This window comes from Liolophura sinensis, chromosome 2 (genome assembly GCF_032854445.1).
Source record: "Liolophura sinensis isolate JHLJ2023 chromosome 2, CUHK_Ljap_v2, whole genome shotgun sequence".
Lineage (NCBI taxonomy): Eukaryota > Metazoa > Mollusca > Polyplacophora > Chitonida > Chitonidae > Liolophura > Liolophura sinensis.
Window position 1 is genome coordinate 12,863,307 of NC_088296.1, and position 144,179 is coordinate 13,007,485.

General features: G+C 39.7%; 6 protein-coding genes across 8 annotated transcripts; 3 read left to right on the top strand and 3 right to left on the bottom strand.

The window, feature by feature from the left end:
• The first annotated feature begins 4,586 nt into the window (after positions 1 to 4,586).
• Positions 4,587 to 31,822, top strand: LOC135462768 (endoplasmic reticulum aminopeptidase 2-like). The gene is made up of 19 exons (XM_064740011.1): positions 4,587 to 4,878; positions 8,561 to 9,209; positions 10,501 to 10,780; positions 11,331 to 11,451; positions 14,760 to 14,914; positions 15,308 to 15,421; positions 16,249 to 16,383; positions 17,024 to 17,155; positions 17,757 to 17,932; positions 19,250 to 19,332; positions 20,770 to 20,900; positions 21,581 to 21,636; positions 22,504 to 22,651; positions 23,344 to 23,418; positions 24,550 to 24,653; positions 25,904 to 26,071; positions 26,800 to 26,940; positions 28,718 to 28,799; positions 30,661 to 31,822. Exons 1-19 carry the CDS (start codon positions 4,839 to 4,841, stop codon positions 30,817 to 30,819), a joined length of 2,949 nt encoding a protein of 982 aa, XP_064596081.1. The 5' UTR covers positions 4,587 to 4,838; the 3' UTR covers positions 30,820 to 31,822.
• Positions 31,823 to 38,461: 6,639 nt separating this feature from the next.
• On the bottom strand, positions 38,462 to 41,484 carry LOC135462853 (TM2 domain-containing protein CG10795-like). Its single transcript, XM_064740139.1, has 2 exons — positions 40,855 to 41,484; positions 38,462 to 40,434 (listed from the first exon to the last, which is right to left on the bottom strand). Exons 1-2 carry the CDS (start codon positions 41,007 to 41,009, stop codon positions 39,987 to 39,989), a joined length of 603 nt encoding a protein of 200 aa, XP_064596209.1. The 5' UTR covers positions 41,010 to 41,484; the 3' UTR covers positions 38,462 to 39,986.
• A 96-nt stretch (positions 41,485 to 41,580) lies between these two features.
• On the top strand, positions 41,581 to 88,869 carry LOC135462704 (endothelin-converting enzyme 1-like). Of its 3 annotated transcripts, none has more exons than XM_064739928.1 (18): positions 41,581 to 41,717; positions 43,078 to 43,278; positions 59,434 to 59,570; positions 60,642 to 60,836; positions 64,441 to 64,569; positions 65,089 to 65,265; positions 67,300 to 67,476; positions 67,975 to 68,064; positions 71,616 to 71,740; positions 72,498 to 72,726; positions 74,203 to 74,379; positions 75,388 to 75,488; positions 78,455 to 78,565; positions 79,811 to 79,878; positions 80,976 to 81,100; positions 82,793 to 82,954; positions 83,773 to 83,849; positions 85,294 to 88,869. In XM_064739928.1, exons 2-18 carry the CDS (start codon positions 43,137 to 43,139, stop codon positions 85,394 to 85,396), a joined length of 2,325 nt encoding a protein of 774 aa, XP_064595998.1. In that variant the 5' UTR covers positions 41,581 to 41,717; positions 43,078 to 43,136; the 3' UTR covers positions 85,397 to 88,869. The 3 variants fall into 3 exon arrangements, with proteins under 3 accessions (XP_064595998.1, XP_064595999.1, XP_064595997.1); XM_064739929.1 differs by having other exon boundaries at positions 41,602 to 41,704; XM_064739927.1 differs by lacking the exon at positions 41,581 to 41,717 and adding an exon at positions 52,758 to 52,997 and having other exon boundaries at positions 43,139 to 43,278.
• LOC135462499 (golgin subfamily A member 6-like protein 6) lies at positions 87,601 to 90,046 on the top strand. The gene is made up of 2 exons (XM_064739726.1): positions 87,601 to 87,612; positions 89,357 to 90,046. The coding sequence occupies exons 1-2, from the start codon at positions 87,601 to 87,603 to the stop codon at positions 90,044 to 90,046; spliced, it is 702 nt and encodes a 233-aa protein (XP_064595796.1).
• Positions 90,047 to 93,026: 2,980 nt separating this feature from the next.
• Positions 93,027 to 115,978, bottom strand: LOC135462500 (guanine deaminase-like). The gene is made up of 13 exons (XM_064739727.1): positions 115,949 to 115,978; positions 111,998 to 112,086; positions 107,034 to 107,205; positions 106,562 to 106,649; positions 103,999 to 104,101; positions 101,110 to 101,137; positions 100,505 to 100,612; positions 98,948 to 99,055; positions 98,094 to 98,191; positions 96,980 to 97,047; positions 95,344 to 95,493; positions 94,201 to 94,347; positions 93,027 to 93,474 (listed from the first exon to the last, which is right to left on the bottom strand). The coding sequence occupies exons 1-13, from the start codon at positions 115,967 to 115,969 to the stop codon at positions 93,422 to 93,424; spliced, it is 1,233 nt and encodes a 410-aa protein (XP_064595797.1). The 5' UTR covers positions 115,970 to 115,978; the 3' UTR covers positions 93,027 to 93,421.
• Positions 115,979 to 126,882: 10,904 nt separating this feature from the next.
• On the bottom strand, positions 126,883 to 134,457 carry LOC135463186 (procathepsin L-like). Its single transcript, XM_064740502.1, has 8 exons — positions 134,365 to 134,457; positions 131,324 to 131,451; positions 130,360 to 130,465; positions 129,796 to 129,954; positions 129,093 to 129,216; positions 128,227 to 128,327; positions 127,460 to 127,731; positions 126,883 to 127,126 (listed from the first exon to the last, which is right to left on the bottom strand). The coding sequence occupies exons 2-8, from the start codon at positions 131,449 to 131,451 to the stop codon at positions 127,027 to 127,029; spliced, it is 990 nt and encodes a 329-aa protein (XP_064596572.1). The 5' UTR covers positions 134,365 to 134,457; the 3' UTR covers positions 126,883 to 127,026.
• Positions 134,458 to 144,179: the final 9,722 nt, after the last annotated feature.

Consider the following 144,179-nt stretch of genomic DNA (forward strand, 5'->3'; position numbering starts at 1 on the left):
AGTAAATAAAGGAGTACTTATTACATTTACTATTAGGACTTATCGTCTACGTGTCGAAACAGACGTATACCAGCCGTCAACCAAGAGGGTCGTTCCGCGTCAATAATCGCAAGATCAGTTCCCAAAACGACGTTTAACACAAACTACCAATCTACGTATACCAACCGTCAACCAAGATAGTCGTTCCGCGTCAATAATCGCAAGATCAGTTCCCAAAACGACGTTTAACACAAACTATCAATCTACATATACCAGCCGTCAACCAAGATAGTCGTTCCGCGTCAAAAATCACAAGATCAGTTCCCAAAACGGCGTTTAACACAAACTACCAATCTACGTAAGCCCTATACCAGCCGTCAACCAAGATAGTCATTCCGCGTCAATAATCGCAAGATCAGTTCCCAAAATGACGTTTAGCACAAACTACCAATCTAAGAAAGTATACAAAGTATATAAAGCTATAAATAATTTGTAGGCATATATTTAAAATCAGCCAAAATTGATCGTGTTCTATCTCGCCTCGTATTTTATCCTTGATTTAGGCTTCGCGGCTGTGTGGTGGCATAGTCTCAAGTACAGAAATTATTTTCATACCTATAAACTCGTCTCTCATGTTTTCATCTCACGCCCGACGTTCCATAAACTCTTTTATTTTATTTCGCAATTCCCATTGATTAGCTATACGCTAAATCACTGGGAGAATACGTCCCACGAAACCGGATATTGTGGACAGCTGACTTCCGGTTGTCCTGTTTGTGAGCAGCCATTCTTCTGAGCAGAGACAAGTAATTGTACAACGGCTAATCATTGACCAAAACTTCCCAGCCTTGAAGCCAATCAAAACTTATCAATACAATGGAATCATTCACTTGCACGTCAGCTTTGCAAGAAAAGAATTCGAAGAGCCGTTTTCAAACAAAAAGGGACTGTATGCATGTGCACCCCAGTTATGCATGTTCACCCCAGTTATGCATGTTCACCCCAGTTATGCATGTCCATCCCAGTTATGCATGTTCATCCCAGTTATGCATGTTCACCCCAGTTATGCATGTCCATCCCAGTTATGCATGTTCACCCCAGTTATGCATGTCCATCCCAGTTATGCATGTCCACCCCAGTTATGCATGTTCATCCCAGTTATGCATGTTCATCCCAGTTATGCATGTCCACCCCAGTTATGCATGTGCACCCCAGTTATGCATGTTCATCCCAGTTATGCATGTGCACCCCAGTTATGCATGTTCACCCCAGTTATGCATGTTCACCCCAGTTATACATGTCCACCACAGTTATGCATGTTCACCCCAGTTATGCATGTCCATTCCAGTTAATTTACCTAAATGAAGAATGTAGGACACTTTGACCCTAGCCCCGTCTTCTCTTTTTGTCATTTTTCTGATCAAATTATTTTCCAGTATTTATGTAACTAGCAATGCCGTTAACTCATAACTTTGTGTATAGTCGCATATATATGAAACAGTACATAACCTGACTATATACTGACAGGGACAGCCTATCCCTGCAGTGGCTCTCCCTCTCTCTCCCTGAGCACTTCGCCTTAGTGCGCATGTTATACATATTTGATAGAGCTTCCCTTACAGCCATAGATCCTATCCGGGTTATGCATGGATGTTTGTCATTCGATACTCTGTGTCACATAGCACTGATACCTAACACTTCTTGTACCCGTAACCACGTCCTATAGCTTCAACTCACGCTCGTGATCGTATTCACAGCCAAAACAGGGCCTGTACATAACGTAGGGTACCGTTACGAAAGTCTCCGTCTCGGATTTTTTTAACTGTTAAATACTGTTTTTTGTGTTGGCGATTTTTTACAATGAAATCTTCAATCTGAATCCTGAAAAGCTAAATGTCATCCCGTATTTATTTATTTATTTATTTGATTGGTGTTTTACGCCGTACTCAAGAATATTTCACTTATACGACGTCGGCCAGCATTATGGTGGGAGGAAACCGGGGGAAACCCACGTCCATCCGCAGGTAGCTGGCAGACCTTCCCACGTATACGGCCGGAGAGGAAGCCAGTATGAGCTGGACTCACAGCGACCGCATTGGTGAGAGGCTCCTAGGCCTTTACGCTGCGCTAGGGCGCTAACCAACTGAGCCACGGAGGCTCATTCTTGCACTATATAAAAAAGCGCACTAATGTGCCTCTGTAATTTGGGAATTGTATTTGAATTTAAAAACGTATTTGAATTCCCACGCTGTTCTCAAGAATACTTTTCTTAATCGAAAGGATTTGTGAAATGCAATGTTCATTTGAACAATTTATGTAGTTTATTGTTTGTTCTAGCATGTAGGAATACAAGTAAGTTTCTAGCCTTCTTTTTAGAATGTAAAGGCTATTTATTTATTTATTCATTTGATTGGTGTTTTACACAGTACTGAAGAATATTTTACTTATACGACGGAGGCCAGCGTGATGGAGGGAAGGAACGGATGTCAAGATTGGTTTAAAGGTGAAGTTAATTCATAGCGAAATAACTTTCCGAAATTCCAGAATACCGGCTGAAAACATGCGTAAACATGCAGACATCCACAGAATAAATACGCCTCGAAAACGAAATTAACTGTTCAATTTTTTGTATTAACATCTGCATTCCCAGTTTAAATATTTGGAACTTCTACTTTCACAATCTTGCATGGTTTAACAAAACTTTTATTACCTTTCATAAATCCATTAAATACTTTAAACACCTTTCATAAATCCATTAAATACTTTAAATACCTTTCATAAATCCATTAAATACTTTAAATACCTTTCATAAATCCATTAAATACTTTAAATACCTTTCATAAATCCATTAAATACTTTAAATACCTTTCATAAATCATTAAATACTTTAAATACCTTTCATAAATCCATTAAATACTTTAAACACCTTTCATAAATCCATTAAATACTTTAAATACCTTTCATAAATCCATTAAATACTTTCATAAATCTATTAAATACTTTAAATACCTTTCATAAATCCATTAAATACTTTAAATACATTTCATAAATCCATTAAATACTTTAAACACCTTTCATAAATCCATTAAATACTTTAAATACCTTTCATAAATCCATTAAATACTTTAAATACCTTTCATAAATCCATTAAATACTTTAAATACCTTTCATAAATCCATTAAAGGCCGTAAACTAAATGTATTATGGTTATGGATATACGAATGTACGTTACATGTTGACAGCACCCTTCATTTAATACCTAGGCCTATAGCCTATATATAGCTTACACTTCACATGTAAGAAGATCTACACGGCATGAATTTAAACTTTCCGTACACAGTGTATTGTAGCTATAGACCATGTGTATATAGGCCTACATGTATAAAATTACTTCGGTTAAATGGCGGCAACGATTTTCAATTCTTCGGTAACGTGGCAAAAACTGGATGACATAAGTCGGGTGTCAGGGAGTGACGTACAAATTGACACCGCCGGCAACAGCGGGGTTCGATCCTCACACCTCGTCGGTGAGATGAGTTTCTTTATTTTTCACCTTTCTTTCATATGTCAATTTTGAACAACACTACATGCATGAAATTCTCTTTTTTTCAAATATAGGGCCTATATTCTCATTGGCCTTTGTCGGTTGTGACTCGCTCTGCTTTAATTTCCCACTCAGGACTCCAGCTATCAGTTTACTCAGCTGGAATGTACATTACCCCCAGAATGTCCTTTCACAATGTATAAGTTGGGAATAGGCCCACTGACTGGTTAATGAAAACTATGCCACTGGTTTTTAGGCTACAGCTGCGATAAGCCAACCTATATTGATTATATATAGGCTTGCCTAATAAATCAGACATGTATGTGAATGATACAACGTTGGCATACATGTCTAATACATTAGTCCAACATGTTTAGGCTACGTATAGGATAATATCTATGGCCTCCAGGAGTAAGAATCAATCTGAACCATCTGTCAGTGGCAATAAATCTAATAGTTGGTCTGTCAATGGCAATAAATCTAATAGTTTGTCTGTCAATGACAATGAATCTAACAGTGGGCGTTTTACGTCGATCTCAAGGATATTTCACTTATACTATAGGCCTACGGCAGCCAGAATTATGAAGGGAGGAAATCTATTCAATATCTAATTATACATAGCCTATAGGACTGTATGTATGTAGGCCTATTTTCTAATGATTCCGCTTCTTTTTTTTCTTTTCTATTCTTTAAATAGTCTTTGGTTTGGAGTATTTGAGTATTTTTGATTCAACCACATTTTGGGGTCAGCGTGCAAGGTGTAATATTCAATCATGGACAAATCTTTGTATAGTTAAGACGGTCCCTTACTGTAGGCGGACGTGGGATTCGACCTTTGCCAGCACGTCATTATCGATATTCCCTCCACAACATCCTTCATGGTCGCAGATATATAATACGCTCATATCAAATTTATGTATAGCAATCCTTACGTCGTTAAGTTATTATTTCAAGTACCGATATGTTCAGCCCTCGGATCCGTTTACCGTTTTTGTGTTTGCCCTATCCCCTTTTCTACATGTCCGAGTTTTACCATAACTCCACATTCAAAATGGAGGACACCTGCTAGCATCTGTCATAAATAGTGACAATATTTGGATTTTATTCGCTCTCTGTCGAAAAGCAATCCTTTCATTATTGCTGCACGAGCTTGGAGCAGTAAGAAAGGTGTGCTCTTTCGAAAAAAGAGCTGTGAAATTTTTTTTGGACGAGCTTAACCCCTGATTTCACGGTGTCTGTCAAATTTTCTCCGACGCCAGCATCAACCGCGGCGGCGTCGGGACATCGTTTGAGTAACACTGACGTAACAACAACAATGGAGGAAAACGACATCGAGGATGTCTCCTTTTTACCTGGTTTGTATACAGACTGGTTCAGAAAATTAGTGAAATTGTTATTAACAGATTTAATTCGGCACTAGCAGCATCTTGCGAAGCCGCGTGCTTTGAAAGATGAAACATGAAATTATCATTTCACTTTCTTCCGCTTGTTTTACAAGACAAATTTATCGAGTTGCATGTAGTTTGTTTTCGATTAGTTAATTTTGAAGGAAGTAAATAAGGTAACAGAGCATCAGGAGTCCACTGACACTGCCCTAACATTAGGTTTTGACAGAATTTTGTTCTGTTTTGAAATCAATATATGATTTGAAAGTGTAAAATGTATTATATTCCATGTATAATGTTTTGAAACAAAATGGATAAGATACAAGAATCATATACATATATATGTCTGAGAGTGTAAATATTTGCATTGTAGAAAGTAGCCCATGAAGACGTGCGATCCTGGACTTAAAAATACTAACTCTTTTATATTTGTATTGATGCTTGCATAGTCATGGTAGAGTCCCATTTGTGGCTAAAGGACGGATTGTGAAAGTCTGAACGTCGCGCAGAATCCCATGCCTGTCCAGATATTCCTTTACAATGCTTAGGGCCCTAGGGCACTTGGCTGTTCAAATCCTGAGATGTTGATTATCCCAATTGTAAAAATCCAACCTCTCCGCTCACTTCTGATTTACGAAATGGTTGCCATCTTCACGGCGCACATGAGCAGCCAGGTAGCTGGATATGAAACTATCCCTCCCTTCAGTTATGCTGGTTATGATGTCCTTTTGTTAGCCCCCTTGACTTTAGATGGTACAAATCGCATTAAGGTTCTCACGTCCGCGAATCAGCACATGATGTTGTTTTGACCTGTGTGACCTCCACAAATGAGGCCAGTATGGGTAAGCCATTTCGTAACCAGCTGCCTGGCCCCGCATGCCCTCCGTGTAAATGGCGGCCATTTCGTAAACGAGAAGTGAGTGGAGAGGTTAGAATTTACCTTTGGATATTTACCTTTGAGATAATCCACATCTCAGGATTTTAAGTCAGGTGCCCAAGGACCCTAAGCATGGTAAAAGAGTGGCTGGATGGGTGTGGGAGATTAGTGATCGGCCCTTTCCGAAATTTTACAATCCAGTACAAATATAACAGAGTGAAGCAAAGTCTTCCAAGGTTAAATATACAGAGTTGCATAAATTCCTCTTATTTGTTCAAGGGGCTTCCATGGCTCAGTTGGTTAGCACATTAGTGCAGTGTAATGACCCATGAGTCTCACCAATGCGGTCGCTGTGAGTGCCAGTCCAGCTCATGCTGGCTTCCTCCTCTATGTGGGGAGGTCTGCCAGCAACCTGCAGATGGTCCTGGGTTTCCCCCGGGCTGTGCCTGGTTTCCACCCACCATAATGCTGGTCGCCACCCTATAAGTGAAATATTCTTGAGTACGGTGTAAAACACCAATCAAATAAATCAAATAAATAAATCTTATTTGTTCACATCAGCACCACCTGTGTATGTGTTAAGTCTCACTCTGTGATGAATAAATATGGTGCTTACAAGGCTATCCTTAAAAACTTCTTAGTTATGTAAGTAACCCATCCCTATCAGAAAAATTAGGGTAGGTAACTAGTGAGTTTTTTTTAAAAATTCTGTCTAAGGTGACACAAGGTTTATTTGGTGTTTTTTGTGAAAGCTGCCACGAAAAAAACTCAAAATTGAAATAAAACTGAATATCCACTATGACCTTGTTATTTCGTTCAGCCTTGTTGGGTTTTTTTTAATGATTTTCCTGGATTTCAAGGCTTTCCGATCATGGAAATTTGTCTTTAAGAGGAAAAATTGCTGGTATAATCCACAGTTTCCACAAATTGAAGGATTTTAAAGTTTTATTGCTGTACACTCTGACGACATTGAAAAAAAATTTTATTCTGCCTGTAAAACAACAAGTTGAAATTATTGTGGCCTAAGGAACAAAAGATAGGGATATAAAGAAATTAGTGTAGACAGAGAAAGAAGAAGAAAAACCCAATAAAAACTTTAGAATTAGGCCCTGTTTTGGAGGGTTGGTTAGGTTGGACACAATAACCATACTTTGAGTGATTCCCCAGATAAGTGATTTTATAGGCAATAACATTATAGTTATGAAATCATGGTATGAGATTTTTATTTTTCCCTCATAATATTCGTTAAAGAAGAATAACCAAATTGATGCATCAGTAGTAAACAGTGCTCACTTTCAAGCATGTTTGTGTATTTAAGGTAGTGAAAAATAGCCAGTAGCCCCAAAATAACACAGCTTGTTTCAGATAGTGTTGTCAGTGTTTTTTTTATGCTTTATGACGCTTTATATTTCCATTTCACTACCATGAATTTGTGCTTGTTGGAATGGGTAATTTTGTAGATTGGAAAAATACTTTTCAGAACCTTTGAAGTCATTTATTTATTAACATGTATTATGGTGTGTGATTTGCCATGCTGTACGTTACAATATTTCATTTCAATGATGACAGTCGAGTTTCACTACATGTAGGTGTTAATCACAAACTAGCTCCTGTTATTATAATACCCCTGTATTTACACAGCTGAATACAGGAGCAGCTGTACCACTAAGAGCTGAATTCCCAGATCATTGGCTGAAATTTCACCTTAAAAAGTCCTGTTTTAGAGGATTATTTTCATAAAATATCAGTTTTGGTGGTCTATCCTACATTTACCCCTGTATGAAATCACACCTGTGTAAGATCAATAGACAAAAATCACACTACCTTCCAATTTACACCTTTGTAAGATCTATAGAACTGTCAGCATTAGGCAAAATGAGCAAATTTTTAGGTGATCTACAACATACCAGATTTCCAGGCAGCATTGAGCCCATATATGTGGTGACATCTGTCCAGAGAATAAACAGGATTTCACCAAACATATGTAGGTTTTGTTGTGTATTATTCCCATTAGCTTTTATCGGCCATTCACCACTCTATTGTATGCCACAACTGAATGCTGGGGTCTAAGATGTATATGTCAGGCAGGTACAGTGTACATGATAATTACTATGTACTTGTATCCTATATGATTGGATCTAAATCTACATGCAGTGTATAAAATGAACAGATGTTATTAGTTTTATCTTAACTACACTCTACTGTATATCAAGTGGGCCAGAAAAACGATAACCATCGTAAATATTCAACTATTCAAAATGTGAACACAAAACATTTGATATTTCACCCACATTATTCTAATAATAAACTTTAAACACCTTTCATCACATTCATAGATCAAATTGTGTGAAAACAGAAGTAGGCTAAACATGTTTAACATGTTTAATACACTTTCGAACAACTGAGCTGTATGAATTCTTGCTTGGAATAAATCAGTCAGTGATTGAGTCAGGCATGAGCATGAGATTTGTCCTCTTTTTGGAGGAATTCTTCTTGATTTATACTAAAAATGATTCAGAAAAATGTTCATGATTTTATTCAGAAATGCTAAAAATGTCAAAATTATGAGTATGATGTATACTTTTCATCTTTTTCATCCCAGTGTGTCTCGTATGTGTTCAGTGGATTGATAAGTCTGAGTGTGTTAATCAGTCAGTGAGTGGGTTAATCAGTCTGTGAGTGGTTTAATCAATCAATCGATTGGTTAATCAGTCTGTGAGTGGGTTAATCAGTCAGTGGATTGGTTAATCAATTGGTACATCTTCATTGTTTCAGGAGACACCCGTGCTCACAAGAAATCTGTGTATGAGCCGTCGGGCTCTCAACGGTGTCGACAGATCATCTGCAGTCGCAACAAGGCCATGGCAGCAACTATCGCTACTGGGCTCGTCATTCTTGCTGTTGCACTATTCGCTGCTTTCGCGCGACCCGTTCTCCACCCATCATGCCCTGTGGCTAGCTATTTTATCAATCAGTCAACCACTGAAACTCCCGTTCCCATAACCACAACGCCAGAACTCGCCACCAATGGGAAGCCGTTTCCGTGGAAGAAAATTCGGCTTCCACGAGACGTCATTCCCGAATGGTACCACATCCATATGCATCCGAATCTCACAGAGTCCTGGTTTCGAGGAAATGTCGAAATGCACCTCAGAGTGCTGAAAGCAACAAATTTCATTGTGTTTCACGTCAAGGAGATGAACATCACCAGCTACAGCTTGAAATTTGATAAGACGGATGGAGAAGAGATTAGTGTTGTGGAAGCTCTGGAGTATAAGAAATTTGAACAATATTATCTGGGTCTGGATCGCACCTTGACGAAGAACGAACAGATTTTGCTGAGAGTAGAATTCAGGGCTAAGCTTGTGAGCAAACTGGCAGGGCTTTACAAGAGCATGTACCATACTAAAGACAACCAGACCAGGTAAGTCAGGCCATGCAAAAGTGCGTTTGTCATTTCATTAGCAATTTTTTCCACCAAAAGAAAAATAACAGATGACGGCTGACTGTTATAAAATTGCCACACCCATATAGTAAAATCTCATGTCCACATTGCCACACCCACTAAGTAGAATCTCACGTCCACACTGCCACACGAACTAATTAAATTCCCACGTCCACATTGCCACACCCACGAATTAAATTCCCATGTCCACATTGCCACACCCATTAAGTAAAATTCCACGTTCACGTTGCCACACCCATAAAGTAAAATCTCATGTCCACATTGCCACACCCATAAAGTAAAATCTCAAGGCAATAGGCAACAATTTCGGACTAATAGCCAGCAGACTTGTGCGTGTATTCTGCTGCTGTTATCTCCACTTGGGTGTTTATTTTTTTCATCTACTTCTCAGTGATATGATGGCTTTTTCAGCCACTGACAAGTTGAGCAATTTAAAATATGTCACTTCTGTTTTCTTTTGTCTTTTTTTTTCCCAGCATAATCATGATTGGAAAACAAATACAATGTAGTGTATTGAATGGGTTATGACAGCCATGTTAAACTGACATTGAAGATATCAACTTTCACTCTACAGCGTGTAAAAAAAAAATTGTGGCTCAAATCTGTTTGGAGGACCCATAAAAGGTAGAGGTGACAATCCCACCATTCACTGTCTTCCCGTATGATAAAATATTAATACATGTAGTGGAAGATTTGACATGTTTGAGATAGGATATCTGGAATAGTCAGGAGATGTTACAAAGAGTGGAAAGCTAGAGTTCAACACAACTTTTAGTATAGCTGTTGGCTTAATAGCAGGTCACGTTTGACTTCATTTTGATAATCAGTCTTACCAGCCATAGGTACATGTTCGTGTTTAGGTCTTTATTTCTGTTGTTTTTTAGCTGAATCTGCAGCTGAACTCCCTCAGATTTGCTGTGCGAGAATCTTGCGCTATGATGCTGATGCGCCACGTTAAAGTTATAATGCATGTAGAAAGAACACCGAATTTCTAGATTCCAAGTTATTAACAGAGTAATGATGTTTTAAACTCCGTGTTCACTTTCCCGGTGGAGGTAGAGTAGGGAGGAATTGAAAATTGGAGGTGCAACTTTTGTTCATTTTGAAAATTATTTTTGTCACTTTACCATATTTACAGCGTTTATGAGAAACTACTGGGATTCCCGTAGTGTGGTTTTGGCGAGTCATGAGGAGAAAAGAAAGCCCTGATGTTGATATACTTATGTATACTTATGTATGCTGTTTTCAGAGTTATAGCCACAACTCATTTTGAAGCAACAGATGCTCGTGCTGCATTTCCCTGTTTTGATGAGCCAGACATGAAAGCGAACTTCAGTCTATCAATGGTCAGAGACATGCATCACATCTCTCTGTTCAACATGCCTCTCCTGAACAGCACCCCCTACAAAGGGAGTGCACTCCTGATGGAGGACAAGTTTGAAACCAGTGTCAAGATGAGCACATACCTGGTGGCTTTTGTGGTCTGTGACTTTGCCAACCTGACAGATTATACTAAGTCTGGTGTCATGGTAACTATGCATTTCTGATGATACTTAAAACTACAGTTAAAAAAAAATGCATGTTCAGTTGCTATAATTTTGTATGTATCCATAGCATTTTGACATTTACAGTAGCATCGGGTTCAGAAACAAAGCAGCCATTAGCATTTCAAACTGATTTATGTTGTCAGGCAGTAGTCATAGGTGAAGCTGCGGCATTAACATTACATGTAGTTTGGTGTAATCCAGTTAGCCTTCCAAAAAAAGTGCCCTGTACTAAAGCTTTTATTTTTCTTCTGTCTCAATGTTATTTTCCTTTTCATGAGTCATAATTAAAAAAAAAAAAAAAACAATCCCTTCCAGCCTTCCTTAATATTTTTCTGATATTGTTGGATTAAACCTAGCAAAGAATGATGAGAAGGATGGCCTTCTTTGATCTTTGAATTGTGATAATCCTCACCATCCTTTATTTAGGTGCGGGTTTTTGCTCCTACCGATGTGATTCAGCAGGCCAGAGTGATGAGAAGGATGGCCTTCTTTGATCTTTGAATTGTGATAATTCTCATCATCCTTTATTTAGGTGCGGGTTTTTGCTCCTACCGATGTGATTCAGCAGGCCAGGTTTGCTCTGGATACTGCAATCCAGATCCTGGATCATTATGACACATTCTTTGGGATCAAGTATCCACTACCTAAGCAAGGTAAGATCCTGAAGTAATGTTTAGACACCTGTCACACATACAAATATGTGGGTAACACTGTACGGCTTAGTCAAATAAGATGACCCTGTTGCAGCAGACCCTATTCAAATCTGGCAGCCACTGCTTGGTCTGCAAACTTACAGGTATCACTAGATTGGTGACTTCTTTTACTACATACACTAAGAGATAGAGGATGCACAGTAAATGATGAAGTGTGCGAGATTTCTGAAGGCTATTGATGTTGTATTTGCTATGTATCTCTTTCTACAGGTACATATATAAATTCACCACAGTGTTTAGTGCCAAGCGTTGTGGAAGTTGCTGATTTCATTGGGACGGTTTTGGAATGTATAAGCATTATAGATTTTACTGGAAAACTGCTGTATCATTTAGTTTATTGTTATTAATTAATTGTTAGTTTGTCAGGACCCTTAAACTTAATATTTCAGGTAAAGCTATTAAAATACATGTGGGGTTGGCAATTTAACAGGCTTTTCTTCAGATTTTCGTTTAAAGATTTTAATGCTTAATGATTATCATACTCAACATCTCACAAAGAATAAATTTTAAAATCTGAATGGAGTAGGTAGAAGTCAGATAGCTGTCTACAGTTTTTGATATTAAGGAGTTATTTAAAGTAAGCTTATGCCATGTTATGATCAGAGATTTTGATACACATGTATGTATAGGGATCCAGTGCAAGATGTATTTGACCCCTGTGGAATTTGTACATATTTCTCAATGAGTTTTATGATGAGTATAATCCTCTTGTAAGGAAATGTGGACAGAGAGCATTCAGAATCTCCAGCACTCTTCTTTATGATTGGGTCTAAATCCACTTAACCCAGGGCTAGGGCCTGTATATTCATTGAATGTGTTGAATTCATTTATTTCATTGGTGTTTTACGCCGTACTCAAGAATGTTTCACTTATACGATGGTGGCCAGCATTATGGTGGGTGGAAACCGGGCACAGCCCGAGGGTAACCCCTGACCATACACAGGTAGCTGGAGGACCTTCCCATGTATGCCCGAAGAGGAAGCCAATATGAGCTGGACTTGAACTCACAGCAACCGCATTGGTGAGAGACTCCTGGGTCATTACGCTGCGCTAGTGCACTAACCAACTGAGCCACAGAGGCCCCGTGTTGAATTAGATCACCATATTGGATATATGAGGAGTTACAAGATACATATTTTATTATTGACAACATATAAACTAGAATGGTACACAATTTGAATACTGATCCAGCATCATTGAAAACTGTTGACTGCTTTTCTAGGCATGATTCTGCCACTATTCTGTACTTCATATATTTTCTTTGGTGATTTTTGTTACATTTAGATGTCGTTTTTAGAATTGGCCTAGCGATTATTTTCCTGGTATGCAGGTGTTTTGACACATACTTGTAGATTTTGCTGACTGGCCCAAATATGATATAAATGACATGCATGTGATGTAATAAAGTAATTAAAATGTACATGTACACTAATGAAGAGAGTTAAAGTGCTTGCTGGTTGCAACTCGACCAGTGAGATTGCGTGTTTGTATCCATCTCCTCCGCTTCAGCTGTGACTTCGTGTTTGTATCCAGCTCCCACCATGCCCACTGCTTCAGTCTCGACTGTGTGTTTGTATCCAGCTCTCACCATGCCCACTGCTTCAGCCTCGACTGCGTGTTTGTATCCAGCTCTCACCATGCCCACTGCTTCAGCCTTGACTGCGTGTTTGTATCCAGCTCCCACTGCTTCAGTGGCAACTGTGTGTTTGTATCCAGCTCCCCTGCTTCAGCAGCAACTGTGTGTTTGTATCCATCTTCTGCTGCTTCAGCTGCAACTGTGTGTTTGCATCCAGCTCCCGCTGCGATTGCGTGTTTGTATCCAGCTCCCCTTGCTTCAGTGGCAACTATATGTTTTTATCCAGCTCCCACTGCTTCAGCTGCGACTTAGTGTTTGTATCCGGCTCCCCTTGCTTCAGCCGCGACTGCATGTTTTTATCCATCTCCCGCTGCTTCAGCCGCGACTTCGTGTTTCTATCCAGCTCCCGCTGCTTCAGCCACGACTTAGTGTTTGTATCCAGCTCCCCCTGCTTCAGTCGCAGCTGCATATTTTTATCCAGTTCACACTGCTTCAGCCGCGACTTCGTGTTTCTATCCGGCTCCCGCTGCTTCAGTCACGATTTAGTGTTTGTATACAGTTCCCCCTTGCTTCAGCTGCGGCTGCATGTTTCTATCCAGCTCCCCCTGCTTCAGCCACGACTGCATGTTTTTATCCAGCTCCCCCTGCTTCAGCCGCAACTTCGTGTTTGTATCCAGTTCCCCCTGCTTCAGCAGCAACTGCGTGTTTGTATCCAGCTCCCCCTGCTTCTGCCACGACTGCGTGGTTCTATCCTGCTCCGACTGCTTCAGTTGCCACTGCGTGTTTGTATCCAGCTCCCCCGCTTCGGCCGCGACTGCGTGTTTGTATCCAGCTCCCACTTCTTCAGCCGTGACTGCGTGTTTGTATCCACCTCCCACTTCTTCAGCCATGACTGTGTGTTTTTATCCACCTCCCACTTCTTCAGCCGTGACTGCGTGTTTGTATCCACCTCCCACTTCTTCAGCCATGACTGCGTGTTTGTATCCAACCCCCACTGCTTTAATGGCAACTGCGTGTTTATATCTAGCTCCCCCTGCTTCAGCCTTGACTGCGTTTTTTTATCCAGGCTCCCTGGTTGAGCCGCAACTGCGTGTTTGTATCCAGCTCCCACTGCTTCATTGCCAACTGCGTGTTTGTATCCAGCCCCCCCTTGCTTCATTGGCGACTGCGTGTTTGTATCTAGCTCCCAGTGCTTCAGTGGCAACTGTGTGTTTGTATCAAGCTCCCACTGCATCAGTGCCAACTGCGTGTTTATCCAGCTCCGCTTGCTTCAGCTGCGACTGCGTGTTTGTATCCAGCTCCCCAGCTTCAGCTGCGACTTCGTGTTTGTATCCAGCTCTTACTACTTCAGCTGCGACTGCATGTTTGTATCCAGCCCCCTTTGCTTCAATGGCGACTGCGTGTTTGCATCCAGCTCCCACTGCTTCAGTGCTGACTGCGTTTGTATCCAGCTCCGCCTGCTTCAACTGCGCTGTGTGTTTGTGCCCAGCTCCCCCTGCTTCAGCCGTGACTGTGTGTTGGGAGGTTTGTCTGCTGTTTACTCCAGCTTCAACCACACATACATGTAAACTATCTTATAAGTGAAACGTTTTGTAGAATAAATGTGATGTGTTGTTGAATAGCCATGGATTGCTGTACAAAGTGATACTGACTGTTTGCTTTTTCGATACAGACCTGATAGCAATCCCAGACTTCGCTGCTGGAGCCATGGAGAACTGGGGACTGATTACCTACAGGACAACGTCCATCTTGTACGACCCAGGGGAATCCTCCACCGCCTCACAGCAGTGGGTCGCCATCGTCGTGGCCCATGAACTCGCCCATCAGGTAAAGTCCACATAAACATATCCTTGTGGTGAAGGGGACGGTGGGAAATTCTAATTCGTGGCGTGGTGTCACTGCTTTAGCACAGCATAGTAGTTGGTGCCAATCTTTGCCGCCCTTCTGTGTAGTATTGGACATTGATTTGAAACAAACCTGTTTCCAGTTGGTGAGCAACACTATTGCAGGAAATTGTAGGAAAACTTACATCAGCAGGCTTGTGTAGATGGTGCATCAGTTGAATCAGCAGGTTTGTGTAAATGGTGCATGAGTTGAATTTTGAGACTTGTATCAATATGTATTTTCAGATTCATTTCTTGTGGCGCTAAATGTACATATAGGTCAGTTTCCAACATATGCCGGGAGTTGCTGTGTCATCTTAGTGCTTTTCTTTGACAGTGGTTTGGAAACCTGGTGACCATGAAGTGGTGGGATGACCTGTGGCTTAATGAAGGGTTTGCCAGCTTTGTGGAGTACCTGGGAGTGGAGAGTGTGAAACCAGAGTGGAAACTGGTGAGTAAGACATATGTTGAGCGAGAACCTGAGAGTGGAGAGTGTGAACCAGAGTGGAAACTGGTGAGTAAGACATTTGCTGAGTGAGAACCGGGGAGTGGAGTGTAAAACCAGAGTGGAAACTGGTGAATAAGACATTTGTTGAGTGGGCACCTGGGAGTGAAGAGTGTGAAACCAGAGTGGAAATTGGTGAGTAAGACGTGTTGAGTGAGAACCTGGGAGTGGAGTGTGCGAAACCAGAGTGGAAACTGGTGAGTAAGACATATGTTGAGTGGGGACCTGGGAGTGGAGAGTGTGAAACCAGAGTGGAAACTGGTGAGTAAGACATATGTTGCGTGGGAACCTGGGGTTGGAGTGTGTGAAACCAGAGTGGAAACTGGTGAGTAAGACATGTGTTGCATGAGAACCTGGGAGTGGAGTGTGTGAAACCAGAGTGGAAACTGGTGAGTAAGACATATGTTGAGTGGGGACCTGGGAGTGGAGAGTGTGAAACCAGAGTGGAAACTGGTGAGTAAGACATGTGTTAAGTGAGAACCTGGGAGTGGAGTGTGTGAAACCAGAGTGGAAACTGGTGAGTAAGACGTGTTGAATGGGGACCTGGGAGTAGAGAATGTGAAACCAAAAGTTGCGTTGCCTTATTATTTCATTTTTCTCACAAGATGATTTCAGTAGGGAAAGTGGAGTGTTTCGTGATTGAATTCAAACCCAGTAAAAACAATGGAATAAAGAGTTAAACATTTTATTACTGTAATTTAATCTAGTAAAGGTGTTTGATGGCATCCAGCAAATTAATTGTTTCTTTATGGGTTACATATATATATTTCCAGTTTGACCAGTTTGTGGCCCAGAACCTGTTGGGGGCCCTGAACCTGGATAGCCTGAGTAACTCTCATGCAATACAAATCCCGGTGCACAATCCCAACCAGATCAATGAGATATTTGACTCCATTTCATATGACAAGGTAAGATTGGACCTGACAGTGGACAAACACCAAACACCCCCACACAGCCATTTTGTCTAGCTGTCTGGTATTAAATACACCTTCTGTGTGTTGTACATGTGTGTATAAAGTTGTGTTTTTTTTTTTGACTTCTACAAGCCTATGTATGCTTCTGGTAATTTGCCCCCAGACCACTCTCCCCCCCCAGTGTATCCCACCAAATGACACCACCACCGACCCCCCTGCCCTCACCCACGCTTCCCCCACCAAAAGTTAGATACATCAAAATATCTTATTAAGGGATGAACTTGACTGTTGTCTTTATAATGAACTGTACTTTAATAAGCAATGCTTAACACGTGGATTCATTCAATGGTAATTTCGTATTGTAGCAGTGCACGTCTTATGTGTATAAACCCCATCATATTCAAATTGTTTCCGGATATCTGTCATTTTGAAGAAATCATGTTTTGGCCTATAGAATGAAAACTAAGAACACTAGAATGCTGGGACCTGCACCAAATTATAGCCCATAGTCTGTTCTGTCATCAGTATGCTAACAGATTTGAGCCACAATTAATAGTTTGAACAGAGCAGTGGAGATGAATTCATGCAAATTAATGAAACTTAAGTTGTTTTTCTTCTTTTCTCTCTTCCACAGGGATCTTCTATACTGAGAATGTTGCAGAACTTTGTTGGGATGAAGAAGTTCAAGGCTGGTTTACACAACTACCTGAAGGACTTCAGTTACAGTAACACACAAACTTCAGACTTGTGGGATGCTCTGTCTCAGGTAAGGCTTCTACATCCACAGCTGGCTCTCATCATGAAATCAGTGGTTCAAATCCAGCCCTGGTATATGATATCTCGTCATGAACTTATATTAATGCATTAATAGTGCTTGACAGCTGATAAATCAGCCTACATTAAGAAACAAAACTTTCTAATTCCATGGAGTTATCACATAGTATTTGCTTTATTTGAAAAGATAGACCAGAATCTGTAAATAACATGCTATATAAATATGTACCCAGACATTGTGTTGTTTTTTGCACAAAATAATGTAAGGTAACTTATGATAAAATTTTTTGTTTGAAATAATTTTTTGTTTGGATGAATGATCATGGACAAAAGTTTATATTCAGTTTGCACTGGCTGTCCTTCAGTGGTTTCCTCCACTATATGAAATGTGACTACTGTCCCAAGAGTGCAGTTTCGTTATGGTGCAGTCATAAACCAAATTATTATTAAATCACATGGACCAAAATTTATGAATATCGTACCACAATTTTGGGCTTTAGTCAGACCTACAAGAATAATACAGGACTACAGATTAAGATGAAGTCTTAACCGTTTCATGATGCTCTGTTTTATCCATCCGTCCTATCCCCTAGGTGGCTGATATATCTGAGCTTGATGGGGATGTGAAGACAGTGATGGACACATGGACTCGGCAGATGGGGTACCCTGTGGTGACCCTCACTAGGACAGGGAACAAGATCGAGGCAACACAGGAGAGGTTCCTTCTCTACGCAGGGGAGACAGTCAATCCTGTCACCTCACCGTTTAAGTAGGTGCTGCTGGAAAACTAAATGCAACCACAAGAAATTTCAACTGGAGTGTTGTGTGAATAAATTAAGAAGTTGCTGTCGATAATTACTGTATTTGACCTAATGTTTGGTCTGTAAAAATGCACTGTTCACAAGTACATGTGCATAAAGGCCTTAGCCAGCTCATAAGTTTGTCTGATAAAAACTTAGTGATGCTTCACAAAGAACTAAGTGACCCCATGAGGTGGATGAATCAGTCAGAACCAAGGAAATTGTTTCACTTTGGAAATGATAAATTTTTAGGTAAAGTACAATAGTTCTACCAGGTTTGAGAGCAATCACAGCAAGTGTTCTAAATAATGACCATTTTCCTGTAGGCATTAGCTCAAGCTATTTTGAGAGTGATGTGCATGTAACTTGCCACGTTGAAACTTCATGTTATTGAATTATTTATTTATTTATTTGATTGGTGCTTTACGCCGTACTTAAGAATATTTCACTTATACGACGGCGGCCATCATTATGGTGGGAAGAAACCGGGCAGAGCCCGGGGGAAACCCATGACCATCTGCAGGTTGCTGCGAGAGCCCAGGGGAGTTATTAAATTAAGAAATTGGTATCCATACATGTGAGCCAATGCTCTTTGTTAATCATCCACCCAACTTCTAGAAAATTTCGAATGAAATAAGTAGCTTAAGGGAGCTTGGCAAAACACCTTTCCACCATTAATAGCAGAAGTTGAAAACTTCATCATGTGTGATGCATGTACACATCATTCAGGTTTCGGAGTCAGCCATTATTATTTCATCATGGCCATAAGCTCATCACTGAATCTTGTACACAGCGAAGACTTGACCCCATGGTACTGACTGGTTCTGGACCAGCATCATTTTTTGAACACACCGGCCCCGATAGCACAGTTGGTAGAGTGTCCGCTTCGGGAGCGGTAGATCCAGGGTCAATCCTGGGTCGGGTCACACCTAAGAACTTAAAAGAGGAAATTGTAACTTCCTTGCTTGGCGTTCAGCAGGAAGAGGATAGTGCAATGACTGGTTGACTTGTATCAGCATAACAGCTCGGGCGAGGTGCCTTACTTGCCTTCAGTAAGTCGTCGCAGTGAAGAAGCACTAGATAAAAGAGTGATGGAAATCTGTCCTGCTACAAGGAGGCACATTACATGCACTCTGAGGATTCCTTCATCCTCATATGACTGAAAAATTGACATTAAACTCCAAGCACTCACTCATATTTAATTTACATGTCTGAGATTGAATCTTTTTATAGTGAGCATGTTATAATAATTCGATGTGTAATGAACTCTCCTGTTTTCCCTTCAGTTACAAGTGGTATATTCCGTTGAACTATATCTCCTCTGAAGAGATCACCCCTGCTTCCTCTTTGTGGATGAAACTTAACTCAGGTTAGTCTGTTGTATTTCTCTTCGAGTTGGAGTTAAAAAGCAGTTTGGTTTTGAAAGTGGAGGATGACCTTTTGTGTTGACCAAGATGGCAATGTCCGACATCATCTACGTTGATTCACTGAATAATGATAAATGTGCATTATTCACTTGCCAGTCAGGTTCCGCTTTGAAAGCTATCGTGTTCGGCGACTAGGCAAGGAATATTTTGCCTGTATACCCACGGAGTTAGGGACGCATGTGCTGGTAGATAGTTACCATGGTTGACAATGTACCAGTCAGTAACTCTTCTTGACTTCATTTTCAAAAGAGTTCTAATGATGCAACAGCAACATGTGGAAAAATCTGCTGGTAACATCTTTCTGAGAGAGTGAATTGACACTCCCTTACAAACTGAATAGAAAATAAATAACTAGCAGTTCACCAATGCTAGATATTTTTCTCTCAGCTCAACTAACGTCCCCAATCAAACCTGGTGTTCTTCTTCTCATTGTGTGCCGCAGGCTGCTCAGCGGCAAAACATCCATGAGAACACAGGGAGTGTTGGCTGAAGTACCAGTATTATTTCAAGCAAAAATGTCTGTAATGCTCTTCATTGTGACGAATTCGTGGTACCAGCAGGTTGCGTGGGTATACAGCCTGACATTTGCAAATATCAGGCCGTATACCCACACAGAATATCTAATATATAGACAGGTTATGTTGTGAATCTTTTGATGAAACCAAGCATTATCTTCATATAAAGACTGATTATGTTCCTTTTATAATGAGAAAAGTCCTTTTATAATGAGAAAATTTCCTTTTATAATGAGAAAAGTCCTTTTATAATGAGAAAATTTCCTTTATAATGTGAAAAGTCCCTGTATAATGAGAAAATTTCCTTTATAATGTGAAAAGTCCTTTTATAATGAGAAAAGTCCTTTTATAATGAGAAAATTTCCTTTATAATGTGAAAAGCCCTTTTATAATGAGAAAATTTCCTTTATAATGTGAAAAGTCCCTGTATATTGAGAAAAGTCCCTTTATAATGAGAAAAGTCCTTTTATAATGAGAAAAGTCCCTTTATAATGAGAAAAGTCCTTTTATAATGAGAAAATTTCCTTTATAATGTGAAAAGTCCCTGTATATTGAGAAAAGTCCCTTTATAATGAGAAAAGTCATTTTCTCCAGATCTCATTTTACCTTCAGTTTGTACGTTTTGTACATTGGGCAAATGTTTTATTTATTATTTATATATTGTATTCGAGTATTGTTGCACACCATGCTTTAGAAGTTTGCTCTGATATGACGGTGGTCAATTTTGTGGGCAGATGAAACTGGAAGCTTGGTGTAAACCACTGAACCTGTGGCAAGTTACTGATGAACTTTCCCATGTGTAATGCTGTAATACATGCTATATTGATGCAACACAAGTATGTCTGTTAATACTCCTGCCTACAGCATCTTTCACTGTTCCGCCCGAGACAACATGGATCAAGGCAAACTCTGGGATGTACGGATTTTACCGTGTGAATTATGATGAGAGCATGTGGGATGAGTTGATCACAGTCCTCAAGTCTGATAACCACCAGGTACTACACACTCAGTAAATGGTGCATAAGTATAGTTTCTGACCAATTTAGATGGGAGAAGCATATTTGGATCAGTTGATCAAGCTCAGTAAATGGTGCACAAGGTATAGTTTCTGACCAGTTTAGACGGAGAAGCATATTTGGATCAGTTGATCCCCCAAAAAATGGTGCACAAGGTATAATTCTGACCAGTTTAGACTGAGGATCATATTGGGATCAGTTGATCAGACTCAGTAAATGGTGCACAAAGTATACATGTAGTTTCTGACCAGTATAGACTGAGGATCATATTGGGATCAGTTGATCAGACTCAGTAAATGGTGCACAAGGTATACATGTAGTTTCTGACCAGTTTAGACTGAGGATCATATTTGGATCAGTTGATCCCCAAAAAATGGTGCACAAGGTATAATTTCTGACCAGTTTAGACTGAGGATCATATTGGGATCAGTTGATCAGACTCAGTAAATACTGGATAAAGGCACCTGTATAGTTTGTGAGTTCTACCTTCCTGTTAGACATCGGAGTTTAACAGCAAAATTAGGTGATACAGTGTCAGGTGTTACTTTAATATCAGTCAATGAAATCCTGACATTTCACCGTTACATGAAAAAATACACGCACATTTATAATATGTTATTTTCTATTAAAAAATCTGTCTATGATTGTGATAATTACAGGTGTTCTCAGCTGGAGACAGAGCCGGGCTCATTGATGATGCCTTTGCTTTATCCAGGTGAGCCTGAAACATAGGATATTGACAGCTACAGATTATACCTGGTTCACACGGGCAATTAAGCCGGTTTAAGTGTGAAAGTGGCTTAAAGTATACGTGAATAGGTATATAAAACAAAGAGTATGGTTTTATTAAACAAAACAAGACAGATATGGTAAGAAACAATTTTGACTCATTTTTCTTCATAATCCCTCTGTTCTATGCATATTTTCCATCATGGTCAGAAATGAACATATGAGGATCATGGGTCCCCGAATTCGGGCTCCCCTCAGCCCCCCCCCCCCCCCCCCCCCCCCCTCCACCACCACTATCCTTCCACCAATCACTCAAATGCCTCAGATGCATATTTTTTATGCTGAGCTGGTTTAAATCTGATTGTGCAATTGGAAAAAATCCATGAACTGGGTTAAATTTAAACTGGTTCAGATTTGACTGTCTGGGATATTAGAGTGGACTACCTTGTGGCTCAGTGCTCTAAAAGGTCTCTGAGGTCCCTTAAGACATGCTGGATCAAATGTGGCAGAAAGGATAATGACATTTCCAGAGCCAAGAGAAGAAGGGCTTGTCAGGAAAATGTGTCTGTCCCATCATGAGAGTAATGTATGACCATCATGTAACTATCATTAAAGCAGAGTCATATCTAGAGACAATCATTGACAAGCTGTATTAAAACTTGCAAGTAAATTGAACAATAATATGATGGTTTTTACAAATTTCTTTTTATTCATAGTTACTTTTTATAAAATTGATTTATTCACAGTCACATTGTGCCTGTTATGATTGGGGTCAGACACATCAGAACCTCCACTGTATGGCTCTGTTAACTTTGTTATCCTGCTCTTAGTTTATTTGCTGCGTTTATTCCAGGGCTGGCCGCATGAAGATAACAACGGCCCTGGACCTCAGCACCTATCTTGTCCATGAGCAGGATTACGTCCCTTGGGTGGCCGCCATTGACAATTTGGATTACATCGGTCACAGATTGCTGGACAGACCAGCGTATGCAGACTTCAAGGTGCCGTCAGCTGTTCTCTTTCTAGAATAGAATTGGGTAGATCAGCCATTTACCTCTATAATGTTATGGGTTTCAAACCGGGGGCTTCTGTGGCTCAATCGGTTATGCGTAATGACCCAGGAGCCTCTCACCAATGCAGTCACTGTGAGTTCAAGTCCAGCTCATGCTGGCTTCCTCTCCGACCGTAAGTGGGAAGGTCTGTCAGCAACCTGTGGATGGTCGTTGGTTTCCCCTGGGCTGTGCCCGGTTTCTACCCACCATAATGCTGGCAGCCGTCGTATAAGTGAAATATTCTTGAGTACGGCGTAAAACACCAATCAAATAAAATCAACGGGTTCAAACCCATATTGCTCTTGTTGGTTTGGCTTTCATGAGGTAATAGTTTAACGGTGGTCAGGGCCAAATGAAGCACAATGTAGAGTATTGGAAAATTGAGCGTGTAAATTTAGGTAATGATGAAGATTTTTCATCAGAGACTGTTTTCAACATGCTGGGATTGTACAAATACCTACATTGCTCAGATCTCCAAAAGAGCTTAGTGACTGTTGCATAGCTGAGTGTTCAATACTGGAAGAAGTCATTCATGGAAGGCAAGTCATTCACTGAACACGGCGTGGCAGATATTATGTATTGTCAACACATAGTTGTATAAACTTCGAAACTGTAAATAATAACTATTATTCTGCTTTCAGGAGTACTTTTTGAACCTGCTGAGTCCAATTATAGGTAAACTGGGTTGGGAAGACAAAGGATCTCACCTGGACAAGTAAGTGGATGGGTTTTTAGTGTGAAGATCAAGAAAGTCAGAAGTACTGGCACAGCGATCTAATGTGTTCTGACAAAAGTCAACTAGCTCTTGACGCGTGTAATTGCATGTTTGATGATAGCTACCGCTGTTTTGGTTGCAGCTTTAAGTCAGCCTGGGCCTTGTCTGGTACCTGGTATGATATAGCAGTTTTCCATGGACACACTCTATCTGATTTCCCCAGGGTCTGATTTTCCTAAGGACCTGGTTTCCTTGGGGTTTGTCAGTTTGTCCAGATCTTACTGGTTTCTTCCACCCATAAACCTGAACACCATCATAGATAAAGTGAAGGTATCATGTAGTCTAACATGAAGCACCAGGCCCATTGATTTATTTATTCATTTGACTGGATTTTTTTTCTGTACTCAAGAATATTTGTGTTGTACAATGGCGGCCAGGTTTATGGTCAGAGGAAAACTGGGAAGAGGAAACTGGGCAGAGCCAGGGAAAACCCACCGCCATTCTATGCATTTTTTGTGCACTAAATAATTGCATGTACTGAGTTGTTCTTGCCAGGATGTTTTGTCTCGGAAGTTTATTTATGCTTATTACAATGTGTATTGGTTGTGTGTAGAGTAGACCCCAGTGTGATTTAGGTTACCAGAAACTGTTGATGTTAACCTTAGAGAATGTAGTGCTCTAAACCTCAGGTAGTGTATGTATGTAGGGTTATGTGGGTTCACCTCCAGATTGAGACAGCCAGGGGCCTCCATGGCTCAGTTGGTTAGCGCGCTAGCAGAGCGTAAAGACCCAGGAATCTCTCACCAATGCGGTCATTGTGAGTTCAAGTCCAGCTCATGCTGGCTTCCTCTCTGGCTTTAAGTAGGAAGGTCTGACTGCAACCTGTGGATGGTCGTGGGTTCCTTCCACCATAATGCTGGCCCTCGTCATATAAGTGAAATATTCTTGAGTATGGCGTAAAACACCAATCAAATAAATAAATAAATGAAACAGCCAGTATGCTGCATGCGTTTCAGTGTCTGTTGTCTCAAACTATTCTTGTGTACTTGTGCAGCTGTCACTACCAGACACAGTATTTCCTATCTGTCATACGTGTATGAGATACATGTAGTCATTATTGATGTTTCCAGGTTTCCTGAGACAAATGGTGTTAAGAGAGGCGGTGTACTTGGGACAGGGGAGTGCTGTACCAGAAGGGAAGAGACACTTTGACCAATGGATGAACGAAGGGAAAAGGTACATAAAACCTTTACGTTTACTATAACCTGTCTTTAATATTCATGTTCATGGTAAGCCTTCACAACAGTTAAAAAAGGTGTTACCTGGTGTCAATAGAAGGGAAGGACGAGAGCTAGGCTCTGGCAAAGATGTGAGGTGAGAGGAGAAGTGGTTGTTGCTCTGTTAGAATGATTAGTGTGCTGCATGTACCCTCTGAACTCTACAGTCTGGACCCTAACCTGAAGAGTGTGATATACCAGCTGGGAGTTCAGTATGGGGGAGAGAAGGAGTGGGAATTTTGCTGTGTTATAATGTTTAATGTACTACTCTCTGTTGATACAGTCTGGACCCTAACCTGAAGAGTGTGATATACCAGGCTGGAGCTCAGTATGGGGGAGAGAAGGAGTGGGAATTTTGCTGTGTGATAATGTTTAGTGTACTACTCTCTGTTGATACAGTCTGGACCCTAACCTGAAGAGTGTGATATACCAGGCTGGAGCTCAGTATGGGGGAGAGAAGGAGTGGGAATTTTGCTGTGTGATAATGTTTAGTGTACTACTCTCTGTTGATACAGTCTGGACCCTAACCTGAAAAGTGTGATATACCAGGCTGGAGCTCAGTATTGGGGAGAGAAGGAATGGGAATTTTGCTGTGTGATAATGTTTAGTGTACTACTCTCTGTTGATACAGTCTGGACCCTAACCTGAAGAGTGTGATATACCAGGCTGGAGCTCAGTATGGGGGTGAGAAGGAGTGGGAATTTTGCTGTGTGATAATGTTTAGTGTACTACTCTCTGTTGATACAGTCAGGACCCTAACCTGAAGAGTGTGATATACCAGGCTGGAGCTCAGTATGGGGGAGAGAAGGAGTGGGAATTTTGCTGTGTGATAATGTTTAGTGTACTACTCTCTGCTGATACAGTCTGGACCCTAACCTGAAAAGTGTGATATACCAGGCTGGAGCTCAGTATGGGAGAGAAGGAGTGGGAATTTTGCTGTGTGATAATGTTTAGTGTACTACTCTCTTTTGATACAGTCTGGACCCTAACCTGAAGAGTGTGATATACCAGGCTGGAGCTCAGTATGGGGGAGAGAAGGAGTGGGAATTTTGCTGTGTTATAATGTTTAATGTATTACTCTCTGTTGATACAGTCTGGACCCTAACCTGAAAAGTGTGATATACCAGGCTGGAGCTCAGTATGGGGGAGAGAAGGAGTGGGAATTTTGCTGTGTGATAATGTTTAGTGTGCTACTCTCTGTTGATACAGTCTGGACCCTAACCTGAAGAGTGTGATATACCAGGCTGGAGTTCAGTATGGGGGAGAGAAGGAGTGGGAATTTTGCTGGAAGAGATATCAAACAACGAAAGTTGCATCGGAGAAGAAGCTGATGTTGTCAGCATTGGCTGCCACTCGAGACACACAACTTTTGACACGGTAAGGGAGTACGATATCAAAAACAAGTTGTCTCTGATTATGCCATTGTCATTGTATTGCATTGTTTTTGGTCATAGAGAACATGCTGGTTGTACAATAGGCCCTTGTTGGCAATACAGTTCGGTGGTCATCCTTCAAAAATACCTCATGTACATGTAACTCTTGACTGATAAAGTCACTTGTTTGAATCAAGCTTTAGTCTATTCAACAATAGTTTTACGTGAGGAGGTTTGTTAGGTTCCTGGTGAAGTGCAGTGGTTTCTCCAGGCATGACTGTCTTTTGCAAGAAGTGAACAGTTATTGATAAGTTTGTCATCAAAGACTAATTGTGTCAGTGCATCAACTGTGGTTTGTCAAATGTGTGGTTGATAATTTTCTTGGAATTGCTGTTTTTTCTCTGATATTTCCACGACAGTCTGGACTCGGATAAGATCTGCTCTCAGGACTGCACTCTGTTATGATCTCCATGTTTCTCCTGAGATATCTCCACCATAGTCTGGACACGGATAAGATGCATTCTCAGGATTGTACTGTCTGTTATGATACCTTTCTGTTTCTCCTGAGATATCTCCACCATAGTCTAAACACGGATAAGATCCGCTCTCAGGATTGTACTGTCTGTTATGATACCTTTCTGTTTCTCCTCAGACATATCCACTATGGACTGGGATAAGATCCACTCTCAGGATTGTACCGTCTGTTATGATACCTTTTCTGTTTCTCCTCAGATATCTCCACTATAGTCTGGACTCAAATAAGATCCGCTCTCAGGATTGTGCCAGTGTGATAGGGAGTGTGGCCGTTAACCCTTCTGGAAGGCTGTTGGCATGGCGATTTGTCCGGCAAAACTGGGCCACCATTCTGGAGAGGTAGGATGAAAAAAAAACAACAAGAATAAACGGAAAAAATAAAGCAACAAAAAAAAGTGGGTGTTACTGGTTGAGACCATGTCAGGACTTTAATGAATGTATGGGATTGAAAGTGTTAAATCACACTCGGAGTTGATCTGTGTTTATCATGCAGATCATGCAGATCAGGCAGATCGAACAAACCATTGTTGAAATGCAATTTAAGCAAATATTTTTGGACCATAAATGTAGGAGCTACAACCAAGAATTCCTGATGTAAAATTGTAAAATTTAAACTTGCATAGACTAGACCGAATATTGCATTAAGGCTTCAATTTTGACTTGAAATTACCTCAGTTTGTGTAGACTTAAGCCCTAAAAATTAACTTGTAAGCCTTTGTACTTCCTTGTTTGCATTCAACAACATTGTACAAGCTGTCAGAACGGAAGGACTTGAAGTGATATCATGGGCATGGCATCTCGGTGAGGCAGCACTATGAACAAGCTACCCTCTAGTCAACCCTTGAAAGCACATTCTATGCTTGAATTTTGTTAGATGTTGCTTTAGGCCTTGATTGTCCCTGCAAAAACGGTTTATATTTTGGGATAATTTCTTGGATTATGTATGACTTGGACTGATAAACAAGGTACCTGAATACATGTATATTGTAGCATGCATTAATCTCTACAATAAGGTTTTGTGTGAAAATGAAAGCGCTGAAAAAAATATACATCCTTTGTAATGTAGCACCATAGATGTAAATGTGAAGACAAAAATACCATGCTGTTACAAGGATGACGTGTCCTGGTTGGTGTCTTCAGTGTGATGGTTTTGTAATGTAGCAGTGGAGATGTGAAGGCAGTGAGACTATGCTGCTGTGTGTACATGTACACCTACAAGAATGAGGTGTCCTATTTAGTGTCTTCAGCGTGATGGTTTTGTGATGTAGCAATGGAGATGCGAAAGCAACGAGACCATACTGCCACAAATAAAACACCATCATTATATTACCCATATACAACTACATGTATTACAGATTTAAATTGCTGACTTCTGAAAACCATTAATATTATCCATTATTATATATTTGATAATGAATTCTTTGTGTTAAGCGTGCTCTCACATCCGTTTGGAAGTTTGAATGGAATTCTGACCGGCTTTAACACAATGGAGATGTACAATGAGGTACATGAGGTATTAGAGGGATTCAGGTTCTTGTTGAACTTTTCTGATTAAAATGGCACAAAATTTTTTGTTTTATCACATGGCATGATTCAAAGACACAGGCATTTTATGTGATATGAAAATGTGAATGCAGTATTTTTATAATACATGAAGTGTACAAATTTGTAAGGTATCCAAGCAAGAGATATTGTCCCAAATGTGCGTGAATGTAGTGCGTGAAATATCCCTTCAGAAACCATGACATTTCCTCTTGATGTGAAGGGTGCATTTATAATAAATGGGATGGAGAGCATCATTTCTCTCAAATGTGGTTACACCAGAGCTTCTGCATTCAGGGCGAAAATGTTAAAAATATTTGTTTATCGAACAGAGAAGCCAAGTAAGATTTTTTCTCTTTGTTCACAAAATTTTGATGCCTGAATAAACTGAAGTTGTCATGTGGTGAACATTCAACCTTTTGTACCGTTTTACAGAGTTACAGTATATGCATTTTTTTTGGTTACTATGGTGACGGTCTGCACTATCTCGTTTTGTTTGCTGTTTATAATGTTATGTTCATCGTTTTGTGCGTGTTCTTTTTTCCCCCCCTGCTTTTTCTCACCTGTGGTTCAGGATGGGCAGTGGACTGTTTACAGGGAGCCGCATCATTCGTAGCATTGCCTCCTCCTTCTCCACACAGTTTGATTTTGATGAGGTAAGGTTGCACAGGTCTTCATGGTTTTCATGATTCTTCGTTGTTTTCGTAATTTCTTCACACCTGGGGAGCAGGATATGGTTCAGGCTCTGGGATCACAAAGCCGATGTTTTAAATTTAGCTGCTCAGTTGGTTAGCGCACTAGCGCAAGGAAATGACCCAGGAACCTCTCACTAATGCGGTCGCTGTGAGTTCAAGTCCAGCTCATGCTGGCTTCCTCCCCAACTGTAAGTGGGAAGGTCTGTCAGCTTCGTGGGTTTCCTCCCATCATAACGCTGGTCACTGTCGTCTAAGTGAAATACTCGAGTGCGACGTAAAACACCAATCAAATAAATAAATAAATCAAATAAACTTAGCTAAGTCAGACTTAGTCTTAACTTTTCACAGTAATACTGTATCTTAAATTTCTGATTATACACTAATTTCAGTTTTATCATGAAAGTGTATGACAACTCTTTTTTAATAGATTTTAACTAAAACCAAAACATATAGGATTTTTTTTCACAACTTTGTACATGCTGGTATATTATGAGCTTTCGGCTGCAAACTGCTGCCATAATCAAATAAAAACACACACAGTTTGGTTCACTTACCTGCTACATATATACAAGCAAATTTGAGAATGCATTTCATAGCTTTGGCAGGTGAGCAGCATTATGTACAATACATATACGTACAAACAGGTTTCGCATGCTGGAAACAATGACCATACACAGACAGTATGGTGTGATTTTACAAAGAGAGGAAAATAAATAGATGAAAAGGAATTGACCCAACTAGAAATAAATCTAAGTTAAATCTAAGTCTGACTGAAGTCTAAAACAGCATCTGAAACCGACAGCAGCAGAGTTAAGGTGAATGACTTGATCCCAACCACAGGCACATACAGGTTCAGCGGGGGGGGGGGTGGGGGGTGTACCTTGTCCTGTGCAGTGGTGCAAACCGGATTGGCCTTAATGATTGTTCTGCTGTATGGCATTGTACTACATTACCAGTTTGCCCACATCACAAAAATAGATGTGAATAATAGACTACACAGCTTGGACCCGAATTGCATAATTCATGTACCTTAATAGGTGGTAGAGATTCATTTGCAGCCTTCAACAGAGAATTCCTAGATTCCCCCTCTCTCATTGTTAGAAAATTTTTGGTGACAGCGGTCAGTCACGCTTTTGTCGCCATTGTACTGTCTTAGGTTGAAGACTGTTGGATTTTCGCCAATATGGTATACATGTTTGTACATGTATGTCACCTGTGGGAGTATTGATCAGTAACTTGCCAAAGGTTGATTGTTTAGTTAAGGTGTGGAAGTATTGATCATTAACTTGCTAAAGGTTGATTGTTTAGTAAAGGTGTGGGAGTATTGATCAGTAACTTGCTAAAGGTTGATTGTTTAGTTAAGGTTTCCTCCTGTCTATACTCCAACAAATAAAATTAAAATGTTAAAAAGTAAACGTACTTTAGTACTTTATCAGGTGTTTTTCTGGACAAAAATTAGCTTATCTATTCCAGCAATATTATTGTGTGACTTCAATTTTTCTCTCCCTGTTTATAGTGCTTAATATGTACCAAAATGTTCTAAATGTACATATACATTTCACTCAACAAAACACACTAAAGTTATAGGTTATCAAGTAACCTGTCCACATTTGCTGCAGTCTCCTGGGTTAAACTTGTTCTGTACGCGATATAGCCGCGGTATTGCGATGTGGCATGAAACCATATCCGTGCAGCCATTCCGTCAGTCATTCACTGTTCTTTTCTGCTTACCTGTTGCCACAAGTATTCTCCATGTGAAAATACCAGCAATGTTATATCGTCATTACTTTCAGTATATATGCTGTTGTTGTTGATGTTTTAGGTGGAATCTTTCTTCAAGGATCGAAATGTAGGGTCTGGTGAAAGGGCCGTGAAGCAGGCACTGGAGAGCATTAAGATGAACATGCAGTGGCTGGAATCTCACGAGAAAAGTGTCTCCGAGTGGCTTCATCAACATAAGAACATACCTCAAAATGCTTAGTGGGTAAATTTATCAACACAACAACATACCATAAAATAAATCGTGGCCGAATTAATCAGAACAAAATTGTATAACAAAATCTTTAAGTGTCTAACTTCATCAGTACAAAAACATAAACAGAAACAGAAAAATACCACAAAATGCTTAATGCCTTGTTTCGTCAGAACTAGAACATAAATGCTTAGCTGCAATCCACGCCAGTACAGGAACATAAAAGACAATTTACACATAAAATATACCAGACAGTCATGAAAGACGAACCTGAAGATATCTCCACATTTGCCTGATCTGACGCTAAAAAAAGATGATGTAGTTTGTAGCCAGATTGTGGTCGAATGTGAGTGTTCTGTGTCATGGGTGATGTAAGGAGGACAATTGATGACACTGTGTTTGCTGAAGAGTCGTCCAAGAGAAAAAAAGCAGAAGCAAACGTTGGGTTTTGATCCCGTGAGATTCTGTCAATTTTCTCAATAAAACATATACACACTAGGTGCATCAGGATAACAGCCCCTAAATATGGCCCTGTTTCTCAACCTAAGAAATCGTAGGTTATAAAATTGATTGTAACATGGCAACATATGCATTTAGCTGCAACATGGTAACATACACTGCATGGGTTTAGCTTTTGTTGCCACGATGTGATCCTCCGCTTGTGTTCATATTGTCTTCCCAGGGTATTGTTCTCAGACCTGAACCAAAGCATTACACGCTGAAAACTGACGTTCTGTTATATATACATTTAACCTTAATACTGTATAATCTAACATGTTGACCGTAGTAGAGGAGGGAAAGCATTTATATTTATAAATTAACGCTATTTAAAGTGGGTGGAATTCAAACCTTTACACATTCATATAGTTCAGTGATAATCAGATCAAATCATATAGGTGTATTCCTCATTATCAGTGTTAAAACTTTGGTAACGATTCTACATCCTCTTGACAGTCGTTACACAGCATAATATTTTAACATGTTTGCACACTCACATTTAACACCGATTTAAAGACTTATAGGTGTCTGACTTTGATCAAAACATTAGAAACCAAAGTGGAGAACCAGGTTTTAGTTATACATAGGCCTGCACTGATTTGATGAGTTTTTTAGATGGAGATTAATCCGGTAATGTTCGCAGTTTTGATGGTCTTCGTGACCCTGTTTTGGATACAAGGTCATTGGATATGGGTACGTCACTGTTCTGTATATTTCTGTTATAGGGTAGGTGTTCTTCACAAGATATACGCTGTTTTCCATCTTAGCAAGCATGAATTGTGTTATCTGATCTCCGTTTTACTTTGACCAGGATAATTGATCAACGAGGGTAGTATTCATGTGAAGAAAATGTTTCAATACCCTTTGAAAAATGTTGAAAAATTCTGTGTTTTTTCGCGTTTTTTAATGTGTTTTTCCTTTTTGCTCTTCAGAGTTATATGAGCATTCGTTGTTATTTTATATGACACAGATTCCATGAGAATCCCGTTCTTGTGCTTTGCGGTTTGCAGTTTGTGAGAGGCATAATAAATGCCATGGTTCCCGTTGTGCGGACGATGCCCTTTTTTCATATTATCTTCATATACATGTATTATGAGTTTTTTTGGCTCAATTAGTTTTTATTGGATTGTTGCTTTGAAACTGTCCAGAAGTACTTTCTCCTATTTGATTTTATTTTTTTATTGAAAATGTTAGTGTTTAGTATTTAATACGTCCTACATTTCATTTCCTACCATCAGCATATTGGATACTTAGAACAGTTTATTTTCAGCATTAAAGATAGATTTTATGGTCTTTTTTATATATGACGTTATTATTGTGATAAAAAAAAAAACTCGTGGTGAAATTTCTCCGTGAACTGTAAAATGGTTTTAGACCCTGGTTTGAATACCGTTCGTGTGATGCGAAGTGTCCCTTCTCAAGGTGTAGTACACGTATATTCAAAAGGATAGGAATGACCAATGAACACGAGTCTGTCTGATAACATGCAAATATCGCTCTAATCCGTGATTTTGCCTTACATGAATTCCCCGCCCACTGATTTCTATCTGTCTGATTTTTGTGAAGGGTAAATACGATTAGGGTAAAGGTAAAAATATAGACAGCGTAAGTTCTTAATGATTGTGTTCAGACTAGGAGCGAGGTTTATTTTTCTTTGTCTGTTATATAGACAAATAAATGAAAATGTTTTTCATTTATAACAGCATTATCTATCAATATAGATTTATTCGCATATATCTTACTGCACGTTATATTTAAGCTTCAGCTGCTTTGAACCAATACTGTCTAGCTCCCCAACGTCATCCGTTGTGCCATCTGTTATATTCCAAACCAGGGTTTACTGTTTTCTTTTGATTATACCATATATATTTAGTACGTTAGTTACTAGTATAGATGACCAACTTATCTGTTAAAATGTTAATTTGTATTCAGTTGCTAAATTGACACGTTATTTAAAGAAAAAATGAAATTATGAAAATTGAGATTACAAGGTGTTCGATGGCCTGCACAATATTGAAGGTGACGTAATTAGAGGAACGTCCTTTGTTATACTTACGTGTGAATGCTGTTTGTAAATATTGACAAATTGTTTGAAAATGGTGAAAAGTAAGAAAAATATGTAATAATCGAAATTTAGATTGAAGTTATACTGTTCATAAATGTGTATGTACGCATCGCGTGTTTTCCAAAATACCTTTGGAATATAGAAACTACGCAGTATTACATGTATTTATATCAAATGAATCTTGTCGAAAATAAGATTTTAGTCCGAATTAAGTAATGAAGATTTAATTTTAGGAAGACTTTCAGAAATGATGAATGGATTTTATTCTGTCTTTACCTTGATTGTTCATACTGATCATGTTGTGGTAAAGAGCTTTGTGCTGTCGAATTTTATAGAGTTTTGTACTAGTGTGAAGATGTATAGGATAGGTATAGCGAAATGCCCGTATGTGTTAAACCAAGGTGAGTATGTGATACCACCAGTGTGCATGTATGCATAGCACATAATCTAACTCAACGAGATCTGAAGTAACGCCTTCTCTGCGTCTCACTGATTGGACAAATCATATCTTATTACCAATCAGATTCGTTGTTTTAATACACAACTCGTTACCTATAGTCAGCCGTCTGTAAAATAACTCAGCTCTTAGGTGGGAAGGTCTGCTAGCAACCTGCGGATGGTCGTGAGCCCCCAGCCCCTCCCCTCCCTCTACACACACCACTACCAGCATAATGCTGCCTTTTGTCGTAAGTTAGATGTTCTTGAAAAGAAAGATCAAAAGATAAAGCTCAGATCAAATAAATAAATAGGTATAAAATAAAGAAAAAAATTGCAACCGAGGCATTGCTTTTTTATTTATTTGATTGGTGTTTTGCGCCGTATTCAAGAACATTTCACTTTGACAACGGCGAAGTGAACCCACGACCATCCACAGGTTGCTGCAGACCTTCCTACATGCGACCAGAGATTAAGCCAGCATGAGGTGGACTCACGGCGACCTCATTGGTGAGAGTCATTGCGCCGCGCTGGCACGCTAACCACCTCAGCCACAAAGCCTTGAAATCTTGGTGTTAAAAACAAGATTATGGAGTTTAACTTAGAGGCTTATGGTTTGGAAAAAGTGTTCTTGCCGCATTTTGTTTGCAATAACATCTATGCGTAGAGCATGTGGTGTCTCGTACCACTGAAGAAAGCCAATTGTGGTAATGGCCATACATGAATTGATTTACAGATTGCTGAATTAATTGATGAATGAATTTTCGTATTGCTGAATGTAGGAGACAGGCTGAAGAAACAAACTGTAGATTGACATCACAGGTGTACGATAGATTCTCTTCAAACATAAATTTGTTGATTATATATAACATAGAGGCTTTTGTAATTCCCTTATATATGGATGTATAATGAGATATACTTTATGTGACACGGTTGAGTATTACACCGACCTGTATAATGAGTTGTTAAATTGTCGTCCGAGTCCGTAAAAAAAAGATTAAATTTGCAATATAACCGATGTGTTGTGTCTCCTTTGTTTGTACGTGTATATTAAGCAGATCATTGCATAACTCTTTAACGGTGTTCGTCCATCAGCGGACTTTGATCTTTACCATCTTAGAGAATTGATCTGATGTAATGTGCAGCATTTGCTGTTTGGCTTCTTTCATCAGAGGACCTGACCTTTATAGGCCTGCAAATGATTTAATTGTCTGGTATGCGAAAAATATGGTGTCTTTATGGCAATAAATAACCTCACCTTTACGTACATGTACACGGTTAACTAGTAAAAATTTAAACCTGGTGCGTAATCTACAAAGCGATGTGTGAAGGCCAAGTAAGTCAAGATTTGAAAAATTCGGTACACAATGATATTGCTTCCTCTTTATTCGTCCTTTAGTCCTCCCCTGGATTTCGTCATTGGTGATCGGTGCGTTTTAATGATGTTCTGTTTGCACATGTAGTTCAGTTCAGTTCAGTTCAGTTCAGTTCAGTTCACAATATTAAACGTGTGTGTTTATAGTTCGTTTTCAAGATCCTTTTTTTTTGACAATAGAACATATGGTTAAGTTCATGTATACTTAATGTTAAGAACTTAACATTTGCTGCGCCAATTTGAGTCCATCCTCAGTTATATTTTACTGCAGAAATCTGGGGTTGCGGTTTGGAATTTATCAATTTTCCTGCTAGCGTGTCCGTTTCCGCAGTCTAATGTAAGACCAGTTGTTCGATCGACAGCAAGAATTAACTTAGTCCACGAGCTAGTTAGCCGAACCCACAGAAAAGAAGAGCGATACCTTCATTAGGCCCGATAAAAGCCCGATCTACAGTACGCATGTAGAATATAGGCGACTTTAATAAGCGCGTTACGACCAGTCCTCATGTAGAATATAGGCGACTTTAATAGCCGCGTTATGACCAGTCCTCGTGTAGAATATAGGCGACTTTAATCTTCGCGTTACGACCAGTCCTCGTGTAGAATATAGGCGACTTTAATAGGCGCGTTATGACCAGCCCTCGTGTAGAATATAGGCGACTTTAATAGCCGCGTTACGACCAGTCCTCGTGTAGAATATAGGCGACTTTAATCTTCGCGTTACGACCAGTCCTCAGGTAGAATATAGGCGACTTTAATATTCGCGTTACGACCAGTCCCCGGGTAGAATATAGGCGACTTTAATAGGTGCGTTATGACCAGTCCGCATGTACAATATAGGCGGTTTTAATAGGCGCCTTAGGACCAGTCCGCATGTATAATATAGGCGACTTAAATAATCGCCTTACGACCAGTCCGCATGTAGAATATAGGTGACTTTAATAGGCGCGTTACGACTAAACCTAGTTATGTGCGTCCAGAATTTGCTGTGCCCTAAAATGATTCTCAACACATCGCCACCACCAGACGACGCCATATCTCGGATGCGAGCCCCTTGTGTTTCTTCGATGCTTGGTCCGCTTCGAAGGCGGTAGATCCAGGGTCAATCCTGGTTCGGGTCACACCTTAGACCATAGAAGAGGGAGTAGCTTCCTGGCTTGGCGTTCAGCATTAAGGGGAATTGCAACAGCTGGTTGACCCGTATCAGTATAATGGGTCGGGCTTACTTGCCTTCGGTAAATCGTTAGTGAAGCAGCACTAGATAACAGAGCGGTGAAAATCCGTCCTGCTACAAGGAGGCACATTATATGTCCTTCGTCGTCATTTGACTGAAAAACTGTTAAGTTAAACGACGTTAAACCCCAATCACGCACTCACTTACTCATTCTTGGATGCTTGTGCTGGGATATATTTATAGATTTATTTATTTATTTGATTGGTGTTTTACGCCGTACTCAAGAATATTTCTCTTATACGACGGCGGCCAGCATTATGGTGCGAGGAAACCGGGCCCAGCCCGGGGGAAACCCACGACCATCCGCAGGTTGCTGGAAGACCGTCCCACTTTTTGTGCTAGGAAAGTTGATTCTTCCACCTACATTTGTTCGGTAGACGCTTATTTGCTTCAGGTGATCTTTGTTTGGCAAGATTTTATTCGGAAATGCTTATTTGGCTCACTTTTCGCTGGGGTCTGGCCATAAATGTTTATTCGGTTAATGGAATTATTTGGGAGATAGACATGCAATTTGGCGGCCTTCGCATAAAAGCAAAGAATACACAAACACGAAGTATATGTCAGATGAAAAGAACATTAAACAATGTTGAGGAAATTTTTTTCAACCTAGTAAATTGCTCCTGAAACCTTTGAATCAATACGGTCTGTGTTTAAGCATTCACCGAATGGCCCTTGAAACGACCTATTTAAAATAGAAAATGCAACTACAAGTACTTTCAACAGTGTTTAAACAATACCTGTTTCATATATACAAGTGGCAGCAAATAACAATTGATAGAATGAGTAACCCGTCAGCATGAATATGATACCGATTGAAGTCTAAGGTGGGACGTATTACGTCATTTCAGTGACGCTGCGACGTGACATTGGGTAGACCATGTACGTCATTGATGGAAGGGCAGCAAGCAACATGTTTCGCATCCCGCAACACATGACTTGTGACGTGAAAGTCCAATGTCGCACCAGCGCCGCCTGGTGTAGGGTGTAAATTCTTTTTTTTTTTTTGCTGCCAGCCTGCCATTTATGATGTAGGCTACATGTGCACGCTTGGTATCAAAATGATGGAAATTTTCTAGACTTTGGGCAGGTTTGAGTTTTAATGATGAAAGTTTGAAATTCTGGACGAGAATACACAAGAAGACAGGTAGTGATGAGGCAGCGAGTTATGTCCCCTTGGCGTTGCTAGGCACGCCTCTCAGCTACCGGATTTATGTAAGACGGATCGGAAGCCTGAGACCTCGTGATCTCCTTAGTAACAAACAGTGTGGGTGAAGAAAACGATCCTCTGAAGAAAACAGTATTTCTGCAGAGCTTTCGTTATGTTATTTTGTACAACTAGGCCTTCCTGGTCGCTAGCGAAGCGGCATAAAATGACCTTTTCCCCAATACTTTAACACTGGGCGGCCATTTTGTTTGTCGGGCATGGTTGGTCACGTGACCTCCAACTTCCGAGCCGTCTTACAGAATAGAGAGGTCCAGATTTTAACGATCAACCTATGTCAAGATTTATATGGCTGCTTTCTCACAGTCTGGGCCAGGGATGCACCAAAGCTTATTGGCCACGGAATGTTTGGGACTGAGATACAGCACTAAATGAAACGTTGTCGCTTATGGAAAATTAATGGGGCTGTAAGACCATTTATTATCACTATCTAAGTTAGCAGGGGGCATTGCTCTTGTGCGAGTTACAATAATTGCTCCCCTTTGTCACGAGCTGTTGAGCTCTGTAACTGAAGAACGCTTTTTTTCACCAGTAAATCAAATCATCAGTTTCAGCTAATTTTATTTAATTTCATGTAATCTCTTCTCAATAGCTAATATTAAGAAGGCCACAAGCAGGTCTCCTTGTACCAGTACTAAAACAAGAACATGGTGATGCATTATAATATATTAAACTCTTTATGATTTCATATAAAATGTTGAGGTCTCAGTCAAAATCTTCAGTTATGGTAATTAAATTCTTGCTCCGAGCTTTAAATCCACAATTTAAGGACTAGACTTACTGCTTCTGTCTCAAAAACTGCAATTTCAGAGGCAAATAAAGGTCATAAAATATTTATTTTGGTCCTGAAATGATACAAACCTATGTTTCAAGAACACCTATCTGTGATAGAGCTTTCTTTCTTTAGCATTAACGAAGTGGTCGACCATACTTTTTCTGTTTGCAAGGGATAACCACAATCTGAACATACCTGTATGTCCAGAGAGCCAGCCGAGTCTAATTTAAGTGTTCAATATATGGCTGGACAGATGCACCCAATTCTGATAACTGAGTCACAAATACAAGGAATTTAAATACAAAAATACTTTAAAAGCATTTGAAAGTTGTGATGACAACTTGCTCCACTAAGAAACTGTACAAAAAGTTTTCATGTATTAGCATAAGGCTTATGTATTGGTTAGATTATAGTTTAATGCCGTACCCAAGAATTTTTCACTTCTGTACAATAAGTGGGGAATATACAGGTGGAGGAAACTGGAGTACCTGGAGTAAACCACCAACCTTTGGCAACATAGTGATGTGCTTTCCTGCATGCCACTTAGAGATCTGCACACCACATTGGCAGTCTTCAACTAATGTTAGATGGTGCACAAGGCCACACAAGCTTCATTGCCTACTTATGAGCACCAAGGCCTCACAAACAGGGTGAGAATAATCCAAATTTCCCTGTTAAACACTTGTTTTAAAGGCATGAACCTTTACAAACTAGACCACAGGCAACTCTCCAAGTACAGGGTTCAAGATTCCTGCCCACATTATTGCAGCCATATCACATAGGTTAGTGTTAACTGGGTCATTCGTTGAAATGTGACCCTAAGATGATTTATTTACTTGTCTGATTGGTGTTTTACGCCGTACTCAAGAATGTTTCACTTTTACGACAGCGGCCAGCATTAGGATATTATGGTGGGAGGAAACTGAGCACAGCCTGTCGGAAACTCACAACAATCACTGGCTGGTTGCTGGCAGATCTTCCCATGTACGGCTGGAGAGGAAGCCAACATGAGCTTCACCAGAACTCACAGTGGTGGCCCATTTGGATGTTTTGAACATTTAGGACCCAAATTGGTTTGTACTGACATATGCACAAAATTACAAATTTTTATATTATAATACAAGTACATCTGTTCTCCAGTTTGATCAACACAAGAACTTTAACCCGGGATCTTCCATCTTTGCTGACAACCAATGAATGAACTTCATAATCAGTGCTCATCAGAGAAAGATCACTATCTTTCCACATGATCCACTTAAAATTTATCTCTCAATCACAAAAACTTTTAATGGGAAATCAAACATAAAAAGAAGTAAGCATCAGTAGAAATAGCATTAAACACAGCATCCAAAAGTAACGCGGGCAATGTTATGCATTTCAAATACAACCCAATAAAGCCCACCTTACAATCGAAACACATGACTGCATTTAATTCAGTTAAGAACAGAAAAACCTGAAAAAAAATAATAATAATAAGGAAAAGGATTTTCAAATACAGGTTTTAGTGGTATTTCTGATGTCCACCTCTTTGCTGTCTTCCCATTTAATGCATTGCCACCAACAGTAGTTGTGTTAATGATCAGAGGGACTAACCACTGTCTCACTGTTCCACAGAAGTTTTATCAGGCCGGCACCATAGTAATCTATGACATAGTCTGATCCATCGGCTGGTTTCACTACCTGAGAAGCTATTAACAGAACGTCAATCAGCTGTCCCAAAAAGAAAAATCCCAGGGTTGAAAATTTCAGCAAACCAATAGCTGGGTAGCCGAGGTAAAACCGGTCTATACCAAACATGCCAAGAAATATGGACAGCAATAGGGCTGTTTCGAAGGAGCATCCGTTCGTCCACTTGCATGGTACAGTTTTGTGAAAGACGGTGGTTGTGCCGTTGTGCTGAATACCATCACAGATGATCTGCGGCGCAGGCGTGCATGTCACTTGAACTGTGCTAGTTTTTGGGTCGCATCCCCGAGCCTGCTGCGTCTCAGGGTCAATTTCGGGGTCGTGACAAATGTACCTGGCATCAGTTAAGGCGATAATGAAATTACATGTGAATTTTATTCCAATATAGTTAACCCACACCAAACCAAACCTGAAAGAAAAAAGGTTAAACAAATGGTCAATGATTGGCTCACTTCTCTGATGTTCATTATGAACACGAAGGAGCTTGTTCAATAATATGATGTCACTCAAATGACCTACTGACAGCAACCTAGTCTTTAAAACAGCCGAATGATTGCTTTTTGAAGGTCATGCTCAAGAACTTTTCACTTACACGGCGGTAAGATACAGACTTGATATGCACACCATATTGATGGAAACTAGCACCGGTAGTCTTCAACAAACGTTAGACTGCATGTATAACACAGCAACGGCCACACGAGAATCATGTAGTGAGCTTTATTTTATTTTATTTTTAAATTATGTGAAAGGATACTGTCCCAGTAAAAGATGCACGCATCTGAAGTTGGTGTCGAGGGTTGAGGTAGAGTTGACATCAATGTCTACATCGGCTTGTCTTGAACGTCCTAATCGGCAAATCATCAAAATCACTAGTCCGATCACTTCAAGGTGGCGTAAAAACAAATCCATGCTGCTGGGTTCTGTTAAGTCACCTGGCCTTCATTGTTCACTGAACAGTTGTGAATGGCAGTTTTTCCCGATAATATTTAGGGAAGTCTTCCTGGAAGAGAGGTTTGCCAGTTTTTGATCAATTTGGTGACAGTAACAGTGACATTATACTGACAATGACCATTTAAAGGTTACCGGAAGTAATATGGACAAAAACTGATGGTTTCTGATGGTTTCCGTCAAACTAAATCGGATCAAAAATCGGACGCAAAAATCGAAAGCAAACTCGTTGTGTGTGAGCCCACTTTTACAGCAGCCAAAAAAATGAAAACACAAGTCACGCCATCTTGTTCAGTTAAACAGAGTATGATTTCCCCCAGATATCTGCTTGCAGCGTAAGTCTGCTGTCTGATTTAGCTCCGTTTATCCCGCTAAATTGTTGTTTTTTTTTCGGCCGTAACGTCAAAGGCACTGGAATCAAATTGGTTTTCTGTTGTTGTTGGTCTTCTTGCTTCCGCTTTCGATAAGTCTTGCCAGAGTTATCTTTCATGTCGCTAACCGCGTGAGGGCGCTGCGACGGAACTTGCTGTAAGTGAAACGAAAGTTTGGTAACCAACTTCAAAACTTTGCCAAAGAACCGTGTGCGATTTATTTCAGCGATATAATGGGTTGACTGTGAATGAGACATGGTGGAAGTTTATTTATGATCTCAAAGGGTATGTTAACAAGGTAAGATATGGTTCTCAGACACATGAAATGATAGCTTGCCACTCGTTTGACATTTGCAACAATGTCCTGCTACAATTACGATAAAGGGAACATATGTCATTCACTTTTTATAAACGATTTTATTTAAAATTTAAGTGTCTAATTACAAGTATGTGTTATTTTTCATGGTAAATGATTCTCCCGCAAATTAATCTTTGACAGCTAAAATTTGTCTTGGCCACTGAATTCCTTAAAATTCTAGAATACGAGGAAAGCTATTATATAAATAAATTAGTATAGAAGATGGTTTAAATGTCAACATGTGCCTGTTAGCCTGATACATTGTGATCAGTTGAACACCTGAATAACACCTGTACAGGAAGTGGCATCATACAGCCTCAATATGTAATTATTTGTTCACATTCTGTGTCTTTCTAATTCTACCAAAACAACAAACAGAAGAGTAGGCTAAATGACACTGAGGGGCTCTTCTTATCTTTAGTTTACAGTGTCTCAAAATAAAACATAGGCTGAACATGTGTGTCAAATCAGCCAAAAAAAAAAAATTTTTTTTGCAGTCATCCCCTCAGATTATTTTGAATATAATTATCAAACATACCCATCTGTGGTTTTGAGATATAGCCCTTTAGAACCTGACAGTATTAAAATGCATATTTTTGTTAAACGCTTTCGTTAAATTTTGTATTTTCAGGGAGCTGACATAGGTCAGGTCCAATATATAGGAGATTTTTGTTACCTGGTTCATCTTATTTTAGGTACATGATCATTAGCACAAGAAGGCCTGACCACTTTAGAGCTTTATCTGTGAAGTACTAGGTGTCTGAACTCGATGACAAACAACTGTCCATTTACCCCTATTTGACCTTAACTGTTCACCATGTTACACAGCACTTTGAAGATACCTCAAGATACTTGTCTTAGCCAACTATGGAAGAAAGTTCAAGAGTTGTTCTGAACTCCTTCTATTTCTATTTAAATTAAATGTTTCAAAAGCTCACCACCTGACACACCTTTTATGGTCTTTCATGTATGTTATACATTGAAAATTTTCGTGTATGTTTTAATATTTGACAGTTGATAGTTAGATCAGATTGCCATTGAACTGACATGTAAACCAATTAGGCAATAGGCATTTTACTTTTAACGCTGTATTTTCCGAGTGTTGCAAGTAACAGGTGAATTTTTTATTTCACGTCATTATGCTGTTGCAAAAGTACGCTGTCGCAACAGGAAGACAGCTCAACTTTTTGAGCCCTTTTCAAAGAACCTTTTCATATACACATTTTAGGCTAGGGCCCTTTTTTGATGGACTGGATCTATCTAAAGTTGTGAGAATTGATGTATAATTTTTTATTTTCAGAAAAAACTTACCATAACAGTTGAAGTCGGATTCGTTTATTGTTTGAACTGTTTGAAAGAATGTCCTACTTCAGACTGGCTTTGTCAGGCGAGACTGAAGACGAAAATAGCGAAAATTCAGCGAAAGGCATGAGGGATCATTTCCTGATGTCATCTGATTGGAACAAAAATGAGCTAGACTCTGACACAGAAGATGAATTATGTAAGTGAAGTCTTTGGGATTGACATTTAGCTGTTTTGTTCGGCTTGATTTCTAATGCATGTCTTATATGTTTGAAGATAAGTCTTTAAAGGTATTGAATACTACATTTGACCTAAAATTTTGTCCTCCTCTAATGTACTCAATTTGCTTGATTAATGTAGTTCTGTTCATCTTAGACAGATGTTTTGCTATTTGTTTGCTAGGTAGAATGATAATGATTTATTGATCTGCTAATGGCTAAAAGCAGGCACAAAATGGGGAACTCTTAAAACTACTTCTCGTCTGTAACCAAACGGTCCATGACGATAAACTCATTTGTTCTTTCTTTTATTACGTCTCCGTTATAGGTGTATGCATGCTCCTAAAACATACATGTATGTGAAGTATACACACACACTACAGTGCCTCAGAAGAAAATGATGTGTTCCACTGTTGTTTGGACACTGTATCTCAGCCTCGAGTCTCCTATTGCATACTGCACACCAATACTGATATGACCTGCTGAAACAAAAAAAAATTAAAAAGAAAAAAAAAAAACAGGTGAAACTTCAAGTTTGAATTCTACCACTCACATATTTACCCCAGACCCCCCCCCCCCCCCACCCCCCACTCCCTAACCAACTGTGTACTGTTGCTGCTTCATAAAGCTGTCATATGCCCTGTCGCGAATACATGAAAAACCATGATGAGCAGGGTAACTCGCTAAAGTAGGTTTTCCTGGAGCAGATGCGCTGATGTCAAAATGAAGCAAAACGTGTTGGTGGAGGAAAATATCTGGTCAGATTTCAAACAAAGTTGGCCAATGATCAAACAGTATATGGGCTTTACCAGGTATACATATAAGAACACTCGTAGCATAACTTTAATCAAGCGCTGCAAGTGCTTCCGTGTGATTTCACCTACCGCTAGGTTGAAGCATAGCGAGGTGATAGGGCTAGACTGTAAAAGATAACCCTAGAATTGTGCATATCCTGATAATAAATCTGAAATTTTTGAAAAATGTAGACAATTTTCAGTGATACAGACACTGGCTGCCCATGCCTTCAGATTTAACATGCCTAAGGGCAGTGGCCAGTGTAGAAACACATTTTCTTTTTCATTTATTCATTTTTTTATTAAAAAAAAAAAACAAAGAAAAAGAACATACATGTACATTTAATCTATTTCTTTGTCTGACCATAATATCATAATACCTGTAGTTAAAAGCAACCCACATCCTCAATCAGCCATTCAGCCTATAAAACAACATTGTAATTGTGATTTAAGGATTTACGATATGTTGAAATGTTGTGACGGTGACTTTGTGGTATTCTCCATGCTGCCTCAGATGAGATAAAAGGACATTTCAGATTTGGCTTACAACTTATTGAATAATGTAAAATACAACAGGCCATTGGAAGCTTCTGAAAAAAACAAAACAAAAAAACAAGTAAAAGCAGCAAAGGTAGTGTTTGTGACCTTTATTGCTTCTAACACACAGTGAATATTTGGGATTTTGATTTTGAAGTTTCCTATCAGACTGCTATATGTACGTCATTGCTGCCCGGAAGTGAAGTGTATACGTGCTATTAACTCAAGACTGACATTTAACCAAGTTATAATAATTTGGATGAATATAGGAGTCCAAATCACACTCCAGTTCTTCAGCAAACGAAGTGCCAAGTACTGTGCTTGGAAACATTTGGTAAGTTCCATAGCTACTTGACTTTTAGCAGGTTGGAATATACATGAATTGCTTTGGTTTTATTGCTTGTGTAACAGCTCTAAAAAAATTCTTAACTTTCCCTTCGGAAGATAAAGCTGACTTTACAATACAGTTTTATGAAAGCCTCAGGGGTCACTCTGGAAATTAAGTAGCCTGGATCGATGATGACACATATGCTAGCTGTCAAAACAACTCTGTGAGGCAAAATGTTTGAATCGGTACAACAGATGTCAAACACAGTCGCTTTGCTTTTGCTACTCTTCTACAGGCGACATATGGATATCTCTTTACCATGTTTACTAATGGTAACATAAACAGCTGTACATGTACATTGCTGATGTGGCATATCTCTTTTTTGCTTGTTAGAGGCATTTGCCATTAAATCGTCAGCACACCCAGAATTGGCCAGGGAATTTGTATACTCTCCCCTCTTAGTGGTTGTGGAGTGTTGTTGACCACAAGCGGTCAACAATGCTCATTTGGCCATTTGCGCTGTCAGACATTCATGGAAGTCATTTTGTCTTCCAGCAGTGTGGTGTGCATATTAGTAATGTTCATCAGTAACATGCCAGAGGTCAGTGGTTTATGCCTTAAAACTCTTAAAATTCTTGAGTATGGCATGAAATAAAAATAAACTGAATGAAAACAATGTCAGTGTTGCCCTTTGCTGTCTTAACTGTATGTGACCACTGTGGGCAGGTAGCTTCTTTTGATATAAAGAGTGAGTGAGTGCTTATGGTTTAACGTCGTACTTAACAATTTTTCAGTCATATGATGACGAAGGATCCTTAGAGTGCATGCAATGTGTCTCCTTGTTTCAGGACGAATTTCCACCACTCTTTAATCTAGTGCTGCTTTACTGAAACCCCTTGCTAAAGGCAAGTAAAGCCGCCCCGCCCAAGCCATTATACTGATACGGGTCAATCAGTCATTGCACTATCCCCTTCGTGCTGATTGCCAAGCGAGGAAGTTACAACTTCCTCTTTTAAAGTCTTAGGTGTGACTCGACGCAGGCTTGACCCTGGATCTACTGCTCCAGAACTGGACGCTCTACCAACTGTACTTTCGGGGCCAGTCATGATATAAAGAAGAACATATAGTTCTAGGCTTAAACTGAAGTGAAGTTGCAGTTGGGTTGAAAGACGCTGGATTCAAAACCACAAAGCAATTATTCTACTAGTTATCAATCTGCACAGTTTGTAAATATGCACACGTACAACCTGAATATGTCAAATCAGTTGGGCAGGGTGCCATGCAACAAGGGCGTTCTGTGCAGTAGTCTGATACTGACATATGATCTTAATTGGTGGGATAGTAGGTTAGTGTGCTAGCACAGCGTAATGACCAAGGAGTCTCTCAGCAATGCGGTCGCTGTGAGTTCAAGTCCAGCTCATGCTGGCTTCCTCTCCGGCCGTAAATTGGAGGGTGTATCAACAACCTGTGGATGGTCGTGGGTTTCCCCCGGACTCTGCCCGGTTTCCTCCCACCATAATGCTGGCCGCCGTCGTATAAGTGAAATATTCTTGAGTACGGTGTAAAACACCAATCAAATAAATAAATAAATAATTAATTAGTGGGATGAAAATTGACTTATTAATATGAATCTTGCCATACTGTTATGGTAGAAAACAGATTACTTGAGGCTTGTCTTTTCAGTATTGGAAAGATGTTAAACTTCTGTCCAACAGACTATATTCTGATTACTGCTGGTTATTACTGGTAACTAAGGAACCTTCAAGTTTGATATTTTTGGGCAACGTTTGACAAATCCTGTCTAGGTGTGCTTATCTGCCCATTTATTTATGTTCGTCTGCATGTCTGAGTAATGGTCTGATAAATTCAGGAGCTTTTTCAAATTCTCATACTTATGTAACATTACCAGGTGATCATATATATTTTTGGCTTAACAAGATGTTTCACTTTGCAAAACAGGCATCTGAAATGGAGTTGAATATACAGAAGCAACTTTTTTCCTGCTCATCTTTCAACAAACTGCACTTTCCTGACACGTCTCCACACTCTTCACATTGCAATTTTTCATCACAATTCCGTACTCCTCATTGTGCAGGTTTTAACCACTACGATTTCTGCACAGGACACATTTCCATACTCCATGCAGTGGAGACACCATCCACATTATTGCCTGGTGAATGCCAGTTTGCTATCCATTTAAAGAGCACTCCTCCATCGTGGTGGCTTATTACCCCAATTACACAACCTGCCTGGCTGTGCTAACAGGCTAATGGAGTGTGGGTGTCATTTACCACAGTACACATTAACTGTAATAATGTAATTTTTTCTGCTAAATAGATTAATAAGCCAACTTTACCCTTTCATTTCTTGTTGAGATATACATGTAGCATTACCATATATAACTGTAAAATGCAGCTTTTTAGCTTGTATTAATTTTTGAAAAAGAATATTTCTCTCTCCAGTCATGCATTTCTTTGGTGTTTATAAGAGAAATGTTTGATTGAATTGACCATTCTTTTGTTAAATATTGGAGTTAAAAGGCGTTTACACTGTATAGTTAATTTCAATGGTTGTATGTTGAACAGAAGCATAATACTAAGATTATCATGCACCATAGAATTTAACTCACCTTGTATAAAGTACAGGCATAGACCCAGGAGTCTCTCAGCAATGCGGTCGCTGTGAGTTCAAGTCCTGCTCATGCTGGCTTCCTCTCCAGCTGTATGTGGGAAGGTCTGCCAGCAACCTGTGGATGGTCGTGGGTTTTCCCCTGGCTCTGCCCGGTTTCCTCCCACCATAATGCTGACCGCCGTCGTATAAGTGAAATATTCTTGAGTACGGCGTAAAACGCCAATCAAATAAATAAATAAATAAATGGATAATGTCACAGCCAAGTGTCACAAGCCAGTAACAGCCAGAGCATGCAATGTCAGGAACTACTGTCAGTATTGAGCTGGTGGAGGATGTGCCAAATTGTTGATGCCATTTGTCAAATTAATTTCCCTGACTTGCAGAATTCATGTGTCTTGTGTATAGGAATCAAACTTACAGTATGAAATGTTAGTGATGGCATATATTGAGCTCAGGGCTTGCATATGTTTATCAGAATAACATGAGGTGGATGTTCCATCATTGGAGCTCGATGTCGTGTGTTGAATTAACTAGGGTACCGTAAATAATCTGACACAGTTGAGGCTGGATGTATGGACCATATTCATTAAGCCATTTCGACAGAATGTAATTGTTAACCAGTGGAATTTGACCAGTTAAGTGAAAATAGGACACGTGCTATTTTTGACCTGATTTGTGGAATTGGACAAATTTGTGTGTGAACGAGGTTTCTGAAATAGACTGGGTCCTACATTCATTCCTCTTGCTGAAGTCAACAAGTGGCATCATGTGAACATGGATTTAACAATATCTATGAGCACGTATAGCTTGCCTGTTACAAACAGCATAAATTTTTGTTACGATGTGAAATGTTACAAAGCCATCACTGGACTTTTATGACAACACCATCGTTCTTGTTCAGGTTAAGCTTTACATTAAAAACATCCACTGGTTAAAACAATTATCAAAAGAAATAAAATAATATTAAACTGATGATATAGAAAATTTAAAAAAAGTAATGAACCAATAAGTTGATAAATATTTTTAGATTTTGAATTATTTATTTACACTTGACTTGAGTGCTCTATAAGATGCTTGCCTTTCAAGCAGTACTTGTAAGTCACATCAGATACTTCCTTCCTCCATCTTTTGGAATATGAAAGAGCAACTTTCAGTGCAGTTTGTGCATATTTTTAATTTGATTTTTTGGGAGACAAAACTACAATTTTTTGGATTGATCATTTTCAGGGCCTCACAGAAAGTATAATTTTTTTCAGTCAACACAGAATAATGCCTTCAGAATATGCTTGAATGAATACCTTGCAAACACAAAAAGGTTGAAGTTTTACAGTACATGATACTTAATAATCCTATTGTCAGACAGAGAATTCTCAGCAGTTTCCCAGCTTCGAATGTTCCAGAGCCCTTTGTGGGCATTTGAGCAATCAACAGTGTTCCCAGCATTTCCCTGGCTTCCAATGTTTCGGAGCCCTTTGTGACCATATGAGCAATCACCAGTGCTTCCCCACAATTCCCAAGCTTGCAATGTTCCGGAGAACTGTGTGGCCATGTGAGCAATCACCAGTGTTTCCCAGCATTTCCCCAACTTCCAATGTTCCTGAGCCCTTTGTGGCCATGTGAGCAATCACCAGTGCTTCCCAGCATTTCCCCAACTTCCAATGTTCCTGAGCCCTTTGTGGCCATGTGAGCAATCACCAGTGTTTCCCCACAATTCCCAAGCTTGCAGTGTTCCTGAGCCCTTTGTGGCCATGTGAGCAATCACCAGTGTTTCCCCACAATTCCCAAGCTTGCAATGTTCCGGAGCCCTTTGTGGCCATGTGAGCAATCACCAATGTTTCCCCGCATTTCCCCAGCTTGCAATGTTCTGGAGAACTGTGTGGCCATATGAGCAATCAACAATGTTTCCCAGCATTTCCCCAGCTTCCAATGTACCAGAGCCCTTTGTGGACAGTGTTTCCCAGCATTTCCCCAGCTTCCAATGTTCTGGACCCCTTCGTGGCCACGTGAGCAATCAACGGTGTTTCCCAGCATTTCCCCAGCTTCCAATGTTTCGTAGCCATTTGTGACCATATGAGCAATGAACAGTGTTTCCTAGCATTTCCCCAGCTTGCAATGTTCTGGAGCCCTTTGTGACCATATGAGCAATGAACAGTGTTTCCCAGCAATCCCCCAGCTTCCAATGCTCCAGAGCACTTTGTGGCCATATGAGCAATCAACAATGTTTCCCAGCATTTCCCCAGCTTGCAATGTTCTGGAGAACTGTGTGGCCATATGAGCAATCAACAATGTTTCCCAGCATTTCCCCAGCTTCCAATGTTCCGGAGCCCTTTGTGGACAGTGTTTCCCAGCATTTCCCCAGCTTCCAATGTTCTGGACCCCTTCGTGGCCACGTGAGCAATCAACGGTGTTTCCCAGCATTTCCCCAGCTTCCAATGTTTCGTAGCCATTTGTGACCATATGAGCAATGAACAGTATTTCCCAGCATTTCCCCAGCTTGCAATGTTCTGGAGCCCTTTGTGGCCATATGAGCAATGAACAGTGTTTCCCAGCAATCCCCCAGCTTCCAATGCTCCAGAGCCCTTTGTGGCCATACGAGCAATCAACAGTGTTTTCGTTTTGTCTTGCATGAAGTTTGCAGAGGGACCACTTTATAATATGATATAGTCATAAACAGCAATCAAACAAATAAACAACGCTTTTGTTTTATAGGAAATGTCAGGTTTTATAGGAATTGTCAGTTTTATCCAGAAAGGTGAACACATGTAGTTTGTTTGTCCATCCGGTTTCCTCCACCCATAAACCTGACTGCCATGTATTATGCCATATATTAAACTGAAACTAAACACCAGCCAATAAATCTTAGTCTGCCCTTAGTCCTACACAACCTCGATCAAAGACACAGTGTATGTTTTGGCAAATTAACAGAATGTTATCTAACCTAGGTATGAAATTATTCCATGAAGTGTATGTTCACATACCAGAGCAATGCATTATAGCCTCAAAATGTTATACGTTATACTTAATCTATAGATATGCTTTACTGTTTGAGATTATATTGGTTTATATATTGCAATTGTGCATATTTGAAAGCAGAAATGTATGGAACCTGGTTGTGACCACATAGATTTAGCAGATTTACAGCTGCAGTCTGAGTTAATGTAGCGGTGTAGAGAGTTCAGATTAGCCTGACTAGCCTGACTACTAGTGTTCATGCACAGGGGTGCATGGTGTGTGTTAGTCAGGTAGTCCTGGTAGTGAAGCTATGGAGTCTGTGAGCATACGTGTACCCTGCACGCGGAAGTGACTAGATATCATTGTACATGTAGGTACCCTTATCTTTCTTACACCGTACCCAGGGGTGTGAATGATTATTTGCTATGACAACTCATTGGTCTCAGACGTATAGATTTGGGTAACCCTTGGCATCCCATGTTAACATTCTAAATGTCTGAAGTCACATATAATTCTGGCCACACGAAGGCAACACATTCTTAAACCTAATTTTGCGTAACTTCTGCAGTAAGTGAAAATGTTTGGCCGTTTTTATTTTCATTCACATGCCTGTTTTACGTGTAGATATGCAGTTTACAGAGAAAGTTTTAAAGACCGTGAGCATGATGTTCTCAGTAAGGTAAAGGCAATCTCAGAATGCTGAAGGCACCTGAAATGGGCTAAGATAATGTCCTCCTCAGGTGAAAGGAATAGTTTCAGACTTCAGCCTGGAACATTCTGCTCAGGAGTTTGCATGTTATGTATGTATGTATTTATTTATTTATCTTTAATGCCATACTCAAAGATGTTTTACTTATAAAATATCAGGACAGTTGGTCACTCTTGCACATGCAGCTACAGGTGCTGTCTAATGTCGATGTCCAACATGCCACCAGTATTGTATGCAGCCATGTACCTTGCACATGGAAAAGCTTATGGGTGGCTTGCCAACGGTTTGTGTGGTTTACCATGGACAACTCTTTGTGTTGTGCGTCCATGATAGTTGCCCGTGGTAAACTGCAAATGTGATCTATTGTATGCACATTCATTGCACATCAGACAAAATACTCCCATTTTCATTGGACAGCAATGGTCAGATGGGGGACGTGTTGTATCAACCATCAGCGCAGAATTGATGGGCCTTTTGCAGGATAAATTAGAAAACATTTTAGACTGCATATTATGTAGCGTCATGAGCATCGTCAACTGCTTACATGTATTGTAACCATGGCCTTTTATGACAGCAAGAGTGTGGACGTTCACAAATTCCCTGTCCAAAACATGGACTGGTCCAAAGGTGCAGATGAAAGTCAGAAACTTTGTTGTCCCATGAGATGCCCCAAGCATTATTACTCCTCTCCCTCATGACATTGCTCTGGGTAGAGGAGCGTATAACTACTGCACTGGAGGCCTCCGTTGCTCAGTTGGTTAGCGTGCTAGCGCAGCGTAATGACCTAGGAGCCTCTCACCAATGCGGTTGCAGTGAGTTCAAGTTCAGCTCATGCTGGCTTCCTCTCCAGCCGTATGTGGGAAGGTCTGCCAGCAACCTGTGGATGGTCGTGGGTTTCCCCCGAGCTGTGCTTGGTTTCCTCCCACCATAATGCTGGCTGGCGTCGTATAAGTGAAATATTCTTGAGTACGGCATAAAACACCAATCAAACAAATAAATAACTACTGCACTGTAAATGAAGTGTGTTATAAGGTTTGTCCCACATAGTTAGCCTGTGTCATTCATGATGGGGCACAGTTGGATGATGGGTGTTAGTTGTGATTCAGCCAGATCAGTATAATATCAAACCTTTCATTGAATGATTCCATGATGATCAAGGAGTGCAAGGAATTTGATGGTTTTGTTGGCTGAAAGTTGTGAAAGTTCATTTACAGATGTGTGCGACAACGCCATGGTGAAAAATGTTGACGACATCAGAATGTTGTAATATAGTCCAAAAAGTTCCCCTTAGAATTTATACACCATTTGACCAAATTTAACAGGGTGAAAAAAAAAGAAGATTAATATATACAGTTTCAAAAGCCTGTTCATTGAGGTTCACACTCATTTATACATCCTTCTCTTAGTTTAACTATAACTAACAAAAATACTTAACTTGTAAACAGCTTAATGCTTTTTGCTCTTAATTGTTCTGTTTATTATTATTATTGTCATGGCTCTGGTTTTCAGATTGGAAATAAAATACTGCTTGAAGGCTTTGCTTTGTGTGGAACTTTTTCTGGGACGTCTGGTGATTGTCTCAGGATATAGATATGTCTGACAAAACTAATTTGGTGGAGGGTGTAGTGCCGGAGTCATCTCCCCTTAGGAAGATACGATCACGGATGGTGGCGGATGGCTACAATGCCTTAGAACAAAATGGACATGCTGCCGAACATGAAATGGTAGTCCTTGAAGACACAGATAAGGGTATGTTGGCACAGTGTTGTGATTCTTGTTTGTTCTGTGTTTGCATTTTGCTAATCCTGGTTCTTTGCATGCACGTGTTTGTATGTTTTTCTTGTTAATTTTTGTTTGATGTGTTTTCTCCACTCGACCAAATAATTAAGAGTAATAACATTTGTATTCTTCGTTTTAGGCTTATTTTCTTTCAGACTTCCTTCAGCTGGTCATATTGCAAAGTTTAGTTTCCATGTGTTTCACTTTTTAGCCTTAGATGTTTGGATTGGATTAATAGTTTAATGTTTTGTATGGTTTTAAAATCTTGCATCGTTGGAACGTGTTTGCCTTTCCCCCAATTTGCCTATATTTCATTTGGTGTTTTTTTTAAGGTTTTTGTAGTGCTTAGACTGTATGGCTGTTGTGAACTTTCAAACATGCAATTAAACCAACCAAGACCACAAATATGTTTCCAAAATCACTATTGAAGTATAGACTTTAAAATTTGCAATGTTTTGAGTTAATTTAGAGTTAAAGACAGAATCTGCCAAATTAAGAGGCAGGGTTTTGAACTGTAAGTATGCTTGGCCGTAGGCAATTCGGGGTGTGGATAAAATCTTGCAAATTTAGAAAATTGTGACAAAACTTTTCAGTGTTATTAATTGTGTAAAGAAATGTGGCTATTTATTTAAATTTATTATGGGTCAGAAATGAAATTTCTGACCCATAATAGTTTGGTGATCTTTGGCTGACATTAGTCTCCTGGAATCGTATGTGCAGTGTGTATTGTAACCAGCACATAGCTATAATAGAGTGAATGAATGAATGAATGATTGTCTTATTCTGTGATAAATTTGGTCAGTCATATTATTATTAAGTATTATCTACTTATCGATCAAATGCATTAAAACGGATGACAATAAAGTTACATGAAGACAACATAAAAAAGACAACATGGCCGCACATACAGGCAAATGTGCGCAAAAAGTGGTGAGAAATTTGGGAGACGAATAAACAAATTTGATCAGCAGCAAACATGCTTCACCCCTTCCTGAGTGTTGGTCAGTCTCAGAGGCTTGTGTGTTTGTTGAAGCAGACATGTGGATGTACTAGCAGAGAAGAAACAGGCTGTTTAATATATGCTTCATTTGCTCACTTGATTTTTCCCGCCCAGTAAACATGTAAATGATTAGGTAAATGAGTAGATAAAATAGAATAGAAATATTGACTTCTTTTATCAAATCTAGTGTGTAAAATTCCAATTCTTTCACATTTACGCGTCTAAAATCAACAACATTATAAAAAATCATTATTTCTTAAATTTATGCCACTTTGGCAATAATGCAGCTATATCATGGTGACTCTGCAGGAGATGCTTGTTTATTGTCATGAAACAGTTTTGTTTTCAATTAAAGGACTGGCATTGTTTGAATACAGCACAGAAACATCCTGACTACTCCTCTTGCATGTTTGCCTTGTGGCAAAATGCTAAGTTTATATTGGTATAGGAAGACACTGTAAAATGAACACATAAGTAAATGTATACATCTGTGGTGATTGTGGCTAGGATTTTGTATTGATCACTATATATGTAGGCCAGTGGGCATATAATGATTGTAGGATGTGCCTTTGATGACAAGGATGGTGATCTTATCACGTAAGGCTGGAAAGGAAACCAGCATGTGCTGGAAATGTGCTGTTGATGACTAGGATGGGTGCATGGTGGTTGTAGAATTCATACATGTACATGTATGATGATTGATGATTGTATAGGATTGGCTTATGATGACTTAAGATGGATATAGGATGACTATGAAAATCATATGATGACCGTCTGAAGACCATTTGAAGACTGTATGATGACTACCTGAAGACCGTATGATGACTGTCTGAAGACTGTATGATGACTGGAATATATATGATAAAGGCCTGGAGATCATGTGATGACTGTTTGGAGACTGTATGACTGTCTGAAGACCATTTGATGACTGTCTCAAAACCGTGTGTCTGAAAACTATAATGACTGTCTGAAGACTGTATGTCTGAAGACTATAGCGACTGTCTGAAGACTGTATGATGACTGGTATATATATGCTGAAGGTCTGAAGATCATGTGATGACTGTTAGGAGACTGTATGACTGTCTGAAGACCATATGATGACTGTCTGAAGACCATATGATGAATGTCTGAAGAATGCATGTCTGAAAATTATATGACTGTCTGATGACTGTATAAGGACTGTCTGGAGACTGTATAATGACTGTCTGTAGACTGTATGATGACAGTTAGGTCTGATCAAGTAATAGGGCAGATTTGGTTCGATTCTGATTGAATTTTAGGTGAAATACAGTATTGTGGGTAGCAGATCCAATTTTTGCAGCTATAAATGCATACCTATGCGCTTCTGAGCATCTGGTGACTGTGTATAGATGACATTGGTTTTCCTATAAACAGGTGTTTGCTTTTCACATAGTATATCACCTTTAACAATGACATCGAGTACAAGTGTCTGAGTTCAGATTTAACAAGCTCTCAGTGCAGTGTAGTATTAAGCTTGGATGGACCAATACTGTAGGACATTTGTTGCATTAGTACAGCTTTCACAATGCATGCTTTTGGATGGATCTCTGAGACAACATTGTTCATGTATGTGTATACTGTATTGATTTCATTTTACAAAGGTCGCCCACTTTTATGTGTAGAATTCCCTGGTATATGGAGGATATTACAGATGCTAATCTATAGAGAATGCACATTCAAATCTGAACTACACAGACCAGCTGTGACAATCTGCCAGTACTTAGGGCTGACATTATTGACAGATTTGATGCGTTCTTTTCTAAATCCCGCCTTCATATCCATTGACATGAAAGCCTTAATTTGATTTTTATTCCCATAAATGGTCTGAAGTGTAAAGTATCTCTCAAATGTACATACCTGTATCAAAGGCAAAGGCATTTTTCAAATGACATATTAAACTGAAATGGTTGTAGTTTTCTTTGGAAGTATATGTATATCAGTTTCAAGAGGTTTCTCTGAAAATAAAGTGCATGTTTTTTCTGTATGCGACCTAAAATTATGTGCATGAAAATTTTGTTACTCATTTCACCCATTTCTGAGAGCTCTATTGATTTGAAAAAGGTGTATTGAGGTTTCATAAATTGTAACTTAGAAGATTGAATGGAAATTCAGATTCAGATCCCTGTAAAGTAATATATTCTGTAATAACGCTAATGCTTATGCTGGCTTCCTCTCTTTTAGTGCGGAGGAAGGTCTGTTAGCAACCTGTGGATGGTTGTGAGTTTTCCCTGGGACACAGTTTCCTGCCACCATATTGCTGGCCATTGTTGTATAGGTGAAATATTCTTGAGTACAGTGTAGAGCACCTGTCAGATAAATAAATCAAGGAAGTGCATTTATAGAGGCAAATATAGCATATGTAAATATTTTGTCCAGTAAATTTTCAGTAAAATGAGGTGACAGAAAGCTTGTTTATCTGTTTATTTATATGTTTACTCGTTGATAGGGCATTGTTGAATGCTCATTAATTTAATAGCTGTAAGTCTTGGCACAGCTGTTTCAGGCATCTGTAAAGCATTCTTACTAAAGTGTTTACCTGTACAATGTATGCATACCTGTATTTAACGGTCTGCCTTTTTCACGTGTGCAAGGCATGATGGGAGTCATCAAAAGCACTAGTCTGTATGATACAGTGATCAGCGGAAACTCTCACATATTATAATATCATACTGAATGGTTTACAAAGGGAGCTGTCTTACACCATTGTATAAAGCTGAAGATTATGGCATAAATATGTGTTTTTTTTTTTTTAATACTGTTCTTTTTCAAGAACGTTAACAGATGGACTGTCTATCATTTTTATCAGCATGCATGTTTTAAGCACTCTTGATCTGACTGAATCATCATGGAAATGTAGGTGTGGATTTCAATAAGAGGCCTTGGTACTGGTGGGTTGTAAATTCAACTGTTTAGCTAGGCCAGGTAGATGATACCGACTGTGAATGTTAGAAACGCTAAATTGTGAATTATTGCTGCTTTCAACTTCAAAGGCAATTGCTGTCCGATTCTGCTATCTCTGATATTGCCAAATTCGTGCACAGTTTGTGAACAGTTGTGACTAGAGCAGTTCTGCAGCAGTGATGTCCATTGTGTGACAGCTATTCGTACAGTTCTGCGTTGTCTACGTAAGCTATAGTCAGAAGAGTAGATTGAGTATCTCATGTGCTGCAGGGGTTCATCCTGCAATGTCATATGCAGTACGGAATTTTTACAAAAACACAGAAAATTGTAAATCTATAATACTCTAATATATTATCAGTGCAAAAAAACTACTACATGTAAGTCCACAACTGGGTTTACATGTTTCAGATTTTAATTACGGATTGTATTTCAGGCACTTTTGGTTTGTGATTTTGAATTTACGGTATTGATTTTTTGTGGTAGCCTATAAATGCTGAACGAATTTGAATACGGAAATAGGCGTCTGTTCTAAGCTCGTTAGCAACTAGGATTAAGACCTGGCATTGCCAAGTTAGTGTTTTAAACACCAGGCGAGGGATTGAACTGTATTGGAAAATAGGATATGGCACATCCAAATTACCATACCTTGGATGAGATAGTTGATGCAGGTAAGTTTGTTTTGTACAGTGTTCAGTGCAGGTACAACAGGTTATATTTGTACGGTGGTAAATAACCTTAAAATTTCGCTCATGACAAAAGCTGTACTTTTTGACCTATTCTGAAAGTTCTGTTCATTTTATTAAGGTGCAATGAGGTTTGTTCAGAATTAAGGCACAAATAGAATCATAATCCTAGGTACATGTAAGTACTAATTTATGACGTTTATTTACCTCTAAAAATGTACTTCTTGCGGTGCAATTTTAGATCATTTAACATAACGTCATTGGTCAACAATACCTTTGTAAATTGTAAACCATTTTATGGTGCCATTTCTCACTTTGCAGATCTTGAATTGGGTTTTCAGGGCTCATTGAGGACCGCACATGTTCATGTGTAGGTGCTTGTTCTGTCACTGTCTGTGTTGTATGCTTTTTCCTCTAATGATACCTCTGCATTTATGAGTCTGCGGTCCTGTCTAGTATGCTTTTTCCTCTAATGATACCTCTGCATCTATGAGTCTGCAGTCCTGTCTAGTATGCTTTTTCCTCTAATGATACCTCTGCATCTACGAGTCTGCGCTTCTGTCTAATATGTGTGAAGATTTGGATACCAACCTCTCTGTAGATACCAACTTATTTGATGTCATGGACGCTGAGAGTGGTCAAGTCTCATTAGAAATGTGACTTTATCTAATCAAGAGCAGTCATGTGAAAATTTCTGGCAAAGGACATCTTTCTAACAGGTCTAGGAATAAGAGTCTGTTCAGACTTTGTTATAAGGATATTGACCTGCCTGTAATGACACTCTATATCACTTTTGACACACTATGGCCTCCATGTATCCAAGAACACAGGCCTGTCCTTGGATATGGCTTGTTATATACGATATAGCCTTCAACAGCGTCTAAAAGTCTATGGGCTTGTCTAGATAAGGAAGCTTTACACAAAAACTGAAGGTTTACAGCTGGGGATGAATACTATCAGACATTCATCCATTCACTCATTCATTCATTCATTCGTCATTCATGAATGTTGACATGGATGTTCTTGTTTCAGTAGAAGCAACAAGTATTTTCACATGTTGTCACCATAATGGTTATCACATTTAGTAGAAGAAGGCAATTTTTGGACATTGTATTTCTACACTTTGTCATTTGTCGTCCTCCGTGGCTCGATCGGTTTGCGCGCTAGTGCAGCGTAATGACCCAGGAGCCTCTCACCAATGCGGCCGCTGTGAGTTTAAGTCCAGCTCATGCTGGCTTCCTCTCCAGCCGTGTAGGAAGATCTTCCAGCAACCTGCAGATGATCATGGGTTTCCCCCTGGATCTGCCCGATTTCCCCCGACCACAATGCTGGCCACCGTCGTATAGGTGAAATATTCTTGAGTACGGCGTAAAACACCAATCAAATAAATAAATAAATATAATCTATTTATACTTTGTGTGCATTTCTGCAATACCAGCTTGAGCTGGCTGCTTTTTTCACATATCTTAATGCTCTTACTTAAATATGAGGGGATTGTTCATGCAGCTGTTAACATTGTACTGCCCTCATAATGTGCATGTATATTGAATGTTCGTCATTAACACCATTTTTTAATGTGTTAACATGGAATTTGTAGCTAACCATTAGCACCATTAGTGATCAAACACTGGGAAAACAAAGGAAATTGTGGTAAAGACTTCACTGTTAACATATTAACATATTAAAATGTACATTTCTATTTTTTTCTGAAATTAAAATTAAAAAATTTTTTTATTTATAATGTGGTTTTACTGGTGGGCTGAAGTAAACGGTCAGTGTCATATTATTTTTTTTTTTTCAGATACGCGCAAAAGAGAAGAGCATGATCGTGAAAGAAAAAAGCTGCGTCAGATGACATTTTTTCTGGGAGTGGCTGTATTGTTAATTGTTTTATTGTCTACATTGTTGGTTTGGCAACATTTCATCACCACAGAAACGGTAATTGAATTGCCTGGAAGGCAGGATCACAGAGATTTTGAAGAGAGAGTCGCACATTTAAGTTTGAATACCCATATGTCTTGTTGATGTTTTATTAAAAAGAGAAAGAGAAAACCCTCTTTCAGTCATTAGGCCACAAAAAACATGGGTGACGTTCAGAACCACCCTACCCTTTTGGGTGGAAATATTAGAATAATAACTGATATTCAAGTTGTCTTACATGAAGTCTTCAGTAATATGACAGAAATAATGTTGAGAATGTGAAAAACAATACTAGATCCTTAGCAGACTTCAAGATATCTGTTTTCTGAAAACAAACAAGTTGTTTTTTTTTTTGATTTTGTAACATGGAACGTCTTTCTGCTTTTTTAAAAGAAAACACAACACTAGACCATGGATAAAGTATCCCGCTGAGAGTTTGAAAAGTGTTTCGTTTTGTTTTTGTGATTTTAACCATGATGCCGCAGTTCATTGTATGCCGTAATGCACTCAATGAGGAAATCATTGACGAAGATGCCGCTGTGTTATCAGTTTTAACAAATAAGATGCGAGTCAGTAAATGTAATAACCTGGGACACTGCCTGTTCCATCGGTGTCATTTGAACTCTGTTATAAACTTTACGGTACGATTGGTGCAACATGATGGTCTGGCTTCAGGATTACATAATTCCAGATTTGATTTATTTATTTAAACCAAAAACCACATTAGAAAAACAAAATGGATGTGGCAGTACAGGTCTATTCTCGCCCCTCCCTGAAATAACTAATGTTGTATTATTTTCTTGTCTTTGCCTCTAACATTTGAACATCTCTGCTCTTTAAGACTTGATCATTTTTCGCTGTGTTATTCAGTTTTAATTTGTAACTTTTGAACATTTTATATTTGATAAACTTGAACTTTTTTTTGTTTTATGACTTTAAAGTTTTCTGTTTCATAATGTTCAGCATTTTTAAAGTTTCGTAGCTGTTGAACACTTTTCTGTGTAATAACCTTGGAATATTTTTCTGTTTCATAACCTTTAACATTCTTGTGTTTTTTGTGGCCTTGAACATTTTGTGGTATATCTCCAGCCATGTGTCAGTCCCTCCTGTGTGGAGTCAGCCGGATATATTGTGTCCAAGATGGACTTCTCTACAGATCCCTGCAAGGATTTTTACACCTACGCCTGTGGGGGGTGGGAGAAGAAGGCGGAGCCTCCACCAAATAAACCCAAGTGGAGCACGTTCTCAGCGACATACAAGAAAAACTCAGTTGTGTTGAAAAATGTGAGTTGAGTTTCCCTCCCCATAAATAAACATGACAAACCTGACTGCTGTCCTCGATAAAAGTGAAAAATTCAAGGCAGCATTAAACACCAATCCCAAAAAATAAATACGAAATGTGAAATTTAATTCATGTTAATCATCAAGTTGTGGAGAGCTCAGTTGGAAAAATTCCCCATTTAAAAGGGTCAAATGTGACTCTCTTTAAAGGCTATACTATGCTAAATTCTCACAACAGCTGAGATATCGCAGCCCAAATTAAATAAAATGTGCGCATTTAGTTTTATTCAATAGGACGTGAGTGAAGGTTATAACCCAAGGACACATCTCTTTCCGCTTGCATCAAGCAACGTGACATGATGTTTCCACTTGCATCAAGCAAACCCTGTCTTTGACTATTAACCACATGTGCTTGGGATACGAGTAACGTGACATGATGTTTCCACTTGCATCAAGCAAACCCTGTCTTTGACTCTTAACCACATGTGGTTGGGGCACGAGTAACGTGACATCATGTTTCCACTTGCTTCAAGCAAACCCTGTCTTTGACTCTTAACCACATGTGCTTAGGGCACGAGTAACGTGACATCATGTTTCCGCTTGCATCAAGCAAACCCTGTCTTTGACTCTTAACCACATGTGCTTGGGGTACGAGTAACGTGACATGATGTTTCTGCTTGCATCAAGCAAACCCTGTCTTTGACTCTTAACCACATGTGCTTGGGGTACGAGTAACGTGACATGATGTTTCCACTTGCATCAAGCAAACCCTGTCTTTGACTCTTAACCACATGTGCTTGGGGTACGAGTAACGTGACATGATGTTTCCACTTGCATCAAGCAAACCCTGTCTTTGACTCTTAACCACATGTGCTTGGGGTACGAGTAACGTGACATGATGTTTCCACTTGCATCAAGCAAACCCTGTCTTTGACTCTTAACCACATGTGCTTGGGGTACGAGTAACGTGACATGATGTTTCCACTTGCATCAAGCAAACCCTGTCTTTGACTCTTAACCACATGTGCTTGGGGTACGAGTAACGTGACATGATGTTTCCACTTGCATCAAGCAAACCCTGTCTTGACTTTTAACCACATGTGCTTGGGGTACGAGTAACGTGACATGATGTTTCCACTTGCATCAATCAAACCCCCTCTGGACTTTTAACCACATGTTAACATGACATGTTAACATGACATGACATGATGTTTCCACTTGCTTGAAGACAACAAGGGGAGGTAACTGACTCAAAAAATCAGGCTTTCTCAATACATTGACTCAAGTGAGTTTATGGTCGAAAGAAAACCCCTGACACATGCCAGATAAAGCGAAACATTCAATTGTTCACTCAAAGTCAGATACTTGACAGGAGACATCTGGAGGTCTCAACTTTATGTAGATGATGTCTAGAATAACAGCACAATTTTTTCAACATCGGTGATGTGTCTGTTTAATACATACTTAATGATATATTGAGTATAATTGCTAATAAAAATTTTTGTGTGGATAAAATGCTACCAATACCATTTATCTTGCCCAAACCAATAAAAGTAGATTTTGATCTATGGAAATTTGGTGGCATACGTTAAAGAGTGGAATAGATGTACATGTATATACTGCAAATTATTATACTTGGCACCTCTTGATTACCTTTTATAGCAATGCAAGACCAAGCTAATTCTCTTTGATCAGCTGTCAGAATTGTTTGTCTTGTCATCATGGTACACACCTGACGAAATGTGCAAAGAGAGGAATATCGTAAATTCAGCGGATTAAACTGACGGCCAAATGAAACTTTACAAGGAGTTTGAATCAATTTATTTTGCCAAAGCAAAAAAAACAGGATGATTGAAGTTTAAAATAGTGAAAAGACCAATGACTTTAGATATTGAAAGTCTTGAATAAGAACGAGTGAAGCAGCCCTCAAATCATTTTATAAGTGAAGAAACAGATCAGGGGTTGAACAATAGCCATTCCATCTTGGTTAACAATGGGCAGAGTATACAAAAGTTTGATCATTTTTAAAATCAGTCAATATCAAAACCAATCAATATCGCGTGTGGCCACCCCTTGCTTCAGTGCATGCAAAAACTCTCCGACGCATAGAAAACGTCAGTCGTTTGATGAGATGACATGGGATTCGTTGGCATTCGTCTTGGAGAGTGAATGCCAGTTCTTCTCGGTTAGCTGCAAGGTGTGGCCAAGATCTTACTGGACGACTCATGATATCCCAAAGTGTTCTATAAGGGACACATCTGGGGAACGTGCAAGCCACGGCAAGACGTCTGCCGACTGATCCGGTGACCTAAGGCATTGATTGACGATGACATCAGTGTCAGGAAGCGTTTCCTCAGGTGTAAGGTGCGCAGGTAACTGTCTTCTGTGGGCGTAGTTACCCTAGGCCTGCCTGTCCTTGGCCTGTCTGATGTCTGCCCTGTCTGTCTGTAACCTTACATCAAGTTTGACACAGTTACACGAGAGGAGCCGAAGGTCGTTGCAGTGTGGGCATGGGTGGCTCCCATGGATACCATACCCAGGGCCCGCTCGCGTTGTTCTGGAGTCAATGGAGGCATTACTTTGGTGGTTTTTAGTCAGTGTGCAAGTCCAGCACACTGTGTGTAACCTTTTTATACACTTATTACATGTGTAGTTGCGGCCATCCATGGGTCGTGTGATTTTTCATCTTTCTTCGTTGCCTCAAAACAAATTCGTGTGGGTGTATATGACGCTTGTCGCACATGGGAGTATGCTTCGTACAATGTTTTCCTACAACAATTTGGTATTAATTTGCTGAAAAGGCTGGTTAAATTTTACTCATGAAGTCGTAAAGTTTCTTTTGGCCGTCAGTTTGTCTTCGTGTTAATACCTTAAGGAGCAGTATAAGTAGAACTGTACACATTGAACTCGTCTTCTCCAGGCTAATTGTAAGGTGAGCTGTTGAGTTGCTGTCACTTTGAGTCTGTTGAGTTTTGTCCACTCATGAACATGACAGCTGTCACTTTGAGTCTGTTGAGTTTTGTCCACGCATGAACATGACAGCTGTCACTTTGAGTCTGTTGAGTTTTGTCCACTCATGAACATGACAGCTGTACTGTGAGTCTGTTGAGTTTTTTTTCACTCACGAACACGACAGCTGTCACTTTGAGTCTGTTAAGTTTTGTCCACGCATGAACATGACAGCTGTCACTTTCAGTCTGTAGAGTTTTGTCCACTCATGAACCTGACAGCTGTCATATAAACAAACTTTTCTTGAGTACTTCGTAAAACACCTCTGAAGTATGAACATTTTGTGAGGAATTTTTACATTTAATGATGACATTTAATGAAAATTGTTACCATTTGCTTCTGTGTGTTACTTTTGTTTCAGTGGCAATCATAGTCAGCTGTTTTATGTTTGTGGAAGACCAGGTGTATTAAATTCCATCAATATGGCATACACAGAAAGTCGATGGTTTATCACAGACACTCCAGTTTCCTCCTCTCATAGAAATAAACATCAGAACGACCATATATAAAGTGAAAAATTCTTGAGTACTGTGTTGATGAATCAATCAATCAATCAGTCAGTAAATCATTCCTGTTTGTTTTATCTTTGACTGGACAGCTTTTAGAGAAAGACGATGGAATGTATTTGGGGAAAACCTCAACGGCTGTGAAAAAATCCCAGGAATACTTCAAGCTGTGCATGAACAACACTGCTGTGGAGGAAAGGGGAATTACTCCAGCTCTGAAGGTGAGTGAAAATTGTACCAAAGTCGTGCAGATATGGTATGTGACCTAAATATTTACCCGTGACCTTTTGAAAGATGTTTCTCCTGCTGGAAAAAATTTCTCAGCACCAAAATTTATTTGCCTCTAAAAATGAAAGTTTATGGGCAAAAGTTTAGGATAATGGCTCATTATATTGAATTGAAACGTCGTACATGGCTTAACCATAACAAACTACCCGAGACTGGGCCATACCAAAGACTGTGAAAATGGTACTTGTTGCTGCCCTGCTTGACACTCAGCACTGAGAGGCTAGAGCAAGGGAACTAGAGCAAGATAATTTCATTTTGGGGCCCCTCAGATAAAATTTGCATAGCAGCTTGAATCATACTTGAATCAGAAACACGCTGGCATTCTCTTCAACCTCACATGTAAATGGGAAAATCTGGCAGCGCCTTTTGCATATTTAGCATGTGATATAATTTCTTTGAATGTGTTTGTTATTTCATAATCATATTTGATATTATTCTATTCTTTTGTTTAGTTGATCAAAGAACTAGGGTCGTGGACAGTGACATCAGACCAGGTTTCTGGTCAGTGGGACAAGAGTAATTGGAAACCGATGGATACCCTGGTGAAAGTACATAAGTACAATGAAGCGGCCCTGTTTGGTATGGGGGTTGGGACAGACGATAAGAACAACACAGCAAACATCATCACAGTAAGCTACTCATTTTCTGTTTTCGTATCTGCTTCAGAAGGTCATCTTGTGCTTCAGAAGGTCTTCTCTGCTTCAGAAGGTCATCTCTGCTTTAGAAGGTCATCTCTGCTTCAGAAGGTCTTCTCTGCTTCAGAAGGTCATCTCTGCTTCAGAAGGTCATCTCTGCTTCAGAAGGTCATCTCCTAAAAGTGGGTAGACGTGAAGAAATTGGATGGTTTATTCTGTGCTCTGGTTTCCTCCACCTACAACTGTGACCAGGTGGCAAATAGTATGATAAATTCTTGACTACGGCTTTGAACACCAGTAATTTTTTAGTATGGCACAACGCCCCAATCAAATAAATAAGTAATCAAATAAGATCAAATCCAGTGAGGAAAAAGCAGATTGACATGAATTGAAATCTTACCTTTTTGGTAGTTTTGCGTCTTAAAATTGATTTCCCTTCCAAATGTATACATTGACTCTTCTCTTTACTTTTTGTTTGAAACACCTTAGTGCTGTCATGTTATAACAACTTAGACGTACATGTAAAACAGTGTTTGAAATATTGCTAGCCTACCTACAGCAGCAGTTAAAGTTTTCAAGCGTCAAGTAAAAAGTAATTTGACTTCCCACTCGGGAAGTACAGAAACAACTGAATGTACATCCATGGCTACTGCCTACAGAGGTTTTTGGTCTGGCGAACCTTGTTAGGGATGTCTATAAAGGCAATTATCTTAAAAGTAGAAGTATCAAAGAACACCAGTATCAACAAACGTCACTATAAAAATGGCCAACATTAATAGCGACTGGCTATGAAGTTACCTCCCTTGATTACTCTTGCAGCTGTGCAGTGTGTAGGAAAGTGACAAGTTCTGATAGACCGCTAGGTGTCGTTATGACCAGATGAATGGCAGGGAGCAACAGTGGAGGTTTTTTTTTTAAAACATCAAGCGTTGAAGTTGACCCAGAACACGTCGATCACCATGCTTGTAGAAGGCTAGTTGACATTTTGTAGTAATGGTCCAAAGCCAGATATGATTCCTGTGCACTCGGTGATGATGAAACTTGCTCTACACAATACCGTCAGAGACAGAGACTGATACATGTGACTTTCCTATTTATTCATTATGCAACTTTCTGTTGTAACCAGACTCCCATCTCATTCCCATTATAGAGGCTACACCATAACAGTGATAAATTGGTGATTTTTTTTTTGCTGAATTGCTCTCTACTTCCTCCGTCTGCTTCCTCCGTTTTTTCATTTGGTTATTCAAGAATGACTCAAATCATGTGCAGGTCATTTAGTGCCTAGTGATACGTTTTTAAAACATTGTTATGTAAACCAGCAGTCGGTAAATATGTTACGAGAGCGAGTGTACACTAGAAATAAATCTGAAGAAACAACAATAACAGGTTCACTGGTGATGTATGTGATGTTTATTCACTCAGTATGTTACTGTCAGTGTCTTACGTTCAGTGTCTTGCGCTCAGTGTTACACTCAGTGTGTTATGCTCACTGTGTTACACTCAGTATGTTACACTCAGTATGTTACTCTCAATAAGTTACAGTCAGTATTTTACTCAGTATGTTACACTCAGTATGTTACTCTCAGTATGTTACTGTCAGTATGTTACACTCAGCATGTTACTCTCAGTATGTTACTGTCAGTATGTTACACTCAGCGTGTTACACTCAGTATGTTACACTCAGTATAACCATTAATACTTCTACAGAGCTACATGCATATTTAGCTCATGTGAACAAGTGGAGATAATGCATGATTGAGACAGGTCGGTTTCTGTTGGATTTGGATTATCTCCAAATTCGTCTGTACACAGTTGAAAATGGATGACTGGCTGTGCTTTATAATAATGGAAGTCATGGGCCATGGCTGTCTGTGACATGTTCAAGAGCCAGCTCACTGTGACTGTCAGACCTTTGACCTTTGACCTTTGACCAATGAGGTAATTTTTTTGCATATATCTCCCTGCATCAGCTTACTTTCGTTATAGATGAGCACAGGGTATAAACTCTCTGGATTTCTGTTTCAGTTTAGCCAGGGTGGCCTGACCCTCAGCTCCAGGGAGGGCTACCTGACCGGTGACCATGAGAACCTCCACAAGGCCTTCCTCAGGTTCTCCACACAGTACGCCAAACTCCTGGGCGGCGACAACGACACAGAGGCAAAGATGGAGCAAGTTTATCAGTTTGAAAAACAGCTAGCTGAGGTAGGTGTTGTGACTTACGTTTGGCATACACCAGAGTTTTAGGCATACAGTAAGTAAACTGATCGTAGAAAGGTGGTTCCAGTCGCTGATGACCATATAACTTTGAGATAGTTCTGAGGACGTGTTACAAGCCCAGTTGAGTTGCCGTACACATCTGTACGTCACATGTGGGGACATTTGTCAGTAACTTGCCAAAGGTTGCTAGTTCTGACTACCATAGTATAAGTGAAAGATTCTTGAGTATGGCATTATAAACAACAGTGAAGTAAGGCATGATGAAGAGGAAGTATTGGTGTTGGGTCGGTGTCAGGTTAGACATTCTGGTGTGGCTAGAGTATATAATATCTACACGACTTTCTAAAGGTCTTACCCTAGGTATTCTGGTGTCTTCTACGTGTAGTTAAAAAGCAGTCAAATAAACAAACAGTAAATCATAAACTAACAGCTCTCTGCATTGGTTTTAAAATTTTGATATTTTGGCTTGTTTTTGTGTTGCAGATTTTCGTTAAGGAAGAAGATATGCTGACCCCCTCACAAACCTATCACAAGATGACCATTGCACAATTTCAGACACTCATTGGAAATTCAGTATGTATCAAACGTAGGGCAGCACAGTATGTGCAAGTACAAGTAATGTTGCCGTAAAGCTATCAAAAGCTTACATATGACCAATAGTTTTTATCCTAGGCTTTCGCAAGAAGCAAGTGATATTAATTTTGGTCTTTTATCCATTTTTATGTCATGCGCTGGTTTCAGTGCAATAACTGAATATTGAAATATTGAATTTCGGAAAAATTTGATGTGCAAGATATGCCCGTCTGATATCAAACTTGAAAAGCAACATGATCCGTGCATAAGGTTTGCTGATTTAATTAATTTTGTGATTCTCATGGATGGTGTGCATATTTGGCAAGGGATATGAATTCTCTTAACTAGCTTTTAAAGCTGAAGTTTTAAATGGTTTTCATTTTCTTATTGTGCATTCATTTCTGTTCCTTTCCTCAGTAGCATCCCTGAGGCTACAACCCTGCTTGTTATCTAATCTGTTTTCACGTACTGCCACACAAGGATCCCAGTCCTCCTGTATTTCCTGTATTATCCTACATTATATAGGATCCTGAAAATGTCCTATATTTCAGAACTATTCCTACCTGTTCTATAATTTTGCCTTCGTATGGTGCAAAAGAAAATTATTGCTGTTTTAGGGGCTGAAAGGCAATGTTGATGATGGTTATCTGAATATCCTTTGCAATCTTTGTCATTCTCCTTTTGTGTTTCACCTCGTGGTCGTTAAATTATTTGTTTGTCGTTCTCCAGTCTCTAAAAAGACAGCAAAGGTTCATAGACGTTGCCTGGATGAGCAGCTATTCCGTCTGTTGATTGAATAAAAGACCCAGTTACCCGTAGTAATTATTCATTTAGGGTTGTTTTTTGAAAGATATGTTCAGAAGTTTACATTAACTCATTTTGAACATCTCCAAAAGTTCTGTGAAGCAGCCTGTGCATGTTATGAGTTACCTCCCTTGTACACAAATCTTCACAACCAGCTGCGTTAATCAGGGTGAAGAAGGCAATTTTTGGAGGCACGAGGGCATATTAAGGCATAAGTGACACAGAGTAAACTTCTCTGCCAATCCCCATGAATAAATTTGACCTACTTCTATGGCTCTAGATCGTTCTGTTTCTGACATCAGTGTAGAGCGAGTGACTATGAGCACACATGGTCTGGCTGGTTTCCTCCCCTGGCTGGTTTCCTCGCCTGACATCAGGTGGCCCTAATATCTAACCAATTCAGGGGTGCACACAATTTCATGGTTTCATTGGCAGGTTTCGTTGTCAAGTCTTAAGTTTAATAAATGGCTTACAACAGAAAATAAAAACCTTCTTTACCAGATATTATTAGGAACGTGGTTACTCAGTGATAGGATATGGAAATATATGGTGTCCGTAATCCTCATAGTAATAAGAACATTTATCCTGCATCAGACAAAATACCCGCTTTTCATTGGACAGCAATAAGGCGTGATTGTCTTGAATCAAGTAACAAGCCACTGTGATTGATACATAAGTGTATTTTATCTCTCTAAATGTGTAGCCTGTCTATTTAAAAATTATTATAGTTAATATTTCGTTCAGATCATTCACTATTCATGGGTCTCTTCATTTTCTCATGAACCGATTTACACTGTAAATTGTATGTGACTTTACCCTCCACTCAAGGTTTGATGACGCTGCCTTCAAACAAATTTCAGCAGGATGTTGATCACCTGCAAAGGCAGATCTGACATGTCAAGAACGGCTTCACAAAAACTTCACCCCATTTATGTCGACTGAATTAGTACCTAATTATGTTGATGACACTTGTTTGCCCTTGTCCTGAGTGTGACCTTTGTTTGTGAAGTCCAACAACAACAACACAAATGCACGTCCTTTCCCCCCGGGGAAAGGGGATTCCCCTCCAGATTAAAGAATGTGCCATACCAAGCATGTCAGCTTCACGCACTCATTTGATGATATTAAAAGATCCTGCCAGAAAGCTTCAGAAATGCATTATATCACGCATTGACCTGCCGTATTTGTACTTCTACGAAGAGATCAGAATGATTTGAACATTTCCGCATTTTGTAGGTTCTGCTCAATATATACAGTAAATATATGTGTTTTCACGTCTGGGGTCTGGATCTCTGAAGAACGAAAACCTTGTTTCCATAAAACATAAGCGCGCAATATTGAGTGATGTCATGTGATGCATCCATGCCGGACTTCTCTGACCTGTGACACACAGCTAATGCCTAATGTTGCACATGGAACTAAAAATGACCGAGCTCGTAGTTCTGACATTTCTAACCGAATCACTTCATATGAAAGTTATCGTGTTGGCTATCTTCTACAGAATTACCTGAGATATCCACAAAAGCTGTCCCACATGGGAATGTATTGTACTGTCTTGTTGGTTTACCTTATGTAAGTGACCTAGTTGTTTATAGCTGGACAGCTGATGACATTTCTTGGAAACATTTTGTCGAACGTTCTCTCTTGTATGTTAAATGGGATGACAACACAGCATTTTGAGTACTTCTAGACCAGTGATGCCTAATAATTTGCAATTAACATCACTGCATTTTTTTTACCCAGTTCTGCTTAAGCCATGGTGCTAGGAGGCATGCAAATTGCTACTATTCATGCATTTACATGAATGGTTAGAGTATAACCCTGGCTGAGGTAAATTGACAAGAGGCCGTATTTCATCGGTTACGTCTGACTATTTGCCAGCCATCACACTGTTGTGGCTGCTCTGGTTTTACTCTCTATGCTATACGTCTTTAATTCTATTCGTAAAACGAGTCTGACCATCAAGTATAGATGGTATGAGATCATTTGGAGATTGACCAGAAATTGTTCTCATAACAAAAGACTTCAGCTGATGTTCAGCTCCGCTTCATTTCTGTTCTTAATATTTGCCTTGAAATGGTTAGAGTGTCCACCTTGAAGTCCGGTGATCCAGGATCAGGGTCATATCAAGGACTTTAAAAATGGTACTAGTTGTCGCCTCGCTTGGCACTCAACACTGATGATTCCTTGTCGCCATAACCCCAAGCATACATTCATGTACATATATAATTGCCTTGGTGTGAATGAAAGGGGTGGTGCCAGTGTCTGTAAGAGGACCATTATAATTAATGTGTTTTGGTATTTTGCTTTCTTTTTCTATAAGCGTTATAAATGCTCCGAATATTTTCCAAAAATTTTCTATATACTGCATTTTTTGGGGGTGTTAAATTTCTTACATGTTTGCATTCAAAGTTGGCTGGGATCCCTGTGTAAATCTAATTACATGCAAAATCATTGGTCTTCTTTTTACCTGCACTGTATTCATAGCACAGCAAGCACAGCAATTGACTGAGTTTGTTACCCTCTGAAAATAAAGATATTATTATTATTATTATATCTTTGTGAATGACTTATTTTGTTGGCACATAGTTCAGACAGCTGCTTTGTGTTGCTAAGTTGAACTACATGTACATGGATAAAATCCACAGTTTGATTGTAGATGTATCCATATGTACATGTACTTCCTAAATCCTTAACAAATTCAATTAGTGTCATTATGGTGTGAACAGAATGTCTTCTCCTTTCAGATACCACTCCAGGAGTATCTCACCGCTATGTTTGGTGAAAACATCCCAGAGACGGAGAATGTAATAGTCACGACTCCAGACTACTTCAAGAAACTTGACCCACTGTTGCAGAAAACTAAACCAGAGTGAGTAGACTCAAAATGTGACCAGAGTGAGTAGGCTTAAAATGTGACCAGAGTGAGTAGGTTTAAAATGTGACGAGTGAGTAGATTCAAAATGTGACCAGAGTGAGTGGGCTCAAAATGTGACAGCAGTGAGTAGGCTCACAATGTGACCAGGGTGAGTAGACTCAAAATGTGACCGGAATGAATAGACTCAAAATGTGACCAGAGTGAGTAGGATTAAAATGTGAACATAGAACACAAAAATTTTATGATGACACATGATGACACTGGCTGATGCGTTAGTACTAGGAGCCTGTGACCATGATGACACTGGCTGAATGCATTAGTACTAGGAGCCTGTGACCATGATGACACTAGCTGAGCATTTGCTCAAACAGTCGTAGGATTGCAGTGGCCACCAATAGTACATGGATAGCCAATCTTGGGTGGCTGTTTGCATATCAAAAACCACTGCAGCCAGTTGGTACACAAACTCCTCACAGTGGACATTTGCTTGGCCATTCACAAAGTTGCTATTGCCAACCTTAGTCATGGATTTCCGTGTGAAAGAGAACTGCCACGAATGACTTTTATTCACAAAATCTTCTACCACCTCAACAATTTACAAGTCTGTTACTTATAAAGCCACTGCTCCACAATCTTTATGCCATATTTGTGGTGGTGAAATATTTTTGGCCCCTCTTTGTGGATTTTATATATTTTTAATGATGACGTCATTTCTGTGAAGACTTAACCATTTCTGATGGTGTGCTTACAGAGTGTTGGTTGACTATTTGGTGTGGAGCCTGATGCAGGCCGTGCCAGGGTACCTTCCAAGTGACTTCTCCAAGGCGGCTCTGGAATTGGACCGTGTAGAATCAGGTGTCACAGAGCTCGGACCAAAGTGGTGGCGATGCGTCTCTAAGGCTGACTCAGCCTTCGGGTTTGCTACAGGTGGCCTGTATGTGGAAGATCCAAGCCGGTTTCACCCAGATACGAAGAAAAAGGTAAGTGTGTACGCAACAAAACTTGCACCACTGTCTTACATAGCCACAAAGGAAGGAACAGCTGCTGCACAGATCTGCACACTTTCTGTACTTTTCTAAACTGTACTGCTCGCTTCACAACTGTTGAGAGACATCACTGCTCTGCTACATGTGTGTTTTGTAGTTTGCTTTTGTAGCAGCAGGTGTTATTTTCTAGTTGTGTCAGGCATGATGTCACTAAGTTCTTTGAAGAAAAGACTTCAGACAGCTGTTACTTTTTGTGTCACTTGAAAAGATGTTAAACTGTAGTATCAGACATGTCAACAGGATGTAAGGGAATGTTGCTTTTCTATTGGTCTTCTATTTCTTCTAGTCCCTTGACATTTTAACATTTGACAATACTTGACAACATTTTAGTCATATACAAAAGAAAAACCGGAAGACTTGATAATATTCTTAGCTCAAAAGAGCAGCCAGTACTAAAGTTCTGAGCTCTGGAATACCAACCAATAGAGTGAGTGAGTACTTGGGGTTCAACATCGTACTTAACAATTTTTCAGTCATATGACGACCAAGGAATCCTTAGTGTGCATGCAATGTGCCTCCTTGTTGCAGGACGGATTTGCAACGCTCTTTTATCTAGTGCTGCTTCACTGAGACGCCTTACCAAAGGCAAGCAAGCCATCCCGTCTGAGCCATTATACTGATACGGGTCAACCAGTCATTGCACTATCCCCTTCATGCTGAACGCCAAGAGACAAAGTCACAACTTTCTCTTCTAAGGTCTAAGGTGTGACACGACCCAGGATTGACCCTGGATCTACTGCCTCTGAAGCTAATGATCTACCAACTGTGCCATCTGAGCCAGTTTTCCTGCTGGTATGCAATGGTTGCAGTGGTTCTAATACGACTACTGAGCATCATGCAGTGTGAGACTTTCCCGAGACCATCTTTCTCAGAAAAGTGTTGTTGCGAAACCAGGGGAAGTCACTCTGTTGTCATGACTATTATTAATACCAGTACATATATATATATGCCATATGTATAAATGACCGGTTGACCCGGTGTCGGTTATAAGGTGACTGGACAGCCTGTCATGTGGCGGTATGCCCTGCCCCGAGAAGACACATGGTGTGAACTCGCATTCCTTGTCATCATATGACGAAGTATGTTAAGCATGACATAAAACTCCAGGCATGTAAATATATAATGAACAGGTAGAAATTGTGACAATAAATGCTCAGGTACGGGGGAAGGTCTGCCAGCAAAATGCAGATGGTAGTGGGTTACCCCGGGCTGTGCCCGGTTTCCTCCCACCGTAATGCTGGCCGCCGTCGTATAAGTGAAATATTCTTGAGTACGGTGTAAAACACCGATCAAATAAATAAATAACTAATTGCTCAGTAACCCGTTACAGTGTTGAAAAAAAAAATCTAATTGTATTTCTACATAATGGCGGTGATCACTTGACAGTATCCTCAACCAATCCTGTTTCAGATTGAGGACATTCTGGGTGAGATCCAAGACACTTTCATAGAGGAACTGCCCACCGTTGATTGGATGTCCCCAGAAGTCAAGGAAATCGCAATAGAGAAAGCTCGAGCAGTGAAAAAGAAAGTGGCGTACCCAGACTGGGTAAAACGCCCGTCCAAGCTTGACAAGTATTATGAAAAGGTACTTGTACTGCTGCATGTGTATAAAACTGACTTTCTGTGAGGTTATATGACCATGTCCAGCTCTTGATGGTCACAGGCAAAGGGCAATCCTCTTTTCTTCAACTATAAACTATAGACTGCAAGCATTGCAAGCACATAGGTGAAAAATTCTAGAGTATTATGTAAAACGAAATGATTATGGGAAAACGGGAAAGAGCAGATTTTACGAGAGGGCCATTCCTTGTAAAAAACAAGTATTACAAGTTATTTTATTACGGTAACCTACATGTGTTATTTTACCCAATTCTGAGTCTTCCATTGGTCTTACGGAATTATGAGGGGACATGCTCAGCCTACGTGAAAATGTGCTTCATCAGTAAAGTAACATTTTTATTTCTTTGTTTTGCCTCTAAAACTGTACTTTTTGGGGCAAAGTTTAGTTCATAAATTTATATCACTTTCTACATTGTTCTTATCAAATTCAGTACTGGGCAAAATGAAATGTAAATTGTAGTTCATACATTGATTTTCTGTTGTCTGTCAGTCCTAGCAACGGGCAACACTGTTTTTTTTTTTTGAGTGACCTCAATGGAGGAATCAGGTTGTTAAAGCAGAAGACGTGGATATTCAACATTGTGTTTCCCGTAGGCAGTCAGTAAGACTTCAGATTTCAGACTTCAGACGTGGGAAAGGTTTCATCCGGGAATTTATGATATCCATATTTTTTAAATGTATCATCAGTTAAGAATTTTTCAGCAACGTAATTCCCCTTCAGATTGTCAACCAATCGGCAGAGCTGTGACCGTCGGCTTGCGAGTGTACTTGGCTTTTGTCATGTCCAAGTTTGTATGACACAGTTCCATTTGTTATGTTATTGTTTATATCATTATTATTTAAAATAATATAGTAAAAGATGCCAATAAACCTATGAATGTGGGTATAACAGTTTAACCAACAAATCACATGATCTGTACCTTTGTTTGTTATTGCAGTATTCAGATTTTCATGAAATGTCTTGTTTTGTCAGGTGGTGATGACTGATAGCTTCTTTGAAAGCATGTTGAATATAAGAAGATTTTATCTGGAAAAGGATATGGACAAGCGAGGAAAGCCCCCAGATGTTAGCATGTGAGTTTTGTGCATTGTATTGTATTCGCATAACCATGCTTTAGAACAAGGGTTTTGTTGATTTCCCCACTTTGGGTATTCGTTAAAGAGTCGATGACCTTCCTGGGGCTATGCAGTGTTATGTTTGATGAAGACCACCTGTGTTCTGTACATGTCTGTACATCACACGTGGGAACGTTTGATGATGCTCCTGGGGCTGTGCAGGGTTATGTTTGATGATGACCACCTTTCTTCTGCACAGCTCTGTGCATCACATGTGGGAAAGTCTGATGACAGTCCTGGGGCTGTGTAGGGTTATGTTTGATGGAGACCACAGGTCTTCTGCACATGTTTGTACATCACACGTGGGAAAGTTTGATGATGCTCCTGGGGCTGTGCAGTGTTATGTTTGATGAAGACCACCTGTGTTTTCAACATGTCTGTACATCCCACATGGGAAAGGTTTGATGATGCTCCTGGGCCTGTGCAGCGTTATGTTGGATGAAGACCACCTTTCTTCTGCACATGTCTGTACGTGGGAAAGTTTGTCAGTAATTTGTGGTACTGTAAATGACCTAAATTTTTGCACATTAGTTACTGTTGCACGATCTGATTGGCGACGGTGATTAGCTGTATGGCAGCTGTGGTTGCTAATCCTCGCCACATGGGGTTAAGTCGGTGACAGTGAGGTGTGCAGGCCTCCTGACTAGTAGGCCCAAATATACCCATGAATGAGATCAAATATCAAGTATCAAGACATGCAATGGCTAGTACAGATCTTTAAATTCCAAACACTGTCTCACGTCAGACACAATGACCATGCCAAACAAGGAATGTACATTTGCAGTGTACACTGTAGGCCTCAGTTTAAGTGACAAACCGAGTAGTTGGTAAGGCCTGCGTGGAAATCACCTCACACCAGTATCTGGCAAAAAGTTCTCTGCTGAGAACCCTCATTATGCACCCAGTATGTGCACAGATGTATTTTAGCTGGAAATGTTAGAGAAATAAATAGCTTCTATAAGTATGTCAGTCTACGCACACATTTTCTTTCATTACAGTGGGAACTGTCCTCTTATTTATACAAATGAGTTCCCTTTCCCTTGATTTTGTAACAACCCCCCCCCTCCCCCACTCTCCCCCCATGAAGCACAGAATACATACTCCAGACAAGGTTGTTATCACAAATGGAGTGCCCATAACACTGACATGGAGTCCCTGGCTTTATATCCAAGTGAAATGCATGTTTTATGATCACCTGTGTACAGTTTTGCCCCGTCATGATTTACATGTTGCCAGCGACAGGCTAGGTTATTGTTTTGCCCTTTCTCCAGCAAAAATCTTGTCATCGATGGATAGACATCAGAAATTTGAAGTGCTGTGTTTGTAAGTGGCTTGTACCTACAAGAAGATACAACTGATCCGTGGGACCATGATTTCATCCCAGGAAACTCGATCAACAGTAAATGAAGTATAAATTCATATTGACGAAATGTTGGTGGAAGTTGCCATTCTTTCGAATCACACCGAAATGAAATTTATAGCCGGAGCGATGGCAAAATGTGCGTGTGTATGTGTCGCATTAATGGCAGTGTAACATTTTCATCTGCTAGTGGGCATAAGTGGGAAGGTCTGTCAGCAACCTGCGGATGGTCCACCATAATGCTGGCAGCCGTGGTATAAGTGGAATATTCTTGAGTATGACATAAAACACCAATCAGATAAATAAATAAATAAATAAATCATCTGCTGGTGGGCCTAGTTTGCAAGTATGGATATGTGTTGAGTTAAATTTTGCCACAGCTTCGTACGTGAAGAGTCCTGCAGCGAAACGGATGTTTGACATGACACTCCACGTGCATAAAGATACTGGGTAGTCATCCCTAATCTCCAGAGAGTTTCGGCGCTGTGGAAGCGCATCAGGGCTGGTCAAGGGATTATATAGGGATATGGATAATAAAACAATCAAGGTGCACCTGTTGTGAAGTGGATGTGTTTATGATTATCATTATGAGTAATAGAACTGAGGAAAACATGAACTGCTTGTGAAGCATGAGCTTTTTTATTATATTCTTGAACTGTTCATATAATCCCCTGACCACCCCTGGTGCTCTCCCGCGGCACCCAGTCAGAAACAACCACAATCAGTGCAATGAATCATGGGATACACGTTCCAAGTCTGAGTGTGAAACATTAGCTCATTTACCATAGTTACTTCTAGTAACATTCTGGTTTCCTCAGTCCATAGTAGAGACCAGTGGAGTGTTAACCTGTGTTCTCCATGGCCGACAGTAGAGCCTGCTGTGAGTTCCAGCTCGTAGTGGCTTCCTCTTTGGTCATATCTGGGAAGGTCTTGCAACAACCTGAGGGTGGTCATGGGTTTCCTCTGATTTCTTGCAGGTTTCCGCTCACCATGCATAATGTTGCAGGTTTCCGCTCACCATGCATAATGTTGCAGGTTTCCGCTCACCTTGCATAATGTTGCAGGTTTCCGCTCACCATGCATAATGTTGCAGGTTTCCGCTCACCATGCACAATGTTGCAGGTTTCCGCTCACCATGCATAATGTTTTTGTGTTATATAAGTGAAACTTCAATCAAACAAATCATCATCACAAAGGCAGGACTGAACTATAGACCACACAGAAAGGTACAGATGTCATTTAGAAAGTGGATTAAGTAAGAGGATTAATCTGCGCTATATTCAGGAAGTGTAATCCATATTAACAATAATACTGTTATAGACCACACAGCTTTGGCCCAAAGTATTTTAGGTGGAAATGTTTTGCGTACATGTAAGTATAAGTAGATATATATCATACACTGTAGATTTAGCACGTGGTTTTGAATCCACTACGCATTTGGTTTGCTTTATCATGTGTTTATGGTGTATTTTCAGATGGAGTCAGACACCAGCAGTTGTGAATGCTTATTACAGTCCTTCCCATATTTGGTTTGCTTTATCATGTGTTTATGGTGTATTTTCAGATGGAGTCAGACACCAGCAGTTGTGAATGCTTATTACAGTCCTTCCCATAATTACTTTGCCTTCCCAGCTGGCATTTTACAACGGCCGTTCTATGATCCAGATTTTCCAGAGTAAGATCAGATTTATGTACATGTATAAGGTATTATAAGGCTTTAATAGCCTAATGTACCATTCATGAACTGTTCTCTAGATATTTTTTGTTGATTAAATTTGGCCGATTAATTGGAAAACTATGTTGTATAGCTACATGTTGAACACAATATACATGTATGTGGATTTCCGAAACTGAAATAACTGTCTCCAAAAAAATTGACTCAAGTGAACCTCAAAACTTGCAATTTTGGGTCTCTATCCCCACTGCATGTGCACTGCATCCAGCATACATCCGCCTAAGGATTTCCACCCAATCATTGATCGTACCTTTATGTATTATAAAGCGTATATTTTCCTTGTTTTGTAACAAATGCATGCTGGTTCACAACCTTAGAAAACAACAATAACCAGTTCTGTGAACCAGTTTGTCAACACAAACAGGCTGCAGGAAGTCACTGTGCTTAGTCAGCACACCAGCGATAGTGAAAGAGGCAAAAAAGCAAATATATCATGCGACTGTATATTGGCTTTTTTTGCCAGAAACTTTTACCATTAGTAGTTTGACTAGTAGTAGTTTTTCCTCCCACCATAATGATGGCTGCCGTCGTATAAGTGAAATGTACTTGAGTATGGCGTAAAACACCAGTTAAATAGATAAATAAATAAGTTTGCCTCTAGTCAGTGTGCAGGGACTTATTTTCCAGTGCCATATGTTGTTTTGAACCCCTATCAGTGTCAACCTGTGTCCGGTGGAACCTGATAGGTTCGTGAATTGTGTGTACATGGCTCAGTATATCAAGGTATATGACGTTGGACATCGCTACCTGTATCTGGATTAATTGAAGATGACCAGAATGGAGGTCTGTGTTTTATGTCTTCAGTAAAAGAGAAGTTAGGATCACATCAGAGCCCAATCATTCCATCATCCCACGATGTATAAACTCTGTATTGAATTAGAATCTGCAGCTGAATAAATAGCTATTCACTGCCTGTAAGTGGACTGTAACAGACAATCTGTTCTTACCTGGCGTCATACCTCAGTTGGTAGAGCAGTGGGGGATAGACACCCAAAATCGTGAGTTTGAAGCTCACTTAAGTCAATTTTTTCGAGACAGTTATTTCAGTATCAGAAATTCAACATACATGTATATTGTGTTCCCCGGTGATGTCTGTTGTGATATGTTAAAAAACAGTGCTAGAAATTAACATGTAATAAGCCATGGAAACAAGATTTGTAATGTTGATCTTTTACTTCACTGCAGGCCATTCAACTATGGGTCCATCGGGTTTGTTATGGGTCATGAGCTGACACACGGCTTTGACAATACAGGTATTTCTATTACTTATGGCAATAGTTGTGTGTTCTTGAGTATGGCGTTGTAGAGCGACGATCAAATAAGTAAATAAATTAGTAGCTGTACAGGCTCTCACTGGCGATGCAGTCAAGAATACCTCATGTTTTAACATCAAACTATTGGTTTCAGTCTGCAACATCTGTGTGTTGCTTTGGCCATCCATCTGTGTGTTGCTTTGGCCATCCGTCTGTGCGTTGCTTTGGCCATCTGTTGGTCTGGCCAGCCAGCCGTCTGTCGGTCTGGCCATCCGTCCGTCTGACTCTCTGACCATCCGTCCGTCTGTCGATCTGGCCATCCGTCTGGGTGTTGCTTTAGCCTTCCCTCTTGTCTGTCGGTCTAGCCATCGATCTGTCTGTCAGTTTGTCCGTGTGACTGTTCTTATTCCTGTTAACACTGTTCCTGTTCCTGTGTCTCTCAAAACAAAGTATTCCTGTATTGAATGTTTTCCAACTTGTGTTTTGCTCTAAATAAGTCATCTAACGTACCTGTTTTAAACTGCATCTAGTTGTTACCAGTCCCTACAGCAAAGGAGTTCTGAGTGCATTCTGAGTGCATTCTGAGGTGTGTTTCATAGACAATTAATACACATTGTCAAGACGCACTCTAATCATGTACAGTCTCTCATTTACATGGGAGTCATTGTACTTTGACAGGAAAGCATTGGTATCCTATGGCTAGAGTTGTTCACCCAAACCTGCTGATTTAGTGTTTAAAGTGCATGTAGTTTTTTATGTAATCATGGACACAACCTTCTTCCAGTGGCGAATATGAAAGTAGAAGAACTTGTCATACCGGTATCACTGGTATCTAACATTATTACAGCTGATGCTTACTTTATTGTTTGTTTTCTTTCACTTTAAACCTTACAGATTGTGTATTGTTAACTTATTTCAAAGAAGCATTTCCAAGATTTGAAAATGGATGAATATATGGTTTGTTTGTATTTGGCTGTATATCCAAGTTTGTCATTCTCCAATCTGATTTTGTTGAATTAGGACACGTATGGTTGTACATTGTATATCCCAGGTAAATTCCAGGTAAATTACTCCCTAATCTCTTTATGTTATATTAGGTCGTCTGTATGACAAGCAAGGAAACCTGCACAACTGGTGGAACAACCAATCATTGGAGGCCTTCAAGGAAAGGTCAAAGTGCATGATTGAGCAGTATGACAAATACAAAATACAAGGGAGATCGGTATGCTTAACTTTAATTCTTGCATGAATTGTTTTCGTAATACTAATAACACAACAGTCAACAGTTTAGTGACAGTTGTGATATAACTATGACAACTACCTGGCCATATAGCAGAAACATGTATACAGGCCTTCGTGGTCAAGTCGTTACTGTGCTAGCGCAATACACGTTCATTCTAGCTTCACCTACGGTCGTGTTGGGGAAGGTATGTTAGCAATCTGCAGATGGGTTTGAGTTTCTCCAGGGCTCTGCCCAGTTTCTGCCCACCATAATACTACCAGTTCTTGTAAAAGTAAAATGTTCTTGAGTACAGCTTAAAACACCAATCAAATAAATAAAGTACACATATAAAATACTACCTTCTGTACTCAAAATTGCTGCGCAGCACCAATTAGTGATGCTAAGGGGATTACATGCACCTTTTTTGAAAGAATTTTCGGTCTTTGCCCAGTCGCATGTATGCACATGTGTAGATCAGTTATATTATGTGAAGATCAGTTATTAATTTGATGGGAGGTGTTACTTTACATGTATGGTGTGATCAGGTACCGGGTATCTTTAATGGATGAGACCAGTTAATAATACACAGTTATCTATTTCAACTGTGATTGGATAAGTTATTTTTTTTTCCTTTTAATGTATCTAGTGATGCTGGTTGTATAATTGAGAAGATAAATGATATCTTTAGTAACCAGGGAACTGGGAGGAACCAGTTACCTGGTGCTGGGACCAGTTACCTGATAATGGGACCATTTACCAGATAATGGGACCAGTAACTGGGTGAGGGGACCAGTTAATGGGTGATGGGACCAGATACTGGGTGATGGGACCTGCTGATGGAACCAGTTTACCTGGTAATGGGACCAGTATTCTAAGGATGGGACTAGTTATATAATGATGTAATTAGTCATAGTTTGCTGGTAGCTGTTATTGTATGATAGAAGCTATAATCTTTATGAGGGATTTTAGTTATTTATGGGATGGGATGAGCTGTGTGGTTATTTTTTGATGGAAGCTGGTTTCTTAGTACAAATCCAGATATATGTACACCTACATGTATCTTAACTTGTAATCAGATTGACTCTGCTTTCTTATGATGTGATGAGCTGTATTATATATAATGTTTTGTATATAATGATGGAACAGGTTTATATATAATGATGGAACCAGTTTATATAATGATGGAACCGGTTATTTATGATGATGGAACCAGTTTATATAACAATGGAACCAGTTTATCTATAATGATGGAACCAGTTTATATATAATGATGGAACCAGTTTATATAATGATGGAACCAGTTATTTATGATGATGGAACCAGTAATATATGATGGTGGAACCAGTTTATGTATAATGATGGAACCAGTTTATATAACAATGAAACCAGTTTATATAATGATGGAACCAGTTATTTATGATGATGGAACCAGTTATATATGATGGTGGAACCAGTTTATATGTAATGATGGAACCTGTTCTATATAATAATGGAAGTGGTTATAAATAATGATGGCACCAGTTGTAGGATGATGAAACCAGTTTATGTAATGATGGTGCTGTTCAGTCCTCCCCTGGGCTCAGCCCGGTTTCTTCCCATCATAACGCTGGCCGCTGTCGTATATGTGAAATATTCTTGAGTACGACGTAAAACGCCTATCAAAAAAATAAGTTAATGCACTTCAATCCATAGGTGAGGGGGGACCGAACTCTGGGTGAGAACATTGCAGACAATGGGGGTATCAAGGTGGCTTATCGAGCCTATCAGAAGTGGTTGATGAACAACACACCTGCCAAGCAGCTACCTGGACTACCTCCCAGCGATCTCAAGTTGTTTTTTATTGGGTTTGCTCAGGTAAAGCATGTTACCATTACTAATACGCCTACCTCTACCTTCTACCAAGTTTGGCTGAAAGGCATTCTTGTCATCCTGTACATTCCAGTTTCCTCCATTATGCTGTTACCAAAAAAATCTTGAGGACTAAATTCATGCAGCATTATTCAATGAATTAATGTAAGATTTTTATCAAAGAAAAAAACCAAAAAGGCCTGACAGTTTATTGCTGACTTTTGACCTACGCAGATGTATATTTCTAAACGGCTTAACCATTTTGTTGTTTTAATCATTAACTTTTGTGAACACAGTAACACTGGCTTGAAATTTTCATGAAGCACGGTTAGTTCAACTTAACTTCCACAACACACATGATATGACGCGCACTTATAATACAGAAGGGTTACTTAACCTTAAAGTACACTTCGTGAAACTGAGGCCAAGTACACTTCATGAAACTGAGGCCGAGTACACTTCATGAAACTGAGGCCAAGTACACTTCATGAAACTGAGGCCGAGTACACTTCATCGAACTGAGGCCAAGTACACTTCATCAAACTGAGGCCAAGTACACCTTATCAAACTGAGGCCAAGTACACTTCATCAAACTGAGACCAAGTACACTTCATCAAACTGAGGCCAAGTACACCTTATCAAACTGAGGCCCAGTACACTTCATCAAACTGAGGCCAAGTACACTTCATCAAACTGAGGCCAAGTACACTTCATGAAGCTGAGGCCAGATTGAACAATAGTGAGATTGGATTAGTTTGAACCAAGATACATGTACATTTATGTTCCTGTTGATACTAACAAGGGATATTGGTGACTATTTGCAGGTGTGGTGCTCATATTATACACCTGCCTATGCCAGAACAGCCCTTCTCACTGATGCTCACTCCCCAGCCAAATACAGGTATGTTGATTCACGCTTACATGATTTACACCTGTCCAGTTATTTTATTTATATGAGATATGTTTTGGGAGGGTGGGGGTGGGGTGGGTGGGGGTTTGGGGGGAGTGATTCTGGATGTGAATCTGGGTTCACAACACCTGTTAAGGTCCTTGACCAGTGAGGTCACATGGTGGAATCTAGCTTGTCGCCCCCCCCCCCCCTAGCTTCTCAGATGGCAGGTTAAGGTTTTTTTAGCTCCTGTATAATGTGTTTTCGCCTGTGTACATCTGCAATGGGCATACTGATGGAAGGTTGAACTGTTTTATTGGTTTTAGTTTTCTAGCGTTTGTGAATGCTTTTTAATGATTTCAGTTCAAAATTTCACCGCTAGGGCAGCGTAGTGACCCAGGAGTCTCTCACCAATGCAGTCGCTGTGACTTCAAGTCCAGCTCATGCTGGCTTCCTCTCCGGCCGTACGTGGGAAGGTCTGTCAGCAACCTGCGGATGGTCGTGGGTTTTCCCCAGGCTCTGCCTGATTTCCACCCACCATAATGCTGGCCGCCGTCGTATAAGTGAAATATTCTTGAGTACGGCATAAAACACCAATCAAATGAAATAAATCAAAATTTCACCATTTATGTAAACTTCAATTGGTTTTCCAAAGTAAACATGTTTACTCGAGAAATTAAGTCTCCATGAAGAGCAACAATTTCTTGTATACAGGGTTTCGGTGACTTTATTGCTTATGAGATTTATGGGCTTTGCCACATTTACCATTTTTGTAATTAAGAAAAGTTTCATGTAGGTCTATAATATTTATGCAAATGCCTACCTCCATGTAGGAGAACAAGAAGAGTATTGGGTTCCTCTTGTGATTTTACCATTTTCCTGTTTTGTGGACACACATTCAGATTGACTTCATTTTGTTCTCCTGTAAACACAGATTTCTACATCCTTCTTATAAGGCTACAGTTTCTTATGCAATCACTTATCTATATACACTTTTTGTCTCTGTAGCTACTTTACCAGATTTGTGCAAGAGTGCAAGAATTTACCTTGGTGTATACCAAATTTATCTGGTATACACTGTATCTGTAAAAAGCTGTTCCCATCTGTTTTAGTATGAGGAGCCTATATCAATATCCAGTCATGGGAAGCGATTTGCATGTCAAAGACCACTCCAGTGAATTGTTACTTGAATACCCCATAGTGAAGTTTTTTAACTACCATAGCTTAACATTTGCTCAGCCTCTCACAGCGTTTTAATTGTTCATGGATCCGATTGTTCACAATTTGCAGATCAAGGACCACTGCCTCAAGTTTGTGCACGAACTCGCCACTATGACATCTTTACCACCACTACACTTCACAACTTTTGTCTTTATTCTGATTCCATTGTCTAGTTGACTGCTATAGCAGGTGAGCTGGTGGGATTCTCAGAATGCCTTGTCTTCCTTTGTTACAGAGTGATAGGAACTTTATCAAATTCTGAAGAATTCAGTGATGCGTTCAACTGTAGGAAAGGTGCCACACTTATGAACCCAGAGAACAAGTGTCAGGTGTGGTGAGGTAATGCAGAGGACCATACATCCAAGGGAGGCAACTTCATAAGTAAATTAAAGACCAGAAGACATGGTTTTACCCATGAAGGCTTGAAGAAGATGCGTTTTCAACATTGCCAAATGGAATAGAAAATGTGTAGGCTGCTAACACAACATTTTATAAGAAGCTATCCAGTGTTGATATTACTAATTCAATGTTCTAAAATGAGTCTAGGAACTCCTCGCAGTCTATACTATATATTTTGCATTTTCTGAATGTATCTTACATGTATGTGTAAATTCAGCCAGAAAAAATGTTTAAATTGAATACAATTTTTAACCGTGCCTTACCATATTTGCTTTCTCTCTGTCTTTATAATTACGCTTTATTTTTAACAAGAATTGAAATGCTCAAAAAACAACTGGCTGAATGTTTCATCTCATTTTAATCAGTATTGCATGCATGTTTTTGTGGTTAAGCTTGTAAAAGCCTTGAAATTTAGACTATAAAACCAGCCTGAGCTAGAGTTTGTAGATTGCTGACATTCTTATGGAGAAATTCTGTGAAATTTCTTAGTACACTTCTCTCTACACATCTGCATGTATGTCAGAAACTGAGAGTTCATCTATTAAGGTCATGTGTAACCATTGTGAAGGTCTGTCAGCAACCTGCAGATGGTCGTGGGTTTCCCCCGGGCTCTGCCAGGTTTCCTCCCACCATAACGCTGGCCGCCGTGGTATAAGTGAAATATTCTTGAGTACAGCATAAAACATGTATCAAATAAATAAATAAATAGAATGTTCATTTCAGATAGCCTGGAAAATGTGTGTACAGTGTATGTATGCTGCTTCACTAGTTAAGGATAGGTAGTTTATGACTATAGTTTGCACACATTTTGTTACAGTACTGTAGGATAGGCATTAAAGTGGCTGTAGGATGGACATATTGTAGCAGTACTATAGGATAGGCATTAAAATAGCTGTAGGATGAACATATTGTAGCAGTACTGTAGGATAGGCATTAAAGTTGCTCTAGGATGCACATTTTGTAGCAGTACTAGAGGATAGGCATTGAAGTGGCTTTAGGATGAACATATTGTAGCAGTACTGTAGGATAGGCATTAAAATAGCTGTAGGATGAACATATTGTAGCAATACTATAGGATGTGCATTAAAATAGCTGTAGGATGGATATTTGTACAGCTCTATGATACATGGGTAAAGAATTCATTTGACCATATGGAGATTACCCAATCCTTTAATATTTGACTTGCTCCAAAACTTTTTAGACACGTTTGTTTACCATGGCATGAACACTGATTGTGCAATCTTTTGTAGCTTTATGGCTTCTACGGTTTTGTATGCTGAATAGATGTATATGTTGTTTTAATAGATGTATATTAAAAGTCATAAGTGGGAAGGTCTGGCAGCAACCTGCGGATGGTCATGGGTTTCCTCCCAGGCTCTGCCCGGTTTCCTCCCACCATAATGCTGGCTGTCATCAAATGAGTGAAACATTCTTGAGCACAGCGGAAAACACCAATCAAATAAATAAATAAATATTGAAAGTCGTTATTTAGTCCACTTATTTTCCAAGGTTAAAAGTATATACTTTTCAACACTTTTTTACTGTTCCTTTTTTTTAAAGAATCTATTTAGAACTGGGCATGATCTCACCCAGCAATATTCAGTTGTGTGTCAGTGTGATAATTACAAGAGCTTTCTATTCTATTTGTGAATAGAAAATGGGATTAATAAACCTCTTCAGATTTGGTAGGAAAAGTTGTTTTCTAAATAATTTTCAAATTACCTTTTAGGGGTAAATACAGTGTCTAAGTTATTTTAAAAAAATATTCCTACATTGATTGTTATTTCTGCCCAGTGATGGGTGATGTGATGTCTTCGTTACAAACACACAGTTTAGTTGATACATATATATGGTTTATTTGTATATAAATGAAACTGGGTGGGTAGCCGACATTAAGCACCATGTAGTGCCCAGTTTTTTAATGTTCACCATTTGTCATCATGGCAGTGGATGGCGTTCAATGGCCTGTGCAAGGGGAAGCAAATCTTGTAACTCTGGAACAACAGCACCCTCTGCATTGTTGAATAGCAGCTGTGACTGTCCATTTTGTATTGTTCCCAGTGCTTAAGAATTACAAGATTTGCCTGAGTTTATGGAAAGTCTGTGAACCTGATTAAGATATTGATTCAGGACACGGGTCAAAATGGTTTTTATGGTATTGCTAAAATTTTATGTTTGATTAACAGGGAGAGGATGTTCTTAGGCTCAACATATGCATAAACATGACAGGCTGACAATAAGAGCCATTTGTGGAATTGTGATATTTTCACATTGTCTTTCAGCGATACATGTGTCTGTATTTGTCCAGTGTACAATGTCCTTGTGTCATTTGTATGTGATAGTCAAAAATCAAAAATACACTGGGTGGCATACACAGACAGCAGTTTCCTCCCATGGGGTGGCATACACAGACAGCAGTTTCCTCCCATGGGGTGGCTTACACAGACAGCAGTTTCCTCCACCCATAAATCTCACCGTCTCAGACTTTAATCAAAAACCAAGCTATGTGTCCTAATATACACAACCTTTCTTTTGTTTTCTGTGCTGCCCAAGTTTGTAGATGTTAGCCAGAAAAGGCAGCCTTATTTGTAAAGTGATTCCATAAATATAATAATTAGACCAAGCTTAATTTTTACAAGACTTTGTAATTCAATTTTTTTTTATGTTGTGATAACTTTGTTGTAAATCCCATTCCCTTAAAGATTTTTTACCTCTACTACATAATTCCTGAAAAGATTTAGGGGTGAAACACAAATAGGATGCCTTTCAAAAGTTGCCTTTGTAAATCTTTCCATGGTTTAGCTTTGCTTTAGTGTAGCAATGATGTATAATTTTGACAATGTAGTAAACGCAAATTGAGTAACCTTAGGTTTTATGGGTGTAGTCAAATTTTCAACCACTGGTGAATTTTTTCAGACAGAATAGTAGAAATAAATCTCCCAGAAAAGGAAAAGTCTTTAGTTTAGGTTTTCAGGATTAGGTTTTAAGAATTGTGTGGACCATTGTTTTAAACTAATACTGAAATATTGAATACTAACAACGACTTTTTCCAGAGCTAGTTCCAATTGTGATGAAATGTATCCAATATGCAATGTGTATCTTTGAGTGTGTGTGTTGGGCAGTAATGTTCATAAAACATGAACTACAAGCAACATGTGCAATTCATGTATTAGAAGAAGACAGTGATGTATGCAGTAGTGGTACTCACCATAAACTAAGCCGCATTTGCTTTCTTGTTCAAGCCTCAGTATTTGCGTGTATATTAGACAATGCTATGTAAAAGTGGTATTCGCCATGAAGTGCCTTTATTGTAAGTATTTTGTCCAAATATGAGTAATTTGTCTTTGAGGCAGTGAGATATATTACTGTATATGTACATGTATATATAAGCAGTTGTGGTATTCACCATAAAGGTGCCTTTGTATTGTACATGTTAGTACATGTATGTATACTGTGTGTATATATATATATATATATATATATATATATATATATATATATATACGGTGGTGAATTTCTCCATAAAGTGCCGTTTGGTATCTTGTACAGATATGAGTGTTGTATTTGACATGAAATGATGTAGATTGTGTGAACAGGGTCAATATAAATTGTGTATGTCAGGTAAAAACTAACTTGTTAGTTATGTTAAGATTCTGATGAAACTCGTCGATGTTGTTTTGGTGTAAATGTATAGCTGTGTAGCAGTGGCTGACCAGCATGATTTGGTACTATGGTCTGATGGGGAGGACGCCTGACAGCATTTATGGTCCAATAGGGCTGTACTGTGAAGGATCAGAACTAGATAGATAGCCGAGATGACTCTCAGAATGAACATCACTAACACACGTCACCAACACATGTATACTAGAATGCTGCACTTTTGTAAATACCGTTCCTAGGGAAATAGTGAGTCCTCTGTCGAAGAGAGGCCCTGGGATAAGAGAAATAGTGAGTGCGCTGTAGAAGAGAGGCTGTGGGATAAGAGAAATAGTAAGTGCGCTGTAGAGGAGAGGCTGTGGGATAAGAGAAATAATGAGCCTGCTGTACAAGAGAGGCTCGGGGATAAGAGAAATAGTGAGTCCACTGTCGAAGAGAGGCTCTGGGACAAGAGAAATAGTGAGTGCACTGTAGAAGAGAGGCTGTGGGATAAGAGAAATAGTGAGTCTGCTGTAGAAGAGAGGCTTTGGGATAAGAGAAATAATGAGCCTGCTGTAGAAGAGAGGCTCGGGGATAAGAGAAATAGTGAGTCTGCTGTAGAAAAGAGTCTCGGGGATAAGAGAAATAGTGAGTATGCTGTAGAAGAGAGGCTGTGGGATAAGAGAAATAGTAAGTCCGCTGTAGAAGAGAGGCTCGGGGATAAGAGAAATAGTGAGTCCGCTGTAGAAGAGAGGCTTCGGGATAAGAGAAATAGTGAGTGCGCTGGAAAAGAGGGGCTGTGGGATAAGAGAAATAGTGAGTGTGCTGTAGAAGAGGGGCTCTGGGATAAGAGAAATAGTGAGTCTGCTGTAGAAGAGAGGCTGTGGGATAAGAGAAATAGTGAGTGCGCTGTAGAAGAGAGGCTGTGGGATAAGAGAAATAGTCTGCTGTAGAAAAGAGACTCGGGGATAAGAGAAATAGTGAGTCTGCTGTAGAAGAGAGGCTGTGGGATAAGAGAAATAGTAAGTCTGCTGTAGAAGAGGGGCTCTGGGATAAGAGAAATAGTGAGTCTGCTGTAGAAGAGAGTCTGTGGGATAAGAGAAATAGTGCGCTGTAGAAGAGAGGCTGTGGGATAAGAGAAATAGTCTGCTGTAGAAGAGAGGCTCTCGGATAAGAGAGATAATGAGGGGCTGTGGGATAAGAGAAATAGTGAGTCCGCTGTAGAAGAGGGGCTTTGGGATAAGAGAAATAGTGAGGGGCTGTGGGATAAGAGAAATAGTGAGTCCGCTGTAGAAGAGGGGCTTTGGGATAAGAGAAATAGTGAGTCCACTGTAGACGAGGATCTGTGGGATTAGAGAAATAGCGAGTCCGCTGTAGAAGAGATGCTCTGGGATAAGACATCAGGCATGGTAGTTGATCGTAAGATGTTTCAATAAGAGGTACGTTGTAAACCAGTGAAGTTTGTGGCCGGGTGTAGGTAGGCCTAGGTATGAATCTATCCTGTACAAGGACACAGAATCCCTCGGAAATCCTTTTCTTTTATCATTAAAGTAATATCAAACGATGTGTTGTTTGTTTTCACCTGGACCGAGAATGAGCTGGAAAAGCCATCAGGTTTATCCTTCCGTGGGAGGTGTTAGCAAACGCTAAGGCATATTTTTGTTATCAATGGTGGTGTTTTTTTAACTTCTAGTCTTGGCAACATTGCCTCTGTAGGCTGCGATGTGGTCACGATGGTGTACACGTGAAGGATGTTTAACGTTGTTGTTAATATGTACAATCTCTTCGGTTCATAGATGCGCTCAAGTAATACAATACTGTCAAAAATAGTCATTAATGTCATTTTGCGTGAAAGGGCTGTAGCAGGCTAATTTTATGTTGTTTTTTATTTACCTTTCCTTTCATTGCATTTGTAATTTTGATGCAAGTCTTTTTATTGAATCGAAGAAATTCATGATTTTGTAGATTATTTGTGTGAAATCAGGTTCTTCTATGCAACAGGTACAGTTTTCCACGTTAAGAAAAATGCATAAGTTAGTGGGGCAGATTCCTTTAAAGAAGTGTTCTGCTTTGAAGGAGGTACTTGAAATTCGGTGACTAAAGGAGATGGCCTCCCTCGTGTGAATGGAATGGTCTACGGTAAGGGGTTAAATCTCCATGAATCAATCAATCTGTCATAAGCCGAGTGTTCTGATTTAGATGTAATTTTTGACAACTGTCACAACTGCATTTGTGAAATCACCGCCAGCAGCTTTCGGCTTGACCTGTTTTGTGAGGCCATGCATGATAGTCTATTGTGAAGCCATGCATGATAGTTTATTGTGAGGCCATGCATGGTGGTCTATTGTGAAGCCATGCATGGTAGTTTATTGTGAGGCCATGCATGGTAGTCTATTGTGAAGCCATGCGTAGTAGTCTATTGTGAGGCCATGCATGGTGGTCTATTGTGAAGCCATGCATGGTAGTTTATTGTGAGGCCCTGCATGGTAGTCTATTGTGAAGCCATGCGTAGTAGTCTATTGTGAGGCCATGCATGGTGGTCTATTGTGAAGCCATGCATGGTAGTTTATTGTGAGGCCATGCATGGTATTCTGTTGTGAAGCCATGCATGTTAGTGTATTGTGAGGCCATGCATGGTAGTCTGTTGTGAGGCCATGCATGGTAGTATATTGTATACCAGACCCTGTAATCAGTGACCGCGTTATACAGGGCCAATTAGGCATTCTTGTATCAGAAATTTATTCATGTCTGTGAAAATGTATTTTGACGTCCGTGTTACGTGTGCACTGCTTGACTGTAGTATTCGTTACGGTGGCTGGAATTCATGTCTCTTGAGCCTTGACGGTTGTGCTACTGTGTCATGTTACAACAGATCAGAGTCTTCCTAAACATGTAAATACATAGCTTAAGGTTGTGGGATTTTAGATCTATTTACTTCTTTTTCTGAGATTATCATTTTAACATTACTATTTTTCTACACTGTGGTTTTGGGTAAACCCTGTTTGTCTATATATAGCCACTGACATGTGCTCACATAATATGATGTTAGTGGCAATAGTCAGGTCTTTCCATGTAAATATGTAAAGAAAAAAAAAACAATAAAACAAAAATGTTTATAATATTAAGTTCTATCCGTTTTCAGACTGTCTCTGGCTAAATCATTGTTTTCTTTGTTAGATCACTGGTACTAAGGTGGGTGAGAAAGACCGGGATAGCGTCTTCTCTTGACCAGTGAATATCTGAGAAGGGGTAGGGTGTGAAACGCGAATTAGTAACGTCATGCCTAAGCCACTGGAAAAAAAATGCTACTGACGGCTGTGACTGTATGCATGTTGGTAAGGTACGCCGTGGTTTCTTCCAGATTCCAGATTTACCATTTTAAAACAGGACTAATCCTACTTGCTTCTTACAGTCTACGTCGATATCTAGGACACGTAGGATCTGTTTTGTTTTTGCCGAACTTCCTTCAGAGGTTAACCGGTAAGGTCCCTCGATGGCATTCGTTCAGATAACAATCAAGTTGTGTTGTCGTCAAACTACCGTTGGGACTAATGCTTGTAAGTCACATTCGTTTCCACGTGCAATTCTAACCTTAATTTGAAGCCAGAATTTTAAATTTATGTTGACCACTTTCACAAATTCTATCCCATTTTTGTGAAATAGGCTTTGATAAGTACTAGTGATGCATTTTTAATCTGAGATAGAGTTGTCCAGATTATTAGACAAAAACAAAACATTCTCTTTGTTAGTTCAGGTAGAATCAAAGCTGTTTGTCCTCAGGGTTGATAAACAAGCATGACACCCATATTAGTTACATGTATGTATTGTTTTATTTCTTCTTCAACAACTGATAAGACAGATATTGTCTTAGAACGTCAGGAAAATAGGTAATGTGTTATTCTAAATGTGCATTAGCTGTAGACCTACCATAATTGTGTACAGGACGTCCAGATACAAAAGCGCTTAACTGGTGACAAAAAACGGTCGAAGATGTTCATGTGGACGTCTGCACAGTCTATTACAAACGTTCGTTGGAGACCACTGGTCTTCCCCCAATAGGATTTGCAAATCCATGCGTCACAGTATCTACATATCGGTGGTTTACTGACCGCCGTCGTATATAGGTGAAGAATTCTTGAGTTTGGGGTGAAGAACAGTCAGATAAATAAATTTTCTCCCAAATAACCCGAGGGTGATTGTTGCACCTGAAAATTGCAAATATATCTGGGGGGTATTTCGCATGGGAACATGAGTTTCCTAACAGTTGTTTTAATATGTACCTAACACATTGTCCGTGTCGCAATTCATCAGTTGAAACCTATCTTCCCTCATTTCACTCGCCTACCTGACACGTACACTTCCGTTATATTTCTGTCATCCCCTGAAAAGGAATAAAAAAAAACAAAATGCACAAAACAGTCGCACGCTTTTGTAACCAGTGTATATCATTTGGTGTTTCAAAAAATCGGCTGGATAGATCGGCACTTCACAATGACGCAAGCAAGGTTGGTTGGGATCTACGCTTTTTGGCGTTACCAGATTTATGATTTATGATTTTTTCGGCGATATCATGAGTGCATGATGTTGTTAAATGTTGTTGAGAGCTAGGTACTTTTTACCCAGGAATAAAAGACATGGAGATGGGAGTGTGTCAAACCAGAACTGCTATAGCACATAGTCATATTGTATAGCAGGCGCGTCGGAAGCAATTTGTACATGGTACGGCCACCAGTCAACTATCCCAGCACAAAAGGTGAAGGCTCAGGGGGCCTAGCGATCCCGGATGCTATTAGGGCTGGAGATGCCCTGAAATCGTTTTTTGTGCGTTTTGTTATGCTTCACATAGATCCATTGTAATTTTATGTGCTTAACTGTCTGCAACGCACATGTACACAGTGTACATTTTGTTGGCCGCCATTAAATTGGTCCCACTTTACGTTTGTTTTGTTTTATTTATTTATTTCTTTTTTTTTCTTACCTTTTGGATGAAAAGTGGTACGGCGATAGAAAGTGGTACCGACCGTACTGCTTCCGACGCCACTGCATAGGACTTTCAACCTTTAAGTCAGGGTTTAACATGTCATAGTTCACATAGAGATTTACTGACCTTGGTATATGAACTTTTGTACGAGGTCCTCCATGGTGTCCCAGGGATAAGTGTCAAATGGACTGTGTGTGACGTCACAGTCTATCAGCAAGGCGTCAAAGTCTTTTCCCACTTGGAAGTTTCCAATTACGTCATCTAGGCCCATGGCTGGAAATTAAATCCAAACAGATTTTGTTCTAAATTTTACAGGTCACAAAGCCATGAAACTTTTAACATGCTGTAGGATGAGATAAATTCACAACAAAAAATCAGAAATTAGAGAGCTGTTTGTATGTGTAAACGACCTTTCAGAGGAGGGTTCTTGTAACAGAATTTGAAAATATGATGAGCAATATGAAACACGGTGGTTAATGTATCAGCAAACGTGGACGGCACATAAGAGGCCTTGTATATATTTATTTATTTATTTATATGATTGGTGCTTTACGCCGTATATTTCACTTATGCGACGGCGGCCAGCATTATTGTCGGTGGAAACCGAGGAGATCCCGGGGGAAACCCTCGACCATCCGCAGGTTGCTGCAAGACCTTCCCACGTATCCTTGTGTACAACCCTACTGCCTCCTGAAAATATATGTTTCTATTTCAGAAAGGTGCGACATCTAGGGTCTAGAGAATGGGTTGTGATATTGATATTAATTTTGTTCAACTCCTGGTGACATTGTGGACCGTCTCTGGCCTTTGACCAGTGAGGCCACATGTCCAGCTCTGGGACTTCGCCAAGAGATTTGTCACGTCCCTGAAGAAAGTGGTTTACCACGAATATTCCGGTTTGCACCACCCACACACCTAACCTCCGTCATATTATAAATAAAACATCTTGAGCACGGAGTTAAACAGCAGTCAATGGAGCAATCTAAGCGAGATAAACGTAGAAAGATTTGTTGAATTAAACCAAACCAAACACATGACGTAATGGGAACTATATATTTCCAGTTTCACAAAACACATTTAAAGCTTTTAAAGAAACATTAAAATCATTTTGATCATTAAGTATATAATGTATTATAATGCACCCGACGCAGAAATTTATATTCCACGTTGAAAAATGAAGGAAAGTTAAAGAAAGAAAAGAAAAGTTATTGATGCATTTTTCACATTTAATACACCACGTGAGCTGAACATGTGATCAAATGTGTATACCTGTAGCACCCCCCAGTGTTGAGAGTTTAAAGGCCTCTTTGTAGGGAAGCCACTGGTAGCCCTGGGGCTGACGGACCGTCAGGACATTAGACACCAAAAGTGAAGACCTCATGGCGTCGAGGACGGACGGGCTGTAACCTGCGGACATGTCTAACAGGAAGAGAAAACATGAAGGAAAAGACGCGTTAAGAGTATAACCACAGCAGCGACAACAGTGTGATAGGCATTGTCACAGCGACAACAGTGCGATAGGCACAGTCCCAGCGACAACAGTGTGGTAGGCACAGTCCCAGCGACAACAGTGCGATAGGCACAGTCACAGCGACAACAGTGTGGTAGGCACAGTCACAGCGACAACAGTGCGATAGGCACAGTCCCAGCGACAACAGTGTGGTAGGCACAGTCACAGCGACAACAGTGTGGTAGGCACAGTCCCAGCGACAACAGTGTGATAGGCACAGTCACAGCGACAACAGTGCGATAGGCACAGTCATAGCGACAACAGTGTGGTAGGCACAGCCACACCAACAGCAGTGCGATAGGCACAGTCACAGCGACAACAGTGTGATTGGCACAGTCAATCTCCTAACCGTTCCTGTAAATGAATTCTTGGTGCATGGAGTTAAGGCTTATGGGGTTTAACATTATGTATTAGGGAAAAAAAAGATGATAACTTGCAATAATATATATAACATATCAATGTTGTAAATGCGTGTGTTGTTAATTGTCACTAAGGAAAGCCAATTTTTGTGACGAGTATGACTGAATTTACAGCCAGCCGAATATAGGTGACAGGCTAACAGAAATAAACTATAGCACTTTTCGACTCGGTTTGCATATCCAATGTGATAGTCTCAAAAAGAATTTTTTCCACACGTTGTTGTTATTGGCATCTGTTGAGTCATTACGCTGTAGAACGCTTTTGAAAATGAAGGCAAAGAAAAGTTATTGATCGGTACATTGTCCATTTACACAGGCCAGTTTTATGCACTGGTCATATTTGACGTACGATCGCGATTGTAACTTACTAAATCTACAATCGCCTTACAATTTCTGTGTGCCAGAAGCACAACTTATTTTTACAGTCAGTTGTAATCTCAATTGTAGGGTTTACAATCGATTGTATCTTCGATCTCTTTGTTTAAGTGGGCCCAGGCCTCTGGTACTCTTAGTTTACCAGCAGAATCCTGATTTTATACGGGCACAAAGTAATATAGACTACTTTGAGAGTAAAACAGAGCAGCGACGGCAGCGTGACAGTATGATGTGTTCATGCAGGGATGACAGTCGATATTGCAGGCATGACATCCCTTCATATCTTAAAACTCGTGGCCCATGGCGCCGGGTTAGGCAGAATCCGATGAATTTTGACATCTATGAAACCATGGCTCTTCAGCGCGCTGTCCATAGTGGGTTACACTCACTGCAGAATTCAAGAATTCTTGTACAGCAGATTGAAGGAAGTTTTTGAACTTTCGTAAGTTGAAGATTTGGTGTTTGCATTTTAGCATATGTTTTGATCACAAAATAAACATATCGTCGATTATTATCAGGAGATACTCACTTACATATTTATTTCGTAATTCCAACATCGGTAAATATGAAATCTTTAGCAATTCACCTCAAATCACCTCACCTGTTCCAAGGCCGACTTTAATTCCTCTGTTCAATAGCTCCCGGACGTCAAGGATTCCGCTTCGTATCCTGCGTATGTTTAGAAACAAAAATAACTTTGCTTAACAAAGAAACACAAATAACATTGCTTAACAAAGAAACACAAATAACATTGCTTAACAAAGAAACACAAAAAACATTGCTTAACAAAGAAACACAAATGACATTGCTTAACAAAGAAACACAAATAACATTGCTTAAAGAAACATAAATAACATTGCTTAACAAAGAAACAAAAATAACATCGCTTAACAAAGAAACACAAATAATATCCGCTTAAACAGAGACAAAAATACAAGTGTTGTATAGACAGGGAAGTCTCCGAGAACAAACCCTTGATTTACAAATTATACTTGCACAGTTTCACGCCAGGCATTTTTCATCCTCTACAACTGTGATTTTCGTCAAGCAGATTGGTAAAGCAGACATGGTCGTAAAAAGACAGTCGTAAAGCAGGTATAGTCGTGAAGCAGATATAGTCGTAAAGCAGATATAGTCGTGAAGCAGAAATAGTTGTAAAGCAGATATAGTCGTAAAGCCGACATAGTCGAAAAGCAACAAAGTCGTAAGCAGATATGGTCGTAAAGCCGAGGGGAAAAAATCAGAGTTGGATGAGAGAAAACTTTAATCTCCATTGAACAATCCTCATAGTCCTGACATGTGGTTGGCGTAAATGTTTGCAGTACTGTTATCTAATTCTGCTTGAGCCATGGTGCTAGGGCGTCAAACTTGCCAGGGGCGTCAAAGTTGCTAGGGGCGTCAAAGTTGCTAGGGGCGTCAAAGTTGCTAGGGGACGTCAAACTTGCCAGGGGCGTCAAAGTTCCTAGGGACGTCAAAGTTGCTAGGGGCGTCAAAGTTGCTAGGGGACGTCAAAGTTGCTAGGGGCGTCAAAGTTTCTACTTTTGAACCATTAACATGAACAGTTACATATAACCTTTACTTGGACACCCCCTTGCACAATGACTGGAGCACCCATGTTAATAGTAAGCTATTAGGCGTCAGTGGTATAGAGTAAATCAAAATGCAGTCTGGAGTCACATACATATGAGTCAACCGTAGTCTTGATCAAAACTTACGACGCGTTTGAGTTTGCGCAATGCGAAAGAGCACATTTCCGCTTTTTGATGAGGTTAAGTTCGGCCTCTGTGAGATAAACACCATGTGCCAGAATTGTCTGAAACCAGGGAAGGAAAAAGAACTGGATTTCCATGCCTTCATATTTAAAGGAAAAAGGTAATAACATTAACTTGGATTTGTTTATCATGGATTAGTGGCTATGTCAGGTGCTACTATTTAAACACATGGATGGATAGTTAGAATGAAACCATATCGCCAGTTTCATGGGTGGAAGGAAAATAAGTGGGTAATCTGTGACAAAGTTGAGTTTGTCATGAATAGCATCAGTTGTAATATATGCGCGTGACATGGAGCAAGTTTTGCTCAAGTGCAGTAAGCTATCTATCTATCTATTTATCTACCATAAAAGAGTGGAGATGGTCTCTTATATTGTATCATACTACTTTGTATAGAGTTATCAGATTAATATTTATATATATATTTATATATTTATGTATTTAATTTTTGTTTAATGCATTAGTGAACACTTTTCCACATACATAATTTGTATACGCCAGTCAAGGGTGGAAAAAAAACAGAGTTGCCAAGGTAGAAAACCTGGCTTTAGCCAGTTACTGACGGCCTTTCCCACGTGCAATAGTTTTGTGCCTTAAACTGTTTTGAAATTCATCAGAAAACCCAAAGCTAATTTGTGAGTCGAGTTTGTGATGATAAAATTCTGTCAGTGAATCTATTCCTGACTTCATGGAAGTGACCTATCCTCCAGGCAAAAAGGGAGGGAGAAGTGATGGTGCAAAAGACAATAGCGCCCGGCCCAACACCTCTGAGTAAGCGCCGTCTATATAGCCAGTACCTTTGGGGTTAACAGGTTGTGTTTGTCATACACGTCTGCGTAGTTTTGTGTCTCTGGAAACAGATCTTTGACCCAGGCACATTCCGTGGTGCACTCGCTTATGTGAGTCTGTAAAAAGAAAATAGCACAGAATTTTAAAATGAAACTTTCTTAAGGTTTCTGGTTGTCAAACAGTCATAGTTCGTGGCAAACTAGTGAGGTAAGATCACATAAATGACTTCAAACAGTTCTTTTAAAGCCGACTTTGAACAGTTCCTGTAAAACCGACTTCAAACAGTTCGTTTAAAACCGACTTCGAACATTTCCTGTAAAGCCGACTTCAAACAGTTCCTTTAAAGCCGACTTCAAACAGTTCCTGTAAAGCGGACTTCCACTTCATCACAGTTGGTAGCACCTTACCTAACGCGTGTATAAAGTGAAAAAACTGTCGCAAATTTTTTATTTTTCTTAAACGGATTTCGAATCGTTCGTGACTGGCTTGTGTGAGAGAAGTCCATGGTATGCCTAACTTGAGCTGAGTTTTGGGCACCGGGTATGCCATATTTAATAAAAAATGACAACGGTTCCAGAATTTAACCCAACCCTTCGATTCAGTATTCTTAAATCTAGGCGTCAAAACAGACATACGTATGCCAGTCGTTAACCAAATTGGACGTTCCCGGTTAATAAGAAGATAAATGACAGCACCAGAGTGAATAAAACTAGAGCAGTGGCCATACTGTGATAATTGGCAAATAGTCACATGTAACACGTGAAACCCGTCCTCTTGACAATTCACATCAGTTAGGGTTTACCCTGTTGATGTAAATGTTTAAATAGTGGCATCTTTCATACACCCCAGCACCTCTCATACACCCCAGTACCTCTCATACGCCCCAGCACCTCTCATACACCCCAGCACCTCTCATACACCCCAGCACCTCTCATACGCCCCAGCACCTCTCATACGCCCCAGAACCTCTCATACACCCCAGCACCTCATACGCCCCAGCATCTCTCATACACCCCCAGCACATCTGTGTGAGAAATAAAAAAGTATACACAGTAAGAAATTAGGACGGAGACCTATAAAGAGAGTCGGTTACGAGGTTTCCCGGACGCGAGAAATACGCGAGTAATGTTTTAAGCGTAATAGTATAATTCGTGTCCAAATCATGTACAATCTCTAATTAAAGGGCTCAAAAATTTCGATGATTAAAGGAGAAGAAAAGAATAAAATTGATGCCAGAGAATAGCTGAAAGAGCTTGAAAACTTAGTCTATATGGTGCAAATATGGCCTGTGTAGTTGAAAATATTTTTGTATGGTGGTTATTTGAGACCACCTCTTAGTATATAATGTTATTTGCATAATAACGTTCTAAATAAGGATGTGATCTAATAAATTTATTTGAATTTGTTGTTTGTTTCCAAATACTTGCATTGTGCATTTTATGTTTTCTCCACCTTTAATAAAACGATAAATTCCAATGACACCTTTTCTGATTCAAATATTAACTTTCCTCATTCCAAACATTACTTTTTTCTGTCTAAAATAATTAATTAATTGCTTATCTCACCTGTATAGGAAGCTGCGTTTCTTGAGCCAGCTGGCCGAGTTTTTGTAAGAGTTCTCTCGAGCAGGTCCCGGCAAATCGTGGTGTGATCACTGGCGTTAATAACGGGTTCTGATTGAAAAAATGACAGAATGATGACAAGAAAAACAACAGTATAAAAATCTGACACCAAAAAAAAAAAAACAAAAAAAAAAAAAAAAACACTTTTAAATGACCGGTTTATAAACATTGGCTTGAAAACTGTTAAGGAAGAAATAATTTGGTAAAACTAACGATGACGTTAAACCCCAAGCACTCACTCCATACACGAGTAGTGGTGCATTTTCTCCGGAAAGGGAGCAAAACCCTGACTTTACCACTTGGTGTTTGTCATGTCTTGTCATCATCGTAACTGATATTTTGTAAGGTGGTCTGTTCTCCCGATGATGGTAAAACAATGTGCAGAAATATCGGGTCAAAGTGAATCTTACGTTTTTCGCAGTTACACTGCTCGCTTATTACGTTAAACTCTTCATTGAAACCTAAGGGCTTTTAACGTCACCTGAATATTTTAAACACAAAATAAACTAGAACTGCGTATATATGAAAGCATACATGTACGTTCTGACCTTCCTATCCAGAACGCTGTCGATGAATCTACAAAATAAAAAAAAAACAAGGAAAGGGCAATTTAATTTACACGACTTGGTGAGAGATTGAATGGACCTTTTATGAATAGACCTTTTATGAATAGACCTTTTATGAATAGAGGATGATTCCATAAGGGAATTTTTGACTGCAGTCACTTCATTATTAATAGTTTATTTATTTGACTGTTATTTACCGCCATAATCCAGAAAATTTAAATTTAAACGATAGCCGCCAGTTAAGTGTATGGATGAAACCAGGGCACCTGGAGTAAACCATGCACCTTTGTATGGATGAAACCAGAGTGCCTGGAGTAAACCATGCACCTTAGTATGGATGAAACAGAGTACCCAGAGTCAACCATGTACCTTTGTATGGATGAAACCAGAGTACCAAGAGTAAAAAAATACACCTGTGTGTGGATGAAACCAGAGTACCCGGAGTAAACAATGCACCTTTGTATGGATGAAACCAGAATGCCCAGAGTCAACCATGTACCTTTGTATGGATGAAACCAGAATGGCCTTGAGTAAACCACACCTTGAGTATGGATGAAAACCAGAGTACCCAGATTCAAAAATACACCTGTGTGTGGATGAAGCCAGAGTGCCTTATGTAAGTCATGTACTTTTGTATGGATGAAACCAGGCTACTTGGAGTAAACCAAGTACCCTTGTATGGATGAAACCAGAGTGCCCAGAGTCAACCATGTACTTTTGTATGGATGAAACCAGAATACCCAGAGTCAACCATACACCAGTATATGGGTGAAACCAGAGTACCTGGAGTAAACCATCTACCTTTGTATGGATGAAACCAGCGTCTCATCATACTTATTTCCCTAATTTATATGCAGTGAGAGATTTGTTTCAAATCTAGGTATCAAATGGAACATTTGTGAGCAACTTCTCAACGGTAAAAGTAGGTTCAAAGTCGATCATGTTCAACACAGTTCTTTATGAGAACAAAAAATAAGTGTAAAAATAAAAAGCAGTAATCACTGTTGACGAATACTAAATGGCCGTAATTCACGGATTATGCTTAACCGAATTATAACCAATTATTACACTTCCAGCGTTACTGTGCACTACTACAGCACATTGCGCAGGAGACATAGATATTCCTTAGACGAAATATAAATAAGATTTTAAATATCAAATTGTAAATAAAAACTGTCCAGGTTTAGCACAAATAGATGCCTTTCAGCAGCGCAATAGCAACTGTGGATTTTTGTACCATGATAGAGAATTAACATTGAGGGACACATCGTGACTAGCCCTGTTACGCGGAATGGTAGCTATACTGTTGATTTTTGTACCATGATGGAGAATTAACATTGATGGATACATCGTGACTAGCCCTGCTACGCGGAATGGTTGCTATACTGTTGATTTTTGTACCATGATGGAGAATTAACATTGATGGATACATTGTGACTAGTCCTGTTACGCGGAATGGTAGCTATACTGTTGATTTTTGTACCATGATGGAGAATTAACATTGATGGATACATCGTGACTAGCCCTGCTACGCGGAATGGTAGCTATACTGTTGATTTTTGGACCATGATGGAGAATTAACATTGATGGATACATCGTGACTAGCCCTGTTACGCGGAATGGTTGCTATACTGTTGATTTTTGTACCATGATGGAGAATTAACATTGATGGATACATCGTGACTAGTCCTGTTACGCGGAATGGTAGCTATACTGTTGATTTTTGTACCATGATGGAGAATTAACATTGATGGATACATCGTGACTAGTCCTGCTACGCGGAATGGTTGTTATACTGTTGATTTTTGTACCATGATGGAGAATTAACATTGATGGATACATCGTGACTAGTCCTGTTACGCGGAATGGTAGCTATACTGTTGATTTTTGTACCATGATGGAGAATTAACATTGATGGATACATCGTGACTAGTCCTGTTACGCGGAATGGTAGCTATACTGTTGATTTTTGTACAATGATGGAGAATTAACATTGATGGATACATCGTGACTAGTCCTGTTACGCGGAATGGTTGCTATACTGTTGATTTTTGTACCATGATGGAGAATTAACATTGATGGATACATCGTGACTAGTCCTGTTACGCGGAATGGTAGCTATACTGTTGATTTTTGTACCATGATGGAGAATTAACATTGATGGATACATCGTGACTAGTCCTGTTACGCGGAATGGTTGCTATACTGTTGATGGAAAATTAACATTGATGGATACATCGTGACTAGCCCTGTTACGCGGAATGGTTGCTATACTGTTGATTTTTGTACCATGATGGAAAATTAACATCGATGGATACATCGTGACTAGCCCTGTTACGCGGAATGGTTGCTATACTGTTGATTTTTGTACCATGATGGAAAATTAACATTGATGGATACATCGTGACTAGCCCTGTTACGCGGAATGGTTGCTATACTGTTGATTTTTGTACCATGATGGAAAATTAATATCGATGGATACATCGTGACTAGCCCTGTTACGCGGAATGGTTGCTATACTGCTGATTTTTGTACTATGATGGGGTAAAGGGTGGTAAGAATTGACACGTATAAAGACACTAATCCCGATTTATGCAGTATTACACAAAAATATGGAACAGAACTGAGCGTTACTTTGGTTGTAAAAAAAGCAGTTTAAATAGTTTAATCGAGTGTCTTAGATTCAGTAAGTCTTTAGCTAAAACGCTTGTGACGTAGACTCACGTCATCACATAAATCACAAATAGGAGATATCACATGGCTAATCAGTTATTAAAGCCTTGTAAGTCTGAAGTTCTTATGTTCATATGTTTCGTAACTGATGTACCTCCGATATTGCGTCATTCCAGTTAATGTGATTAGAGCTCGTACCTTTTCGTGTCCTCTACAGAATTTTCCGTCAACTCTCGGTAGTACTCGGGACAGTTCGTGTCCATGTTTACCTTTCCTACATACGCTCTTTGACCTTTGGATTCTGGGTAAAAAATTAAAAACAGAGAAAAAACTAAAGGGTTACCAAAGCAAACACGGAAAAAGAGAAAAGGTATACCATGAATTAATTGTTCAAGAATGGTATTTAATTTTGATGCGTCGTATTTCTTCTTTAATATCCCACAGACGTTGAATAATATTCATAAGTTTGCCTGCCCGGGATTGATATTAAAAACTGACTTTGGAAATGTATCCAGAATTAAGCTGTTGTTAGCAGACAAGTGTATGATCTTGTAGTCCGTAATGAAGAAGGATCTGGTTAACTCTAGCCCTGTGACTTCTGATAAGTTGCAACAAACATTGCTGTACTCTACCTAATTCTGCTCAAGCCATGATGATAGGGTGTGTTATAACTTAAAACTATTCAACAATTTACATGAACAGTTAAAATACAATTCACGAAAGGCCGTATTTCACCGGTTACCAGTGACCATTTATCACCTGTAACACTGATTTAGCTGATACAAAGTTGCTGATTTAGTTGTTGTGGCTTTTTATATTGTTAACAATGATACCTATTAAAAACATAATAATTCACTTTGACTCAAAGTAACCAGCCTAGCCAAATGCATTCTATATTTAACAATGTCTGAGTAAACGGCCGACGGCCCTTTTGTGGCCTTTGGCGAAGTCTGAAATTCGTGGAAGAAAGCTTGTCCTCCGCTAGAGTTCGCGATGAGCACTTCTGTATGTCACATGTGGGAAATTTCCTTTCTTTGGACAGTCTCCGTCATCCGTACAACAGATCACCCACGTATCAGCAAACATAAAATCTCAGGCCTTCAAAATGTATTCTATGTCAATGATTGTCGGCATGTGCGTAATCCTATAATTTATTTTTTTTATTTATTTGATTGGTGTTTTACGCCGTACTCCAGAAAATTTCACTTATACGACTGCGGCCAGCATTATGGTGGGTGGAAATCGGGCATAGCCCGCGGGAAGCCCACGACTATCCGCAGGCTGCTAGAAGATCTTCTCACTTACGACCGGAGAGGAAGCCACTTGAACTCACAGCCACCGCTTTGGTGAGAGGCAGTTTTTACGCTGCGCTAGCGCGCTAACCAACTGAGCCACGGAGACCCCAATCATCTATAGAAAACTAGGTTTAAGAAACCATGACGGCATACTGTTGACCGTGACCCACGAAGCTAGAAAGTTCAAAATACAGAACTGGGTACCTGGAATCTGATGGTATTCCTGTCATATAACATGCATAAAAATATTTTATAAACCTGAGACATAACAACTTCAACAGCTTTCCTATCTAGCTGACAGTTTCTTGTAGATAACATTATCTTCATACGTTTGCTTCCCTTTCCAGCATTGGCCTAAAACAAACTTATCTATGTTTTGTTGTAATACAACGTTTGTGATTACATAACATCTTGAAATAGAGCACCTTTAAACGTTCACACTACTAGTATTATTTAGATTCATCGGTAGTTTTACCACAACCTGAACATTGTTTCTCCCTTAAGTGCTTTCGAGCCAGTGTTTAAAAACAAATAATTTAAAAACTTATTTTATTATTTCAAATTTTTTCCTTCATTGTTTCAGATTGGAATGATTCCGTAATTTTTAAATTAAAACCAGTTATTAACGCCAGTCACCACACAACAGTTTGCCGGAGCCTGCTCGAGATAGCTCAACAATCTGGCCAGCTGGCTCAATAAACGCAACCTCCTGTACAGGTGAGGTTTCATTAATCTTCAACATTTTGGAGCCCTGTAATTGGAAATGTAAACTTTTTTTATTTCTTCCGCAGAGGTGTTGGGGTGTATGAGAGGTGCTGGGGTGTATGAGAGGTGCATGGGAGGTGCATGAGAGGTGCTGGGGTGTATGAGAGGTGCTGAGGTGTATGAAAGATGCCACTATTTAAACATTTACGTAAACAGGGTAAACCCCAACTGATGTAAATTAACGAGAGGTCGGATTTCACCCTTGTGACCGTTTGCTGGCTATCACAGTGAGGTGGCTGCTCTGGTTTACTCCGCATGTTATTCTTCGCATCTTTCCAACTTCATTGAAAACCCCTGTTTCTCTTTGTTTAGTGCTTATCTTTGCTTGATTCTGTCTAATTTCGCACTTATTTTGCTTCTTTCGTCTATTGCTGGTTTGTATTGAACGTCGTTTTGAGAACTGACTTTGCGATTTTTGACCCAGAATATAGGTATAGTTGTGCAGTTGTCAACAGCACCAACACGGGAAGTCTTGTCATGTTGCTATTCTTGGTATGAATAGACGTCTAAACATAGCAGACGCCAATCGTCAACCATTGTGGACGTAATCGCAAAAAGTGTGGTATTTCTACATTAGCACACTTTGATAGCAAATTCCAATGCCTACCAATGAAGCAACATGAACCGCCAGAGCAAGTCGGCGTATTATATGTCATAGTACAATATATTTTCAAAGGGTCGTTGTTTTATAAATTACTCACCGATAATGTCACACAGAATCTGACAGGCTTTCAGGTGAGTTGTCCCAAAGTAACTGACTGTTGTCGTCCCGTTATTTAGGAGTCGTCCCTGAATAATAATTGCATAAAAAGTATCAAGAATTTATCATTTTTAAATTAAAAAAAAAACAACAAAAAACAAAAGGGAAAAGAAAAATAAAACCGGACCCAACACTGTTGAAGCCAAACGAGAAAACCCCATGCAGTCCTATCAATACCTGCGACCAAAGAAAATAAATTATGCAGGGCACGGATTTCATTATAGACAACTAGAGGAGCTGACATGAAAATTTAACCTTGTTATCATGAACAGGTTTTGTCCAAATTGATATAGCAGTTGTATTTGTTTGTCAACCATGGCTATTGTGATTGCATGCCCTGGTTTTACTTTCCGTGCTGTAGTCCTTTGTATTAGCTACAATTTAATTGGCAATTAAATTTTAATTTCCATTACCACGGCTTTGTTGTAGATGTGTGCAGCAAACTCTGGATCAGCAAACTTCGCCTCTGTCGGAAATGTGTACCAGGACAACCAATCACAAAGCTCTTTGTCCAACGCTGTACCGAGCATGGCATACTGTGGCGCATGCGTGTGGGTGTCTATAAATCCTGGGGTAAAGAACTGCCTGAAAATAGATAGGCAATCTACAATTGTCCTACTTTAGTTTTTTCAACGAAGTACATTTCTGCTGGGCAGGAAGTTACTAATATAAAGGTCTGCAGTATTAGAGAGTAAAACCAATGACGTCAGTGTGATAGGTGGCATATGGTCAAGTAGAACTTCAGTTCGGGTTATATTCGAATTATTCATGTAAATGCTTTAGTAGTAGTAAGTTACACCCTCCCCCCCACCCTTCCAACTAACGCACAGGTTCGAGAAGAATTAGGTTAAAAATGCAGTGATGATAACGGCAAAGTATTTGTCACTACACGGTCTAGAACTAAAAATCCTGTGCTATCAGATTTAATATACGAACACATTAAATTGAAAGATGCCATTCCGTTAAAAGCGAGAATTTGAATGAAGATAGGTGTGGAAAGCTTGAGTGCAGATGTTAGCGCGGGATAGGTGGTAGAGCTTGGGCGCAGATGTTGGCAAAAGATAGGTAGGGAGAGCTTGGGTGCAGATGTTGGCGCGGAATAGGTGGATAGAGCTTGGCTGCAGATGTTGGCGCGAAATAGGTGGGGAGAGCTTGGCTGCAGATGTTGGCGCGAGATAGGTGGGGAGAGCTTGGCTACAGATGTTGGCGAGGGATAGGTGGGGAAAGCTTGGCTGCAGATGTTGGCCCGAAATAGGTGGTAAGAGCTTGGGTGCAGATGTTGGCGCGAGATAGGTGGGAAGAGCCTGGCTGCAGATGTTGGCAAGGGATAGGTGGATAGAGCTTGGGTGCAGATGCTGGCAAGGAATAGGTGGGTAGAGTTTGGGTGCAGATGTTGGCGCGAGATAGGTGGGTAGAGCTTGGGTGCAGATGTTGGCGCGAGATAGGTGGGGAGAGCTTGGGTGCAGATGCTGGCAAGGAATAGGTGGGTAGAGTTTGGGTGCAGATGTTGGCGCGAGATAGGTGGGTAGAGCTTGGGTGCAGATGTTGGCGCGAGATAGGTGGGGAGAGCTTGGCTACAGATGCTGGCAAGGAATAGGTGGGTAGAGTTTGGGTGCAGATGTTGGCGCGAGATAGGTGGGTAGAGCTTGGGTGCAGATGTTGGCGCGAGATAGGTGGGGAGAGCTTGGTTGCAGATGGTGGCGCGGGATAGGTGGGTAGAGGTTGGTTGCAGATGTTGGCGCGGGATATGTGGGTAGAGGTTGGTGGCAGATGATGGCGCGGGAGAGGTGGGTAGAGGTTGATTGCAGATGTTGGCGCGGGATAGGTGGGTAGAGGTTGGTTCCAGATGTTGGCGCGGTATGGGTGGGTAGAGGTTGGTTGCAGATGTTGGCGCGGGATATGTGGGTAGAGGTTGGTTGCAGATGCTGGCAAGGGATAGGTGGGTAGAGGTTGGGTGCAGATGTTGGCGCATGATGTTGTGGGTTGGGTGCAGATGCTGGCGCGTGATGTTGTGGGTTGGTTGCAGATGTTGGCGCGTGATGTTGTGGGTTGGTTGCAGATGTTGGCGCGTGAAGTTGTGGGTTGGTTGCAGATTTTGGCGCGTGATGTTGTGGGTTGGTTGCAGATGTTGGCGCGTGATGTTGTGGGTTGGTTGCAGATGTTGGCGCGTGATGTTGTGGGTTGGTTGCAGATGTTGGCGCGTGATGTTTTGGGTTGGTTGCCTGAATAGAGGCTACTATTTGGCATTTACAAAATTAGTTAGAGCAAAAGCCTGACTGAAGTAAATTCACAGGTGGTCACATTTCACCGATTACCATTGTGACAATTTGCCAGCTATTATACTGTCGTTGCTGCTTTGGTATTACTCTCTGTATCTATATAAGTCTTTATATTTTATTCGTATATCAAGTGCAATGTCGTCTGTGTTCCCAGCCTGGCTAAACCCTACATTTCATTTCTTCTCTAAGGCTAAAGTGATAAATCCTTGCCACGCGAAGAAACACAAATGAACACACCAGCAAAAGGATATTTTCCAAGCTGACGAAAATGTATCACTATCGAAGAGGTAAAACTGGATAGAAATGGCCTTTTGAACCCCCAGGCAGTCATAACGAGAAACCCGAAGACATTTAGGATAAATTCAGTAAAGATAATTGAATAGCCTAAAGTAAATAGTACAACAGATAGATACGGTATACAAAACAATATAAACAACAACAACAAACAAATAGTTTCTTACAGCACACACAATTCCGGTCCAAAGCACGCGGAGTGTCAGTGATAAGCCTTGGTTGATGTAACATCTTCGTGAATTCCGCAAGTGAAAGATAACACTGGTTTCCATTTGACAATCGGTTGTACACTTCAAATTGTAAACAGCTCCAGATCTATGGTAGGCTATATTTCTTTTAGCGAGTCACCTATATTCAGCTGACTGTAAAACCGCTAATACTCGCTACCCAAATTGCGTTTAGTGACTGACAAGTAACAACACAAGCTTTACACATAGAAATGTTGGAAGTCAATACTCTTGTAAGGAAAATACAGTTAGAATACTCTTTCTAATTCGTAACGTTAAACCCCATACGCTTAGTTTCGGCACCAAGAACACATTACCTCGGATCACGTCATAATTATTCAAAACCAAGTGCATGATGGGCAATTATCGTGGAGAGTAATTTGTAGCAGAGTTTACAGTCGATAGCAGTTTATGTAACTGGTGTCGCCCTCCGTCAAAACACTGAACTCCGAACAATATCATGCCAAGCATGCCAAGTGCTGGATTTTGAATGATTTTGACGTCACCGGGGGCCATGTGTTCTTGCCGTCGAAACCGCACTTTACCATTATGAATTAGAAAAAGTGTTTTCCTTGTACGAATATGACCTTCCTACCTGTCCACCAGTGTAGCTTGACTCGCTAAAAGAAATACATTATAGGTTCAAACGGCGATCTGACCGGCTTCTAGCCGGGCGAATCCATTTAAAATGCATAACAATGGAATTAACACAATGTGTTACATTCGAGGGCACAACAGTAAATCGTAATCTAGGGACTGTATGGAAGGCACTCGTATATCAATCATCAACCGTAATGGACGCTCAAAGTCAATACTAGCAATACCTAATTCCCAAAACTGCGTTCAACGCACACCTCCAAATAGAGTGTGTGAGTGCTTGGAGTTTAATGTCTTACTTAACAATTTTTCAGTCAAATGACGACAAAGGAATCCTTAGAGTGCATGTAATGTGCCTCCTTGTTGCAGGACGGATTTCCACCGCCCTTTTATGTAGTGCTGCTTCACTGAGACGACATACCGAAGGCAAGTAAGCCGCTCCGTCCGAACCATTATACTGATACGGGTCAATCAGTCGTTGCACAATCCCCTCACCTCCAAATTGAAAGCACACGTATATATAAAGTAAGACGTCAGGAGGCAGTCATGCAAAAAGGAGCAGCCAAACTCTTTCAATGATACGCCAAAAAATGTTACATAGTTGCTTAAAAACCTCCTTGCAACTAGACAGGAAATAATCCCCCTGTCGCTCAAGCCAAATCAACCGCTCACAATGACAGATCATCTGAACAGTGATGATAGGGCTTTCCCAGAATGAGGGTGTTTGTTATATCATAGGTTTAGCCCACAAAATAGGCCACCTAAAGTATTCATTACTGACCATGGGCCTAATGACCATGGGCCTACTGAATCCTAAATACCGGTCAGGCCTTGAAGAGGATTTATTTATTTATTTGATTGGTGTTTTACGCCGTGCTCAAGGATATTTCACTTACACGACGGCGGCCAGCATTATGGTGGAAAGAAACAGGGCTGAGCCCGGGGGAAACCCACGACCATCTGCAGTTTGTTGGCAGACCCTGTGAACTGGTAATGTGAACTATACACACATCTAGGAGGTTGTAACGCGATGTAATATTACGATATGCTGACACCTAACAAGTAGTACGTCAAATCGGACAGGACACAAAACATCCATACTTTTCGCAACACTGAGCTTTCGGTGGAATTAAATATAAACGTACTATACATTATCGTTGTATATTTACTATATCAAAAAAAATTATCTTATATAAAGCGCAATAAAAACACACCAGTTTTTGTGTTTAATTTTTTCTCCGTAAGTGATATGTTATGCTCTAGAAGAATCTTGCAGCCAATACACATATTCCATTTGTTTTTATTTATTTAAATATGATTGCTTGCACCAGCATGGAACTTTGGATTAGTTTAAAACGTTTAAAGTTGCATATATATCAAATATATACAAATAATATTTGGTTCACGTAATCATATTTTTATTATGATGGGAATTTCCCGAGGGAAAAAAGGGAGTAAACTGGCAAACCGACTCTTGACCTTCTTCAGATAAAACAAAAGGGATGGATCACAACATTCGAATGTTTCGCGGGCATCTTGAAGTCTGTGTAATCGTACATATCAATGGTAAAACAAGGGTACTGTTTCTGGAACATTTTGTTGCAAAAGGTCCTTTATCAGCAGCCAAATAGTGTACTATGCACGCCTGCAATCCTTCGTATATCCATATGGGCCGTTTTGTTCTAGAATTAATATACCCGAATAGCTAACCGAATAGCTAACCGAATAGCTAGGTATTAAGCACAAAGGGGAAGGAGTCACAGAGTTTCTGGATACTGAGTCTATTCACATTTGCAAAATAATTAAACTCATTGCAACATTTAAGAAACTTGACTGAAGCCGTTTGATGGAATACAATAGACATAGCTTTTGTAGTAATACTCGTGACGTTGTGGTGACGTATTGGTGACACAACAGACCAGATCTGACAGATGCTACAAGGACAGGAGATATGTACACGTCACATGCATAACCACATACCCGTTTTTGAGATGTCGTACAGTGGATTTGTCGATGCCGTGATGCTCTAGAACGGAATCGCTGTTGTCCGCATCTTCAATAAATACAATCTGAAAGCAGATGCATTCGAAGTGGAAGGGTTGTAAACGTTGTTATGTATAGCCTACAATGCCATTTTCGATTTCTCTGTCATTCTGTTTAGCAGTGATATATATTGTGCGATGGTCCAAAAATCAAGTCAAATTCCATCAAAGTCATTTTTCCGAAACAGGGAAAACTTTGCCTCTCCCACAATGAAAGTACTTCTTTGTTAAATTTTAACAGAGTTTACTTTGTTAACCATCTTTTAACAAAGTGCTTGTTAAAACTAATCAACTACTCTGTTACTGGTCGTATTCTAGGAATAGGTAACAGTGACTTTATTAAACCTGAACAGGCAGCGCCCTCTACAATATCGCGCCGTGATTCTGCAACGATAAAGCGAGGGTCTGGAGAGATGGAAGAGAGAGGATTCTGCTCTCCAGCCCTAGTATGTATACCTAATTTGGTGCAGTTTAAAGAGAAAACGTAACCAACTTCTAGAATCAGCATGTAAAGGTCGAAGCGAAACAACAACAAAGCTAGCACGCGAAGCAACAACAAAGCTAGCACGCGAAACAACAACAAAGCTAGCACGCGAAGCAACAACAAAGCCAGCACGAGGACAATTGTCATAGCTAGGCCAATCCACGATCGACTAAACCTGCTTCTGCAAACGAATTTGTTAGCATTCAGAACTGTTCAGAGCCTAAGTGTATTGTTACCAACAGCCAGAGGCTATACTGATGAATTCATTTATTTCAATTGTTTAATTCATTTATGGTATACATAAATTTATGATATGTAACAGCTAGGCCTACTGCAAATTGATATTAACAGCGAGTGTGCTGAAGGTTGAAATGTACAGCCTTAGGCTCAGATAAATTCTGCTACTTGTGTCTTTCAGTATAACTATATGTTATATCCATTATAGGGGCCTCAGTTGGTTAGCGCGCTAGCCCAGCGTAATGACCCAGGAGCCTCTCACCAATGCGGTTGCCGGGAGTTCAAGTCCATCTCATGCTGGCTTCCCCTCCAGCGAGGGGAAGGTCTGTCAGCAATCTGCGGATGGCCGTAGATTTTCCCCGGGCTCTGCCCGGTTTCCACCCACCATAATGCTGGCCGCCGTTGTATAAGTGAAATATTCTTAAGCACGGCGTAAGACACCAATCAAATAAATAAATAAATATATCCATTGTGCTGTTCTATCTCTGTGTCGAAATGTTGGTGGTATGTTCTCAAATTTTCTTCGGTGTTTTACAGATTTTCCAAGATTTCCAGGTGGTGTAAAATATTGTTGCCGTTCTGTTACGGTCCCAAAAACATCTGTACGCAGTCTCTACAGAGAACATAACTGGAAATACAGATGGTAAGTGTTAATTTCAGTGCGACCCTTTTTTTTGAAAACTAAATCAAGCATTTAAACGGGAATCCTGTAAGTCTAGAATTGTTACATGTAATAACTATACAATCCCTTATAGCAGATTAAACAAATAAAACTCAGGTGTTTACCCAAACAAAACATTTCTTGCCTAGGTTGCTTGCACCATCTCTCATTACATCAGTTAAATACAATCGTTTATCCATATATAATTGTAAGCACCATTATTTTTGTGGTAGAGAGGCTACACTGCATGTAACATTTTATCATTTCCTGATAAATTGTTTGAGTGTACAATTGAATTACTAAATTTTTAGCCATGTCAGTCTTTTATTTTGCAGCCAAGCCAACAGATAGGTGACGGTACCGGACAGGTCGAGGTTCCTATACAGTGACCCTTTCGCTTCACAAGGACTTCTAACCCAATGCTTTCGTCAGCTCCATACTATTAGGATAGATCCTCTTCAGTGCTGTCACGGCAATGCGTGAAGTTCTGGATTTACGATTCACATTTGATTGTGTATTTAACGTGACAAACGTACACAAGTGATCTACATGTTCCTGTGATCTACATGAACAGCTGTAAGCCAAGGATATGAGTGAAGGCCTTTCAGAGTAAATAGGAGGTACAAGGTGTGATGGCTTACAGCAGATTTTCTTCTTGCAATCGGATAATTCGGTAGATAAGTCGTGTCTTACAATGGAAAGAAATTCCAGAGGAATTCTGACTCAACACTGTTTAAGTAATTAGGATAGTGCTTGAAGTCCTAAATATTGGCGCCACACTGTCTTTGAAACATGTAAAAAAAAGTGTTTAGCCTAACTTCTTGTTTTATGCAATCTTTTATGTAAAGCTCAACAGGTAATCCAGAGTTTTTCTCTGATTGGTTATATGCTATTCAGTTTATACTCGGTTTATTGGACAGATGGTGGAGAGATATTAGTCAAATAAATAAACCAAGAAAATGGATGTAGGTATTTGTAATTACTCTTTTATTTGACATTTATAAATGTAATAATGTTTTCTTTTGTACATCACCATATTTTTTTTATTATTCGCAATCTGTTGTTATGGTTACATGGCATCTCGTTAGTTTCAGACCAGTGGGTTAACAGATAGAGTTATCCATTGGTCGTGTTGCTGGTTGCAGAGTATACGGACTGTATTCCTAGCTGCTAAACAGGATGCTACTGGTTACACAGCTGCGCATGACAGTTCTTATACGGCAGTGGGCCACTGGTCACAGGGTTGTGTCACTGGTTACACAGCTGTGCATGATAGTGCTTACAGGGCAGTGTGCCAACGGTCACAGGGTTGTGTCAGCTACTGAGCAGGATGCCACAGGTTACACAGTTGTGCATGGCAGTGCTTATAGGGCAGTGTGCCACTGGTCACAGGGTTGTGTCACTGGTTACACAGCGGCGCATGATAGTGCTTACAAGGTAGTGTACCACTGGTCACAGGGTTGTGTTACTGTTTACAGAGCATTGCTGTTACTGGTTATTTAAGCAACTGGTTATGGAACAGTATGGTACTGGTTGTGAAGTAACACAGTACTGGTTATAGAGCAGTGTGGTTAGAGATCAGTGCTATGGATGAGAACGTTAATGGTAATGAGCTTTTTGTGTGACAGTGAACAAATCCAGTCGACAAATTAGTATGATTTATTGACAAATTACGATAAATTAGAGAGAGTAGCTAACAAGTTACAAAGTTGAATTTAGCACATTTCTTTGCTATGTTAATAAGCAGTTACGTTGAATTAACAGATTACTTTGCAGAATTGCTACAAAGCAATTTATTAATCTGACAGACTAGTTTGTTAAAAGTTTACATGGTAGTTTGTTAAATTAACACTTTACTTTGATAAATGAATAAACAAAGCAACTTTGTTAAAATTAATTTAACAAAGCACTTTGTTGACAACATAGAACAAAGCACTTTGTTAAACTCTTTGTTTAATAGTAAAAAAAGTAGTTTTTCAGTGTATGACAAAAACGAGCTATACATATGTTCCTATACCATAAGCAAAACACTGGCGAAGGTCTGGGCTTTACTGGGGGTTTCCCCTCTCATAAACTTGACTGCCATCATATAAATAAACAAATTTCAAGCACGGATGCTTACATAAGTAAATAAATGTAAATAGAAAACAGTGCGTGGGCATGGGTATTCCATTGCCTAACTCTATCACTGGAAACGTGGGCGGATGTGCACGTTTTGGAAACGTGACACATGTCCAGTTAGCACCCCCAGAAGGCTGTTGTCTTTTATAGGTTGGAACTAAAATTTTTTTTTATCATTTATCATCAATCGAAACTTTACAGTAACGTCTCAAAGGACGACTAACAACAAGATTGTGGATTGTGGTTTGGCTCAAACGCCTTGTAACCCACAAAGCACCTCATTAACATAGAGCAGTTACCGGTTTCTGTCTCTGAAACATGGCAATGGTTTTTCTTATCCACAGTACCTCTAACTGAAGATATTATACGCTGTCTTTATCACTTACCTTGTTCCCAGTGACACCCATTATCCTGTTCTCAAGAATTTCCATAGGAGAAGAAGTGGTTGAATGAATGAACGTCCCTATGAAGACCTGACTTTTGTCTGAAAGTGTTTTCGTACATTCCATGTTGACTGTTCTTCTCATGACATCTGTTGTTGCGATTTTCTCCACGAGCCTTAATGCTAGATCGCCCTGTGTATCCCTACCATACCTTATTTACGTACTTAGTTTAGACGACCGCCCACGTAGATTGCGTCGTGCTGGAGGTTCTAAGCCCACAGAAAGACACACTCACAAGCTTCACCACAAAATCACGTCACACAAACATACCCATGGTCACGACAGAAACCGGTGTATTCATCCGCACGGTTGACCTACTTTCAATATTAGATTAGTCCGTCCCGCATTGAAATCATTAAATTTTGTACACTCCAAGCTTCGAGGAGACGCTTAGCGATAATCGTCGATTAATACCTACGAAGAATCTATGGGGAGCCTTTGTCATTTTAATAACTGTGTATCATGTTATTTTCAAATATAAACAGATACAGTGTGCACAACGTTCCGTATTTGCATATCAGTCTAGAGAAAACAGTCGTGGTTCAAATGGGGTGTTTGAATTCTCCGGCCATACATGCTTAGCCGCCTAGATACGGAACGCGCTCTGTTCAAACAGGGACAAGGGCAGAGAACGTTATTTATGTTAGTCACTTCCCTTTAACTCATTTAATGTGAAATATGACAACGAAATAGTGAATGTTCATGTTCAATATTTAGGCTAATAATACAGAAATAAACACAAAATGTGACCCCGCCTGTTCATGTAATGAAAATTCCACGATGACCCTTCTGTTTTTCATCAGCATTTGAGATATTTCAAAAACGAAGTCGAAAGGCAAATCGGTATCACCACCACAACAAGCCACACCCACTCCAATGTTATTTCACTGTTAGCTGTACCGATAACTAAAAATATTGAGGGGGGGGGGCAATATAGTTTGCGTCATTAGATTTCTCGTGACAAAATACATGGGAACAGCAGCTTCCGAACCACATTTTAGCAAGTGTACGTAGTCTGACTTACTTTGATGATTATAATTTGTCTTCCTTCCAAGTGGAATGCAAACCTAGCCTCCACATGTACATGAATTAAGTTCCGCGGTGGATGGATATGGGAAACAGAATGTGGGTGTATTTTATACCGTCTGTTCTAAAAAAAAGGATAATTAGAACTGAACCACATAATAAGGAACCAATCGACCCGGATCAGCGCAAGCACGTGTTGTTAAAAAAATTTAGCCTGGTTTGTGTTCATTACAGCATGTTGCTGAGTATGGCAACACAGTGTATGTCGTCATCAATGTTTTAAAGTTACCTACAGCCAAAATAATTAGTCAGGGTGTAATGTTATTTGCACCATTTGAATTCTCGTCACAAAATACGTTGAATAAGTTATTCTGTCCACATTTCAAGAATGTTACCCAATAGAAAGTATTTCCGTGGGAGAGCAATGCCGTTTGCACCATTAAGTACACGGTTTCGATATTGTCGTGGTCAGGCCACAAACAAAAAGCTGCATCTAATTTGCAAACTTGGGACATTGGATAAAACTTATAAGGTGAGCAACACCCTTAGGAATTTGGTTATCAATCAGAAGGAAACAACATTTTTACAGTATTACGGTAAATACGCCTAAAACACACCCACTTGTAAATTTGGGATATTTTCATAAACAGGGCTTTATATTGTATGACACAACAGATGTAAACAACACGTCTAGAAATTTTTTTTATCAATCTGCACCACGAAATGTTTGGCGTAAATATGAACAAAAAGCACCTAATTCGTTAAAAATACCAGTATAATTAATAACCTCTAATTTGCAGTTTCGGGATATTTTCATGAAACCATTGCGTTTGACAAAAATCTGTAGAAATTGTTTATCGATCGGTAACCAAGAAAAACTTGGCAAACACGAAACAAACGATCATTATATGTATCTTAGTTGTCATTACTATATTCAACGTTACGACAAAGATTAATCAGAATTAGACACCGTCATGAAACAGAGTGCAGTAAATCGTGCTAATACCGTACGTGTGACAAGCAGCAGCTGGACTGCATAATTGTAATTTTAGACATGTTACCATGGTGCATTGTGCCACAACATGGCTTTCAGTCGGGTTCATACTTTATAGTTGCAACCTTTAATAGATTGTGTGGACATTCACGGTGAAAGATTTTGCATAACTAATTATTTGGTCTGCGGAAATAGGTTCTGTGTACAACCAAGACGCGAACGATCGTGTCATTGGCACCAAATTTTGTTGAGTAGGCCTAAAACATGACCAGACTGGTCATGGGTGGTTTTAAAATGTGACTAGAGTGAGTAGGCTCAGAAGGTGACCAGAGTGAGTGGCCTGTAAATGTGACCATAGCGAGTGGTCTTAAAGAAGTGAGGCCTAAGAAGTGACAAACTGTTAAAACTAACTGGCAATGCTGGTGAGTGACCAAATTCTCTAGTATTTTCATGTTAAAGTGTTTACTGTGGACACTTATGTGACCATAACACTTGTTCAGAGTCAAACATTTTATAGAAATTTTATCACACCTCACTTCATTGTATAACATAGGATAACTTCTGTGCTTGAAGATTTGCGCGTTGAAACAGTGTTACTGTCATGTAATAGACAGTAACACAGCTTAAGAGTATTTTCAGAGGAAATTAAGCTATTCGAGCCCAAAGACAGTATAAAGGAACTGAGATACATGTTCTGTTTCCGATAACTTATGTACCAATGTTCTATACCTTTTTAATGCTGACTCTACTCATTCGCTTAAAACATTCCACGCGTCTTTCCAACATCATTGAAAACTGTTCACTGCTTCTCTTTACACGAGTCCGTCCTAATTTTGTACATTATATACTTTCTTCTGACGGTTAACGTTGATTTTGGTTTACGGCTGGTATACGAATGTCTGTTTCGACGCATAGATTCTCAATGTGCATCTTGGAAAAGACGCCAGGAAAGGGCATTCTCAGCGAATGGCTGACCTATCCTAGAAGAGATTGACACCATCCAGAACTTTTGTTACTGACGTAGGTGTAGACTATTTAAAACCATTCATAGTGACTAGAGCACTGTCTCACGACTGTCTATTCACATGCTCTCACAATAAGAGTCATACACGTGGAAAAACTAAATAGTGAATCGTCACAATCTAAGAGGTGGACAACAGTAGGCATCAGCAGATCGAGAGCTGAGCGAAGGTATTCAAGAACAGAACAATACAGCAGTCTCAAAGCATGTTAAGCAAAGAAAATTCCAGTCGATATCTAACCCACCCATATGTGCCCCCCATATCGGTGGGTCTCGTGCAGAGCAAAATAAAGACACTTCGGAAGGTGTTGAAAGCCATGCTCGCCAAAGAATTCGGGTTGGACATCGTGGGACCAAATACACTGTTTTGTTAGGTCGAAGCTATTATCAACGGTCGTCAAATAACGGATGTACGATCCCCGGAACGCAAAAGCCCTTACCTGAACCATCTACTGATTCTTAGAGTCACCTGGGGTATTCACCTTATCAGACAGACACAGAAAACAATGCCGACATGCCTAGCTGTTGGTATTCTGGTAGCGGTGGGTACATTAGTTATTTATTTACTCGATTGGTGTTTCACGCAGTTCTCAAGGATAGTTTCACTTATATGATGGCGACTAGCATTAAATTTCAGATGATTCAAATTAGCCGCTTTTAAGAAGGTGTTTAAATACTTTCTGTAGACGTCAATATGCCGAAAAAACAGAGTCCACGCTGAAAGGTCATTCGGAACTGTACAGCAGAGTTTTCCCACGCATTGTCTCCCAGACGTAGATGAAAACAACTGTGTGAAATTTACAGTTTTTACACAGTTATAACAACAGAGGAGCTAGAAGAATAATAACAACATGCACCCGACTTCCAAGAAGTCTGTATACACGATTTTTAGTGTCTGTTTTAGAACAAACCTGTTTTATACTTCCTCCATACAGTCCGTCTCTCGATTCTATAATCTCTCAAAATATCACTGATTTTCTGATATGAGTAAACACTGTACGTGATCCGTGTTAGGGAATAGACGCTTCGTATATGAGTGAAATACCGTAACATAGGTCGAAATGGAGGCGTGTCTTCAGACTATAGACTTTACATATATATGGCACATCTTATCTGGACGTGTATCTGTGCAGAGACCAAACGCCATCCTCTCTCGCAGTCTTTACGACAAGAGGGCTAGTTTCAATTTTGACATTATAAATTATCCTTGCTTGGACAGCAATATACCGAAGGGTCCTGTATATGGCGTGTACATATCTAGCCTTGTAGCATCTTTTAGATTCGGGGCCTCCGTGGCTCAGTTGGTTAGCGCAGCGTAATGACCCAGGAGTCTATCACCAATGCGGTCGCTGTGAGTTCAAGTCCAGCTCATGCTGCCCTCCTCTCCGGTCGTAAATGGGAAGGTCTTCAGCAACCTGCGGATGGTCGTGGGTTTTCCCCTGGCTCTGCCCGGTTTTCTCCCACCAATATGCTGGTCGCCGTCGTAGAAGTGAAATATTCTAGAGTACGGCGTAAAACACCAATCACATAAAAAATCTTTTAGATCGTGTGTGTTATGTGACAATTTCAATCGACGCCGCAAGATATTACTGGAAAAATCTGTATGTCAAGGCTATTCCATCAAGCACTTTGACCTTAAGTTTCTTGAGTTTTACACTGAGTGCACTTCTCCTGTAGCAAAAGAATAGCGCAAAATTATCTTCCTATATTTCTTCAAATAGAACTCCTTTCCAAGGCCCATACCTTGGTAGTGGTGGTAATGCCGGATGAGATGGACACAGCTATGGTGGTTATTTGGAACTATCATTTGATGGGTGGGTCCAGCAGACAGGCATGATGTAAATATACAGCCTCCGGATTTCTTGAACCCTTCTAATTTGAGCAGAGCGCTGGTTCTCTTCAGAGATCCTTGAGCAGAGCTAAGATCCTTAAGCTCTTCTTTCGGTGAAAGGGCCGTTGAATACATTCAGTTGTCTATTTTGCCGATCTCAGCAGCTCTAACACCGATGAAAATCCTTTCTGGGGTGAATATATATTCCGCAAACGTGCAAGTTTAACGCCACCCATCTCCACCCTTTTACCACTAAGAAAAACTGTCCAGAAGCCTTGTGGTCGGATCATCTTTTGCCTCCCGTTTAAACACCGTGTCAATATCCGGTGACCTGATTTTGAAAGTGGGTTGTACAGGTCACTTGGATCTGTCCATAAAAAGTCGGGTCCATGTTTCCACGTTTCGGAGATAATATGGTAAACCATCAGCGTTCAATCCTCGAGATGCATTATGGGCTGAATTTTCGAAAGAACTGACGTACCTCCGCGGATTTGAGCTTGAAGCTTCATCCATCTTCGATAGCCTGATTTTGCAACAAACGTCTGGAAACGTTGAATCGTGGAACTATTTCACTGTCCGATTTCAGTTCTAGTTCACCACGCAATGTATCATCTATATTAACGTTGAGAGCGGCAGCCGTCAATTCAAACTAAGCAATAACCAGGAAGAAGCACTCTTTGCCTTTCTAGTCACCAAACTGGACCTAGCTTACGAGTATCTAGTACTCTATCATTGCTAACATTTCAGAAGTGATGTTGTTCAGAGATGATTATCTCAAGCTTGTTGGTACGCTGAACTCTTCCAGCTTGAGGAGTTTGTCTAACCATGTCTTTCAACTGGATAAACCCACCCCGAAAGCTCAGTTGGTAGAGCGTCCGCTTCGGGGACGGTAGATCCAGGGTCAATTCTGGGTTGGGTCACACCTGATCTTAAAAGAGGAAGTCGTAACTTCCTCGCTTGACGTCCAGCATTAAGATGCCGAGGAAGCTTGCTGGAGTGTACCTCTGAACACCGAGAGCCCTCTCTGCCGGGCAACGATACCTTCTTCATTTCTACTTTTTCTGCTCCTTTAGCTGAAAACTCTTTGATCCGCTGGTATGTATTTCAACACCGACATCGCGTTGCTGAACAAATTATATGGTAGACATCCTTCTTTTCTCTAAACTGCTTAAAGTGACAAGGTTGTTAAAAAGGAACACATAAAATAACTTTCATCTTCCTACTAAAGCGTGACAAATACTCATATTTGGGGTTATTCGAGACCAAATATTGACCTTTGATCCGTTCTTAAGTGGATTTGTGCATGATGATTGAACGTTAGGAATTAAAATTTTTATAATCAGGCGATCACAAGATATCTTTTGGTAAAAATCACTCCTCTCTTCATGACCGATAGAAGCCCTAATGTGTGGTAAATAGATCCCTATTAAATGGCTTAATGCATTATAGTTTGGGACATACGAATCGGCCTTCAATGATAAGATTTCCATGAAGAACCTTTAAAATAACTTCCATTATTGTACTCTCGTTCTCTGGTAATTTAGTCCAAATACTGACATTTGACCCGCGTTCCTAAATGGATTTGCGTGGATTATACAATCGCCATATGTCGAGGTATCATGATGAAAAAATAACCGCTGTACGCCACATGACTGATAAAATTCCTAATTATAGTTAATTAGAAATCCATGTACGCCACATGACAGATAAAAGTCAAAATTAGAGTTAATAAGGCTGTTCTTAAATGACTTTTAAAATCAACTGGGAACTTAAGAATCGGCTTCTATTGATACATTGCCGTGATGAACATTAGTGCCATCATTGTACTTCTCCTGGCTTGTATTAGTCGTCAGATTTGCTGAAATTTAGGGCCAGTGTGCCGATTATAATTCGTTTACTGATGGATCGAAGAATAGAGGGCGTCTTAGGCTGATAGAGGCTGTCTTAGGCTGTCTTAGGCTGATAGAGGCTGTCTTAGGCTGATAGGGGCTGTCTTTGGCTGATAGAGGCTGTCAGGCTGATAGAGACTGTCTTAGGTTGATAGAGGCTGTCTTAGGTTGATAGAGACCGTCTTAGGCTGGTAGAGGCCGTCTTAGGCTGTTAAAGGCTGTCTTAGGCTGATAGGGGCTGTCTTAGGCTGATAGAGACTGTCTTAGGCTGGTAGAGGCCGTCTTAGCCTGATAGAGGCTGTCTTAGGCTGATAGAGACTGTCTTAGGCTGATAGAGGCCGTCTTAGGTTGATAGAGACTGTCTTAGGCTGATAGAGGCTGTCTTAGAGCAGCCAATCTCTTCTCTTCGTCTGTCATCCTCTTTTTAATCATTTTTTAATCACAGAGGCCAGGGCTTCTCTCCTGGCCTTATGATACCTTTCTTCTGGGCATGTCCGGAGGACATTGATGTGTACTGATTCGCTTTCCTGCCTTTTGGCAATAACGAATAATAAATTTAAAGATAAGTTTAGTTTTGAAATATTAGCCTCACACATAGAGAAACTTATGAAAAGAGATAAGAATGTTGTATTCTGTTAGATACCAAGTCATTCTGTCATCTACGAAAACACGGTCATAGACAGAGAGGTAAAGGCTGCGCTAAGTAAACCCAAATCGAAAACAAAATACCGTATACTGATTTCGTTCAAATATTTCTTAATGTATTCGTCTCCTTTGTCAGGTCCAAAATGACTCCTGAGCTCATAATAACTTACAAGACATTCGCTCTGTTATTGGCTGTAATTCTTATACACTTGGTCTCGAAGAGACGTAATAGTTTTAACGGGGTATCCGTATTGGGCATTCTCGTTTGCCACACAAGTTTATATTTGATATGAGTATTGCTCTCCTGGAGGGTCTCCGTGGCTCAGTTGGTTAGCGCAGCGTAATGACCCAGGAATCTCTCACCAATGCGGTCGCTGTGAGCTCAAGTCCAGCTCATGCTGGCTTTCTCTCCTGCCATACGTTGGCAGGTTTGCCAGCAACCTGCGGATGGTCGTCGCTTTCCTCCAGGCTCTGCCCGTTTTCCTCCCATTATAATGCTGGCCTCCGTTGTATAAGTGAAATATTCTTGAGTATGGGGTAAAACACCAATCAAATAAATAAATAAATCAAAAACCATATACTACATTCCGTTTTAAACATGTTCTCGCCACGATATGGTGTAAAGCCATACTCTTTCGTTCATTCATTAATTCATTCATTTCAACATCAATGAAAACTGTTGACTGCTTTTCTCTTCGTGTTTTAGGAATTGGCTCTGTCATTATTGGACGCATTTTGGTTGAGGGCTAATGTAGGAATGTCTGTTTCGGCGTTTATAGATACGGTTTATGTGTTCTTTCTGATACAAGTTTACAAAACATTTCTTAGTTAGACAGCATGGGCTGTCTAGCTGACTGAGTGGTATCTTTTGTTACTAGTCATTAACTTTGCTAGCCAGCAGAGGCTGTTTAACTGTCTGTCTGATTGTGGAAGTGCTTTTTAGTGCTAGTCACTAGCCTGGTTTACTCTGTCTACGTCTTAAATGATGAAAAAATAAAAATGATCTCATTCAGTTTAATGAAATGATTTTAAGTTAAACAAAACATTGTCATAATGTTTTTGTCATTGATAAATTCGCTCAGTACCTTGGATGGGGAGATAGCTGGGTTTATCTTGTGGCCAATTGCCCCTCTTCTTGCCAAATATTTAAGCAAGGATTTACTACTGTATATTATCCGGATCCAAGTTAAAATCTGTTTTTATTTTTAGCCATATAAATATTGCTACTTTAAGTAAAATGTCATTCTTATGAAAGACCATTTCAGTCAGACTTGACAAATTGTGTTTTTCTTTCCTGCAACTCAGCAAGACACGGAGGGCGGGTTTTATCGTCCAGTGTCTCACTGTAATGGCTGTATGGGCCTGACTATGAATCAACGTGATCGATTGTGCTTTTGTCTGCGACCAGAGGCCAAATTATTCATTTTGTGGACATTTATGTTAAACCTCATCGTAAAAGGTGGGATCTCAAAAAGTTACAAAGATATGCAAAATCCGAATACACTGCCAAATATACCAGAATGCATGGAAACATTATCAAACTTAAACACTTTTTATGACGTCAGAAGTTCGACCAATGGCGAGCTTTTAAAGTTTTCAATGCAATATTTTTTCAAACCTGTTCTAACCAGTTCTAACCTGTTCTAAGTATATCAAATTTTAGGAGAATCCGTTACTTAGTTCTTGAGAGGAAGATTTTTAATGGTTTTGATAAAAATCCAAGATGGCCGCCACGTCACGTGACCAAAGTTAACAAAAAAACAGCCAAAGAAGCCTCGTTCCTAAAAGAACTTGTTCCTAAAATCACCAAATTTCAGCATCCAACAAAAAATTTTAATTAGCTCTTAAAGCTTTCAAATAGCTTTCAAAAAAAGGAAGAAATATAATCAAAATACCTCCAGCATTGCCGTAGCTGTCAAACGGCCATTGCGTTATTGTCCACAGTTCACAATTTGTTAGAATCTCACTCATTGGTCCACAGTAGAGGCACAGCCCTTGGTATAGCGTGTATCAAAGAAACATTCATTGGAGTCCATCACGTGGTTGTATCTATTTTCCTTTCACTTTACCGGCATTCCGAAGATTAATCAAACTTATGGTGAATAAACTCCCACTTTGTTTTAAACCTACCAAACCCAGGCATCAAAGTTTATACACATATATTTAAAGCCTAATTTTTCCTCAGTGCTGTTAAAATTTAGCTGTCTGCCAGGATTTCTTATCCCAACTCCTGTCAGCCCGGCAAAGATTTGGCTGAGTATAAAAATCTTCCGTCTTCCCCCAGGCCTTCCTGGGGGCCAAATCGTCTGGCAACTTGAAAAAACTAACTCTAGGGTCCTGCGATGACCTGTTTTTACAACCGTACGCGGAACAGCAAACCACTTCGTGAAGAAATTCGATATGCTTGCTGTCACTTGTGTGGCTTTTTAACACTGAATTAAATGGCGGAGCTCGACAGCTCGTCAAGGTTGGATACGTTTTACGTCATTCGGCGGAGGCTACCGAGAGTGGGCGGAAATATGCATAAACCCTGCTTCATTATCAAGTGATTTTAATACCATATTGCTCAGATTACTGTACTTTTTTCCAATTTTTTGTTACACTCAGTTTAACAATATTTATTTATTTCATTGATGTTTTACGCCTTACTCAAGAATATTTCACTTATACGACGGCAGCCAGCATTATGGTGGGTGAAAACCGGGCAGAGCCCTGAGAAAAGCCTCGACCATCCGCAGGTTGCTGAGAAAGACCTTCTCACGGACGGAGTTTAGCAATATATACAGCGATAGCTACTTATGAAAAAATAACCAATCTAGACACCAATCCTTTACGTACGACGTAAAACCACAAGCACACATGCATACATACATACAGACAGACAGACATACATACAGCCATGCGTACATACACAATACTCAGTGTGAATTCAGCTTCTATCTCAAAGGTTAACACCAAAGAACACCCCTATCCCATTAAATTTTAACAATAAGGAGTTTTTAAAGCGATTCTTCATTATTATGAGATAGGACTCAGATGCACTGTGTTGACCTTTGTTGTGATAGAGGAAATCTGTACATTTTTGCCGCGGCAAAGGTTTGCTTTCTCGATCGTGGTATGATGATTACATTCCTCAACAGGATAGGATAGTATTTTTCTACAACAAGTAGAACTGCTTTTAGAAATTATACGTTCCTTGAATTGTGAAGTGTAACTGTGTATATTTTGAGATCTGTAAGCCTGGATGTAATTGAACGAATCAGTCAGTAGCGTCATTGCCGTTCCACGTAAGGGGACATTTGACAGAAAATATAAGAAAACCTAGATTATGGTCTTGAAATATATTATTTATAAAACACAAGAAAGGAGGATTATTTTTGTAGATTTTCTTATATTTCAAATATTTTCCAAACACTTTTAAAACAGATCAGATCATTTATTTAAATATTCATAATGTATCTGTAGAAATATTCCTACAAGTGTTTAGAATAATTCTAATTAACGATTTAACAGCTATTTTTTGGTTTGAAAATTAACAAAAAAAAAAAAAAATACTAAAGAAAAACCTCCAACTGGGAATTTGTCTTGCTGCTGTTCCGCTCTAACGTTGCTCATCTAGACAAGAGGGTAGCTGGCTTGGGTAGCAATTCCACAGTTGTTGTCACGGTTACGAGACATTTTGATATAGCCCTGTTCTCCCCAGCTTGGACCCCAACTGTGGGAAGCAAACACATACAACATAAAACGCTATCACGGCTCAGTGCAGAAATAAGTCATCATGACTAAATGTTTGTATAGTATATTTGATGCAAACCGCGTGTACATATTTATACAGTGCTTACCGTTTAAGAAAATAGCGATTACATGTTTATATATATATATATATATATATATATATATATATATATATGGGCTGTAAAGTTTGTGACTGTAGATATACTGAAAGTGTACTAAGATCTACTTCTTTGCTTCAAACCTGACATAGATCAGTTGTTCGGAATAATGATTACTATTACATATCTTTCATGCTTAAGGTAAGTAAGTTTACCTGTTCTTCACGAGCCAATAATCTTTGCCCCCGTCTGTTCCGTAACCGGCAGCTAGAACGCCATGATCCAAGCGAGTCTTGCTACAGAAAAAGCTGTGGTATACACCTGATTTGTAAAGCTGGAATGACAGGTGACTGGCGTCAATGGCAACGGAAATAGGTCCTACTGTAGCAACCGCCGTTTGCAAATCCGTTTCACTGCCTGACTTGATGTCAGAGAATCCTGTATCAGTTGCACCAACATTGGAGGGGTTGAAACGGCACGTATCGTCCTGAATGTAAATAATAATAAAACAAAACATATTAAAAGTGCATAAAATATTTGTTCAGGAAACCAAAACATTTGTATGACAGTTAAACATGCCTTGGGGGTACAGAGGAATCTGGTAATGAGTTGTTCGGAGCTTGACGCCTTATAAAGGCACGACGGAACACAGGGCCTGTATTTAGCAGACGTCTGAGGACTTCAAAAATTCAAACACAGGTAGAAATTTGTGCACTGATTCTATACTGCAGAACAATGTACCAATCACAATTTGAGTTTTTATCCATCTGAGCTTTCAATTAACAGCGTACCATAAAGTTCACGGGCAGTTTTTACGAACTTAAAACTCAGAAATTCGCAGAGATCCAAAAGTCATAAATTACATGTCAAGATTCCCATGTATTTTGGTTGTGTGGTGTGTACATTGCCTGTCTCTTATTATCATCACACATTGCCTGTATCTTATTATCATCACACATTGCCTGTATCTTATTATCATCACCTTGGCCTCATAGGGGTAGGATGCCTCTGTGTCAATGCCGTTGTTTACTTTGATATACTGGAAGGCTTGATCCATCAGGCCTCCATTACACCCCATGTTACCTGAAGACAGAAAACTTGCCACAGTACAACATACAAGACGCCTTTACACTCATGCAGTGCGAGAATAAAAAGAACTGCATGCAGTGCGAGAATAAAACTTTAAACATCACTGGGTATGTAGTAGCCTTCCTAAAATGTCATTGTATGGCCTTTTTTTACAAGTTTCTCTTAAGTTTCTTTTTTTGTACTTTTCAGGTGAGAAAAATGCATTGCGTTGATTTTTGTGGTGAGATTATCGAAAGATTATGACAGAAACTTACGAGTTTTTATGTCAGTCTTTCTGACTTGCTGGGATTTAAAAAAAAAAAAAGAAATTCATGTATATAAGCATCTGCCTTTTAACTTCATATTCTACATCAGACAGCACAGCCTAAGTTGTCAACATCGCTTAGAATGAGATGTACGTTAGCATTTAGTAATATCATAGGAGGTAATGAAAAAAAAGTTCCTTATTATATAGGTTGTAGCCTGTCCAGCCTCCATGCTTGTCGTATAGAAATCAGCTCGTTTATCGTGTATTATCGGGATGATCCCCACAACAGTTCCTATTCCCGGCACATCACCTGATACCTAAACATTTACCTAAAGAAAGCCGGCAAGAGATAGATGTAAACAGGTAACCGTATTGGTTCAAAGGCCTTGTCCTATCGCGAGAACACCGTTGCCTTTTGAGTCAAATAGTTTTTAATTCAGGTTAAATCCCACAAACTTATTTTCACAATAGTTGCTTGTAAAACACACCCAAAAATATGGCATAATCTTAACCTTGCTTAGTAGAACAGTCCACTAGATTTTGCTCTGAAAGCGACGGCAGTTTCCCAGTCTTCTTCATAGTCTGGCCTTCCAAAGACCCAGTCGTGGAGAATGCCCAGCAGGAGCCGCATTGTCCCTGTGTCAGGAGTACAATACTAACTATAAAGGGAATCTTACAATATTATTACTTCTCATCATATTACTACGACAATATATTAATACTGCAAAATGATTTGCATTTACCTTACTATGAACGACCAGTTCATGTTAGACTCACGGAATGTCTAGCAAACTGGCAGACGACGGAAAACTTGGCAGATCGTGAGTTCAGACCAGACCTAAAATTGGCTAACTTGTCAGACTGATCTCTTCTATCACTACAGGTAGCACGAGTAATACTCTGATTCACGGCTATTACAGATACCTCTCCACAAATATTATATATAAGGTAGTTTAGTATGTTATCAGATAATCATGATAACAAAAAGAATAGGAATTCATCGCCTGAAATTTTGAACGATGTAGTTTTTAGAGCACTAAGTAGTAACTGATATATAATGTCACGTGGTGAATGAGGTAAAACAAAAGGGAAATAACTTGTCCAGTCCTGGAAACTAACACTTTCTCAAAATATTGAACAAAGTTGAAAACGAATCTGCATAAAGCCACTTCTTTGCCCAAGTTCAGTTATTATCTTATCGAACAATCTAGTTACCTGATTCTTGACAGGTGTGACCAGCCCTTGCTGCCTCCAGTCGACAGTGGTCGGGAGACTGTTCAGGCTTGAAGGCGGCATAAACAGAGACCCTGTAGGCCGTGGCTTGGAGGCGTTGAAGCGGTATCCATTCATTTTGGAGACAAATTCAGCATTTGTCTGAAAAAAAAAAAACAACAAAAAAATCTGTTATTTGTTCATCTGAACATCAATCGGCATATATACTATTTTTGTTCTTAACGTCGTTTGTGAACGTATTTGTCCGTTTTCCTCTCACCATAACCCTGGCCGCCGTCGTGTTAGCGAAATTTTCTTGAATACAGCATAAAGTACAAATCAAATAAATAAATAATTCCCCTAGAACTTTCCTTGGGCCTTGGGTCTTCCACCATCATGGAAAACTGCTTGAGCCTTTCTTGGTTCTTTGCTGGTTTGTATTGATCGTTGTTTTTGGAAACTGGTCTTGCTATTACTGAACTGAAACGTCGATTTTGGTTGACAGCTGGTATACCAATGGCTGTTTTCGAGATTAACTTCTGTTTGCTTTTTACAAACATGTCTTACCATATCTCCATACTCGTTCATCCCAAGCCAATAGGTGTGCACGCCACGGTCAGCCTCCAGGTTGTGTTGTTGAATGTATGCAAGGTTCTTCTCCCAGATCATACGCCTTAACAGACAAAAAGATGTTAACTGATGATGATCTAATCAATAATTAGGAGCGGAACATGACCGCGTGGTTATGGTACTTGGCTTTTGATAGTTACAGCCATCATAAGATGTTGGATAAGTCACATTCTCGGACATGGATTTTTCTAGTTTGTCCCATTTTCATCGATGACTGTGGAGTTTTTCTTTTCGGTGGTGTTTTTTTTTTTATGTGGTGTTACATGAAGTTCACCCTTGACCAACTGCCCCCTCACCAGTACGACATTCCTGACATGTGAGTTCACCTCAGGTCAAAGGGCAATCAAATAAATACAGATTAATTACCATTGAATTATGTTTACAGCTAGTGTCACCATCATTTTGGCTATCTACCACATCAGACATGAATTCACGGAACTTTAAGATCACCTTAGCTTAAGGCCATTCTGTGGGATGGTCCTAGACAATACATTTATTTATTTATTTGATTGGTGTTTTACGCCGTACTCAAGAATATTTCACTTATACGACGGCAGCCAGCATTATGGTGGGTGGAAAAAGGGCAGAGCCCGGGAGAAACCCAGGACCATCCACAGGTTGCTGTCAGACCTTCCCACATACAGCCGGAGAGGAGAGCAGCATGAGCTGGACTTGAACTCACACCGACCGCATTGGTTCTGAGACTTCTGCGCTAGCGTGCTAACCAACTGAGCAGACAATACATAGCCGTGAAGAATGCAAAACAATAAATATTGATGATGAATATTTTCATACATGTTTTTCTTTTCAATACAGAGAGGATATTTTTTCCTACTTTGAGGCATTTAACCTCTGCTGATCTTTCTCATAAGATGAACAAGAATTTTAACCTCTGATTCACCTCATTGTTTCAACCTCTCCATAGTTCTTGTTGTAGGTTTTTTTAAAAGCTGCCCACTCTCCGTTCAGGGTGACGTCAACAGCCGTGGCAAAAGCCAAAAGAGCGACAACAGCAGCGAATCGTAACATCTGGAGGTAAAAACAGACAATAAGAACGCATTGATTAATTGCTGGAGTTGATACCTTTGTCATACAACCTCATACGGCTTAAGGCCATTCTGTGGGATGGTCCTAGACAATACATTTATTTATTTATTTATTTGAATGGTGTTTTACGCCGTACTCAAGAATATTTCACTTATATGACGGCGCCCAGAATTATGGTGGGTGGAAACCGGGCAGAGCCCGGGGGAAACCCACCACCATCCGCAGGTTGCTGGAGGACCTTCCCACGTACGGCCGGAGAGCATGAGCTGGACTTACACTCACAGCGACAGCATTGGTGAGAGACTCCAGGGTCATTGCGCTGCACTAGCGCGCTAACCGACTGAGCCATGGAGGCCCCGTATGGTAAAGAACTGATGTTTTGCAGCTTGAGTTAGACTTTTTTAGTATTCTAAGAACACAAATCCGAGTGTAGATGTTCTAAAACATTCGGCGAGCATTCATTCTTTTCTGGATTTTGGGGAATAATACGTACATATAATTGACGCAATTAATATAGAATTTAAGGTTTAACATCTACCGGTTTAAGGTTAACATCAACGATTCGTTTTATTTATCACATACATCCATGTAGGGCATATAAAATAGAAAAAAATACACAGTAACCTATAAAAATAAGCTATCATTTTTTATTCTTTTTAAGGTTATTCAAAAATAATATTTTTATTGTGAACTATATGATTTGGTTTAAATTTCTAAGCAATCAAAATTTCTAAATACATCTGTTATAGCGAACACATAAAATTACATAAGGTGCCTGTAAACCCACTCAGAATGCATACCTTATGGCAGCCGCGAATCGTAGTAAGCTATAACTTGTATGCCATGTTGAAATATTTCAGCCAAACAAATTAAGTATAGTGGTACTACGTAGAATAAACTTATATTTGCTCGACGGAAAGTATACCGTTATAATATTAGAGACATCCGAAACAGTCATTTTATATTGTTTTGAAAACGTACGTGTTCAACGCCTATGAGGGGAAAGCTGTGATGACAATTATTCTAGATGAAACACAAAGCCACACTAAATGATTCCCGACAACAAATATTTGACATCACGTTTGTTAGACTGTCGGATATGTTTTGTCGGTTAATTAATTGTCCGCTTTTGTTCGCCGGAGTTTCTGTCCGCCCATTAGTCGGTTATGTTTTAACTGCCATACTACTTAATATTTCGCTATTCTTAAAGTAACACGGTTGTGAACTGGCCAAGAATGTGAAAGTTTACAGAAACACTTTTGTTGTTTGTGTATATCACTAGTCTGTACAAAGATAATGCATTTGCTAAAAAGTTAAATCTGGCGACGTATTTTGGCACAAGAAATCGAATGGTGCAAACTGCATTGCTCTCCGACCAATGCTTTTTGTTGTAGCGACGTTTAAAACATTGGTGAAGTAATAATTGTGTGCCCAGCAACGTATTTTACTCCGAAAGAAACCAGAAAAATTTGCAGTTTTATTTATCACTTGTCGATTGCTTACATTATTCCACACCTTTTGGCACCTTACTTATGTGAGTTAGTGTTAAATTGTAGATTTTAGAACAGACTGTGTTTAGTACCTTACATTTTCTATATACAAATGATGGGGTATGGTAGTTTATGTACATAAAGCCATTGGGTTTGTCTTAGACTAAGAAGTAGCAGAGTTGCTGGGTCACTTAAACGAACTTTGGTAGCCCGTTACATTTAACTGTAGGCCATAAAAATGTACATTTACCACGTAAGACTGACAACTCTCCACAGTGTTGACTGACAGTATCAGACACTCTCAAAACTAACCAAAAGAGATTTCGTCGGGAAAAACTTCAAGAAATTGGCCAAAAATAGCATCACAAACATACATGATCTGACATGAACAGATTGCAAATGAGCTCTGAGATTTCAAGTGACCATTACAGATTACAGTTGCCTACACCCCCCCCCCCCTCTCCCGCCCGCCCCCACACCTCCACTCCACCCGGACACCATCATCTGTAATGGGCATGTGACATTCTATAACTATTGTGTATCCCAGACAGATTTCATCCTAACTAACACTAAAATAGAACACATTTGTGTCATGCAGCCTAGACATTTACATACATTCTAGTTCAGACAAAGACTTATGAAATACATTAATAATATAACATTTTTCTCATTTTCTTGGAGCTATTTTTTATAGCTCTGCTGACAACAATTAAATCATTGATGGGACTTAATATTTATCAAAATCTTCGGATCAAAGTCGATCAACAATATCGTGAATGTCCTTATCATACAGATCATTTGCTTACGTTCTCACATGACAATATTCTGATCAAAGTTCGATATGCTCTGCTCAAATACGCATTTATTTCCCCTAGGAAGTACAGACGTCACTGGTCTATACGATGCACTTTTGATCGTAATGTTGTTGTTGTGCTAAGCATAAAAAATAATGCAAAATTTGAAGACCACAAACAGCCGAATATATTTCATCTTCGAAAGGATACGGCAATTTGAAGCAGTGGAATTTTACATATTTATTTTGAAGTGTGTAAGACACAATGCTGTTTTGATAATCTTGTACAAAAACTAAAGTTATGCTAAACGTGCAAGATACTAATGACAATAATACGCCTGAAAGGTGCCTAAACCATAAGGACAGTTTTCATTTAGTTCAAATATGCATTGATACCTATATTAAATACACAAGACTTACGGGAGTAAATGGAAACAGTGATAACAAGGCACGTGCTATAAGTGACCATAACCATAGTTATACTGAACATCAAGTATTGGCTTTGAACAAGAATACTAATCTTCAAATGCTGAGTTACTAAGAAATTACGAGCTTTTAACCGAGATCAGATATAATCATCAAAACCTACTCACTTAACAAAGTATTACTTACATTTATAGGTAGTGGGTGTATCCGATCAAAATCAAAAACGGCAGGCAAAGACCCTCTTCTACCTGCCTAGATATATATATACCAAACAGTGATATCAGATAAGAGCATAACAATAGCTGTCATGTGACCGAGATCATGTGATAGTAAGATTTGACTCAGTTTCAAATTTCAAACATTACAAATGTCACAAGATACTTTTACTGACAATACAGAAGTCAGGGGTCCGATAACTTCGGACTCATCGAGAAATTTTAGAATTACATCAGACGTAACAAGTAAGGTCATGCTCAGGACAATTGCACAATTGCACAATTAAAAGTGATTGTTAAAAATCGGTTACTCCGCTTGCACAAAGTAATTGTGACATGATTTTAACTTTTCGGAGGTAAATAATTGTCTTTATTTTCAGAAAAGATATAGATCATAATGATTCAACAGCTTATAACGTGTAAAAAATTCTCCGGCAAGTGTTTGTACTTCACGCCAATCAGATTGCAAATTTTTATTATGAATTATCATTATCACAGTTTACAATCCCTTTCTGAAACAACGTCCCTGCACAATTTATTTGTTTATTTATTTGATTGGTGTTTTACGCCGTACCAAATAATATTTCCCTCATACCACGACGGCCAGCATTATGGTGGGAGGAAACCGGAGAGAGCCCGGAGCAAACTCACGACCATCAGCAGGTTGCTGACGGTGATTTCCACGTACGGCTGGAGAGGAAACCAGTATGAGCTGGGCTTGAACTTACAGCCGCCGCATTGGTGAAAGGCTCTTGGGCTACTGCGCCGCGCTGGCGTGGTTAACTACCTCGGCCACGGAGGCCGATCGCCCTTCACAACTGACCGATTCATATATAATTATGTGAGTAACAATACAATCAAATACATATGTTATATCATCTTTATTTAATACACATATACATATATATTTGAGTGAAGTATAAGACTTGATGTTACCCGATACAATTTGGACTTACTCAAAACGTGAACGTTTGGCCTACTGTGATATATTTTGTATCCTTAAGTATTCATTTATTTAATATGACAAACCTGAACAGGGATGTGGCAATTTCTGTTAAAATATATTACCCGTATTGAAATATTAACGCAAATGCAACCAGTATGGCATGAGAAGAATTTTCATTTCAGTAAGGCATCAGTTCGCATTAACATAATTGTAAATACAATTTGCACCATATGAAATCCACCTTTGGCGTTCCAGACTGAGTATGGTATCAAGGTGAGCGAAGCGAAATTTGTCACAACTGTCACAAATATTCAAATTTTGATGGTAACTTCCTCATATTCAGCAGATGCAATTTGTTACGGCACTTGACAACACAGTGCGCCTCGTAGGTCTGTACATCATTCAATCTAGGCCCGTTTACACTGAAAAAAAGGTTCCTCTGAGGTGAAACAGAAACCGTAGAATTCTGATTAACGATGTCGCCAATGTATTATGTCGTATGTCCAAATGATATGTTTAGCTAGACAGTATTTGACAATTTAGTCCGCGAGTCATTTAAGAACGGTCAAATTAACGCTAATTAGTACTTTTATCGGTCACGTCGCGCACAAGGCTAATTTTTTTCGCCCAAAAATGCCTTGAGTTATAGTCATATAGCTGCTAATTCTTAAGTTCCAACTCCATGCTCAAATCAACCTAAAGGATAACACAACACCTGTTCAAAACATATTTCAACCGACAGCAGGTTGCACGAGTATTCTAAAAGATATACTCTATTGACAGAATCTGCGGTCGAAGAGCCATTTCTCACAGATTTCTGTGGTACAAATTTGTGTCGTTTACTGACCACCACATATGTGAAACACGGCTCGTTGACTTACGAGCCGTGTAATATTCAACGCTTGATGGTATCAAAAATTATGCAGGACAGGAGCATATGGTCACGGCCCAAACCGCATTCATCTTCCCAATTAATGGTCCGTTTTAGTTACGCTTTTCAAAACATACAAATATAAATGGTATATTATTGTTCATTTTACTGGTTTTTAAGCAGTTTGCCTTGTAAATATTAAATATAGCTTCTAAAGCAGAGATGCCGGGGCTCAATCCTGTATTTTCGGCCATTACGCTGTACTCAAGAATATTTCACTTATACGACAGCAGCCAGCATTGCGGTGGGAGGAAATCGGGCAGAGCCCGGAGGGAACCCACGACCATCCGCAGGCTGCTGGCAGACCTTCCTACTTACGGCCGAACTTAAGTAGAAAGCGTACATTTGACCTCGCTACCAATGCATTATATATACATAATACATTGTATATACATAATAACAAATGTTGTAAATCGGCGTTTTGGACAATTTCACAATGCGTATAATTGTGTTGAAATATGTAAAGTATCCGTAGTCTTTGTGCAGTCTCTGTGTTTTATAATTGTGTCCACAGTCGCTTATCCCGGGGCTATGAGAAATATATGCACCATGTTTTAACAACATCTGAAGACAGATTTAAACAATTATTACATCTTTCTGTTGATTCCATCCTAGGAGCTTCATCTTAGCTTGCTTAGTTCTTTACTGCTTTGTGTTGAGCGCTTTCAACCTGTTCTTAGTATCTCCACAGGCCCACGTATTCACTCTCAGTGTAGTACAATAACACTAGTTTTCGAGACAGCACTGTGCAACCGTTGTACACATTTACGACTGAATGATCACATGAACTCATCGCGCGTGACACTTTGGAATCTTCCAACATCTTTCTGAAGTCAAGCCGTTCCATTTCTTGTTCTACAAACATATAAAAGACTACAGAATGTACAGAGAATAAAACCAGAGAAGCGGTGACAGGGTAATACGTAGTTGGCAAACAGTCAACTTGTACGCTTACCTCAGTTAGACAATTCTAAAAGTAAATGTTCACATTTAAAATTCTGCATCAAAGAAAGATTTGTACTGATGATACATTCGATATCTGATATATTATATATTGTTAGTACAACCACGGCTGCGGGGCAGGCCTTGGCGATTCTTGTTGGGTATTTGTGTAATACATAGGTAACTTACCTTTCAAAGGATTTACCTCCCTTGACGGTAGGTATCTGTCCTTTATTTCAGTTCTTTATGAAAAGCATATCAAATTACGGGAAACACTGCCCTTTCCTTCGTCAGTTTCTCATTGCGCAGAAGCAATGATTCAGAAGTGGCCAACCTTTCAAGAAATTTTACAACCAGATTATTCACATTTCAGCACTGTGACTGATTAAATTCTATCTCACCAGTACTTCCAAATGCTAACCGCATTCGATAGTGGAACATGGCCCACTTGCACAAAATCCTCTTAGCGTTAAGAGCACGTAAATACCATGGCGACGTAATGCATACAGTGTCGATAGCCATGGTAATTGCGTGCTCTTAAAGTTAAGAGGGCTTCATGCAAGTGGGCCGTAATAGACACAGTCAAGGGGGGATAATCCACGAAAAGGGAAATAATCACTGCATTACGAAGAAAGGAAATATTCGCCCAAAAGAATCCACGTTTACGCAGGCATATAATATAAAACAACAGATCTTAACAAGTAAAGTCAGAGAGACGACCACATTGTGATAGTTTGTCAACCGCTACACATGGGATGGCAGGCATAGCTCACCCCATCCTCAACGATTTTCACTTAATTTTTTTATTCTCTCTGTGTGTGTGAGTGTTTATTCAAGAACTGCAGATAATAACTTCTTACCCAAGTTCTAATGGTGTAAAGTTTACTTTTGTAAAAAAAAATTTACGTTAAATATTAGCCGTGGAACCCTGACGATTTGAGCTGATGTTATCGCTGTGCCGCAACGTGCCTTGTCTCATGTCTCCGGCTGCAACTTCAGATCAAGTGAAGTAACATAGTTTTTGTAAGATGTACGTGTGATAGTTAACACAAGTGCAGCCCTTTTGAGACTCGTTCGACACTGGGAAAGTCTGTACATTACCTGCATCAGCTGTTAATCCAAAAGCAGATTTTTGTAACTACTGCTCCATACTACATAAATCAGACTGTTCGATTTAATACTTTGCCTACACTGAAAATAGTACCGATGTAAATATACAGTAAAATTTGCTGGCAATTTTCGGACCAGCATATTTTACTGTATTTTTACATGACCACAGTAAAGAATTTTGTAAAAACTACAGACTTAAATTTACAGTAAAAACAGTGGATTAAGTAACACAAGCTGACGTCCACATAAACCTGTCTGAAGGACATGTCCGCATAAGCATGTAATATTTTGTATATATATATATATATATATATATATATATATATATATATATATATATATATATATATATATATATATATATATATATATATATATGTAGGCCTACCTTCAAATACGCCTTTAAATACGCAAGTCGGTGCATTTCCACTGTCAGTAAAGCTTAAATACATCCTTATAAAATATAATGCATGTATTTTATATTAGCATATAGTAAAAAAAAATGCTGTTTTTTTTTCACTGTAAATTTACATCTGTAGTTTTTGCAAAATTCTTTACTGTGGTCATGTAAAAATATAGTAAAATAGTAAAATTTGCTGGTCCGAAAATCGCCAGCAAATTTTACTGTAAATATACATCCGTACTATTTACAGTGTATTGCTTAACGCCGTGTCTGAAGTTTCCACTTAAGTGACAGTGGCTCGGATTATGTGTGGAGAAAGTAAACCATAAAACTTCAAAATAGTCAGGTGCCTGCAATTAAATCTCACCTGAAAAAGCACCTCCTATTGGTATATTTTTATATTATTTTGAATTTAGATGGCAAACTTGAAAAGGTGACAATTAAGTCCACAATACAGTTTTAAGATTTTGAAAATTATTTTGATCCAGTCTGTCCCTACATGTCCACACAAATTGTCCGCAATCACTAGACTGTCGTTGGATTTTGTTTGGTATTGTCGGGCATGCTACCAAGTACCAATCAAAGATTCTTCCGACAAGAAAGCAGTGACATTCACAAGAGCTTAACTGACGAAGCCCCACCAATATACCAAACAGAGTAACACAACGAGCAGTTTTTTAAAATTTATAACAAAGGCACTTTATTAACAGTAATGCGCTAGCACAATAAGTTAGACACCAGCGTTAAATAAATAAAGACAATCCTTGGTGGAGATGTTTAGAGTATTATGACAAGCCCAGCACGGTCCTTCGACCCAAGGTTGAATCTTTGATTGCTTCAATTCTGTTATTACTACAAAGACTTCTTTTAGCTCAGAAAAGAGCTGTTGGATAAATCCTGTGAATGCTTTGATGTACTACATGTCTGTACATCCTGTGAGAGTGAAAAAGCAATATGATTGTAATATACTAATATTTCTAATGGAAAGCCCAGAAAACATTTCTTAACCAACATATAGGTGTATTGTATAAGCCCAGTCGGCATTTCAGGAATCCCGCAGGTTCTCGCAGGTTTGGACAAGACAGGGTGCGGTTTCTCGCGAAATAACGCAACTAAAGGACGTGATTTTGCGGTAGATGATAACGGCGCTGTTGAGCAGACATACCCGGCTATGCGAGATGCATATTCATTCTAGCAATTACCGAAAAATCTCGCCTTTTAGGTTGGTCTGCGGGAGCCCCCACCCTGCCTCAAATTAAATATATCTGCGTGAACTCACGGGACTCCTGAAATGCCGACTCGGCTTACTGATGGATTGTTGTGTGAATGCAGCACTCCCCTTATTTTGGCTGAAATGATATATGCGTGGAGGAAACTAGAGTTGGCTGAGTGCTTAAAACCAAATAAGGATTTGATTCCTAAAGAATAAAAAAAAAACACAATATTTGTTACAATTTAAATGTATTTATCAAAATTTGAATGCTATTTGAGCATGTTTCAGTGATTTCCTTCTGTCATACCTGTGTATGTCCTCAACTTCTCCCAAAGCGCCATGGTTTGTGGCTAAGTATGAGGACATCTTTATAGTAGACAACGATGCAGTCGAAAACAAAGCCAGTGTTCTGCAAATCTTGGTCGGCTCTGCAAAAACCCTCTGTGCAGGCTGACAACTGTGCAGGATGACCTCTGTGCAGGCTGACCCTTGTGCAGGCTGACCACATCCACATTCACATCTAAACATAATGAATAATATTTCAGTGCAATGTTTTAGTTGCAGATGGAAGATGGTCACATTTGTGTGGTGTAAACAAATAAAATTTGCATTAATCACATGTAGATTTACAGTTACAACTTAAAATAAAGACTTCCAATGTTGAGAGACTTTTTGAAAAGAACTTATTGACACCAAAATGAATTAAATTTTTTTAACCATATAAATTAGAATATTTGTGATCTTCTGTGTCATTTAAAAAAAATAGACATTTCAAATATCATCTACCCATATATATATGTGTATCCTTTTTGAATTATTTTATTTCATGAGAGGCCCCTGGGTCATTACGCTGCGCTAGAGCGCGAACCCCCATATCCTTTTTGTGTTTAACCCTTAACTAGTCAAAAATTTCAAAAGGTGAAGTAATTATTGAGGATGTTATGCAAATATGATATAGACCTACGCAAAATTTAGGACAATACTAGATACATAGCTATTTGAGAAACACTATTTTGAGGCACAGTATGAATAAGTAACCACATGCTATGTATTCGGCGCCCTGAATATTGGTGGACACTGACACACACAGTATTGTCGGTGCCCTTGATATTTGTGGACACTGACATACAGTATTGTCGGTGCCCTGAATATTGGTGGACACTGACAGATAGTATTGTCGGCGCCCTGTATGTTGGTGGACACTGACACACAGCATTGTGGGCGCCCTGAATATTGGTGGACACTGACAGATAGTATTGTCGGCGCCCTGAATATTGGTGGACACTGACACACACAGTATAGTCGGTGCCCTTGATATTTGTGGACACTGACATACAGTATTGTCGGCGCCCTGAATATTGGTGGACACTGACAGATAGTATTGTCGGCGCCCTGAATATTGGTGAACACTGACAGATAGTATTGTCGGCGCCCTGAATATTGGTGGACACTGACAGATAGTATGGTCGGCGCCCTGAATATTGGTGGACACTGACAGATAGTATTGTCGGCGCCCTGAATATTGGTGGACACTGACACACAGTATTGTCGGCGCCCTGAATATTGGTGGACGCTGACACACAGTATTGTCGACGCCCTGAATATTGGTGGACACTGACAGATAGTATTGTCGGCGCCCTGAATATTGGTGGACACTGACAGATAGTATTGTCGGCGCCCTGAATATTGGTGGACACTGACAGATAGTATTGTCGGCGCCCTGAATGTTGGTGGACACTGACAGATAGTATTGTCGGCGCCCTGAATATTGGTGGACGCTGACACACAATATTGTCGGCGCCCTTGATATTTGTGGACACTGACAAATAGTATTGTCGGCGCCCTGAATATTGGTGGACACTGACAGATAGTATTGTCGGCGCCCTGAATGTTGGTGGACGCTGACACACAGTATTGCCCGGGCCTTACACATCTGCCTTTTTGATTCAATTTCAGTTGGAAGAGTGTTGTGTAAGCTGAAAGGAAAACTCTGAACAGCATACCGCATTGCCACCTGACCGAATTACTGGTCCCTGATTTGCTTGTTACGAATCAAAGCGAAGCCTTAATTGCCCTGACGAATTGCAGTGATGGAGGCGGGTTGAACTGACAGCTGTGCATTCACGGAGTAAAACAAAGTAAGCCTCTTAACTTCCGTAGAGCCTTACTAATCAAGGTATGTCAAAGAGTTAAAAGAACACTTAATTTGGTCCATGCATTAAAATATAGTGGCTTTAGCGTCGCCGAGTAATCAAGCCAAAACTCGCTTGACGGTCTTTTCCCTGTTACTGGATTTGTTGGACTAAGCAAAAAACCTACAAACTTACTGGTTTCAGTCTTCGTGTAGCCAAGAGAAAGCATGCTAGAATACTCGGGTTGTTCCTAACCAATGATTCAAACTGCCAAGGCAAGAGAACATCGTCTGTTAACTTCTTTCGTGTCGCTCGATTTGCCATGAACACGATACAGAATACGCAGCCTTGTTGACTTTCCCGTCGGTGGCACCACAAGATAAGGGGAGGTAAATCATACAGAATTGCGTGTGCAGCTAATATAGTGAATATTATTATTCATAATAATATTATTACCATTTGTAGAAAAAAAAAATTCAAAATAAATGTTTAGTTAAGTTGTGCCAGGTTACTCCGAAATATATATAGAATAAAAATATAATCATCATAGTGCTCATTTCAACCCAAGATAACCTGTTTAAGTGGACCTGTAACAAGAATTGGGTAAACAAATGCATTGATGTTAATGGCGTGAACGTCACTGCTCTATAAGCACTCAAAACGCCGTATTGTCATCACATTTAACATAAAGAAACATTAAAGCAATGCGCAGAGGGTGAAATGAAGATTTCTATGTAACCTCGTGTGCCCGATTAAACTGCGGACAAAACAATGAACATGTACTGTGTGGTCAACAGATGAAAGCGGTTTAGGCCATAAAACAGTTGTATGGAGAAGTAACACACAAGTCAAACATCCATTATTCAACATGTCAGTAATGGTATTAATACCATTTCATAATACAAAACCAATAACGTGAGGTAAAGACGTACAGGTTTTGCATTGTGAGGTGACAAAGTTGATGGTAAGGGCCGACATATCTTGTTAGAAATGGAAGAGTACTTTCACCCTGCAAGATATCTGGCCAAATATTTTCAGCACAGTTTCTCCACACTACGAAGTAGCGTGGAACTGCCGCATGCTCCATATTTCAGTGTAGATATCTGCCTACACTACTTCTGTATACGACAAAGTAGCGAAAGACTGCCGCATGCACCATATTTTAGTGTCGATATCTGCCTCCATCACTTCTCTACACTACGAAGTAGCGTGGGACTACCGAATGCACTACATTTCAGTGTAGATATCTCCCTACACCGCTTCTCTACACCACGAAGTAGGGTGCGTCTGCCGCACCCACTACATTTCGGTGTAGATATCTCCCTACACCACTTCTCTACACTACGACGTATCGTGGGACTGCCGCATGTGTACATTTTAGCGTAGACTTCTGCCTCCACCACTTCTCTACAGTAAACCATGTAGAGTTACTAATAGTGTTTAAAAGACCTGGTTTCATATATGTCATATTTTGGCAGGTTTAAAATCCGTATTTCTGCCATGGTCTGTTAAGCATCTTCCATGTATCAGTGAACAAACTGTGTCACTGTAGAGAACTCATTAAGAGTTCGAATCCTTGTGGTCTTTTTTTTTTTGGCAACATACTCTTTGTGTGAGTAAAGATATAGGCTGTCTTGCATTAAATAAGTGTTAGAATCGATAATTGTTAAGCCATGGTGTTATGTAACGTGTGGCGCCTAAAGCAAAATCATACGTGAATCCAGGTTGAGAGACATGTGGTAATTCAGCTTTCATTAACATTAAGATGTTAAGCGTTGTTGAACATTTTCTAGCTAACTGGTGAATAACTGGCGCTCAAGAATTTGTGGTGCAGCGATTTCCCCAAGTGTGACTGGAGCTGGCTACCAATTTTTCTATTTTATGGCCAACACATTGCTTCAGTGCATTCTTACCATATAACAAGAAAAGAAAAGTAAAACAGGACTGAAAACAGGAGAGTGTCAGCAGCTGTCAGTCACAGCTACAGTCAGTTTCGCTTCTTGAGGTGCACAGTTCCTTGCATTGGAACAGATTTCCCATCTTACCTTACCAGTTTTTTTAGGCACAAATGTAAGCTAATGTTCCGGTATATTTTACTGTGTAGACTTG

What these genes read in the sequence shown, in the direction of transcription:
- LOC135462768 (XM_064740011.1), top strand. Translation starts at nt 4,839, where the DNA reads ATGGAGGAAAACGACATCGAGGATGTCTCCTTTTTACCTG. An exon ending in CCCATGAACTCGCCCATCAG is followed by an intron (nt 14,915 to 15,307) that starts GTAAAGTCCACA and finishes TTTCTTTGACAG; the next exon opens with TGGTTTGGAAACCTGGTGAC. An exon ending in TGAAACCAGAGTGGAAACTG is followed by an intron (nt 15,422 to 16,248) that starts GTGAGTAAGACA and finishes ATATATTTCCAG; the next exon opens with TTTGACCAGTTTGTGGCCCA.
- LOC135462853 (XM_064740139.1), bottom strand. Translation starts at nt 41,009, where the DNA reads ATGGATTTGTTTTTACGCCACCTTGAAGTGATCGGACTAGTGATTTTG. An exon ending in GTGCATCTTTTACTGGGACA is followed by an intron (nt 40,435 to 40,854) that starts GTATCCTTTCAC and finishes AACTGATGCCAG; the next exon opens with GTACATTTGTCACGACCCCG.
- LOC135462704 (XM_064739927.1), top strand. Translation starts at nt 52,841, where the DNA reads ATGTCTGACAAAACTAATTTGGTGGAGGGTGTAGTGCCGGAGTCATCT. An exon ending in CCTTGAAGACACAGATAAGG is followed by an intron (nt 52,998 to 59,433) that starts GTATGTTGGCAC and finishes TTTTTTTTTCAG; the next exon opens with ATACGCGCAAAAGAGAAGAG. An exon ending in ACACAGCAAACATCATCACA is followed by an intron (nt 65,266 to 67,299) that starts GTAAGCTACTCA and finishes TTTCTGTTTCAG; the next exon opens with TTTAGCCAGGGTGGCCTGAC.
- LOC135462500 (XM_064739727.1), bottom strand. Translation starts at nt 115,969, where the DNA reads ATGGGTGTCACTGGGAACAAG. An exon ending in ACAGCGTTCTGGATAGGAAG is followed by an intron (nt 100,613 to 101,109) that starts GTCAGAACGTAC and finishes TTTTTCAATCAG; the next exon opens with AACCCGTTATTAACGCCAGT. An exon ending in TGCGCAAACTCAAACGCGTC is followed by an intron (nt 97,048 to 98,093) that starts GTAAGTTTTGAT and finishes AAACATACGCAG; the next exon opens with GATACGAAGCGGAATCCTTG.
- LOC135463186 (XM_064740502.1), bottom strand. Translation starts at nt 131,451, where the DNA reads ATGTTACGATTCGCTGCTGTTGTCGCTCTTTTGGCTTTTGCCACGGCT. An exon ending in GGACTGTTCTACTAAGCAAG is followed by an intron (nt 128,328 to 129,092) that starts GTTAAGATTATG and finishes TTCTGTCTTCAG; the next exon opens with GTAACATGGGGTGTAATGGA. An exon ending in TATTGGCTCGTGAAGAACAG is followed by an intron (nt 127,127 to 127,459) that starts GTAAACTTACTT and finishes TGCTTCCCACAG; the next exon opens with TTGGGGTCCAAGCTGGGGAG.